This window comes from Prionailurus bengalensis, chromosome B2 (assembly GCF_016509475.1).
Source record: "Prionailurus bengalensis isolate Pbe53 chromosome B2, Fcat_Pben_1.1_paternal_pri, whole genome shotgun sequence".
NCBI lineage: Eukaryota > Metazoa > Chordata > Mammalia > Carnivora > Felidae > Prionailurus > Prionailurus bengalensis.
This window is the reverse complement of record NC_057349.1, coordinates 3,547,838-3,658,088: the sequence shown is the minus strand read 5'-3', so window position 1 is coordinate 3,658,088 and position 110,251 is coordinate 3,547,838. Positions and strand designations below refer to the sequence as shown.

Genomic DNA, 110,251 nt, shown 5'->3' with positions numbered 1-110,251 from the left:
AGTGATGTCACCAGTATATTTAATGCCCCTTACCCATTTAGCCCGTCCCCCCTCCCACAACCCCTCCAGTAACCCTCTGTTTGTTCCCCATATAGGAGTCTCTTATGTTTTGTCTCCCTCCCTATTTTTTTTAAAAAAAATTTAATGTTTACTTATTTTTAAGAGAGAAAGAGACAGAGCATGAGCGGAGAAGGGGCAGAGAGAGAGAGGGAGGCACAGAATCCGAAGCAGGCTCCAGGCTCTGAGCTGTCAGCATAGGGCCAGACCCCGGGCTCCAACTCACGAACTGTGAGATCATGACCTGAGCCAAAGTAGGAAGCTCAACCAACTGAGCCACCCGGGTGCCTCCCCTCCCAGTTTTTATATTATTTTTGCTTCCTTTCTCTTATGTTCATCTGTTTTGTATCTTAAAGTCCTCATATGAGTGAAGTCATGTGATATTTGTCTTTCTCTGACTAATTTCGCTTAGCATCATACCCTCCAGTTCCATCCACGTAGCTGCAAATGGCAAGATTTCATTCTTTTTGATCGCCGAGTAAGACTCCATTGTATACATATACCACATCTTCTTTATCCATTCATCCATCGTATCCCATTCAATTCTTACCTCATTTCCATCCTACCACGGTTTTGAGGTTTACCTATGTTGCCGTATGCACATCTAGACCATTGCTTTCAATCGCTGCACAGAGATCTGCAAGCGTGGGCTTGCCTACTCACCCAGGGATGACTCCCAGACTGGGTTCAACGCCTGGCCACCACAAAAAAAAAAAAAAAAAAAAAAAAAAAAAAAATGCCATCAATGAACATCTTCCTATGTTTTCCATTATGAATCTTTCCTTGACATAGAGCAGGAGCAAAGGACAGGTGATGAGGGTCTGACAGTTAAAAAGGTTAGACTTCAGAACTGGAGCTAGGACCCAGGGAATGTGATTTAGACACATAGAAATTCATGTTTAGTGACATCTTCAGAAATATCCCTCAAATTCAAGTTTCCTGATGTTCGGACTGCTTATCTTAAGCATCAATAGTTACAGCTACGAATATTAACAGTGCTTCTCTTTTGAACTCAAAACTTAGATAGTGAATATTGTTCTAACATAATTTCTTGCAAAGCCCCAAGTAATCAGAAAGCACAGGCGACTGGAATTTTCTCCTCACCGTTCCATTTTTAAAAGAAATCCGATCCAATCCCAGGTTACAAGGACAGAAAACAGAGGGACTCTGTTTTATGATCATTGATAATCATTCTGCCCTCTCCCAAATTCCCCAAAATGCACAGAAACCTTCATACACACACTGAAAGAAAAGCGAGTTGGTATTGCTCAGAGAGACTGTCCTCAGTAAGGTTAGAAAAGAACAAGCAAACGAGGGTTCTCCTTATCGCCCAGGTGGCCACACCCCCAGTCCATTTCTGCCCATTTAGTGTCCTCCCTTGGGCCCTGGCAACATATGAGAAAAGAGGAAGTGGCGAACAGGTGCAAAGAGAAGCAATTAGAGACACTTGGAGGGCGAACGGGTTCAATGGTCTTCAGGCTACAGGGGCCCCTGACTCTGCCACTGATGAGCTATGTGACCTTCCAGGCAAGTGACTTTGTAAGCCCGTGCCTTGGTGCCCTCCTCTCTAAAGGGAAGGAGATAACTGAACATTACTTCATAAGTAGGCTGTGAGGAGTGCATGACTTAGTAGATATAAAGTGCTTGGCAAAGAACACTTTATTTGCCTGGAAAATCAGAAACACCTGATAAATGACATTTTTTGTTACAATAGAGCACCCGCTCTCTGCTGGGGCCTGTGCTGAACTCTGGAGATCGGAGATCGCCCTTATTTGAGAGAAAGAGAGAGGGCTTGAGCAGGGGACTGGCAGAGAGGGAGAGAGAGGGAGAGAGAAGCGCAAGCAGGCTCCGCACTGTCGGAGCAGAGCCCGCCGGGGGCCTGAACCCATGACCATGAGATCATGACCTGAGCAGAAACCAAGAGGCAGATTCTTAACCGGCTGAGCCACCAAGGTGCCCCAGTAGCACGTGGTCTTTAAAAACAAAACAAAACATGAAGCAAGCAAGCAAACAAACAAATTTATCCCATGAAGCATTTGATGACTTACGGTCAGGTCAAGTCCATCTGTGGTCTTTATGAGAGTTTCAGGATCTGCACACACAGCCACGCAGTCCACCCTTCCCCCTCCCCCCCCCCCCCCCCCCCCCGCCATTGCTTCCTCGGATCTTCACCTGTAGCCACCCACGGTCCCCTTTGCCAGGAGCATCTTTTCCACGCCTTCTCTCCAGCCCCCTCTCTACATCTCCTCCGTGCTCAGTATGGGTGTCACTTCTTCGTGAAGTCTTCCCCCACCTCTTTCCTCCACCAGTCTGGGCTAAATAGTGAAGTGCGGCCCCCAGGGCCCCCACCCATGTGTTATCACCCGCCACTACCCTGCAACTGCCATTGAACTGTCTGCCGCACCCTCCCCCCAGGCTTTTTACAGCACCATTCATGACTCATGTGCGACTGGCACGGCGCTTGCATAGAACTGGCTCTGGACAAGTAGGCACCGGGAGGCTAAACAAACATTGGATTGTAAATCATTTCCACTTGTACACGTAAATCACTTTCATGGTCCATATATGGAGAGGTAGAAAGGCTTTCAAGCTTTTGGGGAGAGATGGTTAGAGTCCTCACCTGGAATATTCTAGAGCTCCAAGAGCCAGCACCATTACCTCAGCGGTACAGATCATGCACTCTGTTAAGGGCCTCTGGGCTGGAAGCATCCCGGTAAAGGTGTTCCTGGACCCTGATGGAGCAGGGGGTAAAGGTCAAGTGAAATTCAGTAGCAGGGTGAAGTAGTGTTCTAGTGCTGACGTCTACACCATGACTCAGCCTGGGAGTCTGCGCCTTGGCTCTTCCTGGACGGCTTGGAGTCAGCCTGGGGCTGCCATTTTCAAGTCCGCCTGTCCTAGTGGGCTACCCATCCGCTCTGTGACGTACAGACAGTTGCTTCTTCCTGACGCCTTCTTTTCTGAAATCACCGGTGACAAATAGTTTGAGTTTGATGCTCCTTTCCGAAAAAGTCTGAGCACAACACCACCTGTTAAATCAGTTATTTGCGGCTTGCGTGATGTGGTTGGATTTCAGTGGCTGCTGTGAATTGAGATGCTGCACACGTAGGAATCATTCCGGAGGCTGCGCTTTCTGCAAATATTGCCTGCGGATTGTAAGAGTGCATTGGTCTGGAATTCCCCCAGGAAAGAGGATCGGGTGGCCAGAGATTATGATGTTGCTTGTAGTTTAAACTTGGTGATTTTTGCCTTCTGCTTTCCTTAGTTTCCTCTAGTATTGGCTGCAAAAAAAAAAAAAAAAAAAAAAAAAAAATACGTGTAAAGTAAGTGTTGACACAAAGGGAGATCGAAATTCTTTCTCCTGAAAGAAAGGCAAACCCTTTTCTCTCTATGCAGTGTGGCCACCCTGAGGCCCACATAAAACACTTCGACGAAATTCCGTAGGGGAATTTACCCTTGATGTTACACTTTGATCGCGCATTCTCTTTGCTGGGAGCGGGAAAACCACAAAAGGCCCCGCTGGGATTCGAACCCAGGATCTCCTGTTTACTAGACAGGCGCTTTAACCAGCTAAGCCACGGAGCCGGCATGCCTGCCTGCTCCCAAATCGACATAGAAAAGGAATGATATTTGCTTTCCTCGTGTGCATGTCTGCATTTTCCCACCACTGAGGGTCAGGAGCAGCCTAGAGGCTTCTCTAGGCCCAAAAGATGAATCAGTCCCCGCTTCGCCCCCAGAAGACCTAAGAAACTGCGCGGCTGCAGGAAAACTGAGGCCCCTTCCCGCGGGCGCCGGAAGGCGTCTTGTCCCAGAAACTGCGGGGAGGGCCGTTCTCACGCCTCCGCGGGGAGTGTGACCCGGGGCCCCAGGGAGGGGACGCCCGGCTTTTCCACCACAACTCCGCCAGCACCTCGGGAAGCGAGCTCTGTGTTCTGAGTGTCACGGTCTTTAATGAAAACTCCAGTCATTCCTTACCCCATGGCTTTCCCTAAAATTGGGTTCCACCTGCCTGCTTCTGCTTATAAGGCTAACTAATGGAATCCCACAGCCGCAGCTTTAGAAATGCGAGGCTTCATAATTAACATCTAGTTTTAGCAAGAGATAGAGAAGCAGCCCCCTCTCCTCCGCAGCTACAGAGGGAGAGAAGCTTTCTTGTCCTAAAACTGGTCCAAAGGATTTGTTTTGATTAAGATGTCAAATTGGGAGCATTCACAAGAACTTCTATATTGTCATGGGGACTTGTGTGTTTGTCACTCTTCCCCAATTTATTCTATTCTCTGTAAAATAAATCTGTCCTTGGGAATAAGATTTGAACAAAGGGCGTTAGTGAAACTCGCAAGAGTTTACAAATTATTGCCATAACCGGAGAATGTAACTTCCCAGATGAAACCTCTAATTACGATTGGCTGTGTTGCCCGGAATCTGTTCTCCTGGGGATAATGCTGAAATCAGCCTTTCGGTATTTCTAAATTGTATCCACATTTGAAGGATTTCGCTGTCACACTCTAAAAGGCAGCCCTTGGCACTTAACCACCACCTCCACACAGTTGAGGGCTGGGGTATAAAAGCCCATGACTCTGCTAGATTTCTCACTGCAGTAAAAACCCTGAAAGTCTATGAAACATGAAATCGGTTTGAGCCCCCATGAAATAAGCACCTATTTCTTTAATATGATAAGATTAGCCATTATATTATTAGTGTGCTGGGAGCCAACATAATCATAAAGAGCACAGCCACACCTACTATGGCCTTGACCAAACTGTGGCAGATTATCAGAAAGACAGCAGAGCGGTATTTGGTCGGGGTTTTTCCTTTGGTTGGTCACCAGCGGTCAAAATCGGCAGTGAAATGCTGCTAAGTCAAAGCAGGTGTTTAACAAGCCGCAGACAAATCTTGGGGGAAAAACGGAGACTTAGAACAATCGCTTCCAGAACTCTGGGTGCGAATTCTCTCCTCTACGCAATCCCCAGTGTGGCCGGCAAAGCCGGTGGAAGGGCCTCTCACACTTGGCTCTGTTCCTCGCATCTGAAACTGGAGGAGGTGCGGATCTCTGTGTCACAGACTGCTGACAATAATGTAAAGAAACACGGGAGGGGCAGAGAGTGCCATTGTCCACATGCTTGAGAGAGAAACCAGAAGAACAGTGCACTTCAATGGTTATCTTGATGTGTGAACTTGGCTAGGCTGTACAGTACCCAGTTATTCAACTGAACACTAATCTGGATGTTGCTGTAAAGATATGTTGTAAATATCTCCGTGGGTTAACGTGGTTACAATGAGTTGACTGTAAGATCCTCAGTAATACGGGTGAGCCAGCCAGCCGCACCAATTATTATTTCCCATGAATTATTATTTCCAACCAGGTGAAAGGCTTTATTTAAAAGCAAAATGGAGGCTTCCCGGAGGAAGAAGAAAATCTGTCTTAAGACTGTAGCATCAGCTCCTGCCTGAGATTTTCTAAACTACAGGCCTGCTCCGCAGATTTCAGACTCGCCAGGCTTTGAAATAGTCATTCATTCATTCGTTCATTCATTCATTCATTCATTCATATTCTCTTACTAGTTCTGTTTTTGTTTTTGTTTTTTCTGGACTCTGTTTCTCTGACTGATACAACCACTGAAGAAAAGACTGAACGCTAGAAACTGGAACTCTCAGAAAAGGTGACCCCTAGAAAGCTCTCCAAAAACAAAGTGAAAGCATGCCTCGGCTCATGTCAGGTTGTGAGCATCGCGGAGAACTTGGAGGCCGCTGAAGCTTTCAAAACCTGCCCAACGAAGGGAGGTCTCTGCAGACACCGAGGAGAGAACATGTGGACGGGGCCTCCAGCTAGCTGAGTTGAAGCCCATTTTAGAGGTGCAAGACGCGACCCGCGGCTCCAGGGATCCCTTGGGGTCTGGCCTGCCTGCCCATCCTGGGTATGCGATGAGGGTAAAATAGAACCAAGAAGTACCCCAGTTTGCTTCATTTCTCAAATTTCAAGCGTGAGTGTTCGTGTTTCCAAACTGCTCTTGGGAACAGAAATCTTTTGCTTCTTATAGGGAGGCGACAGTCTGTGAACTCGGATGGGAAAATAAATATTTATCTTGACGAACTTGATACTGAAACTTCGTGTTTTATTCCATCTTGAGTGTTGGCAACAAATTACTGTTGTATCTCAGCCCTTTTTATTTTGTCATTTTTGGAGATCACAAGTATTTCACATCAAACTACAGTTGTTACAAATTTCTTTAAATATCATGGATGCTCATTAGTGCTTTGAAATTACGGTATTGATTAGACCTGCTGTACATTGTCAGTTAGTGCATTAATAGAGGAGGAAAAATATTGACACAGCATACGTCTTTAATATTTGATAACATATTTCAGTGTAATTGATTTCCCTTTGAAATCGTACGTATTTATCTTTTTTTCTTTCTAGCCGAAACGATTATTCTGTGAGGCAGTCCATAACCACCAAAGTGCCCTAGGCATACAAGTACAAAACCTGGCCAGAGGTCTCCTGTTCCAGGGGGACAGGAGGAGATTCCTAACTAGGGGGAATTCCTGTCCAGGGGGAGATTCCTAACTAGGTCTACTATAAAGTTATGCAGAAAGAGCAGGAACACCTGTATTATTCTTAAGGGCCGTTGCAACCTTATGAACTGAAAACGACTATTTTCTACACTCAGTGGATATGTTCCCAATGTCAGGCAGTTTCACTCGGTTAACAGCCGTCAACTTATCCGCGATGCTCACCCAGGCATGGAGACGACGATTACTTCTCAGAAATCTGGAGACTGAAACGCACACCTGGGAGATGCTTCCTCGCTTCCTGAGAAAGCGAACAGGCGCAGTCACGCGTGCGGGCTGACGAAGCCCCTTTCAAAGGTGTCAAATTGGGAGTCGCAGGCCCAGCGGTAGGCGCGCAGGCAAGCAGGTGCTTAGCACAGGGCCTTGCTTGGTAAGTACTGAAACACATTTTTTTAACGACCGAACGAGAGACAAGAGAGCACGCCAGATCACGCCACCCCACCACGACCTCCAAGTCCCAACAGATCACATCCACGGTCCTCGCAAGCGGGGGGTCTGTGCGCGCTCTCGCCCCTCCAGGCTCTTTTCCCTGATACCCGCATTTCTCTCTCGTTTAATCACCGTCTCCGCCGGGCCTTCCTGGTCGTCCCGGTCTTTTTGTTTTCCTCCAAATGCTCATCATGATTATTCTCCTCATGTAGTGCTTCCCTGTCATCTTGTCGATGGACAAGGGACCACATCGCTTTTCTTCAGGGCTCCACTTCCAGCGCCTCCGACGGTAACACTGGTTGCGGGGCGAACGCGTGGATGGCGAGGTGTCGCGGGCGGAGAAGACGCCGCGGAGGGGAGCACGGACGCCACGGAGCGAGCAGCCGGCTGCAGGTGACCGGCCGGGAGCCCAGCGGGGCAGCGGGGAGCGCGGCCCGGGCGCGAGCGCGCCTCGCCTGGACCCGCCGGCGCCTGCGTCCTCACGAAAGTATCCGCGGCGGCAGACGCCTCCGTGCGGGCCAGTGGCGCAATGGATAACGCGTCTGACTACGGATCAGAAGATTCCAGGTTCGACTCCTGGCTGGCTCGAGGCGGGTCGTGCCATTTTGCCTCTCCCTGGCAGAGCACCGCGGCACGCCGTGGAGCCCGAAAACTCGGGCACGGCGACATCTGCCTTGCAGGTTCTCCGGGGCCAAAGAGCGCCGCATTTACCGCAGCTGGGGGGGGGGGGGGGGGGGGGGGGGGGGGGGGGGGGGGGTCCTCACGCCCCTGCACAGCAAGTTCCGCGTCTCGGTCACGCGGTGGCGCTGAGCAGCCCGAGGCCTGTGCACGGTCCCGGGGCGTGCCTATTCCGATTGAGAAGTAACCGAGAAGGGTCACTCGTGAGCACTGAAGCCCCTCTCTTGTTTTCTCCCAATCTGGGCATTTCCAGAATAAACTGTTATGGATTTGGTTTCAAGTCTGTACACTGCGAGGGTTTGGCCCGCGCTCTTCACGGGCTCGTGCGGTGCGAACAAGACGGGTGCACCGACGCATGCGCGCACAAACGACGCTCGTTTGCAGGAATCGGGCAGGCCGGGCGGCGTGTTCTGCAGGGAGAACTGCTCTCGCAGGGAGCCTGCCGCCGTCGTGTTTCCGTAGTGTAGTGGTTATCACGTTCGCCTCACACGCGAAAGGTCCCCGGTTCGAAACCGGGCGGAAACAAGGCTTCCTTTTCTTCTCTCCGTTTTGTAGCTAATTCCTTAAAATTTTGTTTCCTTTATTTCCTAAAACTCTCAGGTCTTCTTTCATACGTTCCCGCCTTCTGTCGTCTCGTCGCCGGGCCGTGGTGCGGAGGCGGCCCCGCCCGAGCTGGGCCGGGGTCCCGCGGACCCGGGCGGCGGCCTGACGTCTCGCGAGCGGAGACGCGGCTCTCCCCCGCTCGCACGCGGCCGCGCGGCCGCCCGCAGCCCCGGAAGCGGTTCCTCGCCGCCCGCCGCCTTCCTGTTCCCGGCGGGGCCCGCTCGGCGCGTCCGCCCCCGGCCCCGCGGCCCGCGCCGGCCCCGCCCCAGCCGAGGGCACCGGCGCCCGGGCCGCGGCTGGGAGCCCCGCGCCTGTCGGACGGCCGCGGGACTCGGGTGCGCCGCCGAGGCGGTCGTGTACCGGGGACCCTCCGGCCGCCGCGCCTCCGGAATCACGGTGTGTCCGCCGGCCCGGGCGTGAGTCTCTGGGAAGGGGCGGAATTCCGGCGGCGCGTCGCCCGGACGCTGGGGCGGACACCTGGGGGGGCGGCCGGGGGGCCGAAGGGACTGCGCCGGCCGGGCCGTGGCGGGTGGGTTGGCCTGGCCCACCCCCTCCCCCTCGGCGTCCGTCTCCCCCACTCCCGGGGGCCTCGCCTGCGGGAAGCCCCCCTCCCCGCCGCCCCGGGGACCCCGGAGGCCCGGGCCTGCCTGCGCTTTGGCCTTCTGCCCTCCGCGCCCGAAGAAAGTTAAGAAACGGACCCGCGGTGGGTTCTGCGCGTCGCCTCGAAGCTTGGGGGCACGGGCCGCACCTGCTCGGAGTCGGGTCTTGAGCCCCGGTGTGTGGCCTCTGACCTCGGACCCCTGGTCTGCTTGCGTGGTAATTGGATCCGTCAAAGGCTTTTCTGGCCCAGAAGTCTTGGTATCCCACCCGACAGCCTCAGGATTTCCTTCGTAGATGATTATTACTACCCCGACCACCACTGCTTTTTGGTTTTAAGGGTCGGCCAAGCCTAGTCTCCCAGTCCGCGGGGCTCTGGGTTCCCTGAAATGACTGATGCCAATGTGATGTGTTTATGGGCATAAGAAAGGGCAGTCTTTACCTAATGAGCTTTCCTTCTCTCTCTCCCTCCTCCATTTTCATCCTGTCTCTGCCAAAAAAAAGGACATGATTTTATCATCTTGTTAATTCCCTTGTGAGCAGGATAATAAGGTTTGGCAGGTGGCCGATAGGAATTTATCTAAGACATTTTCATTTACAGTCTCTTCCCTGCCACTCAGAAATAGGAGGGGGTTAATGTGCCCAGAAAGCAGGCCGGGGTCTCAGGGGCCCGGGAGATGTTGGAGATTTGTCCTGGGATGCCAGTGGGCGGGAACACCGAAGCGAGTGTGCCCCAAGCCAACCAGTTGCAAATGGGTGGCAGTTTCGTTTAGAAACCCGTGGCTCTCTGCTTCTCCTCAGACCAGGAGAACCCGGGCAAGATGCAGCTGCCCTACCCTTTTAGACAGTCTGCCCTTTCTCACCTTTCCCTCCCCCAGTGCCCCTCACTTAACCCCAGATGGAAGCTCGGGCTGCAGGCCCTGACTGATCACATCGTCTGGCAGGTGGAGAACAGGTAGGCCCTAGATGGCGGCTGACGCCAGGTGGGCTCTTGCCCCGCGGCTCGCCTTGCACACCAGCTTTTCTTGGGCCATGTCCTTTATTCTCCCTTCCCCAAACTTGGCGTTAGCAGCCTTCTTCCGGGTCTCCCGTCCAACCCCAAAGCACGATCTTGCCCTGAGTAAGAGGCAGAGAGAAGGTGGCCTTGCGACTTTGGGGGTGGGATTGAGACCAGAACCCAAGTTAGAACTGGCTCGCAGAAATCCAGATCAGTAAATGCTGCTAAAATGCGCCCTGTGCGAGTCTGCTGGGAACGGGGTGGGGCATGTATTGGATGGGGCGGGATTCGCTCCGTGGATACTGGAGACAGGCTTGCGAGGAAAGAGAAAAAACCATATGGGGGCAGGATTTTGAGAGCTGTGCCAAACCTCACAGGGAATCTCACCCGGGATGTGCTCTAGGTCAGTAGGGTCTTTGCACTCGCCCCTCCTGCGTTAACGTGCCGGAGCTGTGTGACAAAACGCCACAGGCCGCGTGTCGGAAACAACACAAGTGTATTTTCTCCCAGTTCTAAAGGCTGGAAGTCCGGCATCAGGATGTTGGCAGGCTTGGTTTCTTCCCCAGCCTCTCTCCTTAGCTTGGGTGGTCAGCCCTCTGTGTTGCCCGCGTCCCGATCCCCTCTTCTAAGGACAGGAATGCTGTCGGGTCGGGGCCCACCCGTACGTCCTCATTCTACCTTAACTGCCTTTTTATTTTTTTTTTTAATTTTTTTTTCAACGTTTATTTATTTTTTGGGGGACAGAGAGAGACAGAGCATGAACGGGGGAGGGGCAGAGAGAGAGGGAGACACAGAATCGGAAACAGGCTCCAGGCTCTGAGCCATCAGCCCAGAGCCCGACGCGGGGCTCGAACTCACGGACCGCGAGATCGTGACCTGGCTGAAGTCGGACGCTTAAGCGACTGCGCCACCCAGGCGCCCCTTAACTGCCTTTTTAAAGGCCCTGCCTCCAACTGCAGTCACAGTGTGAGGTCCTGGGGGTCAGGACTTCTACCTATGAATTTGGGGAGGGGGGGTGCAAATTCAGCTCACTTCTGGGGACTGAGATGGGTGTATCACATATCCTGTTGACACAGTTTGGAGAAGCCCCAGCAGTGCGCCTCCCAGAGGATTATAGCACAGCTGCTTCGAAGTCGGCGTTAGCAGGTTTCTCCTGCACATGAAAGCTAGGATTTACTCTTCATTTGACCCTTAGGTGTTGTAAGCTATTTCTGCCAGTTAATTTAAACTTCCTAGGTCTCTTGCTAATGGAAAAATGCACACCTTCGTAGCTAACAGAAGCATTTTAAGGAAAGGATGTTGCCTCTCCCCCGGGGCTGCTGAGGAAGAGGGAGCCTCGATGTTACAAACAAGCAGTCTGGTTCAATGAATTGTTCTCCCCCGTGAGGTGTGCAACCTGGGAGAGCGTGATTCAGTCTCACTGTGTTCCTGTTCTGGTCTCTGTTACAATAGCACTTCCAAGGTCAAAGCTGTATTCACAAAGGGGGACTGTTAAATTCCTAAAACTTGAAACATTGTTGCCCTGTCTTGATCATTTCTTGCCCTGGAGAGATAGCCATGGAAAGTCCTATTTCTGGATTCCCGCCGTTACAACATTAGGTAGATTTATCTGCCCGCCCATAATAGTTCTTCCCTCTGACGTACACGATGGAATGTTTGTCGCCCTGTGAATTCTATATTTTATTGTCTGACAAATTATTTCTTCTTGTTTTAATTCTTAAAATATGGGGGGGGGGGGTTTTTGAATCAGTAGACTTCATTTTTTTTTTTTTAAGAACAGTTTTAGTCTTTCAGACAAATTGAGCAGAAAGTACAGTTTCTCCTATTATTAAAGTTTCTCTTCTTATTAACAACTTGCACTGGCGTGGTACATGTGTTACAATCGATGAGCCAGGATTTCCACATAATTACCTGAAGTCCACAGTCTACATTCGGCCTCCCTCTTTGTATACAGTGGAGTTTTGCTAAATGCCTAATGTCGCGTATCCACCATTACGGTAACATACAGAATGGTTTCACTGCCCTCAAAAGCCCCCTGTACGCGGGGCGCCTGGGTGGCTCGGTCGGTTAAGCGACCGACTTCGGCTCAGGTCATGAGTTCGAGCCCCGCATTGGGCTCTGCGCTGACAGCTCAGAGCCTGGAGCCTGCTTCGGATTCTGTCTCCCTCTCTCTCTGTGCCTCCCCTGTCCATGCCCTGTCTCTCTCTGTCTCAGAGATGAGTAAACATTAAGAAAAAAATTTTTTTTAAAATAATTATGCCAGGACAACAGGGATAAACCCAGCCACCCTAGCACCAGACCAAATGATTTTCATGCCGTAAAAGATCTCTCAACGTTGGTCCCTTCATCTTAAGAGCAGCTGTCTCCCTGCCTGTCCCTCTCCAGGCACACCGTCACCACACGCAGCGTTAGCCTCTGTGGGATCTCTAGCCTCCTCAATTGTTTTCTTTAAAAATCATTTTCTGGGGGCGCCTGGGTGGCGCAGTCGGTTAAGCGTCCGACTTCAGCCAGGTCACGATCTCACGGTCCGTGAGTTCGAGCCCCGCGTCGGGCTCTGGGCTGATGGCTCAGAGCCTGGAGCCTGTTTCCGATTCTGTGTCTCCCTCTCTCTCTGCCCCTCCCCCGTTCATGCTCTGTCTCTCTGTCCCAAAAATAAATAAATGTTGAAAAAAAAATTTAAAAAAAAAAAAATCATTTTCTGTATTGCGCCAGAATTTGGGTTAAAACACACATACACACACACACACACCTTTTGTTCTCTAAGAATTGTTCAAGCATTTCTTTAGTGGTGCGTTTGGGAGAGGAAATAAAAAGAGGATAAATTAGGCCTAAGTTCACGGAATGTCTGGGGACGCGTGTCCTCGGGTGAGGGCGGGCGAGTCCCCTGGATCAGCAGACCCATGCTGCGCTTCTGTGGCAGCAGGGGCTTCGTGACCCTCAGGAATTTAGAATATTTAGAGGCGGGCGAAGGGCGCTGCAAGGGGAGAGAAGGGTCCTGCTAATTTCACATTAGCTTTTCACTGCGTTGCTGTTCAGCATGAGAATACAACTGTCCCTCCTGTTCATATCCTTCCCTGTTCCCAAAGTCCCTTACCAGGTCCCAAGGGCAATACTGACGGATTCAGGCACTTTGGCTCTTTCTGCTTCATGCTAATATATTTCTCCCTCTATTGCACGAGGAGGAAGGGAGAAACAAAATTTTCAGCAGCTCTAGTCATGGTGAAAAAGTGGGGAGAAAAACGGTTAATTTGATACTTTCGCACGATTTACAGGTGGGTCCTTTTGTTAGCCAAGGAACATAAAATCAAAACCAGGTTTGCTCAAGGATCAGGTTTGCCCACGAAGTATCTAGATAGTGAGGTCCAGCAAAAACAACACAACAGAACTTTGGAGCAGTTTAGGGACAAGGTAATTTTTTTTTTTTTTTTTTCCTCAAAACGTTGTGGAGTGGGGCAGGGCAGAGGTTACAGAATTCCCCAGGAAATGGTTCAAGGGTGGGGGGTGGGCAGAGGTCTGAGCCGCTAGACTTGGCCTAAAGCTTTAAAAGAGTTGCCATGCCACTTGGGAATGGCAGCCACAGCCCCGGGTCCTAATTACCTGACCCCAAATAAATCACCTTCTGTTCTGTGTGCTCCTGTCCCACCCCCAGTCCAAGGAAGAGAGTGCTACCTCACCCCTTCCTCTGGACCCCCGCCCCGTCTCCAGCCACCGGCTCTTTCTCGACGCCCTTCGATGTGGCTCTTGTCCCGATTTTTACCTTTATCCCTTCTTTTGTTGTCGTTGTTGCTTCCTGTTTTGGTTTTACTACATGCTTGCGGTGTAGACGTGTCATTTGGCTGTACGCTTGTCAGTGGATCTCTACTGCACATATTTGGCAGTCTGTTGTTTTTGCTCAACATTACGTGCTTGAGATTCATCCTAATCTCTTCGTTTGTGCTGCTGACTCGCGTTCCTTTGCAGGGATGCTAATAATGGATCGAGCTCTTCTGCTACTGAAAGGCCAGTGGGTGGTGTAGAGGTTCGTAAACATTCTCATAGGGATTTCCTGTGTTCATCTCCAAGAATTCCTCTAGGTAAACACCCAGAAGTGAAATTGCTTTTCAGGATACTTTCAAATTTAATACACTAACTTACACACAAATAAACAGCCCAGCCCAGCAGTGCGTGATGCTTTCCACATCTGCCGGGCGCTTGATTTTGTCAGGCCATTTAGTTTCCACCGATTCGATGGCCGTGAAATGTCAGTGCGTCTTCCTCTGTGTTACTAGTGAGGTTGGGCATACTCGTACGTGCTTATTCACCATTCGTGCTGCTTCTAAGAAGTTCTTGTAAACACTTTTGCTCATTGTTTTAACATTTTCATTTTGCCCTTCTCTCGTGGATCTGTAGCCATTCTTTTTTTTTTTTTTTTTTTTTTTAATTTCTTAATGTTTATTTTGGAGAGACAGAGCACAAGCAGGGGAGGGGCGGAGAGAGAGGGGGACACAGAATCGGAAGCAGGCTCCAGGCTCCGAGCTGTCGGCACAGAGACCCACACGGGGCTCGAACTCGTGAACTCTAAGATCATGACCTGAGCCCAAGTTGGAGGTTCAACTGACTGAACCCAGGCGCCCCAGGAATTCTTTGTATATTCTGGATTCGGATCCCTTGTCAGTTCTGTGTGTTAGGAATATCTTTGCCCAGCTTGGAACCTATCCTTTTACTTTCTTGTACTATCTTCGCTTTGTACAAGTTCTTCATTCTAATACAGTCAACCTTGAACGTTCATGTAGTTCCGTCTGTCCGCCCATCCCGTAATGGCTTACACGCTTTGTGTTTGTTACAGAAATCTTCCCGGAAGCAGTGTGAGGAAGGCAGAAGCCGCCGCCCTCCCTGGCCTGGCGAAGCCACCCGCCACCATGCCCAAGAGAAAGGCAAAAGGTGACGCTAAAGGTGACAAAGCCAAGGTGAAGGGTGAGCCGCAGCGGAGATCTGCGCGGCTGTCTGCCAAACCCGCTCCCCCAAAACCGGAAGCCAGGCCTCCAAAGGCCGCTGCCAGGAAGGCCGAGAAGCGGCCCAAGGGGAGAAAGGGGAAAGCAGAGGGCGACAGGGCTGGGGACAAGGCCGGGGACAAGGCCGGGAAGAACCCGGACGCTTCCGCGGCCCCGTCACAGAAAGCAGAAGGCAGCGGGGACGCCAAATGAAATGTACTTTTCTCATAACTCAACTTCTAGTGGCTCTGCTGTTCGAGATACTGTCTGTCGTCAGTCAACTCTTATAAAAGTGTAGAACCTGAGCTCTTATTTCCAACTTCCGCCGTCGGCATACAAGACGCATTGTCGCTGTCCCCGGTGGAAAGCGCAAATCCCGCTGACAGAATGTCTCCGGGGCCCGACTGAAATGGGGGGAGATGGCGCCTCGTGTCCTCACTGTTGAAGATTATTCTCGGTTCCCGGGAGGGGTCTCCTGTCAGCCCCCCCCCCCCCCCCCCCCCCCCCGGGCTCAGAAGCCTTCCGGCATGGAGAAGCAAAACCTCATGGCTTCTCCCCTGAGGCGAGCAGCGTACACTGGCCTTCCTGGAATAGTCATGACGCGGCCTTGGCACCCCCAGCCTCCTGTCGGGTGATCGCGCACTCAGGCCTTCTGGCCGTAACAGCAAGATGGCGTTGCCCCAAAGAGCCAGGATCCCTGTGTGTGGTTGGCGGGCGATCCCAGTGGCCATCCTGGACTTTGTAGCTCCTCTCCCCCACGTCAGAGTTGACCCGTGAAAAGATCTCACGTACCTCATGCGAAATAGCCACGCCTCCCGAGAACGTCACCTTTTCAGAAGAGCAACAGAAGACTGTTGACTTGGCAGGGGGGGCGGGGAGGGGGGGAGTTTGAATGTTGTCGGGTGTTGTGTGGATTGATTGTCACCCGTGTCCTCCTGGAAGTGGCTGGTCCTGAAAAGTATCTTATAAAAGCGGAATACATACTAGCCTGGTGGGAGGGGGATCATTTCCTACCCACAGCCCTAGAGATGTTCTTTACTGCACCTTAAACATGGTTTTACGTTTCACACTCGTCCGCAGTCTTCTCTGCACTGATCGGCGTGCAAAGTACGAGACAGAAGTTCAATATAATATTTTGTCCAGGTGGATGAGCAGTGGTCGCCGCTGCACCATTTTCTGAAGAGTTCATTCCTTCCCATGGATCCGGAACACCAGCTCTTTCGAAAATGGAGTCTCTTGGGGGTGGGTGGGTGCGGGGCAGGGCGGGTGTGGATTCTCTCCTGACTCTCTGGTCAGTTTGCCCAACCCCACGGCAGTGCAATATAGTCCTGGGCACTACAGCTTTTAGAAAGAGGTCTTGGTATCTCAGGACAAACCTCACCTCCACCTCCAAAATAAAGTCTCCACCAAACTTGTCTTCTTCGGGAGCATCGTGGCCATCCTCAGCCGTTTGCTAACGGCTTTTAGAATTAGATTTGCTACAACTTTTAGAATTCGATTGATCAGTCCTTTTATTTAAAAAAAATTTTTTTTAATGTTTATTCATTTTTGAGAGACAGAGTGTGCGTAGGGGAGGGGCAGAGAGAGAGGGAGACACAGAATCCCAAGCAGGCTCCAGGCTCTGAGCTGTCGGCACGGAGCCTGATGTGTGGCTCGAACTCACGAATCGCGAGATCATGACCTGAGCCGACGTCGGACGCTTAGCCGACTGAGCCACCCAGGCGCCCCTGGATTGACCGGTTCTAAAACAAAACAAAACAAAACAAAAATGCTGGAATTTTTATTGGACTTATATTGAATTCACAGACTAATTACAGTGTTGAGTCTTCCCTGGAACATGATGTAGCTCTTCATTTATTTAACCTTTTTAAGTGTCTTTCAATAAAGTTTTATAATTTTCTCCATAAATGTCTATTGTTAATATTTCCTAGGGACTTTATACTTTTTGATGCTATTTTTGCGGTATGTTTTTAGTTCCTGCATTTTCTAGCCAGTTGATTTTCGTATCCAGCATCTTTGCTGAACTCTCATTCGTGTAATATGTGTGTAGATTCTTTTGGGCTTTCTACATAAGTAAACCATATGTTGTGTACAGGCAAACAGTTTTGCTTCTACACAATGTTACTCCCTCTTGTACTCTTTCTAACGCTGGGCATCGTCCAAGTTGCTAGGGGCACAACAACGAGCAAAACAAAGGCGGCTTTCGCCAAGCTTCTCTTCTGGTGGGGGGAGGGGTAGAAAATACCCCAACTTACCTGACGAGGGGCCTTAAAAGTGGGTGCTGTGTAGATAGGGTGGTTAGGGAAGTCCTCCCTGATGAGGATGACACCTGAGCGGAACCCTTAATGAAATAAAGGACCAAGGGAGGTCCACAGGAGGGAAAAGCGTTCCAGCAGAGGGACGGCAAATGCAGGCAGGAGGTGACAATGTGTGTGGCTGTTTGGCTCGCTGAGGGAGAACAAGGAAGCAGAAGAGGAACTGGAAAGAGGGTGGCCAAGAGTGTCTCTGAACATTATGGGATACTGTTAGAGTCTCAGACAGAGAATAACAATCTGAGTTGTGGAGGGGGGGTGTGGGGGCACCGATGCGGGGCCAGGCAATAGGCTGTAAGGGACGGACAAAAGTTGGCGGAAGATCCGCTAAATGGCCGTCACCGAGTAGCATGAAACTATTTTATCAAGCTGTCTTACTGTCTGTCCCCCTGCTCAACTGTCCCCACCTCATTTTGCTTGGTAACCGGCAAACATGTATCTGTGCCTTCTCTTTGCCAAGCAACAGATCGGGGTCAAAGAAAACATGCCCTGTCCTCAGAGTCCAAAGTCAAATGCAGTCAAGTCACCGCACGGTACTGTGCCTGGTGTGGGGCTAATGCCGCAGAAGATCCTGACCGTGATGCCAGAGCAGGAAGGGGTCCTGGGTTTTTTGACACTTAAGCAGCACAATGAAAACAGGAGTTAGTCAAGCAAGAAGTCCTTAAAGCAAGAAGGAGTGGGGGAAAGAAAGCCTTCTAGAAAGAGCAACGACATTTGCGAAGAGGTTAAGAGAACACGGTGCATAGTAGGTGGTCAATAAATTGTTGAATCCAAAGAATGATTTAAATGCATCACCAAGTAAATTCTAGCAGGTTTTTTTTTTTTTTTTTTTTTTTTTTTTTTTTACAGTAAGGAAGTTCTCAAGTGCTCACTGTTTGCCAGACACTGTGTCCAGTGATTCCCAGGCGTAAGTTTATTTCCGTGACCCTATGAGCTGAATATCATTTTACTTTACACTTAGTGACACTTGAGACAAACAGATTAAATAATTTGCCTTGGGGTCAGACAGTGAGTGGTAAAATCCTTATCAAGACCCAGGTCTACACCTCGGGGGGGTTAGAAAGGCCCTCGTTGTTGGAAAGATCAGCGGTATAAATTTCAAATGTAACCCATCCAGTTTCTGAGTAAGTTAAGGAAATTGCCCAAGATACCACTAGAAAACAATCAAATGCAAGCTATCCACATGCTAAACAGTTGCAATTTCCGGCGAAGACAGGTAGTAATGACAGGACACTAAGTTCCAGGGGGATGTACTGCGTTTTTAAAAATCCAGGATCGCGTTCTGATGGAGCCGAAGGATGGAACCCACGAACAAGGTTAAGAGCGGCACAGGCACCAAATTTATTAGGGCGAGAATGAAACAAGACTCCCGCTACCCACTACCCGGGAGGGGCTCCTGACAGAGGAGGCCTGTTGAGACAGTCCTCGGTGTATCAGGAGGGAGTTTATCAGCCTGGTTAGTGGCCAAACACATTTTACAAGAGGCCTTAAAATCCGGGGCATGATTTAGGGCCATTCACAGCTGGACCTAGGGTATCTCAGTCTATTTGCTTGGTTTCCTGCAGGAATGATAATTTCAGTAGTCAGTAGGGGCCCTGATGAAAAATAGTAAAGACAGAAACCCATCAGGGTCTAAGAGACATTCCAACACATGTCGTCCTTACAGCCGACTTCCCTAGGAAACAGTCCCCAGTTGGGATCTAATTTAATCATGCACGGACTGGTTTCGGCCGGCTCTGAGTGGCCTTCTCTGGGCCAGAGGCGGCTAGACCAGGGATCTGGAGGGGCCCACATTAGACCAACGAAGAGGAAACCTCGCAAGGGAGTCTTAAGAGTGGCAGCCGTCCTGGTGACTTAGGTGGCTGTCCCACGCCCAAGACGGACAACTTGGTATAAGGACAGGAATAAAGAGAGGGCATCAAGCTTCTGGTCTTACCATTCCTGCCAGGGTACTAACTTCCAGCCAAAAGGCAGCCTTTCTCCTCCCTGCGGAGAAGCCACGGGCACCAGAGGCCTGCAGCCTGAGCAACTGACATGAAACTGTTCCTCCAAAAGCCCCTGAAATAAAAGGAAAGAGGAGAGGAATTACCAAGTTAGCGCTGGGGCTCAGAGTCCAGATGAAAAAACTCAAAGCCCCACGTGAGGGCGCCACAGTGATAAAATTATAACGTGAGGGTCATGAGCAAATGGCTGAGAAAGGATTCTTGAGGTGTTTTCTGGTGGAAAAAGGTGCTTTTACTACAGCAAAGGGACAGGACCCAGGGGGCAGAGAGGGCTGCCCCTGGGGTTGTGAGGAGTGACTGGTTACATACTTTCAAGTCAGTGGGAGTGAGGATAAGTCAGTCTCTGAGGAATCTGGAAGCAAGGTTTCAGGACGTTGAGGGGCAGCTGCTGTTAAGATAAGGTTGCTTTTAGTCTTTCATGAAACAAAAACATTAAGGCAGCAGGGCGGCCATGAGGTCCTCAAGGTCACGGTCTGCACATCTAGCAGTCGGCCGCAAGCGGCAAGGAGATTTAAACTGCATTTCTCTTGCCTTCGTCTCCCTCATCAAGTGGTCATATGGAATTTAGAATTTCCGCGTATCTCTAGCACCACAAAGCTAGAAAGGATTATTTATTATTATTTTTTTCTGTACAAAGAGGCTAGGGTCTTAGCCAAATATTTCTAAGCGGGGAGAGCAAATTGGGAAATAACATATCAGCCCTGAAACCTCTCTGCCCACTTTTCCTGTCTGCAAATTCCTCAATTAACACCCTGGTCCGTGAATATTTTGAGCATGGGGGTGTCTGACACCAAATAGACGGAGCGATCCAGAGTTTTCCAGAATGACAGTTCTGACCCTCGAAAGTGAGTCAATGGTCCTGGCAGAGCTAGAAAGCCGAAGGAGGGAAACGTATTTTCCTGGATCCACCCCTGTCCCTCCCAGTTCTGTTAAGGGGTGAACTGGGAAACCCTGGGGCCTGGGGCCTCCACCCACCCCTGGGGTGAACTGGAAAGACCCACCCAAGGAGTCCCCGAAGGGTATTGGTCTTGTCACAAGAAATTCAAGGACAGGCGTGCAGCACGACCAGCCTCACAAGCGGGAAAGTTTATTAAAGGGAAAAGTAGGATCTCGAGACACCAGAGCAGGCGGCTCGAGAGAGAGACAGAGAGAGACAGAGAGGACAGCCGCCATCCCCGAGGGGTTGGGTTCCCCTCCCCCATGTTTCACCGCCGGTTGGGAACCGGGGGACAGAATGTTCAGGACTCGGGGCTGGTCTCCCACGTTTCCTCCTCTCTTGCTCAGAGCCTCCCGCGCTGGCACTGCCACCCGGGGCCCGTCCCGTCCGTGAGACTTGGAGATAGGCCTGCGGTGTAGATAACGGGCATCCTGTCTCAAGTACGAGCTGTGGATGGGTTTGCCCGGGGGGGGGGGGGGGGTTCGGGGGTCGTGAGCCAGCGGCCAAGAAACAAGTCTGGAGACGTCTTGGGTGCCAAGAGGTGATTGTATATAACCGCCCGGGGACAGGACCCGCGGGCAGGGAGAGCTGCCCTGGGGTTGCGAGGAGTGCCGGGTTCTCTGTTTTTGGGTTTGTGGAGGGCGGGAAGGTAGAGATAACCTGAGTCTCTAAGGAAATTTCTGTCCGCTGAACGCAGCTGTCTACAGGGCCTTGGGGGCCTGACTGTGGTTAAGATAAGGCTGCTTTTTGTTTTTAATACAACAGCGACAGCAAGGCAGCGGTGAGTTCCTTTCTGAGTTCCGTTCTGGGGGCCTCAGGCGTCTAGCAGTGGATGCAGGTCGTGAGAAGGTGTAATCGAAGCCACATTTCTCCTGCCTTTGTTCTCCTCAGTGGGAAAATGTCTGTGACTTCTGCTGGTGACGGAACCACAGACGCTCCTGACGGTGGTTGGCTCCCTACGTTCCTAGGTTAAGGGTACAGCCAGATTTCAGCTCCAGCTCGGAGATCTGAAAGGGGCAAATGTTCACCGGTCCCCAAGGTAAGAAACCCTGCAAAAGCAGTTATCACGGTGTCTGGCCCGATGAGGGACCCCCAGAGAAGTGGCTAGTGGCAATTTATTACTTTGCTTGTGCCCGTTCAGGTTTCTTTCGGGGAACCGGGGAAAAGCCGATCACATGAAGTGTTGGAGGGACCCCAAAATGAATCAGCATGGAGCCCATGGCTTCAGGCATTTTTTAATTCACTTTTTGACCGAGGTACAGTTGACGAATACTGTGTTAGTTTCAACCGCCCCACGTGGGGACTCGGTGTCTGTGCACCTTGTGAAATGATCGCTGCCATTGTGTGGCCAACGTCTGTCATTTTACACAGTGACAAAAAACCTTCTGGGTGATGAGCATGTTCAAGATTTACTCTCTTAGCAAAACTTGCAGCTGTGTAATAGAGTATTATTGACTGTATGAACTTCGGTTACTTATGCATCGAACTAAATGTGTAATCCGCTATGTAAATAACATATCTGCATCTGCTTGTGTGTACGAATGCCTTTAGATGTGAGTGCTAAGGAGTGCTGTCCGCACCCTCCAGCTGCGGGATAAAGGAAGGGAAAATTCGGTGGGTGTAGGGAGTCGGGGGTTGCAAAGTGAGGAGAAAAGGGGGGACTCGGGCATGATGACATCATTTTAGGGGGCAATCCCTTGATTTATTCAGCAGTTAGAGAGCTTCGATCGTGGCCACGGCTACAGCTCAGGCACAAGGGCCTTGTCCTCAGCAGAGAGCGAGAAGGCCTTTCTCCAGAGGTGGAGAAAAAGCTCTCCCATCTGAGGAAAAGTAGGAAAAAAAACCACAAGTGAAAAGCTCCGAGGTTTGGCTCCACAGTTTCTAAATCATACATCCCTGCGAAGAAAGACTTAAAGGAGCCTTTGCACAAAGGACTTAGCTCTAAGCACCACCTTTGATTCCACTGCCCCGGCAGCGACCGGTTAAGCTGTGGTTAGATAACGCACAAGAGCAAAGAAGCATGGGATGGGGGAGAATACATTAGACACAAAGCACAAAGGGCCTTTCTCCTGCGAAGGATTTCAGATTTTATCCTGTCTGTCTTAAAAGCTTCAGCCCTGGAGGAAAGCCCGTCCAGACTTGCAGTTCACAAAAACCTCTGTGTCACTTGGGCTTTGGATGGTGGAATTAGAGGGAGGATGTTGGAAGGAGAGGTTTCCTGACTGGAAAATATACTGCTTTATTCAGCCCTAGAGATGAGGAAGTAGCAAATCAGCTGTCCCCTTTGCTGAAAAAGATAGCTAGAAAATTGCTATCTCCACAGAGATGGCGGGAGCCTGAATTTGGGTGATGGGATGGGAGCAGGAAAGGAAATGAACCTTTCACAAAATTCTCTGCCCCCACTTCCTCTTGAGTATTTATTTTATTTTATTTTTTTTCAACGTTTATTTATTTTTGGGACAGAGAGAGACAGAGCATAAACGGGGGAGGGGCAGGGAGAGAGGGAGACACAGAATCGGAAACAGGCTCCAGGCTCTGAGCCATCAGCCCAGAGCCCGACGCGGGGCTCGAACTCACGGACCACGAGATCGTGACTCGAACTCACGGGCCGCGAGATCGTGACCTGGCTGAAGTCGGACGCTTAACCGACTGCGCCACCCAGGCGCCCCGCTCTTGAGTATTTAAAGGGTAGACTTGGTGATGGGTTGGAAACGGAGGAGTGGGGCGAGGAAAGGAAAGGAGTCTGAGAGGGCATCTAACTTCCAGCTTTGGATTCATGTGGGTGGTTGTGTAACTAACCAAGGTAAGGAATATGCAGAAGGAAGAAGGGAGCGTGGGGTTGATGAACGCCAAGAAATGTGAAGGGTCCAAAGTTTTACCCAACGTGCCAGCTAAACCTGCCGCATGCAGTTTCACGGACGCTGGTGTAATTCACGAGACTCCTGGGTCCGAGACAATGGAAAGTCTATTATTCTAGTAGTAGCAATAACTGGATTATCAGCATTTTTTCCTCTGGTTCCCTGGCTCTAGTTTGCAGAGGGCAAAACCATGGCATCTGTACACGTGTGGGTTCTGTTACAAGAGAGAAACCCTAAACCCATGGATGTAAGCACGCCTGTCCATTGCTCTGGAGAGACATTGTCTCTGTCTTCCAAGAGTGTTTGCTGTGCAAGCATCCTTGGAAAGAAAATCCAGAACAAAGGGGGCATTCATTGCCTTGCTAGCAATACATGAAGAAATGTGAGAGGTTCATGAAGGATTACGTCCCAACAACGAGTTGCTTCACCAGTTGAGTTTTTTCTTTTCCTTCCTTCCTCCCTTCCTTCCTTCCTTTCCTTCCTCCCTCCCTCCCTCTCTTTCTCTTTCTCTTTCTTTTTCTTTCCTTCCTTCCTCCCTCCCTCTCTTTCTTTCTTTCTTCCTCTTTCTTTACTTCCTTCCTCCTTCCTTCCTCCTTCCTTCCTCCTTCCTTCCTTCTTCCTTCCTTCCTTCCTCCCTCCCTCCTTCTCTCTCTCTCTTTCTTTCTTTCTTTCCTCCCTTTCTTTCTTTCTTTCTTTCTTTCTTCCTTTCACAAAGTCTTCAGAGACTGGATGAGTTGGTGGAGGGTATGTTCTCCTCAATAGACCAGAAGCATCAAAGAACATCCACAGATCTATTGAGATCTACATTTGTTATTTGTACACTCTTGCGGTGTGTTTTACATTTCGATAAACAATAGAAAAGAAGCTTGGCTTGGGGAGTTTAAATCTGACTGTTCGCCTCAACTCACCTGCCCAACAGAAGGGTAAACGACCCATGGGCATTTCTAGTAGCTGTTTCCTCTGGGCACCAACCTCAGGGTAGCTGGGTCTCTTGAATGGAGGGTGCCAGCCACACATGTGGTTTTGTCTGGTAAAGCAAATGATGAGGACTAGTTGAGTATTGAGTTTGAAAACCGATGGAAACCCGTTAAGAGATCGGGACAATAGTGTCGAATGGAAATACAGTCCGTCTGTTAACTTAATCCGGTGCCATTTTATAATTTTATATGAGTCGCTTGCCTACTGGGACTGGAACAACATTCTTGGCAAGTCGGTCAATCAAGCGATTGCAGCAGGCGGATTCCTGTTGTTGGAGCCCAGGTAACACCCACCACGTGGCTGCTCTTTTCAGCCCACTAAAGATCCAGGGTGCAAGATGTGCAAGTTCAAGGGGTCGCCTTTTCTTTCCGTCCCAAGCTTCCCCCAAAGACTGAGAAAAGAAAGGAAGTCTTTTGACTCTCGTCTAACTACACGCCCTGATGTCTGGTAACTCCTTCGTCTTCCTGAACAGTGTAGCCACTCAACATTTATTATTTTTACTGCCTGGTGCCCTGAGACCATGTTGCAATCCTTTTGGATTTAATATTCGATTTTGTGACTTCCTCCCGCTGCTTATTTTTAAAAGGTTGTGAGAGACGCTTGCCCTGTTGTGTTTAGGTCAAGTTAATGGAGGGTTTTTTTTTGTTTTTTTTTTTTCTTTTGAAAAGCTCTGAGTGTTATAAAGAAACGTTGTGGGGTCACAACCCAAGTGGGTTTCCTTATAGGCAGGAAAAAATTCCATGAAGCGACAGGCGCTTAGAGAAGATATTTCTTGTGTGACTCTAATAGCAATAAGAGTAACGATCAGGGGCGCCTGGGTGGCGCAGTCGGTTAAGCGTCCGACTTCAGCCAGGTCACGATCTCGTGGTCCGTGAGTTCGAGCCCCGCGTCGGGCTCTGGGCTGATGGCTCAGAGCCTGGAGCCTGTTTCCCATTCTGTGTCTCCCTCTCTCTCTGCCCCTCCCCTGTTCATGCTCTGTCTCTCTCTGTCCCAAAAATAAATAAAAAAAAAAAATTAAGAGTAACGATCATGTTGGATTACTTCTGCAGTTTTGTTTTTTTGTGTTTTGTTTTGTTTTTGCAAAGTGCTATACTTTCTCTGAGGATTGAGCTCAAGGCCCTCATATTATGAAGCTGACATTCTGCCTACGGTGTCCCCAAGGCACCGGACAAGAAGTGTTCTGTTGGGGTTTTCCAGAGGTTTTGTAGCAACTTTGGTGATTTTTTTTTTCATAGCATTGTAAAATCCCCTTTCTCTGTCATCCTCTGGATCACTTAGGATGAAATTTCTTCTTTGGGCGATTCCCAAATGGAGTCTCCTTCAGGGGCTTTCAAGTTCTGTTCCTTCCGTGGTTCCTAGCAGGGCAGAGATGGTGTTGATGGCAGTGAGCTCGGGTGACTTGAGGTTTGGGGTCACTCTAGGAGAGGGGACTTGGATTTAGGGCAAGGGACAGGTTATGCAGCACAGGACCCGTCACCTTGTGCTATATGTCACATCTCATCTTTATGATTTCTCCAAGCCCCGTGTTTCCCAACGAGGGGGGAGCAAAATCAGTTTAATGGTGTGTGGCATCCAGCATTGGAAAGAAGAGGATAGAGTCTGAAACATCAGAAGGCAATGAATACGTAAGAGTAAGTGGTAATTCAGGCCATTTTCTTCCTCCTATCTTTGTATGTCTGGGTCCAGATGTAAACTAAAGCTCAAACGAGTCATGGCCAAAAAAGTGTGGAAGCCGAGGCCACCAGCCCCTGAGTTCTAAGTGCTGACACTACAGCCCAGTAGTTTACCTGGGCTTCCCCGGAGCCGAGCAGAGCCGCGGACCAGAGAGGAGCCCTCCGGCGTGGGACAGAGGGAACAGTTCTGTGCTTTTGCTGCTTTTCAATTAAGAGTTTGACTTTTGATAACTTGTGACCATTGTCAATGAGACTTTCCCTTGTGCTCTGGAGGAAATGTGTTGTGTGTGCGCCTTCCAGACACCTGTCTGAAAGGCCCTTCTTGTTTTCTGAACAGGTCCTAGGTTATTCTGTGCTGTGCTCAGAATCCCCTCTCATTTTTTAGTGACATCAGAGCCTGTGATTTGAGATTATCTTCCTTCCTGTTACTATTTACTGGGATTAAAATGCAGGAATGGAGACGGGAAAAACCAAAACAAAACAAACACAACATAAAAGTGCTCACGCCCGAACAGGGACTTGAACCCTGGACCCTCAGATTAAAAGTCTGATGCTCTACCGACTGAGCTATCCGGGCTCACAGGCTGAGGCCTTAACACATCAACTATAGTCAATTAATCTGCAAACTTGAAGGAGAAAATTCTTTTGGAAGTTTCACTGGGGATTCCGGTTTAGAGCTATTCATTCACAAAATGCTTGTTAATACCCTAATTAGCATAGAAACTCAGTCACAATGAAAGTCTTCTTTAATACCCTGATCTGACTATATTATATGAATTATAATGTTGCCCCTTATTATGTTTTCTTTCTCTCTATATACATGGATCAATACTAGATATTATACTGTATAGAAGTCTGTGCAACTGGTCTTCAGTTTCTAGGCTTCCCAGAAAAATATCTCAAATATTCTACATTTGGGCCCAAAGAGAGCACTTTCCAAAGAAAGCCAACAAGACACCAGCACTTTTAAGGGGCAATTAAATCACCTTTTAGGCGGCACTTTGGATATCTGAATATGGGTCGAGAGCCAGAGGAAGCGGTTTGATTTTGTGCTGGGTCTCCGCTGTCTTTATTTCTTTATTAACTTTTTAAATTTAAATAAACTTTTAATTTTTGAATAGTTTTAGATGTGCCAAAAGGTTGCGAAAACATACAGAGTGCCCACATACCCAGCGTCCTCTGTTGCTCACACCTTACACGTGTATGCACTTTAAAGGGCACCAGTTAGAATACCGCGCACGTCCGCGTGGGCATTTCTCAGCTTAGACAGATAATGACCCACATTCGTGTGTCCCTCCAGGGTCGTATCTCTTCATCTCCCCCGGATACACACTGTCTTGAACTTGGGGTTTATGCTCCCTCTCCCGTTCTTTATAATTTGGCATCTATTAAGGTGTTTCAAAGTTCCTGAACAATACACCCTGGAAACTTCTGTCATAGAATTGAAACTTCAGGACTTAAAAAACAAACAAACCAGTCGCAGCTTTACTTAGGTATCTCTGTTCACTTAATCATCTTCTCAGTGGGTGTCCTTCCGGACCAGCACAGTTTGGGCATGAGATTCTAGTGATCACTGAAAACGGGCCCTGCAAACTCTAGGGCACCCTAACATTTCCAGGGGCTGGGAACAAGGGTCCAAGAGAAAGCAGGAGGCCTTCTGCTGCCCCACTCCTCCCTCGTCTTCTCAGCCTCCGGCGCCAGGCGCGAGGACAGGAGGTCCATCCTTCTGGAAGCCCGCTTAGGGCTTTGGGCTGGAAACTCTGGATTGTGGGAGTGGCCGAGAGGGGAGTGGGGTGACTAAAGCTTCTCAATTTTAGCCCTGGACGCCCTGAGTCCCAAGGCAAACTGCGACCCTAGAAGACCTTCTGCTCTGTGCGGTCTCGAGCCCCCTGTATTACTAGTATCCTTTTATCTAGGCGGAAGGCTTTCCTCGGGTAGTTAATTCTAGAGCCAGTTTATTATCTTCAAGTAAACATATATCCCTTGTTCTGGGGCTCATTCGTTTTTTCCACTTCTCTCTCAGTTCAGCTGCAAATTTGCAGTGATCTTATCAGCCCATGGTCAGCCTAACGTGGCTGCGGTGCCCCTCAGCCGTCCTTAAGGAAAGGAAAAAAGGAAAGAAAGAAACTTTTAAACTAGAGGTCCTCTCTCCTTCTTCTCAGATTTTTCAGTAGTTGGTTCCCTCCTTTGATCGCTAGGTTAAGTGCTTGACAAGGGCCCGATGGCCGGAAAGCTTCTTCCGCTCGGAATACTGATGTTGTCCCTTTAACCATTTCATGATTTTGCTGAATCAATAAAGGAAAATTTAACTTTAGTATTGAAGAAAATCTTAATTGCTGGGGGAAAAAAAAAATAAGGTTGAAAGAATTGGGAAGAGTTATAAAGAGCCACCCTATACGGTTGGGGATGTAGCTCAGTGGTAGAGCGCATGCTTCGCATGTATGAGGCCCCGGGTTCGATCCCCGGCATCTCCAAACTGTTTTTCCCTGCCCCATCGGAAGCTATGGCTATGTTTTTACAATGTGGAATCATTAGACTTCGTATCCTCCTCTTCGATAATTTTCTAAGGCGTTCTTATAGCCACTGCATACAGAATCATGTATGTAGAGAGGGAAACAGGACAACTCTAAGGTATTTTGGGAAATCTCTATCTGAAACCAATAAACTGGCAACTTAGAGAAAAAAACACCCAAGGGAAGAGATGGCCTAAGCGGAGCAACCTGCCAATCAGCCCAGGACCTATCAATAAAAGCATATTTGTAGTATCTGGCTGGCCTTTAAAGGCAGAGATCATCTTGGCCTGAAAATACAGAAGGGTGGGCGGGAGGATAAGGGGGTATTGCTAGCCACCTTGTTGCTGCGTCACCGCAGGAAGAAAGTAGGATGGGTCTTGGGAGAAGGACGAAGTCTAGGTCGGTGGGGCCAAATTCGACGTCTTGGATACACCACATCACTTACAGTATAAAAGAATAAACAATAACCAGAGTACATTCTTGTAAGGACTTTGGAAAGGTGCTTGTTGCAGTTGGCCGGTTAGCTCAGTTGGTTAGAGCGTGGTGCTAATAACGCCAAGGTCGCGGGTTCGATCCCCGTACGGGCCAGCGGTTCGTTTTCTATTCGGTGTCTACTCGTGTCCTGAATGCTCACCTCCCCTTATGTCCCCCGGAGAGGCAGCGGCGGCGGGGGACCACGGTCCGGGGGAGGACAGCCGCTTTTTGCTTCAAGTGCAGACCACCCCAGGGGAGCCCCGAGCGCGCATCTCGGCAAGCGGGCACGCTCGGAGAGTTTGCCCCGAGAAGCAGAAGGGCACTGGGACGCTGTAGGGGTGATTCAATTCATTAGGAGGAAAACGGCGTCGCCGAACGCTGCCCCCGAAAAGAGTCAGGAGACAAGTGTCTTCAGTCACCGCGGCGCGGGCTCGCGTCCGTGCGGACTGAAGGTAGCTCTGGTCACGCAGGCGGGGGAGGAACCCGAGTGCAGAGAAGCCTGTTGTCGTCATGGAATGGATGTCCCCGTGAGGAAGGACCAAGCCGCTGGGCACAACCCACCCTGCTTCCGTCCGCGTCCTGGGGGCCGGCTTGCCGACGCCCGCGGCCCCTGCGTTCTGGCCATTTCTGGACGGGACGCCCCTGTGTCCGCCTCATTTTCCGCCACGGCCGGCTTTCGGCTCCTTAACTGTGTCCCCCGCTTCCCACACAGCTCATCTCCTCTGAATTCTCGACCCCGCGTCCCCACGGCCCGCCGAGCCACGCCCGCGCTCCGGCTACTTGCGGGGGACCCCGGGAGCAGGGGGCCGGCCGGGGGTCGTCCCACAGACCCGCTCCGCGAGGTGACAAGCAGCACCGGCTTCTGCTGCCCTCTCAGCGGCCACGGTCTTTTCTTACAGTGGATGGGCCGGCGGCCCTTGAGAAACAAGGCTCCGTTCACTCCTTACAGGGATTATTGGGTCGCGAGATGAGCCGGCAAAGTTCTGGGAGCCACAGAGCGGGAGGGTCAGAGTAAGGGTCGGTCGTAGTTATATTTACCCAAATATGAATGAAATGCAAAAGATAAAGAAATTCACTAAATATTTAATATATTCAGAAGACCCAGGAAGCGTGCGGCTCGTTGGTCTAGGGGTATGATTCTCGCTTAGGGTGCGAGAGGTCCCGGGTTCAAATCCCGGACGAGCCCTGTTTTGTTTTCTTTTGTTTTACAGAAAAACGGGTGCAGCTACAGTTCAATGAAACCACTCGACCTCCACGTGAAAACGCGTTCGCTGCATACGCTCTCGATCCCAATAAGTGACTTTTACTAAAAAGAAACAAACACTGTTTAATTTTGGCTTTTACTCCCTGTTCCATCGGCTCTAAAGTGACTCTCGCAGAGGCAGATGTTTCTGGTTCTCCAAGTTAGTTCCAACTCCACGGTTGTGATCCGATCAAAGTGCAGGAAGACGATGGTCACATCTCCATTCAGTGTCATCCATCGTTCATTCATCACTTTTTTATGGAATAATAAGACAATGAGCTCTAGAGTTGGGGTTCTGGCAACCTTCGTCCAGGATATTTCGGCTTTCCTCGTTCGCACAGGGGTGACTATCTCCCCCCGCCCAATCTTTCAGGAGACTGAGGTTCTGCCTCCTCGTTGGGAGGGGACGCTTTCTCGCTTCCGGGGGGGTGCTCTTGGTACATTCACTAAGCAGGTATTTGTTTACCATCTATTATGTTCAGTGAACTTTTGAGGTCAGTGGTAAACAAAACACACATTAAAATGAAATTGCACCCCTTTCCCTTCTCTGCGTGTGTGAGCCTTGATGGTGGGGAAGTACAAAATATGAACAAGCGGTGGGAGGAGAAACCCGCAGAGACTGCCTGCGGGGCCACATCCACAGCCAGAGGTGCCTCGTTGGGCCACAAAGAGGGCGCAAGGGCGCCTGGGCTTGGAAGAGTGATGGGGGTGCCAGGGTTGGGGTGATTCGCGCAGCACCCAGAGATGCCGGCCCTCAGATCCGGGAAACTTTCTGTGCCCTATTCGCAGCAGGTCGGTGAGAATGGGGGGGGGGGGGGGTGGTGAGGTAGGGAAAGTGAGCCGGTTTGCACAGCAAGAAGAGCAGATAATGCTTATATACTTTGACTTTCACGTCGTCTTCTTTGGAAGACAAAAACAATCAGACAAGACCTAGAACCCTACAGTCGCAACAGGGCCAAGAATTCGTATGTGCTCATAATAGATTGGGGAAGACCTGGGACCAACTGCCCGGCTAGCTCAGTCGGTAGAGCATGAGACTCTTAATCTCAGGGTCGTGGGTTCGAGCCCCACGTTGGGCGGTCGCTTTTTCCTTTCAATGTGTATTCTCAATTCCTTTTCCGTCCACTCACCTCCGAAGCAAGGTCCCCCCAATGTCAAGCAAGAGGAGTTTGGGAGGTCAACGCTTTTAAGTGTGTGGAATTATGGAATCACGGGGAGCGGACGCGTTTCCTGGCTCTGCTCAGCTACGCCTAACCTGCTCTCTTACTCTTGCAGAGGTGGACCTCATCGCCCCCTAGCGGGGAATGCATTTTTCTGGCCCCTTAGAGATTTGTCTTCACATTGCAAGTCTGTGGTAGGGCATGAGCTTTGTATTTTTAAGCTCCTCGGATGATTCTGAAGCACGAAAAAAGGCTTAGGATGGCGGGAGAAGGACGCAGAGATGTTGGCAAAGCTAAAGTCTGAAGGTGGAGAAAAAAACGATCCAAACACAGGGAACGGTCTGATGGGCAGAGGTCAGAGGTGACAATGTCCAGAGTTTTGAGATCCGCAACTCCACTTTCTGGCCCAAGCGTCATTCCGGAATAACGGGAGGCGAATTTGCTATTTCCACTGCCTCACACATCGGTTCGGTTTCTGATCACCTGCACCCAGACAGCACAATACACCTCATTGTGGAAGGTACCGAACAGTCCATAATAGACTGCAACTGCCTACAAAATAAAATCTAACTATTTCGGCTTGTTTTTCAAAAGCCAAACTGCATTTCTACCCCCAACTCCTCGGAGCTCTCCACCCTCTAGAACAAGCCTGCCCAGTCCAGCCACCGAGGTTCGCTCACTGTGTCCTCTTTTTCCTCCTACAAATCCATGCTGGTTGGGACTAGGTCGAGTCAGCCCGGTGCATGGACGATATTACCCCAGACAGGAGTGGATTTTGCCACCACTGACTGACTTGAAAACCATTCCCGTGGTCAAATTGACCAAGACTTTTCCAAATGTCCCTTTAGGAAAATTCCATCATGCCTGTCTTACTTTATCATTCCTTTGAAGCGTTCGTGGATTCACTGGCAGTGACTGATGAAACACCCATGACCGTGATGGAGAAACCACACACATACACGGCTCTTCATTGATTCTAAAAGCACAATGAACCACATATGTTCCTCTCACTTCCCTAACCTTGACCCGATGTTCTCTTCAGGCCTCAGGACAACTCATGAAAATGCTCTCACTTGAGTATCCACATCTGGCTGGACATGTGAGTCACCTGGCGAGCTTGCAAGTTTGATTCCTGAGCCCCAGCTCGGCCCTAGTGAAGCTGAATCTCTGATGCTTTAGAAACCAGGGCTTCCGAGGGGGTTCGTTTCATTTTAACACGACGGATTCGGTGGCCTGGCCCGCCTGGAGTACCGCGAGGGGTCAGCATCTTACTGGAAGCCCTGTTTCTCGGTGTCTCGGGTTCAGAAACTTGACGTCGCGGGTCTTTTCTGCCATTCTCCCTTCCTCTTCCCAGGCGTGTAGACTCTGCAGGGATGGGGTCCCATTTCCCCCAAATGAAACACACCCGTCCCTTTGTTCGTTCCGCACGCTCACTGCGCGCCACTCTGTGTCAGGCGGTGCTCTGGGGGTTGGGATTTATCAGTGGACAAAGCAACGACCCCTGGCCCCTTACATTCCGCGTAGTAAATACACAACTAAACGAAAAGCGGCGTTAGAGAGTGGTCAGGGTGCTGGGATCAGGTCGGGGGCACGCTGCAGCAGGAAACGGGGCTGTCAGGTGAGGCTTCCCGAGGGGGACTTTTGAGCAAACAGGAGCCACGGTGTCATTTTTGAGGAGAGTTTCTAAATAGAGGACTCAGGCCGAAGGCAAAGGCATGTTTGTGGCCGTGTGGTCTCAAAAAATGTGAGACCTTGCAGGCTGTCAGGACTTCGAGCTGAGTGAGGAATGAATACGTCTCAGAAGTGTCTGTACAGAAGAGTGACAGGGTCTAACCTACCTCCGAAAAGGATAACTGGCTGTCGTGTCGGGAACAGATCTCAAGGGGACAATAGCGGTCACAAGGAGACCGCGTCAGGAGGCTCTTGGTGACCAAAGGTGTCAAGTCAGCCCGGAGGGGTCACAGGGCAGGAGCGGAGAAGTGGCCTGATTTCTGGGACTTCCTGGGGGTGCGAACGACAGTCAAGAAAAACTTTTAAAGTCAGAGGGCGACTTGGTAGATTTACACCAAGAAACAGTTAGGGGGCCCTGTGTGTGTGTGTGTGTGTGTGTGTGTGTGTGTGTGTGAAGGCCAAACTCGTATGAAAGGTAGGCTAGGGTATAATCAGAGCAAAAAGAGACGGTAACATTGCTGGTGTCGCTGTAAAAACGCCGGTGCTGCTGGCTGGCTGTGCCCCACTGAGCTGGCGCCAGCCCCGCGGAATCACGGTGTGGAAAGACTGCCCACTTCTGGGCGCCGTGGAGTCACCGCAAATTACCGCTCTCCACGCGCCCCCTTCCAAAGCTTCCTTGTCTCTACCCAGGCCCCTGGATAACTATCGCTGATCGATCACTCGCTCCCCGTGATGTTACACTTAGTCCCCAAACTATTCAGCATTTCACCTGCTCCGCTCAACTGCATCTGTCATCGGGCGCGGGAGTCACATGTTTTACGCCACGTGGATTCCCCAGAGTTTGGAGATCCGTCGTCATGTACCCAATGACACCGAGAATCAAGAGTCGACATGACATGGATGAACAAGAAGGAACTTTCCTAGAGGGGTACGCTGACCTTGACTGTCTTCCAAACCAACGGATGAACACCCTTCTCGTGCTGGACGCTCAGGATGAAAACACACGCAATGTGGTCCGGGCCTTCAAGAAGCCTGTCATCTCCCCACTGGGAGAATGTAACTGATTCAGTGGAAGTGAAACCCCCAGCTTTGTTTGAGCTGGCGCTAGGAAATGAAGGGGCTTGGCGTGACGGGTTTAAAGAAGTAGGTGGCGGTGACGGGACCGGGTAGTTACGAAATCACCCGGGTTTACCAAGCAAAATCCGAGGAACAAAGACTCGTATCTGGTTTAGATGTTCTACCTGCGAGAGTCTACAACCACTGAGGATTTCCAGACCACGTGTTGTGGGCAGACAAACCCCAAGTCTCAGTGGAAAGCCTGAACCGCCTTTCCTCGACCCGCAGCCCCTGCTGAATGTTTTGGCTTCTGGGGTGCCACGAGGACTATACTGGGTTATCACGGATAAAACAAATAGTGCTAATATTAATAAACATACCCGATTGCCAATGAACTTACTGTATTTCTGGCTTATAAACAACCTTTGAGTTGCTTGGAACAGACTGCTTTTTCCTATTCTTACTATATTCTTACTATAACCTTGGCTATATTGTTAAAACTGAATTGACATACTTGAAAATTGAATTTCTGAATCTAAGACCTGTGGCATCACCTCCGAGGCCAAGGCTGTCCCTGAGCAGCTAACCTAACTGCTTCGATAAAACACTTGAACTGCAAAGGGTGTTTGGCGGGGTGGAGGGGTCTTGTGACGCCAATCTGCCAAAACAAAACACCACTGGGCGCTTGAACAACAGAGATTTATTTCCTCAGTTCTGGAGGTTGAGAAGTCCAAGGTCGAGGGGCCAGCTGATTCAGCTTCTGGTAAGAGCTCTCTTCTCGGTTTGCGGACGTCGCCTTCTCATGGTGTCCCCACGGAGAAGGGCGAGGGGGGTGAGCTCCCTTCCGGTGAGGACACTAATCCTACTGCATCGGGGCCCCATCCCCGTGACCTCATTTAACCCGATTGACTTCCTTACTCCAAATACAGCCACGCTGAGGGTTCCGTGTAAACTTCAGCAAGGCTTTCACATGAATTTTGGGGAGACCCCCCCCAAAAAACCCCATCCAAAACACACTGTGGCATTTGGAATTCGGAAGCTTCTCTGGCACACGGTAGGTAGTCAAACAGTTGTTGAAGGAATGATTTAGCTGCACTGTCTGTACAAAACTCAACCCCACCTTCTAAACATCTAACAGTGTATGATAAACACGACTAAATTAGCTAAAAAACCGCCTTACAGTGGCTTTTCCTCAGGACAGATACTCAGGAAGCGGAACGCAAGACTGTTCATTACTAGAGCTGGAATGGTGCTGGATGGAGCCAGATAGGAAGAAGACGAAAGAAAATACAAATCAGCCAGTAATTTGAGGGCACCGACTACAAGGCTGTGTAAGCCCAGAGACAGATCCGAACTCGGGAGGTCAGTCTCTGAGAAAAAGCAAAGGGGGACAAAACCACACTGGTGTGAACAGGAGGTTCTAGTTCAGCCTGTTCCGGAAGCTCCAACAGCAATCTGTCAGTCAGGCGTGCTTCTGGAAGCCTCGCTAGGTGAGGAGAGGAAAGGAAGAAAGGAGGAAACGTGTCAGAGGCCACAGGTCCAGGAGAAAGGAAGAACCCTCTGGGCACGCGTGCTCATCTGTGCCAGCAGCCCGGGGACAACCGCCTAGGCATTCCAGAAACAAAGGACAGTATCATTTTCTGAACAGGAAATAAGGAAAATGTAAGGAACGACAGCAGCAGTTTTCAGAGATTATGGCTCAAGAGATCTATCCACGGGACTGGACTGGAGGGCGTGGCCTCTGGGAAAGAGGCCTAAACTATGGCCCCAAAGAACAATGAAACCAATCCATGAACGTGGCCTCTAAAGCTAAAGCAACGTTCCTTCTTTCAGGCCTGTCACACAGGAGTCTCATGAAGGATAAACCACTGCCCCCACTGCTGAACCTATTGCTACCGTTTTGTTTCATGTGGTATATTCTTGAACTTTCCACTCTGACTTACCCAAAGGTGTGGCCCAGATGAAAACCTTTCAAAGAGCCCTGTGAGGGCTCCCCTGCTTGAGCGGGTGGCGGGACTGAGCAGTTCACCCCATACACTTTGCTTTACGAATGCTATTTCATAGGATATTCACGACAATACCTCTTAGGACCTGTATTATTTTTATTATCATCACCCCCATTCTGGACAGGGCACTGGGAAGTTAGAGAGGTCACAAAGGGGGGAAGAGACAGGATTCAAAAGTGGCCTAAGTGGTCTGAACACTAATAATGAGGTAGCAGAAAGAGAAATGATGAAGATAATTCCATTTACAATGGCACCAAAAAGAATAACAAACCTAGGAATAAATTTAGGAAGTTTCACCAAGGAAGTGAGAGACCCATACTCCGAAAACTGTTAAACACTGATGAAAGAAACCGAAGGCAAGACAGACAAATGGAGAGATGTTCCGCGCTCGCGGACTGGAAGAATCAATCTTGTTAAAATCTCCATACGACCCAAAGTAATCTACAGATTGAATGCGAGCCTTATCAAAACACAACTGCGTTTTTCATGGAATATGCAAAAAAATGGGTATGGAACCACAAGAGACCCGCCCCCCCCCCCGAGAGTCAAAGCGATCTAGAGAAAGAAGAACAAAGTTGGAGGTATCATAAACCCATAAAATTCATATTTCAAGATATATATATGTATATATACATATATAACATGCATATTATATACCGTGTACGTTATATAACATATATACACTTCAAGATACACTACGAAGCTGTAATAATCACAACAGAATAGTATTGGCACTAAAACAGACACATTGGCCAATGGAATAGAGAACCCAGAAATAAACCCACACGTATATGGCCCATTAGGACAAAAGAGGCAAGAATATCCAATGGGAAAAAGGCAGCCTGTCGACAAATGGTGCCCGGAGAACCGGACAGCAACACGCAGAAGGACGAAACTAGACCACTTTCTTACACCATTCACAAAAACAAACTCAAAATGGATGAAAGACCTAAATGTGAGACCTAAAACCATAAAACTCCTAGGAGAGAACAGAGGTAATAATTTCTCTGACATCAGACCGCACAACATGTTTCTAGAGCTGTCTCCTCAGGCAAGGGAAACAAAAGCAAAAGTAAACAACTGGGACTACACCAAACCGAAAAGCATTTGCACAGCGACAGAAACCATCAACAAAATGAAAAGGCAATCTACCGAACGGGAGAAAATATTTGCAAGTGACATGTCCAATAAGGGGCCAATATCCAAAATATATAAAGGACTTGCACAACTCAAACACCAAAAAACCCTAAACAAGATGATTAAAAATGGGCAGAGGACCCAGACATGTTTCCAAAGAAGACATCCAGATGGCCAACAGACGCATGAAAAGGTGCTCAACATCACTCATCATCAGGGAAGTGAAAATCAAAAGCACAGTGAGATATCACCTCACACCTGTCAGAACAGCTAGAGTCAAAAAGGCAAGGAAACACCAAGTGTTGGCGAGGATGTGGAGAAGAAGGAACCCTTGGGCACTGTTGGTGGGAATGTACATTGGCGCAGCCGCTGTGGAAAACAGTAGAGGTTCTTCAAAAAGTTAAAAATAGAAGTACCCTATGACGCAGTAATTTCACTGCTGGCTAATAACCCAAAGAAAATGAAAACACTAATCTGAAAAGGTATATCCGCGCCGATGTTTATGGCAGCATTATTCACAGTAGCCCACATGTGGAAGCAACCCAGGCGTCCACCGATAGATGAACAAATAAAGAAGATGTACTATGTATATACAATGGACTATTACTCAGCCATAAAAAAATGAGACCTCGCCATTTGTGACAACGTGGATGGACCTAGAGGACATAATTCAAAGACAAATACCATATGCTTTCACCTATACGTGGAATCTAAAAACAAAACACAGAAACAACAAAAAAGCAAACTTTTAAATACGCCAAGTTGCAAAGAACAAACTTGTGGTTGCCAGGGGGAGGTGGGCAGGAGAATAAGTGAAATAGATAAAGGGGTACAGATTTCCAGGTATAAGATTACATCAGGGAGGTGAAAAGTACAGCGTTGAGAATATGGCCAAGACGATTACGATAATATTGTCCAGTGACAGATCGTGACTACACTCATCATAGTGACCACAGTAATGCATAGAATTTTTGAATCATTACACTGTATCCCTGAAACTAACATACCACTGTTTATGATACTTCAATTAAAAAAAAAAAAACAAAAAACCCAAGTGGCCTAAGTGGCCCCAAAGCCTTTGTTCTTTCCATTATACCATACACGCTACTAAATAATGTCTGTTGCCCTAGTTTCTACCACAAAAATTCGTTATTTACTTTTATATTGTGTTAAAAAGAGCCTACCTACAGGAGGGTTCAATGCACATACATTTCTTGCAGTCTTACAACGCAGTGACCTTTAAAGCACATTTTACAGAAGCGGCTCTGCACTCCCCCCGGGACACACGCAGTCTGCACCTGGGGCCAGCCGGTCTCTGCCCCCGGCCAGGGTCACTACCGCACGCCCCCCACCCCCCTCTCCCCGGGATGTGGGGCGGGGTCACAGCTCGCTCAGCCCGCGGGGCCCGCGGCCAGCGCGCGCGCGGGAAACCTTACTGCAGGGACAAAGGAAAGAGCGACCTGTCGCTAGGCAGCGTGGGCCCCACTTGACACGAAAGGACCTTTATCTGACGGAAAATTACGCAGTGCACAGCGCGAACTACAGAACCTTCAGGACGGCTCACCGGCCCGGCGTCGGGCGGAGCTGCCAAGAGCTCCGCGGCCCCGGTCGCCCCCGCCGCACGTCGCGCCACGCCCTCCCGCCACGTGACCGCCGCTCCCCACGTGACCCCCGGCCACCCGCCCGCCGTGCGGCCCGGCGGTCCGCTGCCCCCGCCTCGGCTCCCGACCTGGAGGAAGGGAGCACGACGTCCGGAGGGGGCGGGTGAAGAAGCCAGAAAAGTGGGCGGCCGAGCGAGTGCCCCCGGGCGGGCCCCCAAAACGGCCGTCGGGGCGCGGCCGTGTGGAGCCCCTTCGGCCGAGGGGGGCCCTGGCGCGCTTTCTTTTCCTGGGTGGGCCTACCTGCCCCCCGACCGGTCCCCCGAACTCCTGCCGCTTTCCGACCGTCGCGTCCGGGAGTTCGGCGCGCGCACGCTCACCTGCGTCTGAGAACACTCCCGAAGGACGTAAAGGGACCCCAAAACTTTCCTGCTTCTTCCCGGTTTCACCCCGGGTTGCATTTTATTTTGCAGATCTACAGAAAGGAATGTTATAGATTCATATACATGAATCAGGCAAGATTCTTCACCTACAAAAATACGGGTTGTACATACACATCTCAGCGTCCCTCGCATCTACTGCCTGTACCGCCACCTGCCCCCCTCTCGCAAGGCTCCCTTCAGGCCCGTCTTTTCCATCTCCGAATCTTTTCTCACGTGGAGCGGGACAAAATGAAAGGCAGCTTTTTATTACATTTCGATGCATTTAACTTTTTGACAGGCGTGCTTTGACAAAATGGATACTATGAAATACACCTATAAAATAACATTTAGTCAATTGGGCTTAGGGTGGAGATAAAATTTTATATGTAATTCATTCAGACTGTCCTCTCTTCAAGTAGATGGTTCGTGAAGACTTGAAGAGGTTAATGGCCAAATTAAGTGATTAACTTGCCTTTAATTCTTACTCAGAAAAAAAAAAAATGTTTTTTTCTTTGTCCCACAGGTGGTCTCAATGATCTACTTGCCCAAGGGGGGTCATTTGCCCCATCTGTGTGGCTCCATCGGGTGACAGTGTAATGATATTTAATGGAATGTGAAGGACAAAACATTCCTGATGTCGGAGGCCACCGCAGGTCGATTTCATTAACAAGAGAGTAACCGACCTTTTTGACCTTCAGACGGTCACAGAAAACTTGGTCAGAACCTCACACTTTGCAAAATTAACTAGCATTTGAAAGACATTAGTTTCTACCTTGCGTGAAGATAGAGAAGAATTTAAAAACGTAGTTTTGGCTCCCTATCGATGTTTTTGCCGAGTTCAGAATTCGTGTGATAAACCATTTGTCTACAAAGACAAATGTCAATGAAAGGACATTTTAGCGTTTCGGAGAGCTTAACCCTCTACTTCTTTTCTTCCTCCTCCCCCTCCTTCTGTTAGTGACCCTGTTAGAATTTAAGTCACTTCAAATCCTATTTCTAAGTTGAGTCAAAATCGGTTACTGAAATTCATTCCTCATCATAGAAAACGCTCCTCGCTAAGTCCTTAGCCGTTTCTGTGCCTGCTTATTTTATTTTGCTTTTTGCAAACCAGTGGAGGCTCCCGTTTCCTTCTTCGTCCAGGGCAGTGGACCTTGGAGCGTCCGTCGCGAAGGAGCGCGGGATTAAGAACAGAAGAGCGGACGCGGCCAGGGCGGACCCGTAAACCACGCGGCCGAGCGAAGGGACCAGCGCCTACGAGCTCCCAAGCGCGCGCAGAGAAGGCATCCTCGGCGGGAACGCTCAGCAGTGTGATTCCTTCGATAGCTCAGTTGGTAGAGCGGAGGACTGTAGTGGCGAAGCTCCTCGGGCATCCTTAGGTCGCTGGTTCGAATCCGGCTCGAAGGAATTCGTGTTTTGCGTCCTTTTTTTTTTTTTTTGAATCCTCACCCTCAAAAACGTGCATTTCAGCTACATACATCCCCGATGTGCGTCTCCTAAGACGATTCCCGTTGTACAACGAATCTAATTTTTAAAATTACTGGTTTCTGTAACGACGACTAATACGCGCGATCAGACAGGCTTCAGCCGCACACTTCACATACAGCGGGGGCCGCAGAGAAGTCCTGGGCCCTGCCGAGGCGGAGCAGAGGCGGCCCTACGGGGCTGGATGTCCGCTGACGCGTCCACGCTCTCCCCCGGGGGGACCTGGGACCCGGGAAGGAAGGATGCGACCTGCGTAGGAAGGACGCGACCTGCGGGTAATCGGTGGGGCACGCGCGCCCCCTGGTGGAATTGGAGTCGCGAGTCTCCCGGACGGTGTTTTTCCTGCTGGACTGCAGGCAGCCGCCCACAATGTCAGGGCAGGATGAAATTCCGGGATTCAGGGGCACTACTCCCCCTTCTCGGTTTAATTGTGTAACGGTGGCTTTGAACCCTGCCTGAGGAAAGTCGGTGGACACAGAATCACTTGGGCAGGTTTTACAACGCGCCTCTGCCTGGACCATTTTGAAGGTGCGACCTAGGCATTGGTAGTTTTAAAAATTCCCAGGTGGCATTCATGTGCCGCAGGGGTGGAGAACCACGGATAGAAGAGAATCAAAAATCCTAGAATTAAAAATAACAGACAAGGTGGGAGAAATGGGTAGGACTTTCTACCCATTTTGGGAATCAGCTCAAAAGATAGAGATTCCGCTTATCAACAGAACGCATTTGCTAATTTTGCGCCAATCTCATTAAAATATATTAATCCCACTTGTGCCCTGTCGCAAAAATGGGATACCGACCACCTCCCGAGTGGGAGAGTCCTCAACTACAAAGATACTAATTAGATCAAGTAAAGAAGACTTGTGTGCGAATTTTGTCCTTGGTAATTTTTTGTAGTTTTTGAAGTTTTTGTATTCCTTCCTGTGCTTCAGAACTTTTAGTCTTAAATGATTCTCAAGCTTTGGTGTATATCAGAACACAGAAGCCCAGGCTTCTTGCATTGGGGTAGTGTGAGGACCACTGCCTAAACCATATTGGAAACTATCCCTATTAAGGGCTGAAGATTGGTCTGAACCGATAGCTCCTGATGAAGTTTGTTTTTTGAAAGCAAACTGGGGCAAAAGAGTAAAGAAGAAAACTGGTCCGATTTTCTTTTCAAAGATAACTTTTGGGCTCTGGATGCAAGGTGTATTAGAGAGTCCTGGCCTGAGCTTCTGAAGGCACCACCGAGGTTCCCCACCCTCCTGTGACTGGGCCATTTTCTGCCACAGCCCGGTATCAGTATCCGCATCGTCACCACCACCTCCAAAGATATAGCCGTCCGACTCCAGAGGAGGAAAACTGCATGCATAAAAAACAAGTCTGAAATATACCTGATTATGTGGCTCTTCACCATCTCGCTAAGAAATGGGAATCCTTCCTTCCAGTTTTAAGAACTTGAGGTGGCCCTACATAGGTCAGATGTGTGAGAAATAGATTGAGAATAAAAATACAATATCAATGCATAAATAATTGAAGTGTCGATTCGTAAGTCCACGTGGCAGGGACCAATATTCAAATCTGCAAAACGTCTGCCAAATCCTAGAGACCTCAGCCTTCCTATCCTGGCACTGTCTGAAGACCTGGGCCCCGCTCCCAGCTGGTGATGTCTCCATCATCTCCGTCTGTTTAGAGGAGCAGGAAAGCAAAAGCCAGCGGGGAAGAGAACGCAAAACTGGAGAATGCGGGCATCGATCCCGCTACCTCTCGCATGCTAAGCGAGCGCTCTACCATTTGAGCTAATTCCCCGTCCGGACACGCCGCCGCGCCTCTCTTCCCCACTTTGAAATCTGGAGGCCATTCAGAACGTGTCGCGCCACCTGTTTGTAGTTGGTCTTAGCCAATTGTTTGGGGTGCGGGGCCGCACATCAATGGCGATTCTGTCCCTCGGCGCCACCTACAACCTGTCCTACGCTTCTGGACCCTGTCGGTAAAAGAGCTCAGAGCGCAGCTGGAATCCAGGCCGTGGAGTCCTCAGAAACACTTGTCTTAGAAATTGGGCAAGAGTTTAACCCTGGACGTCCATCTGTGGAAACAGGGAATGGAAAGAAATTGCAGGTGCATCCAGGAGGGGAAACTAAGTTTCTCGAGCAAAGAGGCTCGGCTTTGGCCTTCGCAATAGGCCCTGACAATCCCTGCACCCCTACATTTTCCACCAGTTGACTCTGCTGGCTTCAGAAACAGACTCTCCGGAGTCCCCACAGACATCCTTAAAAACAAAAAAACCAAAAAACCCTTAAAAAAAACTGGCTTTAAAAAAAGAAAATCCCTGCCTGTGGATACATGGCCACGAGGGGGCGCGTCCCAGTTTATTTCTCCTTTCATTCTGGCTTCTATATTTCTGATTTTGATTAAAGGGTGTAAAAGTTATTTTGCATTTTTCCAAGGTAAACATTAATCGGATGCTAAGATAATTCTGCCTGCAGGCTGAGATCTAGAGTCTTTGCAAAAAGACAAAGGCAGTAGTCACCTCTTTTTCTTCGGGACTTATTGGGTACTAAGTATCAGGTACTGTACTAGGTGCTGCTTACTGTACAGAGCTAGCTCCGAAGAGCAGGATTCGCTGGGCATTGCCAGGAGCCCATCACGTGCAGGAAAGCCATATGAAGGCTTTCAGTCCCATCTACACCTTCGACTTCTTTGCCTAATATTCCATCATTAGAGACTTCCTCCATTTGGTTTAGTGTTATTTTTTAGTCTCAGTGAAACTGAAGCAAGCGATCAAAATTCAAACGGAGGAGAAACATCTCAATTAAGAAAGTGACTCTCCGTCCCTATGCAGAACAGCCCTTTCCAAGATCCTTAAAATGCCCTTCACGTCTGCTCTCCTTTTTTGCTTTTTCTCTGCAATCAGGGCTGATAAAAACGCGGATGAATAGCCCTCTGACTGACGAAAACCTCCACCTTCTTGCCTCCCCACAACTTAGGAAAGAGAGTTCACAACTCGGGTTTTCCGAGTGTGTGTAGAAACCCACCGTTCAGTTCAAAACTTAGTTCCAGGCCAGCCCCACCCTGACTGTCCCCAGCATCTGGATGTGTCTCCCCTATTCTTTCCTGGACAGAATTCACCCTGCTGCAGAAGTCCATTTGGCCTCTGCTCACTTATTCCTCCCTATTTATTTTCCCTATGATTCCACTAAGGGTGTAGGTGTGGAATTTTAGCGACAGAAAGTAGGCCTGCTCCACAGCTCAGGTCCATGGACGGAACACTGGCATGACTGACCGCACCGGCAGCGACTGGTTTGTCTGGGGGCCTGCAGCCATGAGCTGGGAGTGTTAGTTTCCAGTCCCGCTGTGTTGGGTGTTACATTTCCCAACACTCGACTTCCACAGAGACCAAATGAAAATCAAGAGTATTACTTTAAAACTCACATGGACGTTTTACCAGTTGTTACCAGACTCCACTCTAAGCTCTCTGCTCTGGACTGAATTGCGTTCCCCCCAAATTCACATGTTGAAGCTCTAACCCCCAGGGTGATTGTATCTGGAATAAGGAAGTAACTAAGGTTTACCAGGTTGTAAGGGCGGGGCCCTGATCCCCTGGGATTGGTGGCTTACAGGGGAGCCACCAAAGAGCCCATTCTTTCTCTGCCCTGTGAAGGCACAGCCAGGAGACGGCCATCTGCAAGCCAAGAAGAGAGCTGTCACAGGAACTGAATGGCCTTGGTCATGGGCTTCCAGCCTCCAGAACTGTGAGAAAAAAAATAATTTTTGTTGTTTAAGCCACCCCAGTCTGTGGCATTTTGTCACAGCAGCCTGAGCAGACGAAGACAAAAACCCCTTTTTAATCTGCCTCGTGATAAAGGAGATGGGAGTCTGTGAACCACATTGCTGATTTCCTGCCAAAAGGGAAGCTAGGAGGAGAATGAAAGGCTGGAGAAGGAGGAAAGGTGGGCTTACTCCTTCCTGTGTCCTTTCCGGGAACTTCCTGTTCCTCTAAGTGTGGCCCCAGCGATGAATCCATCACCATCCTGAAATTTCAGCACTTGTTGGCAACGTTTTCTACTTGGTATTCAAAGCACAGAAAGGACACCTGATAATGTTAAGAGAAACCGTCCACTTCTTAGGACGCTTTTTCTCTAGCTGCTAATCCTCTATTAGGTTAGGAACATTGAAAGGAACGTTACTAGGTTCCGTTTCATTAGCGTCTCATGGAAAGGGACTTCATTACTGAGCTCCCTATCAACTATGAGCTCTCAATGTTTCTAATAGGAGGCACTGGCAATTGCCATTTGAAGAAAAATTTGGATTTTTTTCCCCAATAATATGGTTTTGTCGAACTTTTATTATAAGCACAGATATTTTATAGAGAAACCCACTTAATCTTTTCCTTAAATATATTACAAAGGAAAGCTTTTTTGCTCCAGGTAGTTTAGCAAATTCTCTACTTGTGTCTATTTCTGTAGCAGGTGCAAGGAAACTGACCAATTTCTGTTGAACCTCAATGTTGTCTGATTTTCTTTGGGTCAGGAATATTTATATTTCCACTTAAGAATTTTAAGAATTTTTGTTTCATTTTAATTGCTCTACTATAGTTATGCAGTGGAATGTGAACCACCCAGATCATATTTACCCAACTAAGAACATTTACACACACACACACACACACACACACACACACACACACACACACCACTCCACATTTTTCATCATTAGAGTTAAGAATAGACACGATTTCCCATTGGACTTTCACTGTGGAGTACTGCAATGTACCAAAATGCATGGGACCTTGCTCTGTTCACAACCCAGGGATCTTCTCCAACCTAGTTGTCTGTATTTAGGGCAACCATACCATTTATTGAGCAAACTTTGACACTTTGGAGAGAAGGAGTAGGTAACCGGAGAGGAAGGAAGGAAATCGGTCCATAATAAGAGGGCACTACCTTCAGCTATATTGTTCCTGGGGGAGGAGGACAGGGGACAGCCTTAGGGGTTTTGCTTGAGAGCTACATAAGTGATATCCTAATGTCTTATATGTATAACCCAATGAATTTTATGTCTTTATAAACCCATGGAACCAGCTGTCTATCCAGATCACTATATAAAACACATTCGGGGTCTAGGAAGTCAGCTTAAGGCTGCACTTTGAAAAATGCACGTGAACATTACCAACACAGACCGTCTGGACCGACGTTATTTTAGGAATCCTGAAAGGGTGCCTCCCAGGAGTCCTTCGATAGCTCAGTTGGTAGAGCGGAGGACTGTAGGTGTGATAGTTGGACATCCTTAGGTCGCTGGTTCGAATCCGGCTCGAAGGACGACAATTTTGGAAATCGTAGACAACTCCAGCGACGCCACAGCAACATTTAGACCCTTACTGAACGCAGGGAATAGTCCCTTTCCGCGCTGTGCAGTTTCAGGTTTTAATTGAGATTCAAACCTGAACGCGCTCTCTCATTTACAAGCACAAAGCGCGTTGGAACAGACTGCCAACGTGGTGGCTCTAGGGAAGGGGGGAAGGGGGTGGGGAAGCCCTTCCCACGAGTCTCGGTTCACCTTTTCGCCTGTGAAACTCACGCTCGCGAGGGCGGCCCGGCTCCGCGCGCGCGGCCCCGACCCTGGGCTCCCTGCGCGCGGCCGTCCCGGGTTCCAGGTTCAGCGTTTCCCCGCGCGCGGCCCCGGCGCCGGCTCCGCGCAGCGCAACGGCGAGGGCGCGCGAGTGTCTCCAACGTTGGGGTCCGCGCCCGCCGCTGGGGGCCCTGTTAGCCCGGTGATGTCTGAAGAGGCCTTCTGTCGGAGAAATTTCAGACACACCCAGGACGCAGCATAACGAACTCCCATCGTACCCACCGCCCAGATACGGCCACCACCGGTGGCACCGTCTAACCCCAGAGCCACACCCTGCCCGCAACCTGTGACCTTTGGGCACAAACCCGAGATGTGTTCTCCTTTCTCCCGCTCCTGTGTCTCGAAGAGATCGGTGTGAAGGACGGAAGAGGGGACAGGACCAGCCCAAGCCTCCTGTCCCCTCTGCAAACACACCAGGAGTGGAGGACAATCACCTTTCAGATGAACCGAGTGCGCGGGTGGGAGGCCGCCTGCACCTTGGGGATGTCCCCGCGCTGGGACGCGTGCAGACAAACGAGGAGGTCGAACTTGTACACGCGGGTTCGCTCGTGACCCAAGACACCTGCTCTGCTCCCAGCCGATCGCAGCTACTGCGAAATTCGAAGGAGCTGGGCCTGCGGAAGCCCTGTCTGCTGCGCGCCGTCAGGGGGACGAGACCACCCACAGCTTTCCTCTAGCTTTCCGCCGTGAACTTAGACATGGCACGCATGTTTGAGACAGTCGTGTAGCTTCTCGTAGAATATCATGCTCAGCCTGTTTGCTAATAGTTTGGTGTAAAACCCAACATTTAAAAATGATCTCGAATGGTAATTTTCAGGAACAGCAAGGAATTAGGAGGGTTTGAAGATTCCTGCTGTCCTTTTCAGTCTGTCTTTGGGGAAGCCTGTTCCCAGCAACCAAACGGCTGGTAGAAGCTACCAAGTTTTAAGCAGAATGAATTCTGGAATGCTGTTGCAAGAGAGGAAAGGAGAACAGGGCAGTCCTGTGGCCCACGTGACGCAGGACAGAGCAGGTGAAACGCCTCGTGTCTAAAGACTTATATCCTTTTTGCTGGAGTCCCAACTACTGCAGTTTTCAGTCTTGAAAAATTGCCACAGCCTTTTCAAATCCCATCCAAGATCTGGATTCACTCTGATAAATTTGCTCCACTTTTAGCTCAACACGTTTAGAAATTCCACAAAGAGCCTGAGCCTACGATGAGCAGCTTTTCCAGAATACTTTCCTGGAATCCATTTCTTGGAGTGACTGGAAAAAAAACTCACCTCTCTTAAAGTAATACAAAATGACACTAGGCTGGCAGGCAGACTCTCGGCCAAACGTCACTGAACTTTTCTTTCACTCAGCGATAGAACACGGACAATTGGAAACCAACCAACAAACAAATCTTTGAACCCTCTTACCATACATATCTCTTGGTGCAGAAGCTCACACATTTCTGTTGGGTGTTTTCCTAGGAGGAGAATGAGCCTTCCTCGTGGATTCAGACTTGCACGTTTCCTGTGTGTCCGCCTGAGTAGGGTAGGTTACACTGCAGTCACAAGCATCCCCCCCTCTGCAAATCATGATGGCTCGTAACCGGAAACTCTTCGGCGTCATATAAATCAGTCATGGTTTGCCTGGTGGGCTCCTTGTGGATCCCCAACAACTCAGACCATATTTTGTCAGGGGAAGGGTCAAGAGGGGTGTGGTGGATGGCTCACTGGCTCTCCAACTTCCAGGAGGGACATCTCATTTGTCAAAACAGTTGTGTCACACGGCCACATCTACTTCTAAAGGAGTAACGAACTCTAGTCTTAGATATGGGACAACACAATGTCAGGAGATTTTTGAAAAGCAATAGTGTCCATTACAGTTCACCACGCAGCCACCAACAATTCTGCCCACCCTCCTTCCTAAAAGCCAAACACGCTTGGCTTCCCCTGGGGGGAGACAACATAGAAGTCCATGCGAACGTCAGTTTGCTGAAAGTCTAGCATCTCTGAGGGATGCACGCTGGTTCCTTCGCTGGTGAAGGATTTGCATTTGTTTCTACGCGGCTCTTCATAAATGCAACTAGGTCTGTCCAAATGTGACATTTAGGACGACTAAAACTCTTGTATGTGATACAAAACATCAGCTTGAACGCACTGGAGATTTAAAAATAGGGTAAACACAAATTTGTGCAATTGCATAATATGCTGCAAATAGTAAGTACTACGGGTAAAAGAACAACAGGGTAAGTTGGGAATCGGTGATAAGGAGGCCGTGGGCAGCAAGAAACAGACTGCTTAGCAATGGCGTCGAGTTGGTGTTGAGGTTTCCGTATGGATGACCAGTTTTCTTTTGTTTTTAATTACTTCTATTGAAATGTAATTTAAACACAGTAAAAGTCAGGGGCTCCTGGGGGGCTCAGTTGGTTAAGCATTTGACTCTTGATTTTGGCTCAGGTCAGGATCTCACGGTGTGTGAGATCGAGCCCTGGTGTCGGAGCCTGCTGAAGATTGTCTCTCTCCCCCCTGCCCCTCTCCCCTGCTTGTGCACTCTCTCTCTCTCTCTCCAAAACAAAACAAAACAAAACCCCCCCACACACATAGTAAAATCCATTCCTTTTAAGTCTTTTTAAGTGTATGTTCGGTGAGTCTTGAAAATTATATTCAGTCACAGAACTACCACAACCATCATGATATAGAACCTTTTCATCCCTCCAAAAGGTTTACTTCCGCCTTCAGAAGCACTGATCTGCTTTCCGTCGCAGTACTTTTTGCAAAAGTCTAGAGAGAGACTCGCGCAGAGTGCGGCTGGGAGCCTGGCTTCCTTTACCTAGCAGTGCTGTTGGGATTCACCGGGTGTATACCCATGGTTCATTCCCTCTTACTGGTCAGTAGCCCATGGTAGGGATGTACTACGATTTGTTTCTTCACTCACCAGCTAACGAAACTTGGTATTGGTTTTCTTGTTAATAACAAAACTGCTTGTTATGGACCGAATAACCACCCCCCGCCCCGTTCCTATGTTGAAGCCCTGATTTCCAGTACATCAGAATGAGACTGTATTTGGAGATGGACCCTGAAAGACATTACTGCACTCATTGTGTGCCTTGACCCGATCTGGCTGGCATCTTTATAAGAGGAGGTGATGAGGACACAGAGAGAGTCGCTAGGAGCATGTGAGTACAAAGTAACTACCGTGGAAGGAGGAAACAAGAAGATACCCTTCTGAGGCCAAACAGAGGCCGCAGAAGAAATCAACCCTGCTGACACCTTGATCTTGGGCCTCAGCTTCCAGAGCTGTGAGGAAATAAATTTCTGTTGCTTGAGTCACCCAGCCTGTGGCGCGTTGTCATGGCGGTCCTCACCGACTATTACGTGGCTATAAATATTTCGGGTGTAAGTCTTTGTGTGGACGTGCGTTTTCATTTATTTTCGGTAAATAACATAGGCATGGGACTGCTGGATCCTATGGGAAGTGTGTATTTAACTTTCAAAGAAACTACCAGCTGTTATCCAAGGGGGCTATACCGTTTTACATTCTCATTGCAGTTCGTTTCTCCACATCTTAGCACAGTCAGTCTTTTAAATATTGGCCATTCAGAATCGTAAGGAACACTGTAACACATTCACATGTCCCACCCACATTTATGGGGAGGGGATTATTCAGATATTCTAAGAGGTGGGTGAAAATCTCGGGGTCGTCTTAGATTTCAGCCTCCTTTGATGAATGTGTGGAGGCATCTCCCGGGGCTTAATCTGCATTTCCCTCGTGGCTAATGATGTCTACCTGTTCAGGTAGTTATAGGTCATCTGCACATCTTCGGTGAAATGTCTGTTGAGATCCTTCCCTTTTTGAAAAAAATTGAATGGTTTGCCTCCTGATTGAGTTGTGAGAATGCTTTATACTGGATAAAAGTCTTGTATATCAGATGTTTGTTCTGCAAATACTGTCTCCCAGTCTGTGGTTTGACTTTTCATTTTCTTAGTGGTATCTTTTGAAAACAGCTCTCTCTCTCTCTGCCCCTCCCCCACGTTTTCTGTCTCTTAAAAATAAATACGTAAACTTAAAAAAAAAAAAAAGGAGAGAAATGTACTAGACCATATATTCTTAGTTTCTCATGAGAGGGAACAGAATAACTACATTTAATATGAATTATGTGTTGGCAGATTTCTCATAGAAATCACTAGGTAGGATCTTCTGAAGAAAAATGTATTTTTTCAAGACTACAGTTACAAAGTATTTTTAAATAAGAAATACTCTTTTATAGATAAACTTACCAGAAATCTTTTCTAAGGATACATCATCGAGAAATGTCTGTCCAGATGGCTTACTGTTTTCTCCAACCCTGTTCAACCAGGAAGCCAAACACCATTACAGGTGTTCATTAGCAATGCATGATAGCATCCCCCCCCCCCCAATAAATGTCTACCTTGCTCTTCTCAAAATTGGGGAGGGGCGTATTTCATTTACTTGGTCCACTCTAATATGAGGCACTCAGTTCCTAGACATACACTCGCATACGCGATGCCCCTCGTGGTTTGGGTCTAGCACATTTCCGTCTGTACACTTTCCTTGTCTTTCAACAAGGAGAAATGCAATGTTTCCAAAATGAACTTGGCAGTGTCTCTGCTTTAAGACAGTAGAGCCCTCTTCAACCCAGTTATCTATATTTAGGATAAGTTATCATTTATCGGCCACTATAACAGGTGTTAAGTGACCGGGACAGCGGGGCCGCAGTAGGGATAAGGGTGATGGGCCTCAGGAAGCAGGATATGGAACATGGATGGTGGTATTTCCTTTTTTAAAGACCTGAAACAGGCAGTAAAAAGAACTTAAGTTCTTATGAATATTGATTTTTTAATATACCTCTGTGATCGCGACCCCTATCAGTTTTAGAACATTTCCAGCACCCTAGAAAAAAATCCGCACTAGATTTTAAAAATAGAATCCAAACAAAACCATTGGGAGAAACATTAAAGTATTCTAACAAGTCTTACCACCAATCCTTTGATAGCTCAGTTGGTAGAGCGGAGGACTGTAGGCGTGTGGTTGTGGTCATCCTTAGGTCGCTGGTTCGAATCCGGCTCGAAGGACTTGGCCTTTTTGAAAGGTTTTCGGTGACACTGCACACCTGGTCCCTTAGCGCGTGTAGGAAAACTTGAACACAGTTGGGCGGACAGATGAACTCGTAGGACTGAAAAATAATAAAAACAATAGTAAACGACCCCCAGATACGTACACAAAAAGCTGTTTATGTAAGTCGGGGTCTCCAGGAAGGCTGACTTTTCAAGGAGTTTGGGAAAGGGAAAGGGTCATGGGGAGGGCGGACAACCGGAACGACGTCTTGACCCAAAGTTTACAATTCATTTTGGAGGCCGGGTGGTCTTTCTGGACTCTCTGTTATGCTGATATTTAAGCGCATAAACATTTAATTAATGGCAACTTGAAACACACACAAGGTCGAGAAAACAGCATATGTTACCATCGCAGCCATCACATGGGTAGAACAGGAAGCATCTATTTCCGCAGATGCCCCCCCCCCCTTCCCACCTCGGCCTCTTGAAGCAGTGCCGAGATGTGCTCTCACTTCATCCGTAGTTGCTCGGTGCTTTGAAGACGGAAGAATGACATACGGGACCGAGTCTGTGCCTCTTACCGCCCTCTCCCGCCTCTGAAAAAGGAGCGGCGGGCAAATGATAAAAGTTTGCTTTCGTAACATTAATGAAACCGGCGTGTAGGAACTCGAGTTTATTAGATCTTTCGCCCACTCCAGGAAGAGCGTGGCGCTGCGTTCCTGCAGGAATATACTGGGAGGCTCTCTGGCAGGAGCTGCCACCTAGGAAGGTAGCTTGTGGACGGACACCTGCGCCCCCTGCTGCGGTCCTCTGGGTTCCTCGGCGCCCTCGCCTGTTCCAGCGGGATGGGAATTTCCGTCCGGCTGCAGCGAGGGCGGGTCTAAGTTACGCTTAAACTCGCCCCGGGCCCCTTCCGGAAAGCGGGCTGGAGGGTTTGTCCGCATTCCAGGCCGCGCCCCTTTCCGCCCCACTGCAGGTGCGCGTGGGAGGAACGGCGGCTCCAAGAGCACGGAGACGGCGCCCCCGGCTGGGCGCGTCCGCGCGCGACGGGACAGGGCGGAGCCAGGCACCTGCGGGAGAGAGGTCTCAGCAGGAGTGCAAGGACCGCCCGCGGGGCCGTCCGCACAGACAGGTCTCGCGAGACCAGGGTTAAGCGCACCGCCCGGGGGGCGGTCCCCAGACTCAGGGCCGTGTGTCTGTGTGCCAACAGGTGTTTATAATATAAACACGAATCACGTACCCGTACAAATGTATGATAGGCGCCAAGCACGTATTTAACGTTAGGGCAGTAACTGTTACACATGACCATTTGGGGGACATCTTTACGAAATCAAATCTAAAATGAATACTTTAAAGTAAACAAAATACTTGTAAACTACTTGAGGTCACAACTGAAATTTTCAAAATGCAAATCTCCCTTCCAAAACCTGTATTTGCGAAGCTACATTTCCAAAACTTAGAAACATTCACAACTCGCAGCTAAATTTTGAAAAATAATTCAAATTTCAAAACTCAAGACAATTTTAAAAACTGAAGTAAACTGTAAAAGGTGGAACAGCCCCCAACCGGAGGCACAGCCGGGTCCCTTGGGTAAAATGCTGTTTTGATCGCTGACGCACAGAAACCTCTCCCAGCTTCCCAGTTTTCCAGCATTTCCAGGAAGAGCCTGCTTCCCGCCTTTCTACACCTCACTCAGGCGTTCTCCAGGGCGCGTTAACACTTGGGGACCCACCCGCTCGGCTTCTGCCTCTGGGCCTGCTCGACCCCGGGTCCCACCCGCCAGCTTCGGATCTCGCGGCCGCTCCGGCCCCCACTTCCGCTCTCTCCACCCAATCTGGTTCTTCCATTTATCTCCGCCCGCGTCGGTCCCGCCCCCTCGCCGCCGGCCGGCGTACTCGGTGCGCGGCAGCCGGCGCGGCGCGGCGCTTTACGGCTGTCGTGCTTCTGGTCCCCGCCAGCATGGAGGCCGAGGAGGTGGAGAAGGAGGCTGCGGAGCAGGAGCCCCCAGAAGCGAGAGACCAGAAACCAGAAGCGGAGGAGGAGCAGGAGGAATCCGAAGAGGCGGCTTGCGGCGGCAAGAAGCGGGTAGTGCCGGGTATTGTGTACTTGGGCCACCTCCCGCCCCGCTTTCGGCCTCTGCACGTACGGAACCTTCTCAGCGCCTATGGCGAGGTCGGGCGCGTTTTTTTCCAGCCGGAGGGTAAGAGCGGAGGCCCTGGCTGTGCGGGCAGCAGGGTGGACTCGCCCGCGCGTCGCGTGGCCCGGGTTATGCGTGTCCGAGGCGCTGTGGGGCACGGGACTCGAGGCCGGCGCCCAGGGAGACGAGTGGTGCGCAAGCCTTTAAGGAGACGGGATTAGGTGTGGGTAGCGCCTTGCGCACAGATGGGTAGTTCTCGGGTGGTGAACTCTGGCTTCTGATGTCGACCCCGCGCAGCCCTCTTTCCTGAACCAGCTTTACCAGTTTACTGAGTGAGTACATCCTGAATAAAAGTCTCAGAGGCCTTGTCACACACTGAACCCATCCCCTTTGTCATCGCGGCCCGGGTCTAGACACTGTGTGGTCAGCTGACCCCAGCTCCCGCGCGGACACTAATCGAATCGGGATTGGGGGCGTGTGAGAGTTGTAAGTAGAATGTTCGGAGCGGATCTGACGCAGGCGTTGACGTTTAAGGAAAGGAGTTAGACGTGGGGAAAGGGTGCACGGGGAATGGATGGAACTTGGAGTCCTTTTCCCGGGCAAAGGCCTGGAGGTGGGATCCTGGCCCGCGGGCGAGTGGGGGGTGAAGTTCCTTGGGAGCCACGTGGGCCCCTTAAACCTCTGCTGTGTCCTCGGCGCGCAGACGGGTTCGTGAGGCGCAAGAAGAAGGCGGCGGCGGCCTCGGCCACGGGAGGGAAAAAGCGGTCCAAGTACAGCAAGGACTACACCGAGGGCTGGGTGGAGTTTCGGGACAAGCGAGTGGCCAAGCGCGTGGCGGCCAGTCTGCACAACACGCCCATGGGAGCCCGGCGGCGCAGCCCCTTCCGTTACGACCTGTGGAACCTCAAGGTAAGGGGCGGACTTGTCTGCCTTCCCAGCCCTAGCCGGGGCTGCTCCGTTACCTCCTGTTGGCCCCACTCGCTCTCCTCTCCTCTGCCTTCCTGCCACGCGTTACCCACGTCCTTTCTCGTTTTTGTTGTTGTTGCTGTTCACAGTACCTGCACCGTTTCACGTGGTCCCACCTCAGCGAACATCTTGCCTTTGAGCGCCAGGTACGCAGGCAGCGCCTGAGGGCCGAGGTTGCCCAGGCCAAGCGTGAGACTGACTTCTACCTTCGAAGTGTGGAACGGGGACAGCGCTTCCTTGCTGCTGATGGGGACTCCGCCCGCCCGAATGGCACCTGGGCCTTTGCCCAGCGTCCGACTGAGCAGGAGCTGAGAGCCCGGAAGGCAGCTCGGCCCGGGGGACGTGAACGGGCTCGCCTGGCTAACGTCCAGGACCAGGCTCGCTCCAACCGAGGGCTGCTTGCCAAGATCTTCGGAGCTCCACCACCTTCAGAGAGCGTGGAAGAACCCTCACTAGCCAGGGACTCATGAAGGGCAGAGAGACCCCTTCTATCTCGTAGCCCTGATAATGTCTATTCAGGCAGACATTTTATTATCTTTCTCAGACCGGGAGTCTCTGATGAGTGCTCAGACCTTTTGTGGGCCTCTCCTCCCCGCTCCCACTCCTGTTGCCTGGCAAAGGCCCCTAGTTCATACTAGCATGAGTATGACTACTGCGCATGCCTGTTTCATTTGATTCTTGGCCGTCTGCCTCCTGCCCAGTGGGAGCCTCTAAAAATCCCACTTTCTGGCCTCAGGAAGAGCCTTTACCTCAAGCTAGAGTGGGAATGTGTAGTCCAGGCAACTTTTTTACCAACTGTAAGTGAAGGGTAGCGGCCACATCCTTTTTATTTAGAAAAGATTAACAGGGATGGGTTAATGGGGTGGGAGCCACCTTCCAAATGTATTTATAGAAAAGAAAAAATATATATATTTGTATACTTTTGTAGTTTATTGGTGCAGGGGGGGTGCATTTTATAAGTTCTAACTTCTGTCTCCTCATGTCCCATTAATGTCATCTCCTGGTCTCAGAGCCACCTCCCCCTCCCTCTCCACCTTCAGTCTGAACTCTTTTCTGTCTATCAGATTAATTTCTTAGCCCACTTTATCAATGATCTAATTCCACATTTACCAAGTCACTACATGAGGACATAGTGATAGTGGGTAATGACACACGGCCCTTGGCATTAAGAGTTGTAGGCCACTAGAAAGGGACAGATATTCAAGAAATAATGTCCAGAGGTACTGCAGGCATCGTGTAGAAATATATAAGGGCTAGAGGAGGAGCCATGGGAGGGCTTGGTTTATCTGGGAAGGTAAGCAGTGCTTAATACGGACCTGATCCCTCATCACGCTCTTCAGAGAGGGGTCAGTTGTCACCAAGTTTTCCATATCGCTCCTGAAAAGCGAACAGAAATCTGAATGAGCCTGATGTACTCCTGTTGTTGGAAACAAAGCTCCATGGATGGAGCGTCGGGTTCAAACCACTGTAAAGGGAGACAAAGCCTAGGAGGTAGGCACGGTGCCCTTCGGGTGGTCTTCTATGAATTAGGGTTTAGACAAGGGGGAGGGCTCACAAACAACACCAAAGCAGCTCTAGAAGCCGCACAGAATCCGTGGCAGCCACTAAGAAACGGAAAACTGAAGTGTTAAGAAACCTGGACGCAGCCTCATAGAACTTAAAAGCGGTCAGGGGCTCCTGGCTGCCTCGGTCCATGGAGTGAGCGACTCCCGATCTGGAGTTGGGTGTAGAGATCACTGAAAAAGTCTTAAAAAACACTAGTCACTGTCCAGTCTGTTAAACCTACAGCAAATAGTAGAGTGACTATAATAATAATGGATTTTGCTTGTGCAATTTAATTCCCCGCTCACCACCCCCCCCCCCACCACCGCCGCCGCTCCTCAATATAATTACTCATGTGTTTGGGTGAAGCAGATTCATCCACTTCTTTGGCTCTAAAATGATAAAATCTTAGTCCTGTTACGATTTTTATTCGATAGGCGCACTTTATGTGGGAGAATAAAAATGACCTTACGGTTCAAAATGATGGCTGTTGGGTGTCACATTTCCGACGTCCCTAACCCTCTCATACCCGTCTGATAAAAACCTCTGTGTAACGTTACACCCTCAGTCTTGGGAACTTGATACCCTTGTTTCTGTGTTCATTTCTCATGAGTTTGTTTCCTGTGGGTCGTTTCCTCAGGTCATGATGTCTTCCCAAGTGAGCGAGAAAAATTCCGTGTCAGAATCTGACAAGCTGTCATATTCACTTATTCAGGATTCCCAGTGCCACTGTCACCTTTGGTAGATAAAGAGAATGTCGAGAGTGAGAAATCTCTTCCCCTTAGGTTGCTAACAATTTAGGAAGTAAAACATGGGGCTCCGGAATTTTTTGAATGAAATAAACTGCTCAGGCTGGGTGGCGTCAGGTGTCAGTATATTCAAGGTCAGCATCCAAGGCTCCGGTACAGTAGTTCGTACAAAGAGTTTACCCGCAGCCTGGAAAACTGGGTAAATCACAGGCGGAGCGAGAAATGAAGATAAGAATGGGTGGAAGACAATGAGCTTCTGGGGAACCATCAGCTTGATTGCCTGCAGACCAAGCCCTTTGAGGGCAGGAAAATACCTTCTTTTACGCTTAAAATTTTATTTTCTGAATGTTGCCATGAGTAACCCTGACATGGGTCAATTTTAGTTGTACAAATGCAGCAATTGTGTACGTTCCCAGAAGTGGATTTGCAGAGTAATTTTGGTAGATCTTCTCAAAATGCCTTTTATGGAAAGTGTCAGGGACCCTTTGGGGGATTATAAGCGAGGAAAGTCAGATGATTTCAATGGAAGCCTGCACTCTGCCTCCGCGGCCCATTCCCGACGTCCAGAGCCCGAGGACCTGACTCGGGGACAGCCTGGGCCAGCTGGGTGTGGACGGCCGGGGTTCACGCTGCCTGATGGACCAACGCAGGTGAGGGAGAAGGAATCTGGAAACAAATTCAGTAGAATTAGGGACAGAATGACGGGATCGCGCCCACGTCTGGCTGCATCCTGAAGGCTTTCAAGCAAATAATCCGGGAACATGGGAACACTCCCTCTGTCGCAAGACGCCCTGGGGAGCTACGTTAGCTCGGTTTTCACAAACGGATTTTGTCCGACAAAATTTCCGAAAACCGGAGTCCTTAAAGGGAAGGACCGTCCCTGGGTGGGCTCGAACCACCAACCTTTCGGTTAACAGCCGAACGCGCTAACCGATTGCGCCACAGAGACGGGGACGCTGGGAACCCTCTTGTCAAACATGATCATGTCATTTTCCCGGTCCAGACCGTGGGATATACTCAAGAAACGAACCTTTTGCCGGGCATGTATATTGAAGAAATGTTCCCTCGTTTCCTGGTTTCTGTTGTTCCTATGTTTTTGAAAACAAATTTTGACAATACAGATATTATTCTTAGAGAGGAACCTCAGAGTGTTGACTGGGTGGGGGGCTGGGCGCAGGACTGCTGTTTAGCCTGAGAAAGTGTGATTATAATAATAATAACAACAATAATAATAATAATAGTGAAGGACATCTGGACCGAATTTCTTTTCAGGTCGATAAGAGAGCTTTTGCTAACACTCCGGTTGATAGGGAAGCCCCTGGACGGGTTCTGTACAGGTGAAGATCCCTTCAATGGGAAAGATTCCAGTAAGAGAAACGCAGAAAGGAAAACCATTTAGGGGACAGTCTGAAGGCTCATCAGTGGATCCTTAAATGATCAGGTAAAAGTGTACTTGCCCGGAAATAGGATATTCTCACGTACCAAAGCAGCAGCGCAGAGATCTCTTGCTAACTGCAAAGAGAAAAGTCTTTACAAAATGACCTCTGTCTCCACTTACACCAGGGATCAAATTGAGCACCATTAACAATGGGGCGGATTAACATCGGCACTTCCTGGTGAAGTCACACGGGCACGCCCACATGATCTTCTGGCCAAAAAGGATTAACTTGGATGTCATTTGATAACTTCTGGCCTCCTTGCTCCATTTAGCTATTGCCGTGGAACAAGATGCTGAAAAACGTTGGTGACTGTTTCAATCATGGCTCTTCCAGAGAAGCAGAACATATGTAATATCTCTTCTCTCTCTCATCTCTCTATCTCAGTTCCTTTCTCCAGAGATCTCCCCCTATTCTAGATCCATCTACCAGTCCTCAATCAATCCATCATCTATCTATCTCATCCCTTACCTATCTGATGGGCTGATGTGTATAGAGCTGGCCAGCAAGCTAGAACGCAGACAGGATTTCTGTGTCACAGTCTTGAGACAGAATTTCTTCTTCAGGGAAAAAAAAAAAAAAAAAAAAAGGAACGAAACATGAAGAATTTAAAATGTTGGTTGAGTAAAATAAGATCTCGGAGATTCCAAAGTCAAAACATCCACTTAAGGGTCCTCAGCACAGACTTGAGTATTTTGGGATATAGCGTACATGGAAAGGTCTGGAAGGCTGGAAAGTAGTGCGAAATAGACAGTAATATGTCCCTGGAGAGAGCCCCAGCTGGGAAAACGCGATCAGAAAAATTAAGGTGTGATGTAATTTTCTTTGCTTGGAGAGTAATAATAAGTAGCCAAAGCGTGATACAAAGTGCGACAAACGGGAGGAATTGTGTGCAGAGGGGGATGGGGGATGTGAGAACTCTATTTCTTGTGGGGTTTTTCCCTGTATTTCTGATTATTCTTTTTTTTATTAAAAAAAACTTTTTACCGACTTCAGCCAGGTCACGATCTCGCAGTCCGTGAGTTCGAGCCCCGCGTCGGGCTCTGGGCTGATGGCTCAGAGCCTGGAGCCTGTTTCCGATTCTGTGTCTCCCTCTCTCTCTGCCCCTCCCCCGTTCATGCTCTGTCTCTCTCTGTCCCAAAAATAAATAAACGTTAAAAAAAAAAACTTTTTAAATGTTTATTTATTTTTGAGAGACAGAGAACATGAATGGGGAGAGGCAGAGAAAGGGAGACACAGAGTCTGAAGCAGGCTCCAGGCGGTGAGAGCCTGACGCAGGCCTCGAACTCACAAACCTGTGAGATCATGACCTGAGCTGAAGTCAGATGCTTAACTGACTGAACCACCCAGGTGCCCCAGTGATGATTTTTTCTACAAATCTAAAACTGCTTTAAATAATAGTCTATTAAGTTAAATCAATCATATGAAAAAGGAGGGGTGTTACTGACCAGACTCAAAACACGATCAAAGGGAAGTTTCTCGAGCACTGTTACCTGTACCTGTATTCAAATTAGGATCCCGGAAATGGGCCTTTGGTCTTACGGTGAGGACACAGTGATCACACCTGGAATTCTCCCAAAATGCCCTTTGCTCTGCAAAGTATAATTCAATGTGACAGCAGCCGTAGTCTACCTTTTCATTCAGTGACGCATCTTTAATATCTCCCTCCTGCTTTATTGGGTCATAGCAATCAATCCGCTAAGTTCCATAGAGGGACATAATAAGATGAAACAAATCATGTTTGCTGTTCTATTATTCCCCATAGAATTCACTTCGGAGTGAATTTAGTAGACTGTTCAGTTTGGGAGACTTGTTTCAGAATGTACCGGAAGGTACCTCTCTGGAGAGGTAGGCAGAGGGGTGGAGGGGCGGAGGGGGTGCTGAGTCAATGCTGTAAACTTTGGTTAAATTAAAAGTGAAGAAATCACAGGGTGCTAAGGCGAATATATTTTGGGGAGCAACTGATTGAATTCCACTCATCTTACTGAAGAAGAAGGTAGGGACCCAACAGGCTAAATGTGTTAACCCACCGGCATGTGGCTTATAAGCAGCAGAGCAAAGGTCAACCACCCGACTTCCTGATTCTCTCTCAGGGTTCTTTTTACAACACACCAGGCTTCACAGACTTGTTCCCTGTATCCAGGCCGTGGGAGCGTTGCGACCGTTTGTTATGGTGTTTACCCCACCCTCCTATCACAATGCAAACTTCATAAATGCACGTTCTCTTCACTGATATTTGCGCGTTGTCTACAATCATGTCCAGCCTCAGCAACCATTTGTTACATAAAGAAAAAGTTCTTCCACGGTGGTCGGGCCGCGTTCAACCTACTCACAGCCCTGCGCGTTCAGGCAAACCCCGAAAAAGACGCTTTCTGGCCAAGCCACCGCCAGGTTGCGTCATTTCCGGTGGTTGTCCTCCCAGATTTGAATGTTCTTGGAAAGAAATGATCGCACTTCATACACAGTAAGTGCTTAACAAATGTCACCTCCTTTCCACCTCTCTTCCCTCTAGGGAGGCTTCTTTCCCTGCGGGTGTTTCATTTCCTCCAGCTAATACTCGAAATCCTTAGAGTACCTACTAGGATAGTGGGTGTCCCAGTGGGGAAATTTCCACAGGAACACATCACAAACGATGTATACGGAAACTGCACACTTCAAGCAGAGAGGCTCTGGCCTCGGGTGGGAAGTCCCACGAGAGACTCGGTCGCTGAGCGATGGGGCTTCCAGAACTGGTTTTCCTAACAAGGGGTCCGGTTGGGTGATGCCTCCCTCCTCTGAATTCCGCCTAGACAAAGTCTGTATCACAATGAAGTTCTTGGCTGATCTCTTATTTGAAAAGCATTTTGCGTGTAAGTTTTATTTCCCCCGTAAAAGGAAACCGTCTAAAATCTTGAACGTTGAGGATACCTAAGAGAGAAGAAGATGAGAAGAACTTGAGGGACACAGCACCAGAGAATCCTCTCGGGACGTTTACCAACATACGAGGCCATCTTTTTAAGAAAGGACAATTTAGGGGCGCCCGGCTGGCTCCACCGATAGAGCATGTGACTCCTGGAGTTGTGAGTTCGAGCCCCACGTGGGTGCAGAGATTACTTAAAAATAAAATCTTTAAAAAGAAAAAAAAAAAAGGAGACCAGTTGGCAGCTAAATTTTGTAGGCGAAACATAAGAGCTTCACTGCATCAAGGCCCTCAAAGCTACACGAACTATTTTGAAATACATGGATTCAAGGGTGAAAACAACGCAACTTTCCATCAGCAGATGAGTGGATAAGCAAATTGTGGTGTACTCATACAACAGAAGATTATTCATCCTTAAAAAAGAATGAAATTCTGATACATGCTGCACAGAGATGCACCGGGAAAACATTATGCTAAGTGAAATAAGCTAGACACAAAAGGACAAATATCGTATGATTCCACTCGTATGAGGTACCTAGAATAGGCAAACTCATGGGGGTGGAAAGTAAGAGAGAGGTTACCAGGGGCTCGAGGAAGAGAGAATGAGAAGTTACTTTCTAATGGGAACAGAGTTTCTGTTTGGGAGGATGAAAAAGTTCTAGAAATTGACAGTGTGATGGCTATACAACATTGGGAATATACTTACCTTTTTTTACCTTTTTAATTTTGTTTTGATGTTTATTTATGTTTTGAGAGAGAGAGAGAGAGTGCATGTGGGATAGGGGCAGGATAGGGACAGAGGGAGAGGGAGACAGAATCCGAAACAGGCTCCAGGCTCCAAGTTGTCAGCACAGAGCCCGACGCGGGGCTAGAACTCACAAACTGCGAGATCATGACCTGAGCCAAAGTCAGACGCTCAACCGAGGGAGCCACCCAGGCACCCCATGGGAATGTACTTCATTTGTAAATGTACAAACGGTTAAAATAGTAAATTTTATGTTATATTTTATGAAATTTCTTTAAAAAACATGGATTTTGCATTTTCAATTTCAAAAATATGTTCACTATTAGATATTTGGGAGATAGACCTATAAACCAACAGAAATAATCACTGTAACCATTTTAATGAGCATATTCCCAATGTTTTTCCTATACATGTCTATATATATTAAAGTGGAATCATTCAGTACATATCACTGTATAACCTGCCTTTTAGTTTTTGCAATGTATCACGCATATCCCTTAGTGTTAGACACATACATTTTACGACTCACTTTGACAAGCATCCTTGTATGTGTATTTTGTCACACTTTTAATTGCTTCCTAATGGTATATTCCTTAAAATAACTTCAGATCAAATCCAAGAGGATTTGAGTGTTGAGAAAACTAAGGGAGAAATCCCTCGGAAAACAAAGGTAGGTATAACTCTAGAACAGACAGAAGAAAAAGATGAACGACTAAAAAAAGACATTGTTTTTTGTTTTTTTTTTTTTTTTTAATTTTTTTTTTCAACGTTTATTTATTTTTGGGACAGAGAGAGACAGAGCATGAACGGGCGAGGGGCGGAGAGAGAGGGAGACACAGAATCCGAAGCAGGCTCCAGGCTCTGAGCCATCAGCCCAGAGCCCGACGCGGGGCTCGAACTCACGGACCGCGAGATCGTGACCTGGCTGAAGTCAGACGCTTAACCGACTGCGCCACCCAGGCGCCCCGACATTGGGTTTTAAGTACCATGATCTACCTTGTAAACAGTCCCAGTGGTTTATGGTACAGCTATGCTCTAAGAGTTGCCCAACTCCAGTAAAATAGTTGTATTCTTAATGTTCTGTTCAACCTGTTTTTTCCGAATTTTAACATTTAAATAATGAGATGATATATAATACATAAAAATTAGGAGGTGAAAATGTCCTCTATTTTTAACATTCATAAAAATACTATTCTCAAAATCCTCCTAGAATTTTTCTATGCATTTACAAACATACCACTTTTTACAATAATGTACCTCCTACTTTGATAGTCTTGACACAAATATATTTTGGGCATTTCATCAAATGGAGTCACCGCAGTTGATTTAAATAGTTTATTTAACTTAGCATTTAAATCGTTTCCAATTTTTTGCTATATCACAATCTGGCTACAATAAATATCCATGTAGATATAGACACATAGATTTTTGTTATCAGTAGATTTATAGAACATCCTTAAAGTGTAATTACTGGGTTAAAGAATATATACATTAAATGTGAAAGCTACTATTCTACTTTCAAACCATTTCAGGCGTAAAGTTTGTTTCTCCAATAAGACTGTATATACATATATAAACTATTTGTACTCATACTAGTAATGTACAAGAGTGGTTTAGTCTATTTATAGACTGGGCGGCTTCTAAACTGCAGAAATTTATTTGTTACAATCTGGAGTCTGGAAGTCCAGGACGAGGATGCCAAAATGGGGGAGTTCTGGTGAAGGCCTTCTTCCCAATTCTGTTCAAGATGGCAGTCTTCTTGCTGGGCGCTCACATGGCCGAAGGGGCAAGGAGGCTCTCTAGGGTCTCTTCCATAAGGGCACTGACGCTATTCATGATGGTTTCACCCTCATGACCTAATCACCTCCCAAAGGCCCCACTGCCAAACGCCATGAAGCCGTAAGAATTTGGGGGAGACACGAACATTCAATCTATAAAGGTTTCTGTTTTTCCAAACTGCCAATACGGCTATTACTGTTTTTTAATTTTTGCTAATATGAAACATTACCAAGAGTTGGAAAATTCAAGAATAATCAAAGTCTTTTACATTACTTTGAATATTAATGTGACTCTTTTTTCTTTAATATGATTTATTGCCAAATTGGCTAACATACAGTGTGTAAAGTGTGCTCTTGGTTTGGGGGGTAGATGCCTGTGGTTCATCGCCTATGTACAGGACTCAGTGCCCATTCCAAGAAGTGCTCTCCTCAGTGCCCATCACCCATTTTCCCCTCTCCCCCACCTCCCCATCCACCCTCAGTATGTCCTTTGTATTTAAGAGTCTCTTACAGTTTGCCTCCCTCTCTGTTTGAAACTATTTTTTCCCCTTCGCTTCCCCCATGGTCTTCTGTTAAGTTTCTCAAGTTCCACATATGAGTGAAAATATATGATATCTGTCTTTCTCTGACTGATTTATTTCACTTAGCATAATACCCTCCAGTTCCATCTACGTTGCTGCAAATGGCATGGTTTTATTCTTTCTCACTGCCAAGTAGTATTCCTTATATATATAAACCACATCTTTATCCATTCATCAGTTGATGGACATTTAGGCTCTTTCCACAATTTGGCTATTGTTGAGAGTGCTGCTATAAATTGGGGTACACGTGCCCCTACGAATCAGCACTCCTGTATCCTTTGGATAAATTCCTAGCAGGGCTATTGGTGAGTTGTAGGGTAGTTCTAGTTTTAATTTTTTGAGGAACCTCCACCCTGTTTTCCAGAGTGACTGCACCAGTTTGCATTCCCACCGACAGCGCAAGAGGGTTCCCGTTTCTCCACATCCTCGCCAGCAGCCGCAGTTTCCTGAATTGTTCATTTTAGCCACTCTGACCGGTGTGAAGCGGTATCCAAATGTGGTTTTGCTTTGTAGTTCCCTGATGAGTGACGTTGAGCATCTTTTCATGTGTCTGTTGGCCATCTGGATGTCTTCATTGGAAAAGTGTTTACTCCTGAATGCGACTCTCTTTTCAAGTGTATATTGACTTTATTCCCTCAGGAACTCCCTGTTCACATCTTTTCCTATTTTTAGTTATTGATTTGTAGAAGCTCTTTTATAGCATGAATAGGAACACTTGCCTGTGACATATGGTGAGTAGACTTCCTCATCTGGTCTATGGGGCAATTAAGTAATGTTAAGTTTTTAGTTTTTATACTGTCAAGTCTGATAACTCTTTCATAATTTCTGACACTGATATTATGTGAAGAAAGGCCTTCACAACGAAGGATTATTATTTTTTAAATTATCATAAACTTTATTTTGGCACAACCATGATGTTATGTTTTACATGAAGAAAATAGTACATTTTTTCTAATGAAACCCCTCCAGACCGTTTTTTAGATTGGGTGTGGTGGGAATTTAATGCCTTTTCCCCAACCCTTAATGGGTTAAGCACATTTCAAATGAATGATCCTTTTCTCCATGACTTAAATACCAACTGAAAGATAAACTACTTCGGGGGCGCCTGGGTGGCTCAGTCGGTTAAGTTTCTGACTCTTGATCTCAGCTCAGGTCTTGATCTCAGGGTCGGGAATTCAAGCCCCAGTGGGGTCTGTGCTGGGCGAGGAGCCTACTTAAAAAAAAAAAATCCTTGCTATATAAATCACTGATCTGTTGTTTGGAATTTTTATTCCACAGCCTTTGGAGGAAAAACAACCCTTGATCTCTTCTAAGTATGGCAGTGGAACCTTCCATGTAGAGAGAACAGCGGGTTAGGAAACCCGTGTGGAGCGGCCCTAGCTGCTGCCTTACTCACATAGGCCTCTTTCAAGATTCATTTTTGTTGCTCTGGGATTTCGCCTCTTTAGGTCTTCTCTTTAGTTCCTACAGAAGCTGGAGGTTCGTACCTGAAGAGGCAAGCTCCCTTCCGCTTGATCTTTAACTCTGAGGCTTACTGCACACCCCCCTCCCCCACGAGGGAGGCAAACAGCAGGGACCCACACCAGCACCCCTCACACAACAGTCCTGCTGCAGCCAGCCTCTGACGACCACAGACATTCAAAGCAGCTCCAATGTGAGCATCAAGTTCCATACATGCCTCAGATATAAAATGGAACGTGACAGAATCCAGCAGAGAAGGGACCCGGTCTAGTTCTGATTCCATCATACGGACCTTTAGTACAGGCCCCTTCCTCACCATCTGCAGACTGGGGAAATCACTGTTATCCTCCGAGTTCCCGGGAACTGTGTATGAGACAATATATCAAAAAACAGCTCTAGAAGATGTAATTTACCATACAAATAGAAGGAATCACTGTGAAATACTAACAGTAGGCTTTCAAAGCTTGGGATGGCCTTAAATACTACACGGTGATACTGTTCAAAAGAAATATCATGTGAGCTTCATATGCAATTTAAAATTTTTTAGTAGCCATACGAAAGGAAAACGAAAAAAGAGACAAGTGTAATTTGAGTAATATACCTTATTTAACACAATATATCCAAAATACCGTTTAACATGAAATTGATATGTTATTAAGGAGATAATTTACATTCTTCTTTTTGCACGAACCCTTCCAAATCTAGTGTGTATCATATAAGTGTAGCATATCTCAATTTAGACCAAAATTTTATGTGCTCAATAGCTACATGTGGCTAGCTACCTTAATAGTGCAAATATATGGTGTAAATACTTATTTTAGAGAGTGGAAGACTCAGGTTCAGAGGTGTTAAGGGACTTTCTTCAAGGCCATCTGGTTTTATTATGGTAGAGTTTGGCTTAGAATTCCAATCTTGTAACCTACCTGTACTTTATTTTTGCACTCAGGGTGGTAGGGATCTAATTTTTTCTCCTGAGCTTTTATCTAACACCATTTACTGAGTGACTCATCCTTTCTGCACTAATCCAAAATGACACTTTTTAAGTACAGTAAATTCCTATATAATGCAGATCTGTTTCTGCACTTTGCGTTTTGCTTCATCTACTGTCTTCGGAGGAAAAGGAACTCTTGATCTCTTCCGTGTGTGTAGTGAACACCTTTCAGTGGTTTTCCATTTAATTTACACTGTTAACACCGACAAAACAATGCACGAGATTTTAAACATATCATATATACACACAGAACTCAGCGGAAGCACACGACACGTTTTATACATGTGGTTCTCACTGCAGAGCTGCGGCCAGGCCAGCCCCGGAGACCCCCATTCACAGGGACACAGGTTCAGACACAGACACACACAGGAACTCAGGCACACATAACTCGGCCCAACAGACAGACACAGGGAGTAGGTGTGGAGGGGCCGCAGTAAGGGGAGCGCGAAAGGAGGCCGGAGAAATGCGAACCACAAGCCCTAGATGGCAGCGGCAACGCGAAGCCTCCTCACCCGCCACAGAATCGCTGGGAGGCGGGAGGAATCGGCTCATCCCCTCGTGGAGGCTCGGTGGCAGGGGCGTGGCCAGAGGGTTGGGGGCGTGGCCAGAGGGCGTGGGGGGCGTGAGGGCGCGGGGAGAGGAAAACAGATGTCCGGAAGGAAGCCGGGGTGAGAATCCATGCCTTCCCCCGTTGCTAGAGACAAAAGAGACCGGCAGATGAATTGCAGTACTGGAGAGCACACCTTGCACTTCGGCTGAAAGATCGGCGATCTTTGGGAAAGCAGCTAAGTAGACAATTGAGAGAAGGCAGATTGTAGCACGATAGGAAATGAACACTTGGAAATGGAAGCAGTATAGACTTTAAGCTGGTAAATTTTGGAAGGGGAAAAAGAAAGAAAAAAACACCAGCCGATTAAAGGCAACCCAAACCTTTTCTTCTTTTTTAAACCGGGTACAAAAGGGCATCTGCACATATTTGAACACATGAGGCAAAATCTCCATGAAGGAGATGAATTTTCAAAACCTACAGAAAAGACAAATGAAGTAGGTTCCAGAGGCGGTGGCAGCATGGGCTGGGCAGGTTAAAGGAGTCAGCACATTTATTCCTCTGGGAGAAGAAAGGCGGGATAGATAAAAAGATGTGTGTTGAAGCGGTCAGGAGGGCCCTGACCGCCAGATATTTTGTTTTTCCGTGTAGGTGATCCGATGGGGGCGCCGAGGAGCGTAGAGGCGGCCAGCGGTGACTGTTCCAAACTCCGTCAGTCCCCCGCTCGGCCAGAAACACAGGGTTTGTACCGCCCATTGGCGAACCCTAAGGCCTTGCCGCCCCCGAAAACGACCACGAGCAGCTCCAACGTCCTCCGCCCGCACGTCGGGGCTCCCCGCTTAGAACAGGGGCTGGATTCAACCAGGAAGGTCCACTTAGAATTTCATACAAAGGCTCCTCCTCGTTTTCAAATATGTTAAGGCAACCTTCTGAGCCAGGAGTTAAGGTACGCGAGGGCTGCGGAGATTTCTCAAAATGGGCACGGAACATAAGAAACAGGAGCTACCCCACGGGTCCTCTCCTTTCCTCCCTAGACCTTAACCGCCAGTTACTTGACCTTAGCAGGTGCAGCCCCTCCGTGTCAAGGTTCCCCTGCCGGACAGGACGGAAGGACGGCCTCGGCAAGGGTCAACCGCTTTCAGCTTGCCCCACTGCTTCTAGAGTCCAACTGGAAGGCGAGGCCAAAGCTGTCGCCTGGGGCATGAAACGAGCAACTTCTACTGCGTGACGAGCTGTTTTTCCCCTCCAGGAGAAAGAACTATTTTCAACAAACGCTTACGGCCTCTGTGGGCGCTGGGACGCGCCTTCGCTCTTCCACCTCCCGAGACATCACTTCTGTCCCCATCGCTTGCAAGGGAAATGGCTGCTTCCCCAGCTCGTCTCAGCACTGCCCACCTGAATGTCGGCAGCAGGAGGGCCGCAGGCCTCGTTGGGGCACACCTCTCTACCCGCAAGCCGAAGCTGGGCCATTTTCCCTTCCCCTTTTCGTCCGCTGGCTGTCACACCTCCCCCTTCTTTCCTCCCAGTGAAAAAGCCACTTAAAACCCTGAAACCTATTCCATTAGGGGAGCAAACAGATACAAACGGAGGCACACGTGACAACGGGGGGAAACTCGGTGCCACCCCGCCGACACCACTCCGCCAAGGGGAGAGGTGGAACTGCGCCCCGGCGGATTCTAAATTCAAACTTCAAATTCAAAATTTGTCTTGATTTTGAGGTTGCAGGTGACTCACGTAAACAGATGTTTTGCTGTTACTGAATTTTAGCCCCAAATATGGTCAGTTTCAGCGGTGACTCCCTCCTGTGTTATTTAGGTAATGCCCGGCAGAGGCTCCAGAAGGATCCAATATCCACAGCAGAGCAGAGACAATATTCCTTCCAGGTCTCCGTTCACTTCTCCGCTTTCGCCTCAAAAACTCCTGGAACCCTAGAGCTGTTCTCATGGCCCTGATCGCCTCTACCGGGCCGAAGGGCCATGGGAATGTCAACTTTAGTTCTTTGTTTTGTGTATTTAATTAAGTAGAGCTGGCAACATTCTAAGATACTCACGTGGGCATTGCAAGGATCTGATCTGTGTCCACTGTGGAAGGATTCCTCCATATCGGCTTTGTTCTAACGCAAGTGTAGGGGAAATGCCTTTTCTTAGCAGAGACAAAAATAGAGTTTTTCAGAATAAAAGTTTATTTAAGAATTAAGGGAAAACAAAAACATTAAAGCATAGGAATACATTGACTGAATACAAGTGTCTCGTTTGGTCTGAAATCTTGAAAGGTCCTCTAACTACTTACCTGAGGTAGATTTAGGTTGGCACTGTCTCAAGAGAACCTCCATCCATCCCAGAAGTTACCTTCTAGTTTTGGTTACAGGCTCCCAAGTGGTCCTCTCCAACCTCAGGTTATGCTCTATGAACAACACCAACACCTTTCCCCCCCCAGTTAAAAGCCCTCACCCTCAGACCTGTCTCATACCCCTAATGTTCTCCTTTTGAGGGATGGCCCATCCTTAATTTACTTAAAGACGAGAGACAATTACCGGTAAGATTAGTTGAAAGAAGGGGCGAGTCACTGCCCTGGCGACGATACAAACTCTGTCCCCTTCTCCAAGTTCTAATGACTAACAAGTAGCCATACGGACTAACTGTCATCACCACCAGGCCATACGCCCGATACTATTTTAAGTATTACAACTGTCAAACATATACTAGTGACGGGCATGATTTGCACCGAAGAGAAACAAATACACCTTGCGTGTTTTGTCACACTGGGCCACTTTTCATGGTGTAAGAGCTGTGTATGAAAATTACTAAAACACGTCAGATCGAATAAACTTCCAGCAATTGTTTTCAAACACAAACAAACAAAAAAGCAAAAACGAAAACACAAACAAAAAATCCCCTAGAATCAGATTCCTTATTATCACTATATGCTCTATCCACCGACCCTAAGATTATCAAGATCATCAACCAGTCATTAGGATCAAAGCTTAGAGCCACACACAAGGTAGCCACTGGCCACCCATGAGTCCGAATGCCAACACTCTCTGGAGTTGGGGGATTTGTTAAAATAAACCAGAGAACCCAGACTAGCAACAACATACTGACTCACCAGTCTATAGTCCCAAATACTGGAGGAATCTTAAGGATTTATATTAAATGTCTTTTAATCCGCGAGAAGGAAAAAACCCCTCAGAATTGTCCGTTAATAATCCCTGGATTAATTATAGTATTTCTAGAGAATGTTAAAGATAATCATAACTATCCTGGTAAATTGCAGATGCGTGCTCATCCTTAAACCTCTGATGAATCTGCCAACTACTTTTCCCTTCTAGCATTTAGAATCCTACATTCCGAGCCAAACAGATACCTTGTGTTGTGGTGACTGCAATCCTTTCCCTGGGAATAAAAAGTATTCTCTTTTCTTGGCAGAACTGAAATAAACGAAAAGCGTATCATTATGGGGCTTGATTTGCTATCAACAGCAGGGTAACAGAGTGAAAAGAACACCAGCTTTGGAGTCGGGATAATCAGAATCAAGAAGTTTAGCTCCTCCATTAATAATGCATCATTATGTGTTCTTTTCTGCTCCTCCATTAATAATGCATCATTATGTGTTCTTTTCTGTGCCTGCTCAGGCTTAAACCTTTCTTTTGGTTTCCCTTAATCAGCCTGCGAGGATCTGAAGAGCGGGTCTCATCACTGAAAGAGACGTGATAAGGTCCCAACAACGTGCACGCTAGCAACGTCATGACGGTTCTGCTGAAATTTGCACTTCTGAGTTGGAAAGAAATCAATCTCTAAAGCGGAGATTTCGAAAACCAGCGATCATCTCAAAGGTATTTCAGGGAAAGGAAACTTTTGAGGGGATGCCTTAACTCACACTAAAATACACAAGCTGACTATTCTGCCTCTTTATGAGGTTGGCCCTCCGAAGGAGGAACCTGGGGGGACAGTTTCGATCTAGGGTCACTACTCCCTGGCCGTTCAGTTCTTTTCACTACTAGCAAATGGTTCCCAGGCTACTATCGACACGCTAGTCCCCATTCTGGTCAAGAATAAAAAAGGGACAGAGGCAAAGTCAATACAATCCTTTCCCCCGACAGTAACACATGTCACACCTTCTATCACAAGGTTACGGTCCTTTCCTTTATTGGATTTCCAAATTGTAAAAAGCGAAAGTAATCATTAAGTGGTTCAGATAAAAGAAAAGCATCTTTACCTGAGTTACCCATGAGGCCTACCGCGACCTGCCCTCACTCGTCCCAGAACGAGCTCCTGGGGATCTAAAAACTGTTTACATACTGACTCCATTAAAAGTCATCTCTACCATATGGGTCAACTAACTGTGAGAACAGTTCTCTTCATACCTATTATATGTACACGGTCCACACAATTCGATCTCTCACTGGCAAAAAGTTCTCTGCAGAGTACGTTCTTTGGGAGCCGGTAAGGTAGGAGAGTTTCTGACAAGGCTTTTTTCAGACTCCAGGGGCTTTTTCACTTGTGTGAGTGCCCCGGGATACCACCAGAGCGGATCACGGACAGAAGTTTTTCTCATTCAGAGACTCTGTAAGGTCCTTCCTCAGATTGGGTTTCTTTGGTGCAAACCCAAGGAGGCTCTCCCAATGAATGGATTTGCCACATTCAAGACAAATAGACACACTTTCACCAGTATGGCTTCTCTGAAGAGTAAAAAAAGTCACAGTTCTGTTAGAAGCTTTTTACACACTCGCTGGGGTTTCTCCCCACCGTGGGCTTTCTGACATCCGATGCGATGTGCGTACCGTCTGAAGCTCTGTTGACACGGAGGGCATTTAGAAAGTCCTCTGGTGTGAATTCTCGTGGGATGAGGGGGGGCGGGCACCGCTAGAAAGTTCTCTCACACTCGCTGCATTTGCAAGGTCTCCCACCTGTACGAATCCCCTCGTGGGTGATCAGCTGTGAGCTTGGACTACGGGTTTTCCAAAACTCAGGGCATTTGTAAGGTTTCTCACTCGAGTGACTGATAAAAGTGTCCTGCTAGGGTAGCTCTCTGGGCAGACCATTTCTCAACTTCCCACAGTTGCATTCTCTGGTCCCCACGGAAGTCTGAGCTCCGAGGAAAGTCTGAGATTCGCCTAGAGTCCTTTATCTTATGAGTTCTCGGACACGTACATACACCTTCTACGGGATTATAACTCCTTGTCTGATCAAGACATCTGTGAGGCTTCGGATGCATGGGGAGGGCTGAGCTCAAGACCCTTGTCACCCATATTACAGATATACGATTTTTCACCGATGTGGATTGTCTGATGTTGCAGAAGGGCTGGGCTCTGGTGGAAGCTTTTATCGCACACGCTGTACTTATAACGCAGCTCTTCGGTCTGAGTTCGCATTTTCTGTTGGGCCACGAAGTCCATGCCCAGGAGGAAGCCACCCTCACATGTAGACCACTGGGGCGGTTTCTCGTCCATGTGAATTCTCTGATGCACAATAAGGTCTGAGCCGCAGCTGAAGCTTTTCTCATATTCGAGGCATTTGAAAGTGTGGGTGTGAGTTGCCTGGTGCCTGATCAGGTTAGCGCTCCGCGTAAAGCTTCTCATGCACTGCAAGCACTTATAGGGCTTCTCGCCCGTGTGGACTCTCTGATGTACAATAAGGTCTGATTTCTGGCCAAAGCACTTCTCACAGGCGCCACACTTATAGGGCTTCTCCCCAGTGTGAACTCTTTTATGAACAATGAAGGCTGATCGGTGTCGGTAACTTTTCTCACACTTGTTGCATTTATAGGGCCTTTCGCCAGTATGAGTTCTCTGGTGGCTGATGAGGTCTGACTTCCCACTAAAAGCCTTTTCACACTCCAGACACTTAAACGGCTTCTCACCCGTGTGAGTTCTTCGGTGCCTGATGAGGTTCGTGCTTCGACTGAAGCATTTATCACACTCGCTACACAGATACGGCTTCTCGCCTGTATGGCTTCGCTGGTGGACAAGCAGGTCGGAGCTCTGGCCGAAATTCTTGCCACAGATGTCACAGGTATAGAATTTCTTACCTGCGTGTGTCCTCTGGTGTCCCGAAAGGGCTAAGTGATGCCAGAAGCTCTTCTCGCATTTGCTGCATTTATAAGGTTTCTCGTAACTGTGGACCCTCTGGTGTGAAAGCAGCTCTGAGCTTTGGACGAAGGTTTTCTCACACATATCACATCTGTAAGGTTTCTCCCCAGTGTGGGATCTCTCACACATAATAAGAGCTAAGCGTTCACACAAGTTTTGCTCACGTTCAAGGCACTGGTATAGCTGATCATCTATTTGCGTAATCTCATGCACATGAATAAAAATCTTTTTACCCTTCTGAGGGCATACATGATATATTTTCCTTTTCTGAGTTCTCTGATTATATCTCTCTTCCGAAGCGCACATTTTCTATGGCTCTCTCCTAGGGAGTTTTCCACTGGTCTTCTTGACCCATCATTTTCTTCATAGCTGTCTTCTTGGTAAGAACTTGAAAGATACATCTGTTCTAGGCCTTTCAGTCATGAGCAGTTCGTCACTACAACTTTCCAGCATCCTATACACTAATTCCTTACTTGGTATTTTCCACCCTGCGAGACAAAGAAGAAATATTATCTATATTCCTGTGACTAAGAAAAGAATGTTCAAAGTTAAAAATCACTGCAAAAAAGACAGAAATTCTCCATCAGAGTCCGTAAGTGCTCTAGTTTTCACAAGGGTTGAAATCAGTTAGTTTTCCTCTTTTCTTTTTTTAAAGAAAAAAAAATTTTTTTTAATGTTTTTATTTATTTTTGGGACAGAGAGACAGAGCTCGAGCAGGGGAGGGGCAGAGAGAGAGGGAGACACAGAATCCGAAGCTGGCTCCAGGCTCTGAGCTGTCAGCACAGAGCCTGACACGGGGCTCGAACTCACGGACTGTGAGATCATGACCTGAGCCGAAGGTGGACGCTCAACCGACTGAGCCACCCAGGCGCCCCAGTTAGTTTTCCTCTTTTCTAATACGAAACCGGTCAGTGACACATCTGAGGAAAAGACCAGTCAGGATTATTTCTGTTATGAACCTGGGTGATCTCAAAACCAGGGTTCTTCCCCTTCCCCTCGCTTCAACCGAATAATCAAGAGGCCGAACAGCTCCTCATAGCGCATAATAGGTGCTCAAAGCTAGAACAGAAGTTATTTTGCATCCACAGACACCTAGAGTAACCTACGAAAACGCTGATGCAAAGGTTACTTGGTGTATGTACACTCTTCTGGGGACAGAGTCCATGGTTCCTCAGCTGTGACGCGTAGGACTGGGCACCCGCACACTCAGGTCACATGAAAACAGCAGGAGGGTTGAGTATAGCACGCTAGTAAGCGTAACGGACCAGAACCCAAAACACAACAGCTCCAGAAGCGGCAGCAGCAGTGGCCACCTGAATTCAGACAAAACAAGGAGTCAAAAGGATCTAGAAGGTGGAGGGCTTCCTGCATCATCAGTCTGCTAATCAGTTTTCCGATTTCCCTGCAACAATTCGGTAAGCTCTCCATGTGCAGGGCACGGAGACGGCTGTTGTGATAGAAAAAAAAAAAGTTATTTATAAATATAAGAAGAAATACCACGGCTTCAAATGTCAGCTCAAAAAAGTTCTAATGTTTAGGTTTAGGGGATGAGAGAAAACGGAATGGGGTGGGAGTAGTGAGTGCGGTTTCTCGAGTGCAGACACGGGTCCACAAGAAATGTAATGCTGAAACCACGGCAGAAGGACAGAACGAGAGAGAAATGTGACGCACGGCTACCAGAGCAGTGAAGTCAACGGCTCGGAGCAGGGGAAGGAGGTGAGCTTGAACAAGAGACAGCACGCTTATGCTAAATACGGTTAAGTATACACCTCCGATTTCAAAAAATCTATCACGTCACCGTGATCGTCAAAGCCGTTCCAGACGTGACATTTTTGGGGGTCCAAACTACAAGTTCCAGATGACTCTCGCGGTGGTGTTAAGAATTCCTTACACTCCCAGATCGTTTGATGATGGGTACCCTAGGGAACAAGGTCACCAACCTGATCCATCAAATGGACCTCTGCCACCCAGTAAAATATCTTCAAAGTGAGCCCATTTCTGTCCTCACGAGAGAATGAATACTCCTATTATTTACCAGCGCGCCGAGCGCCAGAGGTCACCTCGTTGACTCCTGTGCGCGTGTCTCGGAGCGCTAAGCGGGTGTCTGCAGCAGGACACTTACCGCGGTCATTGAGGGACCGGGGGCCTCTTCGGAAAGAGTGATCCAGAAACTACCAACAACAACAACAACACACAGCGCACGAAGCACCACGTAGCCTGGGGCTGCCATCGTCGACCCCCAAAGCCTGAAGTGTCACAAAAGACGCTTCTTATTCACCAGGGTTTGCAACGAAACGCCTCGTGTCTGCTCCTGCCTTACTGACCGTCAAAGACAAGTTCGGCACAGGCGGGGCGGTGGCGCACAGACCCGGCCTCCTCCGCCCCCCGTCCACCCGATCTCCGTTCCTGTTCTTTCAGGTCCTCGGCCAAAGCCTTGGAGTCGTCCTGTGACCTTCTCCCTCACTCTCCACAACGGAGCCATCAGCAGACTCGCTGGCTCCATTCTCAGAACGAGAACCCAACTGCCTCTCTTGCCGGCCGCGAGCCAAGGAGACGTCTCGGAAGAAACCAAGCCCGACGCTTTGATCTTGGACCGTCAGCCTCCAGAACCGGGAGAAAATAAATTTGCTCTTTACGCCGCTCAGTCTGTGGCACTTCGTCACGGTAGCCCCAGAACTCAGGCCACCCTCCCGTCACCACCTCCTACACTCAGACTCTCCACTCCGTGGCCAGCGGAACTCGTGTTAGAACAACAGAATGTGGGGGCGCCTGGGGGGCTCGGTCGGTTAAGCCTCTGACTCTTGGTTTCTGCTCAGGTCATGACTCGGGTCCTGATCCCAGTGTCTTGAGATCAAGCCCGGCGGAGCCTGCTTGGGACTCTCTCTCCCTGTCTGCCCCTCTCCTCTCACTCTCTAAAAAGATACAAAGAAAAAGCCCAGACAACAGGGCAAGTCCTCGGTGCCCCCGAAGAACAGCCTGAGGCTCTGCCGACCCCGCGGCCTCCCCCACCTGCTCTCTCACCGGCCTGTTCCCTGCGCGTCCCCATCGCACGTCCTCACCTGGCCACATGGCCTCCGGGCTGTCCTCACCCATGCTCCCCAGGGCCTCTGCCCCTCCCGGTCTGGTCCCTAGCTCTCTTCCTCCAGGGGTGTGCCTGGCGCCCTCTCAATTCCTCTGTTTCTTCAAATGTCTCTTTCCCAGGAGGCCTCTCCCGACCCCCGCGTTTAAAACAGGGAGCTGCCCGCATGCTCCCGGCTTCCCAACCCCTTTCTTGATTTTCTCCACCGCGTCTGCCATCTTCTGATACGTGATGTACTCGGGTCGTTGAGGCCTCTGGCTGAAGCATGACAAGGATGTCTGGGTGTCGTGTGTGCGCTTTCTCCCGTGCACACGGCAGGTGCTTACCAGGCACCTCCGGTGCGTGCACCACTCCCCCTGCCTCCCCACCCCCCCCCCACCCCCCCCGTAACTGTTGTGTCCTCACAGGAAAGGAAGGGGGCCGAGTGTCGCTGTGCCCGGACTCAGTCCCGGAGACAGGACGCACATTGCTGAGAACTAGACACGGCGGCTTACCTGGGAGCTAGCTGGGAGAGCGCCTGGCTTCCTGGCCCCGCGAATCCGGTCTCTCTCGGCAGCCGGCCTCCTGTAAGACATGAGGGTATGACAGGGACGGTCACAAGCGAGTGGACTTGGCCCTAGAGCGTTTCACTCGGCGACTCCGAAAATGGGTAAAGTTTCCTTAAGAAAACTTAAGGGTGTTCTCCCACAAGCCCTTACACTGAGTCCTGAGAGATGAATTGTCCTAACCCATCCCATGTGGCTCTCCAGAAAGGGGACAAGAATCTGAAAACCATCTGCATAATCTACGTCCTCCTCGGGGTTCTGACACGGAGGGGAAGGGCCCCCAAGGCCAAATCTCAGGAGAGACACACGCAAAGGTGACACCCTGGCCGCAGGAACGCAGGCCGCCCCATCCGCAGCCGTGGGGACAACCTGCACAGCAACAAGGCCCAACTTTACTCGGTGCTGCGGGCAGGCCTCAGGCTCTGGGGCATCGAGAGTCTACACCGGCCCCAGCCGCCTTCTGTTTCAGCCACACGCAACTCAGGAGGCAGCCGATGACGGGCACTTGACGGGCACGAGAGTCAGAGTGCCCAGGCCGGTCCCTGACTCCTTCCCTCAGCAGCCTGGACCTGCCATTTCCGGGCCACTGAGGCTTCAGGTCCCTCGAGGGTCCTGCTGCCACCAGGGATCAGAAGCCAGAGCGGAAGTGCTCAGACCCAGACAACACACGGGCCGGGCAGAGGCTCTGCATGACACTCGTCCAGAGCTGCCACCACGCGGACGACCTATTTCCTGGCTCTGGCTCCAGGTAAGACGGGGTAAACACGGGCTATCCTCAGCCCCCCTCGGAATCTTCGTGAAACCTGGCCAGGAAGCACAGGCCAGCTACCCGAGGACTCTGGAAAGGAAACGGCACACAGGTCAGGAAAGACGGGAACTTCAAGCACAACCCAATTTCTGCTGATGTTGATGTTGTTGTTGTTGTTGTTCCCTTTAGCAGCCCCCCGGCCTGAACTCCACACGGGCCAAAACGAGAGGTCAGGGAAGCCGTAGGTCATAGTTCAACTAGATTTTTCAGAAAAACCTATGCGCTTCCATGACAAGGGCTTCATGCTAACTTCGGTCGAGGGGCAGAAAACGGATTAAAGATGGAAAAAGAACAGAATACGTCTGGAAGAACTACACAGAACACGGGAAGAAAAGAGAGTTAGAGAGGGGGTATCGGTGCTGCAGACACCCACATGCACACCCACACCGCCCCGCCATGCCTCTAGCTCTGTAAGGACAAGAACAAATGCACCGAACAAACACACCCCTTCCCCAAATGCCTCGGGTGAGCTCTCAGCGGCAAGCCACCGAGTGGAGCAGGGCCAGGGCGAGGGGAGCAGGGCTGAGGGGAGCAGAGCCAGGATGAGGGAGCAGGCCCAAGAGAAGCAGGGCCAGGGGAGCAGGGCCAGGGGAGGCAGGGCCGAGGGGAGCAGGGACAGGGCGAGGGGAGCAGGGCTGAGGGGAGCAGAGCCAGGATGAGGGAGCAGGCCCAAGAGAAGCAGGGCCAGGGGAGCAGGGCCAGGGGAGGCAGGGCCGAGGGGAGCAGGGACAGGGCGAGGGGAGCAGGGCTGAGGGGAGCAGAGCCAGGATGAGGGAGCAGGCCCAAGAGAAGCAGGGCCAGGGGAGCAGGGCCAGGGGAGGCAGGGCCGAGGGGAGCAGGGCCAGGGCAGCAGGGCGAGGGGAGCAGGGCCGGCTGAAGACGCAGGCTTCGGGCCGGCCGGGGTGCTGGAACCAGTCTACGACGGACACAACTCACTCCAAGTAGAAAATGTTTTCTTCAAGCTCTGAGCAGAGCAGGACAGAAGGAAGGGACGCAGCCTGCACACACTTAGAGGCAGTCCCAGGGTGGCGATCCTTCAGGAAAGTAAAAAGGAAAGGACAGGAACCCTCTGGGCTGCACCGTGAAGGAGAAAAGGAGCAGAGAGGAATGTAAGGTCCTTCAAGATGATAGAAAAAGTTTTTTAGAAAAAAGGAAAATAAAAATACCATCTAGGGGCCCCTGGGTGGCTCAGTCTTAGGTTAAGCATCCTACTGGATTCTGGCTCAGGTCATGATCTCATGGCTTGTGGGACTGAGCCCCGCATCGGGCTCTGCACGGACAGCTCGGAGCCTGCTCGGGATTCTCTCTCTCCCTCTCTCTGCCCCTCCCCTGCTTGGGAGCATGTACTCGATCTCTCTCAAAATAAACAAACATTAAAGAAAAAACAAAAAAAGAAAAACACTGCCACAAAACTTTACCACAATGACAAAAGTGGTAAAGTGTTGCTGAATTAGCAGTCTTATTAAATATTTCACATTCTAGTAAAATAGACGTAATTCAACTAAAAACTAGGAAAAGAAACAAAAAACGAATATAACCTCACTGGTTATTGTATTAATGGCAGGTGAGAGTTAAGGGATACTACCCAAACCTGAAAAACCAGATAATTAAAGGCTAAATAAGAAAATGGTACCAAGGGGGTGCCCGGGGGGCTCAGTCAGTTAAGCGTCTGACTCTTGGATTCTGCTCCGGTAATGATCTCATGGTGTGTGAGTTTGAGCCCCACATCAGGCTCTGTCCTATCAGCTTGAGATGCTCTCTCTTCCTCTCTCTCCTTCCTTCCCACTCTCTCTCTCTGTCAAAAATAAATAAATAAAACTTAAAAAAAGAAAAAAAACTACGAAAAGAAAAAAGAAAAAGAAAATGGTACCAAGGCATTAAAAAAGATCTATGTTCCAAGGTAGCCATTATAACAAAAACGAAACATTCTAGATTTTTTTTAATGAAAAGCAACAAGTAGTTGAAAAAACAAGTATAAATAATATGATCACGCTGAGACCAAACACATCAATCATATCGATAAATGAGGAGTTTTACTCACCCATTAAAAATTTTTTTTAAATTTATTATTTTTTAATAAAATATTAAATATTGTAATATTTAAAATAAATATATTTATTATCTTAATAGGAGTAGGAGACACAGAATTCGAAGCAGGCTCCAGGCCCTGAGCTGTCAGTATAGAGCCTGATGCGGGGTTCAAACCCACGAGGTGTGAAATCATAACAGGAACCGAAGTTGGACGCTTAACCGACTCACTCACCCATTAAAAAATTTTTACTGTGGCTCAAGAAGCAAGACCCAACTATATGCTAAACACAAGAGACACCTAAAACAAAGATTTGAAAAGGCTGAAAACACAGGGACAGAAAAAAGGATTCACGGCAAATAGAAACAATAAAAGTAGGGTTTTTTGTTTTTTTTTTAAGATATCAGGAAGAGAATTCGCCCAAAAAACATGAAACACGATAAAGGGCACCTTTTAATGTTGAAAGCCATATACTATAGCTTGACTTATAACAGTTATGGTTTTGCACCAAATCACACAGCAGTCAACCTCATCAAGCAAAAACTACAATACATAACAAGAAATAGAGATACACACATTATTAATAAGAAAACTTAACATTCCACGGTCAGTAAATGGACATACAAAGAACAAAAATAAGTTATGATGCGGAAAACTTGATCGAATTAGTAAGTAAATCTTAGGGATAGCTAAGGATAGTTATCTCCTAATAACAGGAAATAAACTTTCTTCTCAAGCACACATGAATCAGTCACAGAATTCTGTCATATAGTAGGTCACAAAGAGAGCATCAGTAAGTTCCATAAAGTGACATCAAACTGAAAATTTATTGAAACATCAAATTAAAAAAGCCCCTCCTAAATGGGGAAAAATAAACTAATAAAACAACTCTTCAGCAAATGGGGAGACAAACCAAAATTTCTAAATATTGACAATTAACAATATTACAGATTATAATCTACGGAATAAATTTAAAGCAGTGATCAAGGAATATTCATAGTTTTAAATATTTTTACATCGATAAAAAGAATTACATGAACAAACTAAATTCTCACCTCAAAAAGCTAAAAAAAAGGTAAATCAAAAGAAATTAAGGAAGAAAATAAAATTAAAGACGGAAATCAGGAAACTGAAGAGAAAAACAACCTCATTATAAATCAAAATCCTACTTTGGAAAAAACGTAACGAAGTGATAAACTACTAGCTAACTTAATGAGGAAACAAGGGAGAAAGTACACGCTTACAAAGTAAGGAATAAATAATAGCTAAAACAAACAAACCCCGCCCCCACATACACATACGGGATCACTTTGCAGACTTCTGCACAAATAAATGTGATAGTCTATGAAACAGACTGTTTCCTCGCGAAATACAATTTAGCAAAATCACCCCCTTCAGAGACAGAAAGTTTTAGAACACTAATATGCATAGAATAAACAAAGTTGTTGACAAATTACCCCACAAAAAAGCACTAGACCTAGATCATTAAAAAAACATTTTTTTTTTTTACTCACGAACTGTGAGATCATGACCTGAGCCAAAGTTGGACACTCATCCGACTGAGCCACCCAGGCACTCCTGCACCTAGATGATTTCAGAAGAGTATTCTAACAAACTTACAAAGACCAAATAAACCTAATGTTTCATAAATATCTTCCAGAGCGCTTAAAAATGAACAAAACTTCTAGTTTTTTTGTGAAAATAGTTTAACATTGACAACCTGACAAAGAGTACAAAAATGTTTTGTAGCCCAGTATTAAAGTGAAAAGTACTGGGGCGCCTGGGTGGCGCAGTCGGTGAAGCGTCCGACTTCAGCCAGGTCACGATCTCGTGGTCCGTGAGTTCGAGCCCCGCGTCGGGCTCTGGGCTGATGGCTCAGAGCCTGGAGCCTGTTTCCGATTCTGTGTCTCCCTCTCTCTCTGCCCCTCCCCCGTTCATGCTCTGTCTCTCTCTGTCCCAAAAATAAATAAATGTTGGAAAAAAAAAAAAAAAAAGAACACAAGTCTCACCACCTGCTTAGTTTATGGACTATAAAGTGCTTCCTAGTTTGACCTCTAGGGCAAAACAAAGTAATTGCAATCATATTTCAGTCTGTTCACTGGTCCATCTATTCAATTTAAAAATAAATAAATAAATAAATAAATAAAAGTGAAAAGTACTAACAAAAATCCAACATCACATTAAGGAAAGTAATATATCATGACAAAAGTGGGAGTTATTCAAGGAATGCAAGCTTTGTTCAATATTAGGAAATCCATTAACATAATACTGCATATTAACGGATCTATGGGGGAAAATCATAATTATCTCCATGGATACTGAAGGAACTCACAACAGAAATCAACATCCATACCTGATGAAAATACTCAAGAAAGTAGGAATTAATGAATACTTCCTTTTATTTTTTATACGAATACTCCTTTTTAAATGATAAAATATACACTCCTTAGTCTTATAGCCAGTACCTAAGTGAGAAAAACTAGTCACTTCCAGTGAGATCAGGAACAAGTCAAGAATGACCACTATCTCCATTGTTAATAAACTCTGAGCTGGAAGTACTAGCCAACACAATTAGAAACAAAAAGTCAATTAGAGGTTTAATAACTGAAAAGAGGTAAAATTATATCTGTTTGGCGATGTATGAGAGTATAACTAGAAAACTCTAGAATCAACATTAAAACTGACTCAAAAGAATTCAGTAAGGCAGTAGGATATAAAACTCACCCACAGAAACAAATAGCCTTTTCTGTGCACAGACAACCGACTAGAGCATACAAGGATAGAGAATATTCCTTGTACGATAACAGAAAATATAAAATACGCAAAAATAAATAATTTTGTAAAACAGAGAAGAGGAAAACCCTCAAACACTACTGAAGGACCTAAAAGTAGACCTGAACAAACGGAAAGGTATCTTTTGTTCTTGGATAGAATGACTCAATATAATGAAGATGTTGGTTCCTCGTAAAAAGATGTGTGAATTAGCGCAATTACAACAAAAAATAATATGCTTCTTCATGGAACCAGACCACATGTGAGCAAACTATGGCCCACAGGTCAATTCTGGCCTGCAGCCTGTTTCCATAAAGTTTTACCGAAACAAGGTAACACTTACTCATTAACATATTGCCCACGGCTTCTTTCACACAGGCAGAGTTAAATAGGTGGGCAGAGACCATATGGCCCCCAAAACCTAAAGTACATACTTTCTGACACTTCACAGACATATCAGGAATGCCTGAGCTACCGTTATTACTCAAATTCACTTGGGAAAACCAACATGCAAGAATCGCTAGGAAACAATGAAAAGAAAGATTGGGGGGGGGTGTGACTAACTCTATGAGACATTAAAATATAGTATAAAGCTTCTAATGTTAATATTCTGGTACAGGAATACATAAAAAGATAAGTGGAATAGAATAAAAATCCAGAAACAGATATCAACATACATAGAAATTTAGTATACAATAAGGGTTATGTCTCAAATTACCAGGGAAAAGCTAAACTATTTATTTATTTATTTACTTATTTATTTACTTATTTGTTTATTTAGAGAGCACATGAGTGGGGGAGAGACAGAGAGGGAGAGAGAGAATCCCAAGCAGGATCTGCACTCTCAGCACAGAGCCCGATGCAGGGCTTGAGCTCATGAACTGTGAGATCATGACCTGAGCCAAAATCAAGAGTCAGACAATCGACTGAGCCTCCCAGGCGCTGAACTTTTTTTTTTAAATTTTTTTTTTCAACGTTTATTTATTTTTGGGACAGAGAGAGACAGAGCATGAACGGGGGAGGGGCAGAGAGAGAGGGAGACACAGAATTGGAAACAGGCTCCAGGCTCCGAGCCATCAGCCCAGAGCCTGACGCGGGGCTCGAACTCACAGACCGCGAGATCGTGATCTGGCTGAAGTCGGACGCTTAACCGACTGCGCCACCCAGGCGCCCCATCGCTGAACTTTTAATAAACGATGTCAGAACATCAGGATAGTCACATGAAAACTGATACAATTTGATCTATACCCACATCACATACCAAAATCAATTCTAAACTGATCAGGGATCTGAATTTAACACGTTGAAACCACACAGGTACTGAAACGTACAGATAACCTCAGTGTACAGAAAGGTTTTCAGCCTATGACACAAGATTGGCCATTTGACTAAAATAAAAGCATTTTGCATGTAAAAAGGAAAGAACAAAGTCAAAAGTCAATGACAAACTGAAAGAAAATGTTTGTAACATATATTTGAGACAAACGAATATTTACATCTATTAGATAAAGGTCTCTTAAAAATTGAGGGAAAAAAAACCACTAAAAACCTGACAGAACAATAGGCAAAAAAAAATACACAAAAAAGATAGAAAAATGTTTCTGAAACATATGAAAAGATGTTGAATCTCACTTATATTTACAGAAATTTAAATTAACAGTACATGAAATATCTAGGAATAGACAGGAGCTTTCTAAACTTGATAAAGAATGCAAGAAAACTATAGCTAATACTATACTTAATGGTGAGAAGCTCGAGTCTTTCCAGTTAAGACTAGGAAAAAGGTAAGGATGTCCCTTCTTACTACTCCTTTTCAACATCACACTGAAAGTCTTAGATAATACAGTAAGACAAGAAGAAGAAATAAAAATTATAAAGAATGGGAAAAAATAAACTATCTTTGCTTCCAGATCACATGACTGTCAGTGTTGAAAATACAAAAGTATCAACAAAAAACCTGGAATTAATTAAGCGATTATAGCAAGCATGCAGGATACAAAGATAATATACAAAAGGCAATCACGTTCTTCCACACCAGCAATGAATCTGAAGTTAAAAACCCAACATCATTAGCACCTATGCAAAATGATATACTTAAGTATTAATCTAACTTATGTATTAATCTAACTTATGTATGCATGAAGAAAACATAAAACTCTGATGAAAGAAATAAAAAAGAACTAAATAAATGAACAGAAATCCCATGTTCATGGATATGCTGACACCTATGCTGTCAGGACGCCAATTCTTCCTAACTTGATCCACAGGTTGAACTCAATTCCAATCAAAATCCCTGCAGGTTATTCTGTTGCTATCAACAAACTGACCCTAAAGTTTATACACAGAGCAAAAGGCCCAGAATAGTCAACAAACTATTGAAAGAGAACAAAACTGAAGGACTGACACTACTCAACTTCAAGACTTGCTACAATGCTCCAGTAACCCATGTGGTATTGGTAAAAGGACAAATAGACCAGTGGAAGAGAGTCTAGAAAGGGACTCATATAGTTGTAGTCAACTGATGTTTCGACAAAACAGCAAAGGCGATGCAATCCAGAAAGATGTCTTTCAACAAATGTGGCAAGAACAACTGGACGTCCCCTGCAAGAATACGAAATAGACAGACTCTACACTTTTCACAAAAATGAACTCAAAATAGGCCATGGACTTAAATGTAGAACACAAAACTATAAAACTCCTAGAAGATAACACAGGGGGAAATAAAGACAATTTTTTCGACAAAATACCAAAGGAATGACCTATGAAAGAAATAACAATCTGGATTTCATTAAGGTTAAAAACTTCTGTTTTGTAAAAGACACAGTCTAAAGCCACAGACTGGGAGAAGCCACAGACCGGGAGAAAATATTTGCAAAAGACATCTGATAAAGGACTGTTACCCAAAATATACAATGCATTTCTATATTCTTAAAACCCAACAAGGAACCACCTGATTGAAAAAAGGGCAAATGATCTGGACAGCCCCCCAGAGAAGATGTACAGATGACAAATAAGCATATGAAAAGATGCTCCACACCGTACGTCACTGGGGAACTGAACGTTAAAACAAGATACCACTAAAAATTACAATGACCCAAATCCAGAACACTGACAACACCAGATGCTGACAAAGACGTGGAGCAACAGGAACTCCCGTCCATCGCTGGTGGGAACGCAAAACGGTACAGCCGCTCTGGAAGGCAGTTTGGTGGTTTTTCACAAAACTAAACACACTCTGGGGTGCCTGGGTGCTCGGTCGGTTAAGCGTCCGACCTAGCTCAGGTCATGATCTCACAGTTGGTGGGTTCAAGCCCCGCGTTGGGCTCTATGCTGACGGCTCAGAGCCTGGAGCCCCTTCACATTGTGTGTCTCCCTCTCTCTCTGCCCCTCCCCCACTCACACTGTCTCTCTCAAAAATTAATCAACATTAAACACACGCACACACACACACACACACACACACACACACAAAACTAAACACACTCTTACATAATCCAGCAACTGTGCTTCTTGGTATTTACCCAAAGGAGCTGAAAATGTGATGTCCACACAAACACCTGCACAAGGATGTTTACAGCAGCTCTGTGCACAATTGCCAAAACTCGGCAGCACCAAAGATGCCCTTCAGTCAGTGAAAGGATAACCAAACGGTGCCACATCCAGACAACGGAACATTGCTTAGAGCTGAAATAGGAATGTTCCCCAGGGAAAGCCCTGGGGAAACCTTGTACGCATATTGCTAAGTGAAAGAAACCAGCCTGAAAAGGCCACAAACTGTACGATTCCAAGTACATGATATTCTAGAATAAACAAAACTATGGCATTGGTGAGAGAGATCAGTGGTTTCAGGGGTCGGGGAGAAGGATGAGTAAGCGGAGCACAGAGGATTTTCAGGGCAGTGAAACTCTTCTGTGACACCATAAATGGTGACAGACGCCATTATACATTTGTCAAAGCCACGGAATGTACAACACAAAGAATGAACCCTCAAGTAAATCAAGGCCTTTGGGTGATAATGGCATCTCAATGTAGGCTCCTTTGTAACAGATGTAGCACTCTGGTCCCAGAGGTTGACAGCCGGGGAGGCTGGTGGGCGGGGGGGGGGGGGGGGGGGGGGGGGGTAGGGGACGTAAGGCAGCTGCGTGCACTCTCCACTCAATTTTGCTGGGAACCTACGAGTACTCTCAAAAACGTCTATTTAAAAAAATGAAATAATTAAAAAAGGTATGTGAAATATTGTTTCTCACCAATCAGGCCGGCATCCATTGAAAGGTATGACGGCGCATTTTGTTGTCAAAACTGCGGGGCAACAGACACGCTTGTGTTGCTAGAGGGAAGGCCAACTGACACGACGCTCTGGCCGGGAGTTTGGCAGAGCTCCTAAAACTAGATCTGCATTTGTATCTGACTCAGCGGTCCCATCTCTAGAAATCGGCTCTGAAGATAACATCTCCAACAATTTGAACATATACAAGCATGAAGTTGCGCACCGTAGCCAAGGTTTGCGGTTTGAAAATATTTAAACCACTTCAACGCCCATGTGAAGCAAAGTGGTTGAACAAACCTCGTATAACGGAGTACTACGCACCTGTAACAAGGAAGAAAACCTTCGAGAATTGACAGGAAATGATTTTCAGGATATACCATAAATTTCAAAAAACAACAGTCGAGAAACACACGCCACATTTTGTGGGGTGCGTGGGTGGCCCAGTCGTTAAGGGTCCGGCTCTTGGTGTTGGCTCGGGTCACGGTCTCACCATCTGTGGGTCTGAGCCCCGCATCGGGCTCGTGGCTGACAGTACAGAGCCTGCTTGGAGTTCTCTCTCTCCCTCTCTCTGCCCCTCCCCCCACTCTCAAAAAGGAAAAAAGAACAACATCCACTCCATTTTGTGTAAGAACGCAGTAGAAATAAAAAACTTACACACGTATCTATTCATCTGGCCACAGACAGCTTTGGAAAAGGTGAAAGAAGACACTAATGCGCGTGGCTACTATCCCGTGGGGGGCGAACCCGCAGTAAGAGCACAGGAAAACGGAACTGGTGGCAACAGGTGATGGAGGGAGAGTCAGCTTCTGTGAACCTACCTTGTTTGTAACGCGCAGGTTTTTACTTTCATAACTGTTACATTCCACACGCTGAGTAAGTAAACAGGCAAGACGCCTGAGCAAAATGTTACAATATAATATAAGCGAAACAAATGAGTCAGTGTTTCAAATGAAGAATACCCAGAAGGGGACAAACTCAAATCGTACTTTAATACGATACTAAGAATATAAACCCAAGTTGAAGATAAAAAGAACTATAAACAATTACTGCACTCTAATTAGCAGGGCTATTTCCCCCTGTGGACGTGAAGATATACTACCTACTGTATACCCTCGGACTGAACAAATAAGTAAATATACTACTGGCAAAATGGCACACAGATTCCTTATCGTCAGAGAAGGGAGTTACAAATACAGAAAAGAGAACTCTAGTGTTTAACTGGAATTAGAAGTATCAGGAGGTCAAATTTTTTAAAACATTTTTTAAGTTTATTTATTTATTTTGAGAGAGCAAGAGAGCACATGAATGGGAGAGGGGCGGGATGGGGGGTACTGAGGATCCAAAGTAGGCTCTGTGTTGACTGCAGAGAGCTCAGTGCGGGGCTCGAACTCATGAACTGTGGGATCATGGCCTGAGCTGAAGTCAGATGCTCAACCGAGCCACCCAGGCACCCCAGAGATCAAGTTTTTAAGTATATACAGAACACAGAAATGCATGTATGTGTCAAAGTGCACGTTTATTTTATCTTTCTAATAATGTCTGCTGAAAGGTCACAGAAAGCATGAAATCTTAGTAGTAAGGAGCACACCAAGCACTCAGGTCTTGTTTCTAAACACCATTCTCCCCTGAAAGCGATCAGGGCTCCTGGGAGAAATGTTGATTCTGGGCTTTAGAAAGGACAAGATGAGCCCGGAGCACCTTGTGCCAGAAAATAAGCAAGTGCTCAGAAAGTAGTGACAAGATGGGAAAAGGACCCAGGAGCCAGGCCAAGGGGGCTGCTATTACCCAAGTCCGGAACAAACAGAACATCAAAACAAGCAATAAGTTAGTAACACAGTAAGAATCCACGAATCTATACATATACATATATATATATATATATATATATATATATAAAAGCGAATAGAGAAGGGAGTTTTTCTTATACTAAAAAGCCAACAATTAAATGTAGAAGAAAAGATGTAATTTTAAAAGTCACGATGTCCAATCAAAAGAAGAATATGAATTATTTCAGTATATGTGCTGCCGAAGCGAGCACAGAATATGAATTATTTCAGGTAAAAATCTAGTGGGTATAAAGTCTGTGAGATCAGGATATTGACACAATCTGAAAATATCTCCTTACTAGATATTTAATAATTACAGGTACAAGGAGAGTAACTTCATAGGACACAAACCTGGAAGCCACCACTTAAACCCAGTGATCAAAGTCACTGTCACCAGTAACATGGTATATAACTTGCCTCCTACTAGAATGTGCAGTACGGAATGCACCCCTGGGCCACCTTGTCAACAACGTATAGCCTGAATCTGATCATGAGGAAACATCAGACAAACCCAAAGTGAAGGAAATCCTACTAAATACGTGGCCTGAACTCTTAAAAAAGTCAAGGTCATGAAAGACAAAGTCTGAGGATATGTGTGCCACAAACAAGAAGACATGACAATTAAATGAAATAGGGGGGGTGGTGGATTGATCTTTGTAAGAACCAGGTTTTTCCCTTTTCTTGAAAAGGCCATTAGTGGAACAATGGGCTAAATTTGAGTAAGATAGTATTATATGAGTTAATATCTTGACTTTGATAGCTGTAATGGTAAGAGAACAGCCTTGTTTTTAAGACAGAAACTATTGAGTATTTAGGACAGGCTCTCTCAGCTGGGGTTCGAGGAAAGAATGAAGCTCCACAGAAAATGATTTGAGTAACTGTTTTTTCAGTTCTCCCAAGAATGGCATGTAGCTAGAAGCATTGTACGTGCCTAAGAAAGCAGTTGATTCATGACATACCTTAGGACTTTAGGGCTTAATTCTCTTAAGACTTTAGGGCTTAGCATGTCGTAAGACTTCAGGGCTTCATTCTCTCATAGTTTGACAAGAATCATTATGGCTATAACCTACTCTCAAAAAGTTCAGGAAAAAAACGCACATGGATGCATATGTAGGTGAACACAGACACACACAGAGTCGTAAAGCAAACACAGTACAACGGTAACAGTTAGGACTGCTGGGCAAAGGGTACAGGACTACTCTGTATGATTTTGCAACTTTTGTGTGAGTCTGAAATTATTTCCAAATTAACAGATATTTTAGTTTGTTTTTTAAAGAACACGGTAGCAGTGAGTTGATATATTGTGCTGACATTGAACGTTCAAGTTCTGGAATCAGGTTTTGGTTCAAATTCCCACTGTGCTCCCCTGTAGACGCAGGAACCTGGGTAAGGAAAGTACTTACCTTCCTTCTGCTTCCATTTCCCCTGTGATAAAATATGTAAGGTACCATGGCCTGCCTTAAGGAGCCGCCATGACAACTGAGACGCTGCCACTAAGGACCCAGCTCCATGCCTGAGAATCAAGGGATGCTCGATGAATGACAGGCTCTATTATTTCTTCATTCCATCTTCACACACATGAAAACCCGAATATTTATCGAGTCTATCCTCCATGTCTGTCTCTTGTGCAAAGCCTTCTTCAAAGCCCATTTAAACTTAATTAGCTAAATCATAAACAATAACTCAGGCGCCCCTGAACGTTCTGTCTTTTAAGCTGTGTGGGGCGCCTGTAGCTCCGTCGGTTTAGCGTCCAACTTTGGCTCAGGTTGTGATCTCATGGTTCAAGAGTTCGAGCCCCGCATCAGGCTCTATGCTGACAGCTCAGAGCCTGGAGCCTGCTTCTGATTCTGTGTCTCCCTCTCTCTCTGCCCCTCCCCTGCTCGTTCTCTGTCTCTGTCTCTCTCAAAAATAAACAAACATTAAAAAGATAAAATAAAATGTGTATTACTGCAGTATGACTGCTAAGGTCAAAAGGGGAGCAGAGTGGAAACGGAGAATTCTGAGTCTGGTCATAGCCTGGTAAGCGAAATCAGAGTATTCCCGCCTTATCAGGCCAGGGAAGCCTATCTGCCCTAAGTAGCCAATAAAGCGGGGGGCACCAAGAAGAAAAAACTTAAAACATAAGGAAATCATTTTCTTATTCGCATCTCAGTCTTTTAGATGTCAGCACCTAGGAGACAAAACACAGTCTAGCTGTCCAAACTTCCTTAGCTCCAAGATGTTTCACCTGTTTCGCAGCACACTCAGAATAAAGCCTGGTTTTCGCTTTCTACGTCCTGTGGCACCCCGGCCTACCTTCAGCCTCGCGAGCCGCCTCAAAACTCTGGCACTTGCTCCTTCTGCCTAGAATGCTCTCCCCCCAGGTAGCCTGCTTCCTTATTTGATTCCAGTCTCTGAACATTAATTCCTCAAAAGGAGGCACCCCCTGGACCACTTTATGTCAGACAGCGGGGTCCTCTTATCCTGTTCCATTTCTCTTATAGCACTTCCCATCCAACGATGTGGAATAGATTTTATACCTGTTCATTTGTTTCTCCCTCCTACTAGAATGTAACTTCCATTAGGGTTAGGCCTTAGTCTATTGTCCCCTGCAATATCCCCAGGATCTAGGCTACGCCGTTGAATGAAACCTATGACCACACGGCATGACAAAAAAAAGGGCCGTCATAATTCTCAGAACCCCCATGGCAATGCAACCGGCTAGGCTAGTGGCCCTGGCTGGTCCTCTTGGCAAACTCAAACATACCCTGCAAGTCTTAGCTTCAGGGTACCCTCTTCCAAGAGGTTTCTCTTATCTCACCCTAGCAAGACACTGGTTCTCTCTTCCATGGGTAGAGTCACAGTGTGCAGAGTAAGCAGGCAGGCAATAAAAGTCCAGGCAGAGAAACTGAGTTTAGAACTTCAAAGTGCAAGGTTAAGAATGCATGGGACAAACAGACAAAGGTGACAGAATATTAATCTAAAAAACAGGTAATGCCAACTGTATCAGGCCTGAGGCTAGGGATTACCTCCTTTCTTTTACTTTTTTAAAGCTTATTTATTTTGAGAGAGATATGGGAGGGGGCAGAAAGAGGGAGAGAGAGAGAATCCCAAGCAGAGCCAGACTCAGTGCTCAAACTCACAGAACTGTGAGATCATGACCTGAGCCAAAATCAAGAGTCGGACGCTCAACTGACTGAGCACCCTGTTGGCCCCCCCCTTCATTTATTTTTAATTGATGGCATGGACTGTCTCATTTAATCTTCCCAAGAACTCTATAAAATAGGTATTAATACCCATATTTGCACCTAACAGATAGAAAACCTGATGCTTAGGGCAGTTAAATAATTACCCAACAACTCACAGCTAGTAAGCAGAAGAGCCACGATTTAAATTTCGATCTTTTAACTACGGAGTCTGCCCAAGCACTGAGCATACTGCCTGTACTGGGCCGCAAATCAACCAAGAAGCAATTACTACAAGCCTGTTGCGAGTATCCATGTTGGAAAGAAGTAGAAAATACATTCAGGTTAGTGGAATAGGATCCAGTTTTATCACTTTGCTATTTCAGGAGCTAAGAGAGTATCAATCCCTTTTTCATGTTATCTTCTCCCAATCCTAGGCAGGCCCTCAGTCCCACCTCTCCTTCCCCCTCCCAAATCCACATTTATCTAGAAACACGCAACCTGGTATGCCACTTACCGTAACAACAAAGACTCGAGACAGTGTTCCTTCTGGCTTCAAAAGGTCTCTGGTCCATAAGTATTCACAGCACACAATTCTGCCCTCTCCTGGAGGAAAAATCAATAACGCAGAAATGTACAGTTTTTTGGTGAAATTTGTATTTTTTCTGGAGCTGGCCATCTAAATATTGCTCCCATTTACTCCCCAGTCTGGTCAGCATCCTTCAACCACATCTTACCTCTTCCCACATTTGCTTACATTTTGTTTCTCCTCCAAGAGGCACCTGCTGCTGGCGGCCATCAGGTCCTTCCCAACCAGCTCTAGACAAAACACCAAGAATCCTCCTGGACAATGACTAACTTTAACTTAAGAAAGCCCCGAGTCCTGTTTCACTTGCTTGTTTACATTCTTCTTTCTGCTAATTATCTTTTGTTTGCATTACCTCAACTTCTAAGGTCAAGGACCCATTCTTCTAACCACTCTACACGCCAAGCGTAGTTGACAAGTGTATACGGTACCATTTTATATACAACGTAGCTTTCCAAGAATAGTTATAAGGTGGCTGAAAACCAGATGGTTCTGTTCTTCTGAACATTTGAGTGCAATATAACTAATCTCTACCTTTGAGATGCTGGGGGAGGGGGTGGACTTCAAGGTCCTTCGGTTTCCCCCCCGTAGGAAGAGATACAGATCGCTTAGAAAAGTGCCTGCTAATTAATATTTACTATTATCTCCAGGAGCGACCGTACCGAGCTTCTCTTCTTTCAACTTTTCATTGACCGTCTCTCGGTCCGCCGTCGGGCGGCTGGGGGTCACAGACCCCGCTCGGCGGCGAGTAGCAGAGGCTGCTCTTGCCCTGCGGAGGCCGGGGGCCGGCGAGGCGGCGGGGGCTGCTTTCTGGTCCCGCCGCCCCCCTCCCACTCCCCCCGGGCCCCGCGGCCGCGCCCCTCCCAGGCCCCGCGGGCCGCGCTTACCCCGGCAGCCGCCGGCACCGCCCCTCCGCCTGGGACCGCACTTCCGGTTAGTCTCCGGACACTCGGCGCTGGGCTTCCCGGCGGCCGCAGCCTCCGCGGCGGTGGACCTCGGGGCCCACCTTCGGGAAGGGAAGGAAAGCAAACCTGGGGGGCGGACGAGAGCCAGGAGCAGCTCCCTTTGCGCGGCTCGGGAGGGGAGCTGGGGCCAGGCCGCCCACTGACCGCTTTAAGGGCCGACAGGGCCGGCTACGCGAGCCCTTTCAGCCAGGCTGGGAAGCGGCCGGCGCAGCCCCGCCCCCGCGAGTCACATGATCTCCCCTGCTTCGGCGGCTGGGGCGTCCCGCCCCCAGCCTCTGGGCCAATGGGGGCTGAGCCCGTGTAGCGGGGCGGGGCCCCGGGGCGCCTGCGCTGCGGGCCTTCGGCGGTTCGGGGCGGAGCTGGCCAGGAAATGGAGAGTTCCTCGGAGGCTTGGCGTCCTGGGCTGAGGGGGGAGGTGGGTGCTCCACGGCCACCTGGTGTAAGAGGAAACGACGTTGTTTAAATGACAGTGTCTGACTTCCGTGCCCTTTCCTCAAGGCAGTTAAAGGAGGACTCGAGCTAGGAGTAGCTTCACGGAGACGAGTGCGGACCCCGCGAAAAACACCCCGAAGGACCTGGGAGAAATGGAGGAGCCCGCAGCGCAGCGGAAGCGCTCGGTCACAGAGGATGTGGCCCGCGAGCTGGATGAAACGCTTTCAGAGGGGAGGTGGTGGTCGTGCGTAGGTGGAGACAGCTGCAGCGGAGGAGGCTAGGACTGCTCCGATGCCAGCGGGGTCCCCAGCCCTGGGCTGGAATCCGCTAAGACTAATCCCTTGTGTTTGGGTTCGAGCAGAATGGAGATTTCCTTCCGAGGAAGATCTGCTTTCCCTGCTCGGTTGTTGAGTGAGCAAAAGTTTTTAAGAAGCCCTCAGACGGCAAAGAGTCCTTGGCGGTGTAACCAAGGACTTCGGTTGTGAGCAAAGTACTGGGGGCCGGGAGCCGTGAGAACATCCTCAGGGTTTACCAGTCAGGCGTTCAAGATTAGCGAATCATGTTGCTAATTCTGGGATTCTCCGGGGGAGCTGCGGTTTATTTTCGTTTCATATTTGCTTTTAACGAAAACTGAGCAAGGCCAAAATGCTCTACCGGGAGTCGTCTTAATATTTGAAATAGTAATTTTTAAATTGAGTAGGTGGTACGTTCCAGACCGTGATCTAAACACTTCCCATGTGTTATCCCATTAACCTGTCACAGAAATTCTATGAGATGTGTATTATGATGATGATTTATCTTAGGAAACTGGTGCGCACAGAGATTGAGTAACTTGCCCAAGAGCTCACGTTTGGTAACTGATGAGGCTGAAAGATGAACAGTCTGATCCCAGGGCCTGTGCTTGCGCTCGCTATGCTTAGAAGGCTACCTCAGCAGTGGTTGAGTGCATTGTGGGGATATTCTGGAATAGAAATCAAGCAAATGGTTCTGATCCCCACACTGCATGTGAGAAGGTCTCATAAAGTGCTGAACTCCTCAGCCTTTTCTTTCAAGAGACAGTGGCCCTGAGTGCTCATTTTATTTCTCGTGTCATTCATTCAGCAAATGCTTATGGAGCACTACCAACTCATGTGCCTGCACAGTGGCTATTAGGAATTTAAAGGCCGATGAGACCTAGTCCCATTCCTCTAGCGGCTCACACCTAGCACGGAGACAGCAGCTGTCGTAAGTGGTGTAGTAGCGGCAGAAGTGACGTAATCTAGGGCAACCAAGGGAGGAGAGTTTCAATCAAAAGGTTGGGGACGGCAATGTCACATACCGTAGAGGTCAGTTGAGAATTCCTATGTTCTGGGCATGTTATAAGCTCTTTATGTGTACTAACGCAGTCATCCGAGAACCCTATGCTGTTTAATCGTCACAACAACCCCATCTTACAGATGAGGGACGTGAAGTACAAGGAAGTTAAGTGTTTCGTACAAGATCATGCTGCTGGTAAGCGGCAAAATGGGGTTTGAAGCCCTGGCAGTCTGGCTTTCTGCTTCTGTGGAGTGTGACGGAAAGGGAAGAAGGGGACACAAGCTGTATCATTCTTTCCAGAAGCTGGGCTATAAAAATGAACAATGAAAGGCCATTCCTACTGTAGAACATCAGACGCCCACAGGGAGAAGGTCCTACAGCCCCAGGGTGAAAGAGATTGGAATATGTTGCTAAAGGAAAAAATGTCAACAGAATGAAGATTCAGGAGAGGGATATCTGAGGCCTCGCAGGAGATACGAGGGCCTGGGGTCTGAAATACTGGGGAGGGATGATCCTTTAGGCAGAGAAGGCAAATCAGAGGAAGGAAAATACACCTGCATTGCCTCCGTCTCGTTCAGAAACCCTTTTCGGGTTTGGAGGGAGGAATCCCAACTAGCTGCAGGTACCCTATGCATCAGGTTTCCAACTTGTCCTACGAGTCATTGACCAAAACCCTGATTCAGCAGAGTTATGTTCTCACAAAAGTATCTTCTGTTTGTTCGAATCCAAAGATAACCACCAACAGCCTATTTTAAAAAGTCACCATGTTAATGGCTGAACAATTCCAACGGGATAGCTTGGCCGATCTCTTGATTTCCTAGGACTTCTCAGGTTTTCTCACGGACGCACACCCGAGCAAGAGGAAGATGAACAGGTGCCTCAAAGTCACAGGTGGCATATTCGAGGGTCCCGTTTTTGTCTACTTGTTGTGAAACCATACAGAAAAGAGTGCCTGGAGCGGACCGCAGAGGTCCAGATGGCCAGTGGCCAGCGGAAGCAGCTGCCTGGGTCGGCCGCGTTCATGGGCACCACGCGAGGTTCAACAAAGCCACTGGCCTCGAGCACCACGAGCTCTTCAGGAAGGGGAAGCCGGAGCTCACGCTTCCGTCGTGTTCTTGATGCTTTCGGGCGCATGCTCCTCTCCCACTGCGCCAGCCAGGTGCCCCGCGGGGAAGCCACTGTAAGTTTCTAAGTTAGTGTGACTGTTCATAAGCTTTGTTCACAGCCGAAGCCTAGTTTATGGCCACCGTGCATCGTGTACTCCCTCCGTCGATGAGTAGTGTAAGGAAACCGTCTTGTCCTGGAGATGCTCCTGCTCGCTCCGCTCCACTCCGTGGCAACGACACACATGATTCCCGCCTCTGGGCTAGTCTACAATCTTTTGAGCTCTTACAAGATGGAAAAGCGAGCATATCGCCCTGTAAAGACCGTTCATTCTCCGGAACATTTTCTTCCCCACGAAGAACAGGTTTCCCCGGCAGCTGTCCCTAAGTTGGGCTCAAAGAAAACTCTTCTTTCTTACTTTTAGAGATTCCAAAAGGTTTGTTCATTTTGCACGGAGAGGTGTGCTGTGTGTGCTTTGTGTGTTTTGCATGCGTGTGTGTGGTTATGCTCGTGGCTTCCTTCAGGGAGAAGCCTGAGTTCTATTCCTATTGAAGTGTCTGTTCCACTGCGTCTGTCCATTACTCTTGTGGAGTTAGGTTCAAATTTGGATAAGAAGGAGGTTTAAAGGGCCTCATTCTCATCTCCAATGAGTAAGGGAAACCTTCTGTACAACCCCATGTACACCTACACAATGTTTCTAAACCTCGATATCCCTGTGATTTTGCCCCTTCCCCCCAGTTGAGTGCTTGTACAGTACAATTATTTCAGAAGGCAGACTAGTTTAGAATACAGCTGGGATCAGAGGGGTTGGGAGAAGAAACCACCAGACCACCACCCTGTCTTTCCTTCCCCGTATTTCAAGTGGATTATGTAAAAAACAGCTTGTTTTAAGTAATTTTCAGGCAATGATTTGGAGTCTGCCATTTGCCACTGCAGAATTCTTTTTGTTTTTTCCAATTTTGACTAATTTTATCATGTCGGGGATGTTGTCAAAAAACCAAATGTCTTTTTCTTCTAAAAAAAAATTTCTTGTGGTAAAACGTGTATAACATAAAACATACCATGTTAACCATTCTTAAGTGTACAATTTAAAAACATTGATTACATTTACAGTGTTCTCCAACCATCACTATTTCCAAATCTTTATCCATCACCCAACTAGAAACTCAACCCATTCATACCTGTCTTCCCCTGACTCCTCATATCCTCAAATCCATTTTCTGTTCTATGAATTTGCCTATTCTAGACATTTCATATAAGTGGATGCATATAATATTTATACTTTGGTATCTGGCTTATTTCACTTATTTCACTTTTTGAGGTTCATCCATGTTTTAGCATTATGAAAACTTCCATTTTATGACTGGATACTATCATATATATATATACACATATATAAATGTATATGTGTATGTATCTCATATATATATGTATATATATACGCATATATATACATATATATATATACACATATATATACATATATATATATGATACCACATTTGGTTTACCCATTCATCTGTTGATGGCCATTTGTGTCATTTCTAGCTTTTGGCTGTTGTGAACAGTGCTGCAATGCACATTGAAATACAAGTATCTGAGTGGGTCTCTATTCTCAATTATTTTGGGTATATACCTAGGAGTAGAATTGCTAGCTGATACGGTGATTCTATGTTTAGCTTTTTGAGGAAGTCATCTGTTTTACACAGCAATTTACGTTTTACATTCCCACTGGCATTATACGAGGGTCCCAATTTCTCCACATCTTTTGCCAACATTTATTTCCCTTTTTGTTTTAATTCTAGCCATCCTAGCAGATGATATCTCATTGTAGTTTTGTTTTGCATTTCTCTGATGAGTAATGGTGAACATTTTTTCATGCGCTTACTGGCCATCTTTTTTTTAAATGTTTTTTTTGGGAGAGAGAGAGAGAGAGAGAGAGAGAGAGAGAGAGAGAGAGACAGAGCATGAGCAGGGGAGGGGCAGAGAGAGAGGGAGGGACACAGTCTCTTTAGCTGTCCAGGCTCTGAGCTGTCAACACAGAGCCCAATGCGGGCACACCCCCACGAATGATGAGATCATGACCTGAGCTGAAGTTGGATGCTTAACCAACTGAGCCACCCAGGCGCCCCTGTACATCTTCTTTAGAGAAGTTTTTATTTGAATCCTTTGTCCATTTTAATTTTAATTAATCAATTCAGTTTTTTTCTTAATTGAAACGTATTTGACACACAACATTACATTAGTTTCAGGTGCTCAGCATAGTGACTCAACATCTCTCTCTGTTGGGCTGTGCTCACCCAAGTGTAGCTGCATCTGTCACCACCCAACACTATCGTAATACCATGGACTATATTCCCTATGCTGTCTGTACCTTTGATCCCTGTGACTTATTCATTCTATGACTGGAAGCCTGCATCTCCCACTCTCTTTCACCCTTTTCGCTCACCCCTCCAGCCCCCTCTTTCTGTCAACCATAAGTTTGTTTGCTTTTTATATTTATAGATCTGTTTCTGCTTGTTTGTTTGTTTGTTCTTTCGTCTTATTCTTTAGATTCCACATACGAGTGAAATGATATGGTATTTGTCTTTTTATATCTGACGTATTTCACATAACGTAATACCATCCAGGTCCATCCATGTTGTCATAAGTGGCAAGGTCTTGTTCTTTTTCACGACTGAGTAATGTTCCTAGATCTATATCTATACACCATATCTTTTTTTAAAAATTTTTTTTCAACGTTTATTTATTTTTGGGACAGAGAGAGACAGAGCATGAACGGGGGAGGGGCAGAGAGAGAGGGAGACACAGAATCGGAAACAGGCTCCAGGCTCTGAGCCATCAGCCCAGAGCCTGACGCGGGGCTCGAACTCACAGACCGCGAGATCGTGACCTGGCTGAAGTCGGACGCTTAACCGACTGCGCCACCCAGGCGCCCCTATACACCATATCTTCTTTATCCATTCGTCCGCCAATGGACATGTGGGCTGCTTCCATATCTTGGCTATTACAACTATTACTGCAGTAAATGTAGGGGTGCATGTATCTTCTCAAATTAGTATTTTTGTTTTCTTTGGGTGAATACACAGTGACGGAATTACTGGATCATATGGTAGTTCTATTTTTAATTTTTTGAGGAACCTCCATACTGTTTTCCACAGTGGCTGTACCAGTTTGCATTCCCACCAACAGTGCCCGAGGGGTCCTTTATCCCCAGTCTTCCCTTACATTCGTTATTGCTTGTCTTTTTGATTCTAGCCATTGTGACAGGTGTGAAGTGATATTTCATTGTGGTTTTGATTTGTATCTCCCTGATGATGAGTGATGTTGAGCAACTTCTCATGTGTCTGTTGACCATCTGTATGACTTCTGTGGAAAAGTGTCTATTCAGGACCTCTGCCCATTTTTAATCGGATTATTATTATTTTTTGGTGGTGAGCTCTATAAATTCTTTATATATTTTTGGATACTAGCCCCTTATTGGATATATCATTCGCAAATACCTTCTCCCATTCAGCAGGTTGAATTTTCATTTTGTTGATGTCAAATCATTATGATGTATACATGAAACGAATATAATAATTGTACGTCAGCTATGCTTCAATTAAAAAAAAAAAAGTCTTCATCCTACTCTCCCTCTTTTGCCTTCTTCTTTTCTTCCATTCCATTTCCCTTTACTTTTCCTTCCTGAAGAAAGTCATTAGGCATGTCAGACCAAGTTCGGACTGGGGAGCTGTGGTGTCCCGGACTTTCCCAGGTGAAGAAAGTATCCATGTTGGGAGGTGACACGGAGTGTTGGATCCCAGGCGGGATGCGGACACCCCTTGCTGCGGATTGTTTACCCCAAGCACGATGCAGGAGGCATCCCCTTAGGAACGGGGCCCAAAACATGGTGTTGGAGCCCCAGTGAGATGAGAGCAGCTCAGCACACGGTGTTAAAGTCTGATCGGCACGAGGGGCGTCTAGGGCGGCAGAAGCCCAACCAGTGGCGTCACGTCCTGAGCCGGGTCAGGAGGGCAACTCTGTAGCACAAAGCAAAGGCACTTGACACAGAATTCCCGAAAAGGGTTTGGGAGTGAGCTGTGGGTGGGCCATTATTTCTGCACACTCCCCCCACACAAGAGTTTAAACTGAGGCGCTCCTTCCCTCTTCCTAAATCTTCACAAGAGCGGCGTCAACAAGGCCAGTCAATGGCACCAAAATACGGGGGACACGCTGGAGGAGGCCAGGGGAATATTAAGGCAACAGATGGGCGGCTTGACTGCCTGAAGTTGATTCTTCGGTGAGATTGGCCTGTAGTTTTAGAGCTTCAAGGCCAACCAGGCATGGACATTTCCCACAGAACACATGCGGGAGGTGGGAGAGAGAGAGAGAGAGAGAGAGCATTGGCGTGGGATCAACTTAACGCTAGTTTAAATGGGCCCTAGCGGAGAAATGAAAGCAACTCAGGGGGAGAGAAGCAGGAGGAAAGAGAGAGGAAACATTTTCCCTAGCAACTACCCAAGGGGCTAGCACTCAACAGCTCCAGTGGGGGCAGGGAGAAGTATGACCTTTATTTCAAGTATGAATTTTAGGGTGTTACATGGAGCTCAGCGTCTAACTTTGGGACTGAGACTGTATTACTTGGGAGAAGGCACGAAACGACTTAGGTCTTCCTACGGAGGGAGGAAGAAAATGCGTCCCAGTGAATGGAAATAAAATGATAATGGAAGACCTAACGGTATGTTCTATGTTGTTATATCCCAGGGGAGGTCACATCCTTATCACAGAGTTTGGAGAGGGCCAATTGGTAAAGTTATATGACTGTCCCTTAATTAGTTTTGGTATTATTAGGACTTTATCACCCTATCCAAGGACACCTCGCGGATCTGAGAGGCAGCTCCCCATGGGGGTAACACAAACGTACGCGGTAGGTCCAGCAATGCTCGGAACATAAAGAAGCCACTTGCCGTTTTCAATTTCTGAGCATGGGTGTAAACATTGTATCATTTTCATTTAGAACTGGCAAATAAAATAAAAAGCATTCCTTTTTAAAAATTCTTAAAATGTGTATTTGATTTTGAGAGAGAGAGAGAGAGAGAGAAACAGAGCAGGGGTGGAGGAGGGACAGAGAGGAAGACACAGAATCCAAAGCAGGCTTCAGGCTCCGAGCTGTCAGCACAGAGCCCGACGTGGGGCTCGAACCCATGAACTGTGACATCATGACCTGAGCTGTGGGGCTCGAACCCATGAACTGTGACATCATGACCTGAGCCGAAGTCAGCCGCTTAACCCACCGAGCCACCCAGGTGCCCCCAAAAGCATTCTTTCATGGGAGCGAGGATGGGGGTGGGGGTGGGCAAAATGGGTGGAGGGGGTCAAAAGGTACTAACTGCCAGTTATAAAACAAATAAGTCATGGGGATGTAAGTTTCACCATGGTGACTATAGTTAATAATACTGTATTTTACATTTGAAAATTGCTAAGAGAGTAGATCTTAAACGTCCTCATCACAAGAAAAAAATGTAACTATGTATGGAAATAGATATTAATTATATTTATTGTGTGGGGCGCCTGGTGGCTCAGTTAAGTATCTGACTCTTGATTTCGGCTCAGGTCAGATCTTACAGTTTGTGAGACGGAGCCCCACGTTGGGCTTTGCACTGGCAGTAAGGAGCCTACTTGGGATTCTGTCTCTCCCTCTCTGTCTCTCTCTCTGCCCTTCCCCTGCCCGCATGCTTCCTCTGTCTCTCTCTTTCAAGATGGATGAACTTTATTTATTTTTATGAACCATGAGATCGTGACCTGAGTCGAAATCAAAAGGCAGATGCCTGACCAACTGAGCCACCCAGGCGCCCCAAAATGGATAAACTTATTTAAGTTCTATTTTAAGTACCAGTTGTGGCGATGTAAGGTCCTAGCCTCTCGTAAATATGTTTTTTGGTGTTAAACAGTGTGTGGGAGATGTGTTCATGAGAAAGGACCCCTGGAATTGCGTATTTAAGGCAAGGGTAGGTCTGGAGGTGTTATTGATATGGAACCTGGAAGGGTGTGCCGGGAAGGTGCGTAGTCCCAAGAAGAGGCAAGTTTCCTGACACCGAGGCTTCCCCTGGATCCGGGGATCGCCGCAGGCAGGGTTCCGCTGTCCGTCAGTGAAACCAGTTTTAAGAAATGGTTTAAACATGCGGACAAGCACACTGATACAGTAGTTGGAAGGCCCAAAGGACCAGGCTGCGGGCTGGCCGCCGAACCGTCAGCAGAAAACGGGCCCTCCTGGGAGGCTGCCAGGGGTCACCATCAGAAAGCAAGGCCAACGGCCACTTTCTGTGGGTCTTTGCAGACATTCAGAGCTCAGGAAGGTGGCCTGCCACCTGTTAGGACGACCTCTGCTGCACATGGACGAAGCCTGCCTCCTTCCCCCGCGACAACAAAAGCATTCTGTGTACGAGCCGTGAATTGCGCGGCTCTTGTAGCTTTGGAAGGATACCTTGTTCTGGCCGGTCGCTGCCACTTACCTGTCTCTCACATGCCACAGTGTTAAAAACTGTTTTATTTAGTTTTAAATTTTTTTTAACGTTTTATTTATTTTTGAGACAGAGAGAGACAGAGCATGAGCGGGGGAGGGGCAGAGAGAGAGAGGGAGACACAGAATCGGAAGCAGGCTCCAGGCTCTGAGCCATCAGCACAGAGCCCGATGCGGGGCTCCAACTCACGGACCGCGAGATCGTGACCTGGCTGAAGTCGGACGCTTAACCGACTGCGCCACCCAGGCGCCCCTAAAAACTGTTTTAAACCAGAGCAGAGAGCAGGTAATTCCTGGCCTGTTACCCGCAGTTCCCTGTTTGTGTTTTCGCTGTGTATTTTGAGATCCCAACATGTGGGGCTGCTTTTCTCCTTTTAGGTTTCCATACAAGTTTCGATCGAGCTGTGTGCAGAAATGTAGAAAGTGGCTGTGGCCAGGTTTCCCTGCTTCCTTTCACCTTGCCCCCCTCACCCCCGAGCATCTAAGCCAAGAACTGAAAAGAGTCTGAAGAGGATGTAGGGCAGAGGAGGAGATGTTTTGTAAGAGAGGCGTATTGGACTAGACTTTGAAAAAGGAATTAAGGGACCTCCCTAAATTAAGTAAAAAAAAAAAAAGAGAGAGAGATTCATCCAAATATGGAGAGAGAAAATCCTAGAACCCACGCGGCATGGATGCTATAGAGGTTCCCGCGGAAGGAACCAGGCGGGTAGAAATAAGAACACGTGTAGAGTTACCTCCCTCCCTCCTTTTCCTGGGATCGGCACTGGATCCCGTAAACTTGGCATGGACCCGCGTGAATAAGTAGATAACAAGTGGACGAGGTTTACACCCACCTTCAGAACCAGGACTCAGAGCCAGTCATTTCTCTAGGCCATGCCGAGAGTGAGTCCATACCCTAGTCCTTGGCACCTCAGAAGGTGGCCGTGTTTGGAGATGACGCCTTTAGAGAGGTCATTAGAGTAGACCCTAATCCAATCTGCCTGGTGTCCTTCTAAGTAGAGGAGGTTAGGACACGGAGAGAAACCAGACGCGTCCACGCTCAAAGACCCCAGGAGACAGAAGGCGGCCATCAACAAGTCAAGGAGGGGGACCTGAGGAGAAGGCAAACCCACCGACGCCCTGATTTGATCTTGGATCTCGATCTAGCCTCCAGGACTGGGAGAAAAATTTCTCAGTTTAAGCCCCACGGTCTGTGGTGTTTTGTTACAGCAGCCCTAGCTGACTAATACAGAGCGGAAGGGTTATGTTATCAAAATGGAGTCTTTGGGAGGATATGTTTAATCGTTGGAATGGTGACGTTTGGGCCTTTGTCCTGTCAGCTCCTGAGGTCAAGGATTGCTCAGTTCCCTCTAAACCCCCAACCCCAGGACAGTGCTCAGCACACAACACGTTCTCAATGAGTAGAATGAATGATGTGATGACAAGGAAGGGAGGTTTAAGGGAGGTCTTATAGAAATAATCTACCATAGTGGTCCTCAAGCTTTCTGGTGTCCGGACTCTTTACTCTTTTTTTTTTTTTTTTTTTTTTTTAAAGAATTTTATGTTTAAGTAGTATCTACACCCAGTGTGGGGCTCGAACTTACAACCCAGAGATCAAGGTCGCGTGCTGTGTGGACTAAGCCAGCCAGGTTCCCCAGGACTCTTTACGCTCTTAAAAATTATTGTGAAACCCAACGTTCTTTGTGGCTTATATCCCTCAGTATTTACTATGTTAAGAGTTCAGACGGCAAATTTAAAAGTATTTATCTGTTAGGTTTTTTCTAAAATGAGCGCGATCAACCTACTAGGTGTTATCATGAGTCACACTTCACGAAAAAATAACCATATATGTTTTTCTTTAACTCTCCTTAATGACTGGCTTAGTGGAAGACAGATTTTCATATCTGCTTCTACATTCAAAATGCTGTAAGCATATGAAGAAAGTTTGGCATCATACAGATATGTTGTTAGAAAGGGAAAGAGTATTTTAATAGCCTTTTCAGGTAACCATGGACATTCTTCTCTGATGACCTTATACCAAAACGCGACAGGTTGTACTTTCCGTAGGGTTGGCTGTGATGTGGAATCTGAAGCCTTCTCGCTATCTTTGGATGCGTGATTTGGTAACAACTTGGTCGTATTGGTCCACTGAGATATCTCGCTTTTCCAAATGTTGGAACATTTCAGTGTAGAGTATCCAACAGAAAAGAACATTCGTTAACACCGTCACCAATCTCATCAGAAATGCCTGTAGGTGTTGGGAAGCTGCAAGTTCATGATGTCTCCTAAAAGCTGATTTTCACCTGAAAGCTAATAACTCGTCATTGCAAACAAAGCCTCTCGGTTCTTGCCTTTGAGTTTATTACTTTTTGGTACGGGCTGATTTCTTTGATTTTTGCCAAAATGTATGACTATGTCACAGTTTGGTTTCTTATTTATTCTTTCAAATGAAAATGCTGCTCCATCCAAGTATATACTTTTTTTACTGCTTCATCAAGGACATTCTTAAGGAAAACACTTGTCCCCAGAGAATGTGGCAGCTGTGGACACAGCGAGGGGTCAGTGGTACCTCTTGATATTAGATGCTTAATCCATAGACGGAACTAGGAGTTTTACCGACTGTTTTTGGACCATCAGCTTTTTGCATAACAAATAAAGCCTTGATGTTATGAAAACATTATTGGCCTCACACACCTTGAAAGTGTCTCAGGAATCCCCTGGATCTATCCACCACTCTTTGAGAACGGATGATCTGAAGTTATCTGCGGGGATTGGAGGGACAAAGGGCCAAGGTTGCCTTGGAAATTTTGAACCCAGGTGCCAAGACCACGGCAGGCTGTGAATTGAGGTTGGTTGAATGGACGACCCTCAAGATTAAGGGTCCCCTGCTCTACCCACTGAGCCAGCCAGGCATCCTCCTGTGAATAGGATCTTTAATAGAATTTTTGGTTGCCTGGAGAAAACATGGAGACTCATATAATCAGTTTGTGATACTTCGAGGGGAGTATCTCGGGTGACATACGTGGAAATGCAGATTTCAATGGACAGAAAAGTGTAGACTATGGACATATTCGGGAGGTATTCATTCAACTATTTAGTGAGTCTACTACTCCCAACAGAGGAGACTGTGGACGGTCAAAAATTCATTCATGTCTCCGAGGGAAAGACAATCCAGATCAACAGAAAGGGAGACGGAAAACACCCGCCAAAGGTCAAACACAAGTGTTCGGTGGGCACATCATGGTTTCCAGGAATCAGATGATTCTTTTAAGGTCTAATCGGAGCCTAGCCCCCATCGCCTTCTTAGCGCAGTGGGCAGCGCGTCAGTCTCATAATCTGAAGGTCCTGAGTTCGAGCCTCAGAGAGGGCAAGTCTTTTTGCGCGGAAGCGTGCGCCCCTCCGCGTTTTCACCGCAGGTGGTAACCTTAACCCCCTTTTAGGGGTGAGGTGTTGGAGCATCCTGGGAGAGCTGGGACGTAGCGTCTCCCATCCTGAATCCAGAGGGTGGCGCCACTTGAGATGCGGCGCTTTCGCACAGCGAGCGCCCGGGTCCCCATCCGACCCGTGCCCCACGGCTGCGTCCCGGAGGTGCGGGCCCGGGGACGGGTGAGGCTCGGGCGCCCGCGTGTCCCGAGAAACCGGGCGGGGACGGCCCGCGGCACGTGCCGGGACGGGCGGGGACCCGCGGGCGCTGCCCTCCCCCGACATCGCCGCGCGGGCCTGTGGCGCGCTCGCGGTGGGGACCCGCGGCCTGGCGATCGGCCGCCCGCAGGGCTGCGTCCCGGCGCACAAGTGCACGGCGCTCGGCTGCTTTTCCCGTTCTCAGGGTCACTGGCGCAGAAGACCGGGCGATCCCGGACGTCTTTGAAGCGTAGTCAGTTGCGTCTTTCTGCCTTTTTTCCGCGTTTGGCTCCCCCCGCGGCGGAGCTGGCGAGGGCTTGCCGGGCACTCCCACGGACTGCGCGTGGACCGCGAGGGAGCGCGCGGCAAGGGGCGTGCGCGGGGAGCGCGGAGGTCCGGCCGCGCGGGGGCGCTGGGTGTCGGCCGGGCGCGCGCCAGGCGGCTCCGGTTCCCGCGGCGGGAGCACCTGACGGTAGGGCGGCCGGCACCCCTCGGCCAACCGGACCCGGCTTTACGTGGGGCTGACCTGGGAAGGAAGGAAAGAAGGAAGGAAGGAAGGAAGGAAGGAAGGAAAGAAGGAAAGAAGGGAGGGAGGAAGGAAGGGAGGGAGGGAGGAAGGAAGGAAGGAAGGGAGGGAGGAAGGAAGGAAGGAAGAGAGGAAGGGAGGAAGGAAGGGAGGAAGGAAGGGAGGAAGGAAGGAAGAGGGGCCAGCAAGTCTCAGAACAGGCCCTGGCTCGCGCCGCGGGCTGCAGGGTGCCGGAGGGTCAAGGCCACGGGAGGTTACGACGCCCAGTGGACTTTATAGAAACTGAATTCAGGCAGGAAGAAAGGAGGAAACACAGTGTTGGGAAGTGTGTCCTTAAAGAAGCGTTTACCCACCTGCCTGGGATCCCATCACCACCCGCCCGGCCTCCCTGTTTCAAGTGCAATGCCAGTCCGGGGCCCTAGCTTCAGGAAAGAGGCCATTCTCTGTGCCACACACAGAACCCACCTAGTTGTTCCCCCTTTTGCCCTAGAGGCTCCTGGAGATGGAAACAAACGTGCAAAAACTTGCCAGCGAGAAAGCAATTCCACCCCACCCGTTCTCAGCACTTACTGGGGCCTAGCCTGCCGGGGGAGGGGACTCACTCAGAGGTACACAGCCGTGGGACAGTCCCTGCCTTTGGGCGCTTTCTCACGACGTTTTCTCGTTTCCAATAGGAGCCCAAACCCCGAGATTGCTGAGGGTGATGCTGAGGCCATGAGGAGGTCCTGGGAAAGGCTTCGCCCCTGGAGCGTAAGAAATTATCACGTCTCCCGGACCCCTTGACCTTTTCAGGTCACCAAGGTGAAGTGAGGACCGAATAACTGCCTAACATCCCGGAGAGTGCCCGGGGCAAGGGCGTGAGGACAACCAATGGCTCTCTTGTCTCCATCACAGGGCGCAGCTCCCAGGTTCACGGGGACCTGAACCTGTCCCGAGTGGGGAAGACCGCCTCAGGCACCGCCCTGTTGGTTCATCCGGGTATTCCAGAATCGCCTTCTGTTTTGTCAGAAGTTAGGATCATCAACTGCTGTGGCTGACTGGGAGGTGGCCTGGGGGGAAGCCACTCCGGGCGCTGTGTTGGCACCTCTGGCCCCGGGGGTGCCTAGTCCAGGGGTAAGTGGGAAAACCCTGTACATAGGAAAAATGGTCATTTATATGTAATTCAAGATAAGCACTTTTTTTTTTAAGTTTAAAACACCAATTAAACATGCTGTCCTTTAGACATAAAAAGGAACGTGGTGGGTTTTGTTGCTGTTGTTGGTTGGTTTTTTTTAAGTTGCTAAACAAAATAATCGGTCGAAAGAAATCAAGGTTCAGCTTTCATTTTTTTAATATTTATTCCTTTTTCGAGATACAGAGAGAGACAGTGTGAGTGGGGGAAGGACAGAGAGAGGGAGACAGAATCCAAAGCGGGCTCCAGGCTCTGAGCTGTCAGCACAGAGCCCGACGCTGGGCTTGAGCCAAGAGCTGTGAGATCATGACCCGAGCCGAAGTCGATGGCTTAACCGACTGAGCCCCCCAGGCGCCCCTGAATATGCTATTTAGATGACTCAATTAAAAGAGTGATCCACAGAGACTTGATCCAGGGCCGGGAAGATCTGTAGGAGGGACATCCCCCCCCCCCCCCCCCCCGCCACGTCCAAGGGTTGAGACTGGGGGACGCGAGGGCATTATCTCCAGAGGGAATGGCAGGTGTGGGATTAGCAGCCGGGGGTACACGCAGGGCTGAAGGTCCATCTGGTTCCGGGTCTGCGGGGGTGGGGTGTGGGGGGGCAGGTGTCGCAGTGGCCACATTCTGTTACCTCCCTTCAATCCCTACCCCCAGCTGGCACTGTTTGATCGTCCCACACAGAGGGCTTGAGCAGTAGGGAGATACACGCTAGCTTTGAGGTTTCTGCCACCTACACTCGCTCGCTCCCATGGGCATCTGGTGGGCTGGCTGAGGATCCCCGCCCGGCCCTCAGGCCATTGGAGCCCCGTGGGAAGGAGTGAGGCTTTCTGCTTTAGTTTCCCCCCTGTGACCCCGGCTCTCAGCCTTGGGCACAGCAAGAGCAAAGACGTGGCATCAGTGAGACTGGGGCTAAAGAATACAACGAATTCACGTCTGCCTTTTGGTTTTGCTCTTGAAAAACAGAAAAGCGTAGAGACGGTTGGGGCAGTTACCTTACTTGTATTCTTTTATTTTTGATAATTTTAAATTTATTTATTTGAGAGAGAGCAAGCAAGCAGGACAGGGGCAAAAGAGAGAGGGAGAGAGAGAATCTCGGTGCTAGCACCGAGCCTGATGTGGAGCCCAGTCCCACGAACCACGAGGTCATGCCCTGGGCCGAGATCAAGAGTCCAACACTTAGGATTCTGTGTCTCCCTCTCTCTCTGCTCCTCCCCCGCTCGCACTCTGTCTCTCTCTCAAAAATAAATAAATATTAAAAAAAAAAAGAGTCTGACACTTAACCGACTGAGCCCCCCAGGCGCCCCTTACTCTTAAATTTTATATAGTTTTTGAATCGGTAACAAATGAACACAGTTCAATATTCAAGAGGTTTTCCAAAGGGCGCTCGCGTTCCCAGTGCTCAAGTCCCTGCCCCAAATGCAATTAAAGTTAGCAAATGCTCATGTGTATTTCCTAAGATACCTAAGGAATGTACAAGAAAGTATCTGTGAACCTAAGTGTATTTTTACGTATCCGGTTCTTGCTGTTCATGCTGTGAAAAGCTGCTTTTATCAGTGGACCTTGGATCTCTTTGTTTTTCCTCTTGTGCTCTTCCCCCCCCTTTTCAAGTCCACCAGAGATTCGGTTGTAAGCAGTTACTGTATTTTATTTAACTGTCCTCCTGTTGAAGAGTCTTTAGGGTGTTTCCAGTCCCATGACGTTACAAACAAAGCTGCAGTTATTATGCGCATTTCCTGGCACAGGTAAGAGTGTCTGTAGCATGAAATCCTAGAAGTGCAGCCGCTGAGTTAATTTTGATAGATTTGGCCACATTGCCTTCCATGAGTGCGGTACGAGATCGGGAGGGAAGCGAACTGACCCTTCGCGGCCAGTGACGAAAAATATACCAGGTTTCCTAGACACTGACGTTCACTTAGAGGAAAGACCATTCTCCGGGAAGGTGCCACCTGTTCAGATAGCCCACCGTGTTTACAGGCACATTTTGGAGCAGGGAAAAGGTAGAGCTCCTTGCTGGTGGGTAGAAGAAAGCCAAGTTTCAGAAACATGTAGGTGTCTGGGTTACGGCAAGAAAGGTAAAAGATATTCTGCCCCCACCCCTGCTCCCCCCGCCCCTGGAGACCCTCCACTCCCACTGCTCCTGTGCCTGGAAGAGCCCTGGCCTCTCTGTCTTCTTTCCAGGAAACACCCCCCTTTTCCCTTTCACAGCCTTCCCTGAGCCTTCCCACCCACAGAAGCCCGGTAAGGCCAGGAACTCAGCATGCCTCCTCCAACCCGTGGGCCATCCAGTCCCAGACAGCATCTCAGGCCCGACGCACGGTCTAGTCCTGGGGGAAGAGTGGCCCCGGGGGCCCTGCACAGCTCTGTCTGAGGTGAGCCCAGATCTGCCTGCAGAGGGTGGGGGCCACGGGGCCAGGGCTGCGTGGGGGAGAGGAGGTTCTCAGCCAAGAGTAGACAGAGCCCTGGCTACTGACAGAGCGAAATAGTTCCAAACACTTGCACCTCAAAATGAAAGGGAAGGAAAAATAGAATTGAATACACATGAATAAAGAATAAAGTAAAACTGACTTGCTGTGTTCTTCGTGGCCA

The 110,251-nt window shown here is 48.0% G+C and overlaps 3 protein-coding genes, 3 long non-coding RNA genes and 14 other non-coding genes across 24 annotated transcripts; 13 read left to right on the top strand and 7 right to left on the bottom strand.

Annotated features, from left to right (window-relative positions):
* Positions 1-2,057: 2,057 nt before the first annotated feature.
* Positions 2,058-7,771, bottom strand: LOC122490328. Its single transcript, XR_006299130.1, has 2 exons — positions 4,794-7,771; positions 2,058-3,335 (listed from the first exon to the last, which is right to left on the bottom strand). It is a non-coding gene; the product is annotated as an uncharacterized LOC122490328 (long non-coding RNA).
* TRNAT-AGU lies at positions 3,566-3,639 on the bottom strand. Its single transcript has one exon. It is a non-coding gene; the product is annotated as a tRNA-Thr (tRNA).
* On the top strand, positions 7,569-7,641 carry TRNAR-ACG. Its single transcript has one exon. It is a non-coding gene; the product is annotated as a tRNA-Arg (tRNA).
* Positions 7,772-8,183: 412 nt separating the features above from the next.
* TRNAV-CAC lies at positions 8,184-8,256 on the top strand. The gene has a single exon. It is a non-coding gene; the product is annotated as a tRNA-Val (tRNA).
* A 230-nt stretch (positions 8,257-8,486) lies between these two features.
* Positions 8,487-15,965, top strand: HMGN4 (high mobility group nucleosomal binding domain 4). 3 transcript variants are annotated; one of them, XM_043592934.1, is made up of 2 exons: positions 8,487-8,730; positions 14,754-15,965. In XM_043592934.1, the coding sequence occupies exon 2, from the start codon at positions 14,827-14,829 to the stop codon at positions 15,109-15,111; it is 285 nt and encodes a 94-aa protein (XP_043448869.1). In that variant the 5' UTR covers positions 8,487-8,730; positions 14,754-14,826; the 3' UTR covers positions 15,112-15,965. The 3 variants fall into 3 exon arrangements, with proteins under 3 accessions (XP_043448869.1, XP_043448867.1, XP_043448868.1); XM_043592932.1 differs by having other exon boundaries at positions 8,585-8,750; XM_043592933.1 differs by lacking the exon at positions 8,487-8,730 and adding an exon at positions 10,914-11,527.
* A 4,688-nt stretch (positions 15,966-20,653) lies between these two features.
* On the top strand, positions 20,654-21,674 carry LOC122490327. Its single transcript, XR_006299129.1, has 2 exons — positions 20,654-21,189; positions 21,292-21,674. It is a non-coding gene; the product is annotated as an uncharacterized LOC122490327 (long non-coding RNA).
* A 4,489-nt stretch (positions 21,675-26,163) lies between these two features.
* TRNAK-UUU lies at positions 26,164-26,236 on the bottom strand. The gene has a single exon. It is a non-coding gene; the product is annotated as a tRNA-Lys (tRNA).
* Positions 26,237-28,061: 1,825 nt separating this feature from the next.
* On the top strand, positions 28,062-28,133 carry TRNAA-CGC. The gene has a single exon. It is a non-coding gene; the product is annotated as a tRNA-Ala (tRNA).
* Positions 28,134-28,686: 553 nt separating this feature from the next.
* TRNAI-AAU lies at positions 28,687-28,760 on the top strand. Its single transcript has one exon. It is a non-coding gene; the product is annotated as a tRNA-Ile (tRNA).
* Positions 28,761-29,760: 1,000 nt separating this feature from the next.
* Positions 29,761-29,832, top strand: TRNAP-AGG. Its single transcript has one exon. It is a non-coding gene; the product is annotated as a tRNA-Pro (tRNA).
* A 1,063-nt stretch (positions 29,833-30,895) lies between these two features.
* Positions 30,896-30,968, top strand: TRNAK-CUU. Its single transcript has one exon. It is a non-coding gene; the product is annotated as a tRNA-Lys (tRNA).
* A 9,284-nt stretch (positions 30,969-40,252) lies between these two features.
* On the top strand, positions 40,253-40,343 carry TRNAY-GUA. The gene is given in 2 exon segments: positions 40,253-40,289; positions 40,308-40,343. It is a non-coding gene; the product is annotated as a tRNA-Tyr (tRNA).
* A 1,793-nt stretch (positions 40,344-42,136) lies between these two features.
* Positions 42,137-42,209, bottom strand: TRNAA-AGC. The gene has a single exon. It is a non-coding gene; the product is annotated as a tRNA-Ala (tRNA).
* Positions 42,210-45,630: 3,421 nt separating this feature from the next.
* TRNAY-GUA lies at positions 45,631-45,718 on the top strand. The gene is given in 2 exon segments: positions 45,631-45,667; positions 45,683-45,718. It is a non-coding gene; the product is annotated as a tRNA-Tyr (tRNA).
* Positions 45,719-47,334: 1,616 nt separating this feature from the next.
* On the bottom strand, positions 47,335-52,795 carry LOC122490323. Its single transcript, XR_006299125.1, has 3 exons — positions 51,481-52,795; positions 50,996-51,192; positions 47,335-48,154 (listed from the first exon to the last, which is right to left on the bottom strand). It is a non-coding gene; the product is annotated as an uncharacterized LOC122490323 (long non-coding RNA).
* TRNAY-GUA lies at positions 51,003-51,091 on the top strand. Its single transcript is given in 2 exon segments — positions 51,003-51,039; positions 51,056-51,091. It is a non-coding gene; the product is annotated as a tRNA-Tyr (tRNA).
* A 151-nt stretch (positions 52,796-52,946) lies between the features above and the next one.
* Positions 52,947-56,202, top strand: ABT1 (activator of basal transcription 1). The gene is made up of 3 exons (XM_043592884.1): positions 52,947-53,273; positions 53,914-54,119; positions 54,266-56,202. Exons 1-3 carry the CDS (start codon positions 53,033-53,035, stop codon positions 54,644-54,646), a joined length of 828 nt encoding a protein of 275 aa, XP_043448819.1. The 5' UTR covers positions 52,947-53,032; the 3' UTR covers positions 54,647-56,202.
* Positions 56,203-57,342: 1,140 nt separating this feature from the next.
* Positions 57,343-57,416, bottom strand: TRNAN-GUU. The gene has a single exon. It is a non-coding gene; the product is annotated as a tRNA-Asn (tRNA).
* Positions 57,417-71,033: 13,617 nt separating this feature from the next.
* On the bottom strand, positions 71,034-93,266 carry ZNF322 (zinc finger protein 322). Of its 3 annotated transcripts, none has more exons than XM_043592872.1 (5): positions 92,957-93,266; positions 92,241-92,302; positions 92,001-92,089; positions 76,567-76,636; positions 71,034-73,481 (listed from the first exon to the last, which is right to left on the bottom strand). In XM_043592872.1, the coding sequence occupies exon 5, from the start codon at positions 73,297-73,299 to the stop codon at positions 72,091-72,093; it is 1,209 nt and encodes a 402-aa protein (XP_043448807.1). In that variant the 5' UTR covers positions 73,300-73,481; positions 76,567-76,636; positions 92,001-92,089; positions 92,241-92,302; positions 92,957-93,266; the 3' UTR covers positions 71,034-72,090. The 3 variants fall into 3 exon arrangements, with proteins under 3 accessions (XP_043448807.1, XP_043448805.1, XP_043448806.1); XM_043592870.1 differs by having other exon boundaries at positions 92,221-92,302; positions 92,957-93,259; XM_043592871.1 differs by lacking the exon at positions 92,241-92,302.
* Positions 93,267-105,644: 12,378 nt separating this feature from the next.
* On the top strand, positions 105,645-105,717 carry TRNAM-CAU. Its single transcript has one exon. It is a non-coding gene; the product is annotated as a tRNA-Met (tRNA).
* Positions 105,718-110,251: the final 4,534 nt, after the last annotated feature.

Bases quoted from the DNA above. Each gene is read 5' to 3' on its own strand.
- HMGN4 (XM_043592934.1), top strand. From the start codon at position 14,827: ATGCCCAAGAGAAAGGCAAAAGGTGACGCTAAAGGTGACAAAGCCAAG.
- ABT1 (XM_043592884.1), top strand. From the start codon at position 53,033: ATGGAGGCCGAGGAGGTGGAGAAGGAGGCTGCGGAGCAGGAGCCCCCA. The intron at 53,274-53,913 runs GTAAGAGCGGAG...CTCGGCGCGCAG, and splicing joins CGTTTTTTTCCAGCCGGAGG to ACGGGTTCGTGAGGCGCAAG. The intron at 54,120-54,265 runs GTAAGGGGCGGA...TGCTGTTCACAG, and splicing joins ACGACCTGTGGAACCTCAAG to TACCTGCACCGTTTCACGTG.
- ZNF322 (XM_043592872.1), bottom strand. From the start codon at position 73,299: ATGTGCGCTTCGGAAGAGAGATATAATCAGAGAACTCAGAAAAGGAAA.